General features: G+C 47.7%; 7 protein-coding genes and 1 long non-coding RNA gene across 29 annotated transcripts; 5 read left to right on the top strand and 3 right to left on the bottom strand.

Moving 5' to 3' along the window:
• The first annotated feature begins 36,533 nt into the window (after positions 1-36,533).
• On the top strand, positions 36,534-42,107 carry LOC127393628 (polymeric immunoglobulin receptor-like). The gene is made up of 8 exons (XM_051638909.1): positions 36,534-36,616; positions 36,853-37,203; positions 37,392-37,712; positions 38,385-38,714; positions 39,136-39,211; positions 39,973-40,094; positions 40,509-40,558; positions 41,143-42,107. Exons 1-8 carry the CDS (start codon positions 36,574-36,576, stop codon positions 41,347-41,349), a joined length of 1,500 nt encoding a protein of 499 aa, XP_051494869.1. The 5' UTR covers positions 36,534-36,573; the 3' UTR covers positions 41,350-42,107.
• Positions 42,108-43,836: 1,729 nt separating this feature from the next.
• LOC127393629 (triggering receptor expressed on myeloid cells 2-like) lies at positions 43,837-48,316 on the top strand. The gene is given in 6 exon segments (XM_051638910.1): positions 43,837-43,887; positions 43,890-43,970; positions 43,973-44,015; positions 46,426-46,770; positions 47,113-47,167; positions 47,541-48,316. Coding segments are annotated over 6 exon segments (792 nt in total). The 3' UTR covers positions 47,758-48,316.
• Positions 48,317-49,633: 1,317 nt separating this feature from the next.
• On the top strand, positions 49,634-54,096 carry LOC127393627 (uncharacterized). The gene is made up of 5 exons (XM_051638908.1): positions 49,634-49,990; positions 51,893-51,992; positions 52,721-52,824; positions 53,056-53,108; positions 53,247-54,096. The coding sequence occupies exons 1-5, from the start codon at positions 49,921-49,923 to the stop codon at positions 53,553-53,555; spliced, it is 636 nt and encodes a 211-aa protein (XP_051494868.1). The 5' UTR covers positions 49,634-49,920; the 3' UTR covers positions 53,556-54,096.
• Positions 54,097-56,373: 2,277 nt separating this feature from the next.
• On the bottom strand, positions 56,374-72,677 carry NFYA (nuclear transcription factor Y subunit alpha). Of its 18 annotated transcripts, none has more exons than XM_051639121.1 (11): positions 70,250-72,282; positions 70,026-70,103; positions 69,387-69,507; positions 67,358-67,444; positions 64,971-65,117; positions 63,565-63,696; positions 62,804-62,909; positions 62,122-62,288; positions 61,155-61,328; positions 60,714-60,815; positions 56,374-59,930 (listed from the first exon to the last, which is right to left on the bottom strand). In XM_051639121.1, the coding sequence occupies exons 3-11, from the start codon at positions 69,459-69,461 to the stop codon at positions 59,877-59,879; spliced, it is 1,044 nt and encodes a 347-aa protein (XP_051495081.1). In that variant the 5' UTR covers positions 69,462-69,507; positions 70,026-70,103; positions 70,250-72,282; the 3' UTR covers positions 56,374-59,876. The 18 variants fall into 18 exon arrangements, with proteins under 18 accessions (XP_051495081.1, XP_051495085.1, XP_051495086.1 ...); XM_051639125.1 differs by having other exon boundaries at positions 71,795-72,282; XM_051639126.1 differs by lacking the exons at positions 70,026-70,103; positions 70,250-72,282 and adding an exon at positions 72,576-72,677.
• Positions 72,678-72,929: 252 nt separating this feature from the next.
• Positions 72,930-77,186, top strand: OARD1 (O-acyl-ADP-ribose deacylase 1). 5 transcript variants are annotated; one of them, XM_051639141.1, is made up of 6 exons: positions 72,930-72,967; positions 73,457-73,524; positions 74,060-74,204; positions 74,351-74,409; positions 75,156-75,268; positions 75,601-77,186. In XM_051639141.1, exons 1-6 carry the CDS (start codon positions 72,937-72,939, stop codon positions 75,701-75,703), a joined length of 519 nt encoding a protein of 172 aa, XP_051495101.1. In that variant the 5' UTR covers positions 72,930-72,936; the 3' UTR covers positions 75,704-77,186. The 5 variants fall into 5 exon arrangements, with proteins under 5 accessions (XP_051495101.1, XP_051495105.1, XP_051495100.1 ...); XM_051639145.1 differs by lacking the exon at positions 72,930-72,967 and adding an exon at positions 72,993-73,037; XM_051639140.1 differs by lacking the exon at positions 72,930-72,967 and adding an exon at positions 73,049-73,145.
• Positions 77,187-78,074: 888 nt separating this feature from the next.
• APOBEC2 (apolipoprotein B mRNA editing enzyme catalytic subunit 2) lies at positions 78,075-98,998 on the bottom strand. The gene is given in 6 exon segments (XM_051639146.1): positions 78,075-78,218; positions 78,778-79,325; positions 86,669-86,829; positions 96,528-96,666; positions 97,107-97,313; positions 98,908-98,998. Coding segments are annotated over 4 exon segments (1,014 nt in total). The 5' UTR covers positions 97,280-97,313; positions 98,908-98,998; the 3' UTR covers positions 78,075-78,218; positions 78,778-78,784.
• Positions 98,999-113,372: 14,374 nt separating this feature from the next.
• Positions 113,373-127,900, bottom strand: BAK1 (BCL2 antagonist/killer 1). Its single transcript, XM_051638968.1, has 6 exons — positions 127,782-127,900; positions 123,847-123,960; positions 116,390-116,525; positions 116,117-116,260; positions 113,947-114,127; positions 113,373-113,477 (listed from the first exon to the last, which is right to left on the bottom strand). The coding sequence occupies exons 2-6, from the start codon at positions 123,926-123,928 to the stop codon at positions 113,373-113,375; spliced, it is 648 nt and encodes a 215-aa protein (XP_051494928.1). The 5' UTR covers positions 123,929-123,960; positions 127,782-127,900.
• Positions 118,940-125,499, top strand: LOC127393662 (uncharacterized). The gene is made up of 3 exons (XR_007891530.1): positions 118,940-120,050; positions 120,888-121,037; positions 124,241-125,499. It is a non-coding gene; the product is annotated as an uncharacterized LOC127393662 (long non-coding RNA).
• Positions 127,901-139,953: the final 12,053 nt, after the last annotated feature.

Genomic DNA, 139,953 nt, shown 5'->3' with positions numbered 1-139,953 from the left:
CAACGGATGCGTGGCAAGGATGGAGAGGCCAGGGTCTCCCACCTCCCACCTTGGGCTCTTGGCAATACACATCAGTGCCTCACGGTGGGGAAAAGAAAGGAAGATGGAGAGGATGTAGACAACTGGCTGCCTGAGGGGTCTAGGAGGTGAGATTTATGAGGCTCTGTCTTGGAGAAGCTTCCAAGAAGGGGAAAAAAAAATATTAAAAAATCCCCACTTTCAGGTGGCTGGAGATCTGTCTTGCTGGTGATGACAGAGATTTTATCTTGCCAGCCTGCACAGAGGAGGGTCTCATCTCTCAGGGATATTGCAGAGACCTTGGGAAGGTGCCCTTTGCTGCTAAAGGTGTCTTAGTGCCTTGTCCCAGGCACAGGCAAGGGGACTTCCCTTGCTCGTGTGGAAAATCCCTCAGGCCGTGGTTACCTGCTGTGGTCACTGCTGCTGATGTGGCTGCTGGAGTTGTCGGGAGAGGTGACACTCTAAGGGGGACAAACCCAAGGCTACCCAAGGTACAATCCTCCCAAGAGAGCATCTGCTGAATGTCCCGTGTCTCCCAGGGTGCTCTGTGCCCTGCTCTCAAGGGGTTGCAGGTTTCATCCTGAAAGCTAAGGACAGGGAGCAGAGGATGCCCACAGGACAATGGGGAGGTGAGGGCCAGGCCGAGTGCCCCAGCTCTCCCTCCTCATTCCCTGGTTAAGTGAGGGCTGAGCACAGTGGAAGGAAGAAAAAGCAAAGCCAGGAAAACTCCTTCCCCATCATATTTACTGAACTGCTCTGAGTTATGACTGGAGGCCAAGATCTGGCTTCAGGCAATTGCCTAAATCATTTAGGAGCTGACAAGGTAGGGAGGGGGGAAAATGTTCTTGTAATTCTTCAGTCTGAGGTACATTAAGGAGCCATAAGCCATGTCGAGAGCTTGAATTACATTAGAGAGATTATCCTGTTACAGTTCATAATCCTGGATAATATACCATCCCGCAGCACACCTGCCAATGATAAATCTCACCCCGTAATGGGGCAGTCGTGACCCTGGCGGTCCTGTAGCCCTCTTGGCATGGAGCAGTAGCACCGTGCAGACAGATGGAGTCAGGAGGGAGAGCACAAAGGAATAACAGCCTGGCAGTGGTGTCTGCACCCAGGGAAATTCACAGCCGGGTGGTTCCTCAGGGTTCCCAGTGTGCTGTAATTCACTGGGCTGCACCAGGTTCTCATTGGGAAGGCAAGGGACAAGAGGGATGTATGGGACAAGGACACTTGAAGTCACCTAGCTCCACAGGGAACACACTTGCTAGGTAGGACTGAGGATGTGCCACCTGCCAAAGCTCACAGAATAAGGACAACTTCACAGACAGATGGAGAGCAGCACTCCAGCCCAGAGCAGGACGTCTCCCAGAAAAGAGGGGTTTTCTGGCACTAAGGAGCACACCTGTTTCAGTGAGAAATGAGGAGAGATGGGGCTGAGTGCCCCAAAGGGATGAGGGAGAAAATCAGCCCTAGGAAACAGCCTGTCCTTTTGAAGCAGGGTAGCACAAGCATTTAAACTGTCTCAGGCCCTCCAGGAAAACTGGAATTTGCAGCCTGGAGATCTTGGGGTGGTGGGGTGTCCCAGCCCTTAACCTGTTATGTCAGTGGCATTTGGCTGCCCAAAGCTGGAGCTGTGCAGAGACGAGCTGCTGCAAAGTGCATCTCTGGGCCCCTTGGGCTGCATGTCCAGGAGACAGCAGGCAGCTTCCTGGGACTGGGACCTTCAGCTCTGCTGCAAGATGTTTGCCTTTCCAGCACATGTAACTCTCCTTCAAATGGATTAGGAAACCACCCAGAGACCTGTCCTCCCCTCTCTGTGTCATAATCCTGCCTGTAACCTTTTACAAGAGGCCCAACGAGCTCCAGGCCTCTCGGAGTCTCCTCTCTAACCCCTCCTTAGCTTACACCCTCAACTGTTCAGTCTCAGTCATCTCCTATCTGTGCTATCCTCCTCCACCAACTGTAGCCCCTAGGCTAACAAGCCCCTGTTGTTTTGGATTTCCAGTTCAAAGCTCCTTCAGCCCAAGCTACTTTTTAGCCCTTGAGACCATAAATCCTGCTGTCCCCCTTGATGTGAACTGACCATGCAAACATGACCAGGCAGCTCCTGCTTCTCTGCCAGGCAGCCTCTCCCTCCTCCAGCCCACATTCCCCTGCACTGGAAAATGCAACTGCTCCATTTAAGTCTCCCAGTTCTCTGCCCCTGAGGCCAACCTGGCTGCTGATTTTGCAGAGGGCTGCTCCTGTAAACTGCAGCAATCCACCTTGACTCTTCCTCCCTCCTGCCCCTCTCCAGACCCCCACGCTCCCTCTGCCCTTGATCTTTTTCTTTAATAGCCGCTCACTTCCAGGCTGCTCCCCTCTGATCTTTGGTTAAGCAGCTCCCATGAATTACTGTCCTCTCTACACGGGCTGCCAGCCTCCAGCCAAGGTAAATCCTTCTTGCCCTCCGTTCCCCAGAGCTCATCACCTGCACTGGCCCCAGCTCCAGGGTCTGCAGAGCCCCTCTATCCTGCAGGGATTTGCAACCTCCCCTGTGGCCCTAGCGGATACTTGACAGAGCCTCTTCTCTCAGGCTTGTGTGTTTTGTTTAAGTGCTTTGAGATAAAGCCCTTTTATCACGTTAAGAGCTTGGTTGCCCTGGTTTCTTCCTCTGGCCTGAAGGCCATTCTTTTCCTCCCTCTTGTTCTTGACCTCAGGTTCAAGAGTGCTAGACCTCCCTGGTTTAGAGGAGACCTTGGCAGCGAGTGCGACAGCCAGGGTGGGAAAAGCCAGGGCAAGGGTTGGAGGGGCTGCCAAAGGTCCAGCATGCTCAGGGAACAGTTTCCAAACCATCTAGGAAACTAGGAAGGAAAGAAACGTAAGAGCAGAGCAGACTTCCGCACTTCTTCCAGCCTCTACTGTTCTCTCTTCCTTTTTATCTTTCTTTTTCTCTCGCTTCCTTTTATTTACACCTTCATTCTTTCTCACTCCTTCTCCTCCTTTTCCTGGCTGTGCCTCCCTTTCCCCCTTTTTCTCACCCTTGTTTTGCTTTCCTTCCCTCCTTCTTTCTTTCTCTCTCTCTCTCTCTCCCTTCCCCTGCGGCTTGCCAACTGCCAGCAGATGACATCTCCTTTCATGTTTGGGGCTGAGCAGAGGCTCTGAATGTTCGTTTGATTCCGTTAAGATAATAGCTGGTTCACTGTCAGACGCAGACTGATCAGTTAAAACCTTAATCACTGCCTGTCTACTCACATGGCACTTATTTTTTAAGAGATTAATCCCCTAAGCACTGCACCAGCATACATTCAAGCTCAAAGAAAAGGGTGGGTTTTTGTTATTATTTGATGCGTTTACTGTTTCTTTTTTGCTCTTTTTTTAAGAGAAAAAAAAACATGCATCCTTCCCTCTCCCTTTTTACTCTGATGTTCAGAGGACATCTGACCTTTGTCCCCGCAGCACAACACCTCTCCCCTCACACCAGACACGCAGGGAGGCTGTGGGTGCCAATGGGAGATGGAGGTGATGCTGCTCCTGCCTTGGGCTTCAGGACCTGAGGGAATATTTGCAGGACAGTGTGGTGAGCTGTGGATTAAGTCTGGTTGATGACTTAGGAGATCTGGGCTCCATCCATGCTTCCACGTCTGTGCCTCCTTTCCCTTCCCAACTCAGATACAGGAAAAGGATAAACCTGACAGAGCAGCAAGTGCTGCAGCTCAAGCAAGAGGCCTCTGAGAGCATATCAAAGCTGGCTGAGGAAGCTGGGTGTCCACCTCTGCCCAGGATTTAGGCAAAGCTCCTTGAAAGTTCCTGGGCTTAGCACCTGCCTGCATTAAAGCAGAGCTTCTCCAGGCAGCCGTGCTGGCCCCAGTGGGCCACCACAGCCCTGGTTTTCCTGGCCATGTGGCAACCATGGCCTGAAACCACTGCCAGCACCACAGCAACACTTCCAGCACCTAGCCACCATGCACTAAGGCAACAGCAAATTTATCTCTCCTTCTTAGCTAGGATTTAATCAGTGGATTAAACCTATGCCCCTCAACCTGTTAGATGCTGCAATAGGTGCAGAGGAAGAAATGGGACCATGATACAGAGCCCAGCTCCCCGTTCACTGCAGGGCAGCAGCAATAACCTGCGCTTAGGCAGCATTTGCATTCACAGAACTCCAAGCTCTGCTTCACACAGGAGGCTGCCATCCTCACCTCCATCTTCAAAAGAAAACAGGGGCTGAAAGCTCATTTGCCTCAAAATCACCCCTCAGATGAGGACAGAGCTACCAGACTATGTTTCCCAAATCAACCTGCTGCAGCTGCCAAACAAGATGCTGCTCCTCTCCTCCTCTCAGCCCTGGTAGCTGAGCTGGGCTGAGGAAAGAGGTGGTGGGAGAGGCAGGGGATTTTCTTTACTCCTTCAGTATCACCAGAGAAGTGAGGCAATGTTCTCTAAGTCCTAAAAGTTTGTGAAAATGTTTCTTTACATTTGACTTGTGATCAAAGAAGGAAGAAAAGTAACATCCCCAAGCCCAGGGTTTGCTTTAGCACTTGTAAAGGAAGTTCAAGAAAAGCAAATCTTTTACTAACCCCGAGGTAACAGTTTCCAGCCTCCCATTCCCTGTAACAGCCATGAGAAATGACTGATATCTGCATCCATTCCACTACCACCACCACACTCCTGAGTGCCCAGAGTTTTGACCTGCCTCTCACTGGAGGTCATGGCTTTATTTGCATGATGTGCAGCACTGGGGACCGGGCAGTCCCGGCACACGCGAGGGGTCCCAGGGGTCAGCCCTCAGCTCAGAGGGTGCTGGCAGTCCCCACACCCTGACAGGCACAGCAAGAGCAGCTTGGCTACATGACATCATGCTCTTCTCACCAAAGAGCTTCTCTCTCTGACACCCTGGTGCTGGGGAACCTCTAAGCAAGCTCTGCAAAAGCTGCTCTTGTGACAAATCAGCTTCCAGAGAACAACTTCTCAGCAGCTCCCTGTGAAATTCAGCTGGGGTTTTGCAGCCTCAACCTGTGATCTGGCAGAACACTCAGCCCTGGAGCCTTCATTTCCATGTCCTGCTCCTAACCCCACACCTGCAATTCCATCAAAGCAGCAGCAGCAATGTCACCAGCTCCTGGATAAAAGAGGTGTAATTGCTGGCAGCAAATGATGACTCAGAATTTGGTAAAATAAAATTGGAAGTCTGTGAGAAGAGGCTTTTGTCAGCTGCCCTTGGCGTTTCCTATTTAAAATGAAAATGTAGTGAGAGAACAGGCTTCCAAGTGTATTTTGGCAATTTTTGGTGAAATAAAACAAAGCTGTCAAAAGGATCTAGACTTATACATAGAAGCAGAGTTCACCTGCACACCTTATTCTACATATTCCCCATGATATTCCTGAGGCTGGAGTTCACTGGAGTTGGAAAAAAAACAAAGAAAAAAACCAATACCCAAACCACAGAAACTGAAATAAGTGATACCCAGAATCACAGAGATAAAGTTTAAGCAAGCTTACAATGGAAAGAGATACAAAATTTCTTGCTGCAAAGGATAAAACAATCTCTAACAAATGGAGATTAAGAAGAAACTCTCCCAAAGGATTGGTTATCCTGTAAATTAATAGAATCAATAGTGTCACAGACCTCAGTCACAGGGTCCAGCATAATTGTACTAAGTGCTACAAGTGCATGAGCAGCGTCCTCTGAAGCAGCTGGGACTGGCCACTCCTGGAGATTACACCATGGACAGAGCCCAGATTTGAACTGACCGTTCACTATTTCAAAGCAATGCCAAAAAAAGGTCATAGTAGTGAGTGAGCAAAACCACATGAATCTTTTCTGGGGGAAAGGGTGCTAGCTCTAACTCAAGTTTGATCTCATATGTTAGACCTGGCAAGACATTTTTAGGGTGCACTTATGTCTTCAGACGCACGAGAAGCAATCACCAGTGTTCATTCAGGCCAGAAAGAGTTGCTGCCTCCACCACCTCTGCAGAGAAGATAAGCTGGAGCTCACAGCAAATGCTCTTCTGTGGGTTTAAGTTAACACACCTGAGTGCAAAGTCCCTTCATTTTTTTTATTTTTTTTATTTTTTTTTTGTGGAAGTAATTGCTCTGCAGAAAGGCAGCCTAAACTACAGACCCCAGGGGCATCTTTCTCAGGGCCAATGCTCTAACTCAGCCCTCCAGCACAGTCCAATGGAAGAACCATTTGGATTTTAGTCTCTGGCCTGAGGCATGTGGGAGGCCAGGGGCTTGCATTAGTCTCTCCCTGATTTACACTCTAAGCAGAGCTGGCTGCCTTGCAAACACAGGCACAGGGATAGTCAGAGCACTCGACTGCTTCATGACATTTTAGCACAGTATTTTGTCCAGGAAATCCAGGTAGCCATTTCAACGTCACTGCTTTGCTCAGAGATCTCTGCTCTCCCAGGCTAACACTGTTGCATAGCTACAGCCTACAGAGATTCTTAATCTACCCTGGAAACCAGATTAAACTTCCTCCTCTCTTATAAAACTGCAAAAGGATTCTCCTCTGCCTGACCCTGGGATAAGCAGGCTGTGAACCCCACTCAGCATAAACAGCCTGATGCACTCCCAGAGTGAGCTGCTTGCTAGCCCTGAGCTCTGGACTCTGCAGAGACACCTCATTCATTAAAAAAAAATAATAAAAAAATCATACTCATCCAAACAAGCTGATGTTCTAAACTTGCCAGAACAAGAGAGAGGCAACTGCCCACGCCTCCCTCTGCCCACCAGCTCACAGAAAAAGAGAAAGCTGCAGAAATTTCCCTTTATAGTGCTGGCATGGGATCAGGTGAGCCCCAGCTCCTGGAGCCCTGGCCCCTCAGAGCTGGCTGTTAACAGGGCAGGATTCCATGGATAGGAGAACTGAAAACCCACAGCATCACCTGCAGTTCTGCTCTTTTCCATTCTTGATTATTTTTAAATCTCCCCCTTTACACAAGCAGGGCCTTCTCCTCCATACTTTGGAACATGAACTTTTTTTAAAAAAAGCTTCTTAAACTTTTAAGATACCAAGGAAACAATTACCCAATTACTTTGTTGGTTATTTCCTATTGTTGCTCTGGCTGTGCTTATTGCTTCACAGCAATAAGACTTGATATTAATAAATAATAGCTATGAATTAACAATAGACCTCTTGCCACCTGAATTATATATGTGATCCCCATTGCAGGGGTTTTACATGCCTCTGTGCTCACACCACTGCTGGGCAGGGTTACAGCTCCCTTGCACAGAGGGGAAGTTGCTGCACATGGAGCTTATAGCCAAGCTTCCCAGGGATATTTAAAAGTTTAACTCCCATTGAAACTGCAAATTGCTCCAAGGCTCCCAGCCTAAGAGACTTGCCCAAGCCTGTGGTGGATCTGGGAGTACAACGGTGTTTCCCTCTGGTTCACACCCTAACTGTGAGATCCTCCCTTTGAGATCTCAGGATCTCAAGACCATTTAAAAGCATTAATAAACAAGGTGATGCAGAGAAGGGGCCATCTCAGCTTCTCCAAGGGCCACCAATGCAAAGAGACAGATGAATTAACTCAGACAAGATCACATTAAGATTTGCTGGAAGCTCTGAAATTTGAGTGCCTGTCTCCTTGTTCCCATCCCAGTGCCCTGACCTCCAGGACCATCTTTGCTCTCTCAGCAAATGAAAATAGGCAGGGTATGACAGATTGACCAGCCAAGCTTCCTGGAGGTATTTCCCACAGATTGTTACCAAGACATACAATGAAAGCGATAAATATCCCAGTGGGAAATATATGGCACCTCATCTCCCACTTGTGTTGCTGTGAAGAGCTGGGGATAAATTTTAAAAAGGCCTTTTCCCTCTTAGGGGATAAATCCTTCAGGACCAATCCTCTGGTGGGAAGCAGAGAACAACTAGAAAACCCCATGACCCTGCCTGAAATCATGGAGTCAACAAGTGGTCAAGCAGAGGTCAAGAGGCCAAAGTGGGGCCAAAAAGGATGCTTTCTGCCAGGCCCATCTGCTGGCATACAGACAGCAATCACCCGAAAGGTGCAGCATGGATCAAGCTCCTGAAGTCAACTGTTTCTTCCCCCAGACAGTAGCAATTATCATAATCAAGCAGTTGACTCCAATTACGCCTTCCTCTCATTACAGCCGAGGGGACGGACGAAGCGGCGGCAGCAAAGGGAAAGTTCGCAGCCGTGTCGCCTTTGCATATCTTAATCTAAAATGACAGGGTGTGACACGGGGGGCCGGTGACCCTGCCAGCCTTCAGCTGTTCGTGTGGCAACAATTTCCAGCACCAAATTACTCCCAGGCAAGGCTTGATTGGAGGTTCAAGGCAGCAGGAGAGAGAAGCCATTTAGGGGACTAAAACATTCTTCACAGCCCTATTTAAATACAATTTACATTCCAGGCTCTGCTGTTTGTGCATTGTTAATTGCACCTTGTACCTTAGTTTATTTTATAGTTGAAGGGGTTTTTTCTTTGCTGTTGTTTTTCAAAGGCATGCTTGCTTGCTTTCTTCTTTTTTTCCTACGAGGCTGTTGTTCTGAGAATATAGTTATACTTCCTGGAAGGGAAAATAGATTAGCAGATTTAAAGGCCAGAGGGACAAATGGATCATCTAGGTGACCTCCTGTAGAAGATAGGCCAAGACATTTTACTCAGTAATTCCTGTGTCTCTGTTTGTCCAGACTTAACCAAATACCCTGTGTTGACTAAAATACCCCTTCCAGACAGGCACTCTTGATCCAAAGACACCAGGAGTCACACAAGTCCCTAGTTCCTGGGGTAGCTGGTTCCAGTGCATGATCATTCACCTGGGTCAGGTTTGATTCTGCCCTGAAGGACACCAAGCAGCACTGTCAGTTCACAGGTATTTTGGCATTCTTTTCTTTGAGCCCCATCTGCTGGAGTCCCGTGATTTCCTGACACATTTTACCTTTCACTAGTTTGTTCATATTTTAAAAGTCCATTTTTAGCCTTTGCAGCCAAGGATAGAAGCTGTAAGCTCCCAAAAAAAACAAATAAAAAAGAATGATCAAAGGATCAAAATGAGGAATTTCAGGATAGTCCCATGATTTCACAATTTTTGTGGCTGGGAATATCTGGTGCTGCCATTGGTAAAAATAACCTCGTGGGCCTGGTTCTCATTTACATGAAGGTCCCTCCACACCAGTCTGGCAGTGTTGGAAGCGGGTGTGATATAAAAAGAGGTGTCGGTGTAAATGACAACTAAGCCCACTTGACCCCATCCAGCCTACTCCTAATTTACTCCAGCTCTGGGGAGGTCTGAGTCAGACATCAGCTCAGTAAAACCTGACGGAGAGACAGATAAATGTGCACCACAACCTGCTGCTGCTCCAGAGGCCTCCAAGCCAATTATTTTGGTGATCTCACTCCTCCTTTCCTTCTTCTTGCTCTCCCCCTTTTCCCATCACGTGCGCACTTCCAGCACATGCACGTCCTTCTGCAACAAAAAGCAGTGCTGCAGTGGAATGTGGAGAGTTTGAAAGCCCCCTGAGAGCAGGTAGATCCATCTGAGCCAGAGTGCCTGCCTCCTCCGAGTCAGGAGGGGAAGGCGGGAGGAGATCGGTTTACATAAGTACTTTGCCATATGAAGAAATAATTTAGTGGTATTAATAGAGGTTAAAGTTTCCCAGGAATCCAAAACAGGCCCCACAGACACAGGTGGGTTCTTTCACTCATGGGGATGGGGAGAGTAACTCGACTCCCTGCAGCCAAGGGGAGACCAGAGGGTGATGGGGAGACTGGAGGGCGATGAGGGGCACAGGCTCTGCCATGGCCTGCGGTGGGTGCGGAGGGTCGGGCTGATTTACTGCTGGGAGGGATGAGGTGGGAGACAGGGGCTTTGCTGAGGGGTGTGATAACCACCCTGCTAACCCCTCCACGTTGGCTGCCTGGGGAAGGCAGGATTTGCAATGGCAGGGGCTGCTGGCTACTTGGGATGTAGTTGCCAAGTTCCAGATCAAACTTGCTATCAGGAAGGGATCTGTGTATGTGACTCTGGCAATGAACACACAGACAAACGTGGGCTGAGCACCCACCTGCCATGGCCTGAGCATGTTCCCTGCATGGGGCAGAAGGAGCACATGGCCCTGCAGACACAGGCAAAGAGGCACGTGCTGCTTCTTGGATGGGACATGCACCAAACATGCTCAACGGAGTGTGTGGAGTGTGCTGCACAACTATCTGCAGGGGAAACAGCTGCCTTTTCAGAGCTCAGACACCACAGACCAACCTGGAATCACCTCCCACTTTGGCAGAAAGCACCAGATGATGCCCAACTATGATTGATCTCCAGTGTCTCCTGGAGAGCAGGACTTCATCCTGACTAAACGGATAAAATGGCACAGAGCAGAGAGGGGGTTACACACAAGAGAGTAGCAAGCCTGAATCCCCCTTTGTTTAGATTAGGATCTGAGATAATGTTGCTGATTCTCAAACACGGAGCATTGTACAGCCCAGGGAGTTTAAAGCCACCCCAAAAATAATATTCTCTCAAAGCTCGAGGGATTAGGGTGCTTTCGCCCTATAAAACACATGGGACCAAGCTCCAGCCCACCCTACATGGGGCTGTGCTGCCTTGCACTGATTTGGGATTGGACCCACAGCCTCCAGATCCCAAACCTTCCCAGAACACGTGGCTGCTGTTCTGCTCTGGAAGGGACTAACAAAGAAATAAGAATATTTGTTAATTTATTTTTTTTTTCACTGAAAAGCAGTTAAACCTCCTAAGACACTTTTTCCAGACATGTAAATCCTTTAAAAATATTCTCTAGACTCCATAAAACTTACATTTTCCCTGGGTTCTCCTGCGAGTTATTAAAAAACTGAAGTCCCTACCTTAAGAGCTTAGAGTTTGGTCATGATCAGAAAACCAACTATGTAGAATGGCACCTTCTTGTGTATTCAGAGACACATCTACTAACTTAGTGGGGAATATCAGGGTGAACTGCATGACCAGCACAGCCAAAGAATAGTCAAGACACTAAAAAGTTATCAGTGATTTTTTTTTTGGGGGGTATCCAGGCTAAGGCAGATTAAGGGACATGTGTTGGAGATGACAGAAGCTGGGTGCTCTGAAAAGGCAAGGTCTTTTGATGAATACCCTGAACTGGCACAACCACCTTTGTTGCTGTTGGAAAACAATCACATGTTCTCACTGTTTACTCTTTTCTCAACAAACACCTGGAAAAGTCAGAATTTTAACGTCAGCATCTTTGGTACCTTCCAAAAGAGCACTTGAAAACCAAGATGTTTTTCAAGGAGCTCTTGAAGAAGATGTACATGTACAGTCACCCATGCATCACCACCACCATTATGGCACAACCTAGAGCCTCTCCCTCCCAGCAGACGTACCTGGATGGGGCCAGTATGGCTGGTATGGAGGGCAGGTCACTGCTACTGAGCTGTGATGGGCACAACCCTCCCTTGTGCATCAAGACAAGCAAATGATGTGGCTCCAAAGACACCCAGCACGGACAGGGATTCAGAGTCAGCACAGGGTGGGTTTTTTCCATAGCTGCTTTTCTAGACCAGAACTGTGCTCCAACACTGCTGGAATCAAAGGGATCATAATACTCTCCCTGGTTCACTTAAACATCAGTTTGTCTGGGGCATGAACTCTGCCAACAGCAGCTCCTGCAAAGTGCTTAGCTCTTTCTTTCCTCTTCTTTTTTCCTTTATTAAAAAGCTTTCTCTTTTCCTCCTTGCTCTTGCCTTGCTCCCTCTCTGCCTCCCTGTAGCCTCCCAGAAGCACTGGCGTGTTTTTAACCCAGGCATGAAACAATCCCACAGCCACAGATTGTGATGTTTCAGATAACATACGGAGAATGTAAATCCTGTCAGCAAGTGCAACAGCCATAAAAGGCTAAAATGGATTCCCGCGGATTAGAAATAAAACACAGAAAGGGCCCTGTTCTCTCACTTTCCTCATCTCACAACCTCCTCCGCCTCCTCTAGCCCTCCCTCTCCTCACTCCCCTTAAAAAATTGCCTGGAAATGCAAGGGGCGTTTTTTTTTTTCTTCTTCTTATTTATTTTTTTTTCATCAACTTTAAAGAAAAATAAAATACATTCCAGGAAAAGGACTGCTGCTAAGAAAACCAAAACCAGAAAATGCTTAAAGATGTTTTAATGACTTAAACACAGGGCTGGGATTGTGTCTAAAAGTTTCCACATTAAAAAAAAAAAAAAGCAAATTCAAGATTAAATGTCCCCCCTTCCCCACTACCACTGCTGCTGTATTTTTTTCCTCAAAGCATCTGATTTAAGCAGTGTGTTATTAGCATGGCCTGTGTGAATGGACACGAGTTTACCTTTGAGCAAAGTTGATGCTTCTGTTTGAAACCAGAAAGGCACAACTGAAAATGCTCCTAAAAATAATGAGGGCCCCATGAGCGTGGGTCCGAGAGGCTGTTAACAAGCAGCTGACAAGTTTCTGCTGGAGGAATTAGACCCTCATTTAGAAGGAGATTAGCAGAAATCTTCCTTCTAATTACAGAACAAGGCCAGTGATCTCTCTGCTCTGAATCTGCTGGTGGGGCTGGAGGATGTGGCCTGCTCAGCAGACAAAGAACCTCCCTCCAGCCAGAGGTGCAGTTCAAGTGCTGCTTCAAAGCCTCGGGGTGAGGTGAGCGGGGTCAGTTCTCAGCTCCTTTCTGAAGCCAACCCATGTAATTTGTCACGACCGGTCGCTTGTGTTGTGGAGGGGGCTGACTGCTGATCTGGCATGAAGGGCTGAATCAAATCCTTTCAGGGAGCAGACAGTGTGGTTCTTCTAGGTCACGGCAGAGGTTAGGGCAGGGCAGGGTGCCACAGCTGCCTGCCGTGGATTTGGCCTTCGGATATGTTCAAAGTGAGATGTGGGGAAAGCCCCACGCTAAAACCTTGGCTTGCCTGCAGGAGCAGGAAAGACAAACCTCCTCTTCAAACCAGCAGCTGGGAAGTTAATGCACAGATACACTGTGACCAAAATGCTCCTGACACTGTGCAAAGTGAGCAAAGCTTGCAGCACTCTGCGCAGGATGTGAAAACTTCACATTGGAGTTGCTGCTTTGAGGCTGTATAAAGAGTGGATAAATAATCAGACAGGCTGATCTTTGCCTACTCATGGTCACCTGCCACCTCTGATTCCACATCCCACCTCTACTCTTCCCAACTTCACTGTGAGAGCCTGCTGAGAAGAAAGAACTGCCCAGAAGTGTCAGAGAGATGGACAAATTCTGAACTAGGGCCAGGACATGTTGACTGCGGCTGAAGAACCATCCAAAAGTGCACGTGTCCCTCTAGAATTCATGGAGAAGAATGGAAAGTCTTCTCCTCCAGGGACTCCCTGGGAAAATAAGCCTGTGTGGGACCAAGGAATCTACCAAACCTCAGCTGAAAGTGACCTCCTGCTCTCCACCCCCTCTCCCATCTCTTCACTGCAGGAAGGACCTGCTGAGTCTCAAGCCTGAAACCACTCCTCAGCAACCCCTCTGACAGCCTCTTTCCATCTTCATCCAAAAGCTCATTTCCCTTTTTAATTCAGTGTTGGGGAGAGGCTGTTGTTGGTTTTGTTGGTTGGTGGTGTGTTTTGTTTTAATTTTTATTATTATTATTATTGAGAAAGTGCAAGTGAGTTTCAAACCCGGATTTCCATCCAAAAGAGTAGGAGGCCATAGTCAGACTTCCCCGACCACAAAGAGGCACAGCTCCATCTCTTTCCAGCCAGTTTCCATTGTACTCTTCCCAGATGAACTTTTAAAATGTGTGTGTGTGTGAATGTGTGTCAGTGTGTGCACAAATGTGAGTGCTTTTTCTTCTCTTACAAAAAAAAAAAAAAATAGAAAAAAAGGCAAGCGAGCAAGGCTTTTAGGAGGTTAATAAACCAACTTGTTGCCAAGCTGGATACGTGCATGGAAAGGGGGAGTTGAGGGTTTTAATCCCAGTTTTTGATAAATAGAAGACATTCTAGTCATAATAAAATGTGTTTTACACTTGAGGGGGGGAACAAGGGGAGAAAAAAAGGAAAGTTTGGCCAGGCACTGCAAGCTCCTGAGCCCAAACAATGAGGTTAAGAAACATAACTGTAACGCATTAGTAAATTGACAATGAAATTGCAGTTACTTCACTGGCTCTTTATTAAATAAACACAGCCTGAAATGGACCTGTCTGCCCCGGAGGTATTTGTATAGGGTTCATATTACTAACTCAACACTGCTGCTAACGCGCTCTCAGGCACTGCACACCCTGGAGTGCAAACACATTCCAGAGCAGACCCTGCAAGGTGGGGCCGACCTTGCTTTTCCCCTTGTCACTTTTTCCCTTTAGTTTAGACCCCGGGTTTTATAGCCACTGGCTGCTACCATGACATTTCATCCCCAGTCACAGCTCCTTTCAGGACCAGCTGAGGGAATGGTGTGTGTGAATACCCATGCTAAGAGCACACTCCTGGACTGGCTCTCCCCACATGCTGTGCCCCTCTTGCTGCCCCACTCTTACCCCTCTCTCAGGGCTCCTTCACAGCCTTCCCCTAGCTCATGGTGACTGTTTCCTGCAGCTCCCTCAATTCTTCTGCTCCTGATCAGCAATTAGCCCTTCCCACCTATTTTACAATTGCAACAACAAAAATAGATCACACCCCCAATGACAGCACTCACACAACCCAACAGCCACTTACCCCTTGCAGCTACAACCCCAACCAGCAAATGTCACCCCCCTTCCCACTCACTGGCTGTCAGACCTCTATTGTCACACCAGCACAAGGGGCTTTCAACCATGCACCTCCACCCTTGTCCTCATATGAACGGATCCAATCAACAATCCTGACACTTGTGCTGTAGCCTTACTCACAGCCATCCAATGCTGCAGCGACACGAGACAACCATAATCCACAACAAGAAGCTACTGCAGAGGGGATACAGCTGCAACTTGCACGCAAGGTGAAAAGCCACCTCACAAAATCTTCACCTGCAGTTCTCCCTAACCGCTGATACAGACTCACCCAGCCAGATCCCAATCCCCCTCACACAGGCAAGCTCGGGTAATCCATCCCCACACACAGGCACATGTTGGAGACAATAGGAACTTCAGCATGTTCAGCACCTTGCAAGGCCTTGAACAGCTGCCAATGTCCTTTGGAGATGCGCCAAACCAGTTCATAAGATGTGAATGATAGAGATTCTCAGCAGCCCATGGGGTCTGTAGCAGGCTGTGCTACTGTTGGCTTGCATGGTCACGACATGCTTTTCCCTTGTTCTAAGACATACCTCCTGTGGAGTCAGGTTTGCTCAGTGAGGAATTCTATTCCTGTCTGCAAGTAGACTGGAAGTGCTCTGCTCTTCTTTCATATGTGACCAAAACAAAAATAAGCAGCGGGTTAAGTATTTTTTTGCTCCCTTGTCATCAAGGGCTTTATAGGAAAAGATCAGACTCTCACAAAGGTAAAATACAGAGATAGGACCTAACAAGTTGTGTAGAACACAGAATTTACCTGTCATCCAACTAGTCTTCACCTAGACTTGAAACTTCCCCAGCCACTCCAGGCTTACATTTTCAAAACCTCATGCAGAAGAAAATTCTGATGCGATGAGAAAGTGCATCAAAATTCATTTTTTCTGGAGCAATTTCTTCAACACCTTCTACACAGACTTGAGCCTTGGAACAAGAGCAAGGCCCTCCAGCCCATGCTGAGCAGCCTTCATGCATGTTCCTGCAGAGAGCAGCCAAAGTTACATGGATGAAGGGGAAGCAGATATGCAGCCACTGATGGGAATTTTAGTAATATGGAAGAAGAGATGGACATTTTGCAAATGTGTCTCACTGACACAGGAAACAGCAAATGAAAAGGCCACTGAAAAATCACAGTACAGTAACATGATGTGGCTTTACTACATCTAAGTGCCAAACACAAGGGTAGGAAAGCTGTGCAGTGCTTTACAGATGGGTATAAGGACAACTGGATAGTGATTATTTGGGCTCCTTCATTTTGTCCCTTCTCCAAATGCCAAACTGCATTAAAATCAAGCTCACACTGGATATTTTCTTATTCATTTTGTTTTTCCATATGAGCAAATTGTGTTGTTGGCACATCTAGCCTTTGGAAGAGCTTACCAAGATGGGGGACAGGCAGCAAATTCTCAGTTTGGGATCCTTAAAGCAAGACTGGCTGTCTCTCCCTAAGGGACAATGTCCAAGCTCCACCAGGGACTGCTTGGAGCGTACAGGAGCAGTGGGTGGTATCCCTGGCCAGGCATATGCAGGTCAGCCCAGCTGCTCCAAGGGATCCTGTCTGGCCTTGCAGCTGAACATGAAATCACAGAGACATCTCCTGCCTTGCCAAGAGCAGTTTTAATTTTGTAAGGGAGTGAAAGGGAGAGCTTTCCACTGAGTTTTTTTCATTCATACAGACTGGTGGACATTCAGCCTTCCCCCCCATCTGTTGTATCTTCCAAGTTTCCCTCTGGAAATTCCATCCTGGGATGGTTTTCTCTTTGCAGAATTCCCAGGTGTAACCCAAGGGCCTCCAAGGGCCAGGGTTGAAATTCTGCAAAGTTAAGTTCATGCAAATAGGAAGGTGCCCTGTTCATACACTCAAGCTGCTTTGACAGGAATCTCTTGGACAGGAGTCAACCTTGGCTGTGGATGGGAAGGAAGGTGGCTCTGCCCTTTAGTGCTACTTGATCACAGAGATATAGTTGAAACAAAAGCTCAGAGTAAAGTAACCCACTTATATATCTAAAGATTGTTTAAAGCATACAAATATTGCACAAGGTTCCCGAAAGCCTCACCTTCCTGCTCGTCTTAACACAAGAACTGCCTGAGTCAGGGAGCTGGAGCCAGTGAGCCCAATATCCTTCTCCAAGGTCATGATGCTCAGACCAGCTATAGCAGGTGGCAGTGACACGGCAGCATCAGCCTCAGGTTTCTTGTTAGGTTACCTTAACTAAATCAACATCCACCACTGGTGGCCAGCTTCTGAGCCTCCAGCAATAAAACAAAGAGTTGAGACAGCTTGGACTAATATATTGTCTTCTCTTTCCACAAACAGAAGTATGGAACACCTGGATTTATTGCTCACCTTGTGCAGCTCCCAGTCCAGGTCCACAGGACATGGGGCTACCAGCTCTTACAGGTGCTTCAACCTTCTCCTAACTGTGTTAGGGTGAAGAGCTCAACTGTAGAAACTCTCAGCCTTTGTGGGCAAGTCATGATAGAGGAAGACTGGATGATACACTTTAGAGTGAGCAACACCAGGCAGTTCTTCGAGTTTCCCTCTTTCCCCATCCATCCAGGTGTTTTTACATGTCCTCTATTCCTCACAGTGGTTTGTCCCTGCTTTCAGAAAGCCCCCACCTTCCCCCATTTTATAGGCATTCACTTGACATCTGGTAGAGAGGGATATAAGCCGCTCCACAATGAAATTTTACCCTGCCTCTTTTTCCAGCCTGTCTGACGGAGAACAAGTCAGCTGTGGGCCTCACCAACAATTTTAAACAAAAACCCACAACCCAGCAGGTCAGGCCATTTTAGCATATGTACCTTTTATTTGTAGCGGACTGTTAATAATTAAGTGATGCCTTTCATACAGACATTTACAATAATTTAACCTTGCCCTTGCTGTGTAATTTATTCTTTGCAGAAGCCAATAAAAATAAAGGCCCCATATTTCGTCTCGCTCGCTCTCATTCTCTGTACATATATATAAATATATATATACACACATATATCCAGAATAGTGTAATAGGTTTCACATATTGTTCCATAGGTATCATTAGGGTAACAGAGCCAAGTGTCTCAGTTCATATGACTCTCTTTATAGGTGCCTTATAATCCACATAAAATTGAGTTTATGTTTCCTCTCCATCTACCAATTCTAAAACAAGATGAGGAAGGGTTCTCTCTCTCTCTCTCTCTCTCTTTTCCTTCTAGTTCTCACTGCATCAAATTCAAGAACTGCTCTAACCAGACCACCACCAGACCAGTCTTTAAAGAACCCCACAATTACCAAACTCGATTTCACTTACAATCCATTTTTGTTATGTCTTACCTCTGACCATGACAAGTGTTAAAGGCTCCAGGAAAAAGGTCTAAACAAAGTCCATAGTAGACAAGCATCAAATCACCTGCACAGGGAGGAAAAACCCTCCCTAAGTTTGTGTGAGTCATTACTCCTGATTCTGAAGCCACAGAACAGAGAACCCAGCAGGTAAGTGGAATAGCAGTGAGGGAAGGGACTAAAACCAGATATTTATTTCCTCTCCAAAATAAAAGAGAAAAAAACCCAACACAGGACAGGGGAAAAAAAGAGCCAAAGCTAGAACTCTTGGCTTCAGTCCCCTAGAAAGTCCTAAAGAGGCTACATAGAGAAACAAAAGAAAAATATTTTCCCCTAAAGAAACATTAGTAAAAACACATTTATTAAAGCACAAAAAATTTCCATAACACTTCAGAGACCTGTTGCTCTGGAAAGAGCAGGGCTGGCAGCTGCGTGAGCCAGCCAGGCCGAGCAGACCCGGCCACGCGCAGACCTGCTGCTCCAGCAAGAAGAGCTGGGGAGCCTGGTTCCCCAGTCTGTCCCCTCCTCACACCACCAGGGCAACCAGCACAGCCCAGCTTGGCCTGGGCCAGGCAGCTATGGAAAGTAGCCTACGGCCTCAGCTGGACTACTCATGCTCTGAAGCAAGGACCAGCTTTACTGTCCTTCTTATGGTCCACCCTATTCCTAAAAAGCTCCTGCATCAGTTATTCCACCTTCTTAAGGGCAACTGTTTCAAGCTTAACTAAGACAGTCAGGCTACACGGGGGAGGCAGAGACACAGGCACTGTGGATTTCCTAGCACATGGGTCACACAGGGGACATGCTTCCCCCATACCATATACCCACGGTAACACTGCAAAAAGTTTCCGTTCAATCCCAGCCACAGCTTTTTTCCAAGGACCTTTAAAGCAGCAGCTCCTGAGGGACATGAAAGCATGTCCATATTGTTATTGTCGTTATTATTCATTGGTGTGGCAGGGGGAGAAAGGGGCAGGGACAACACGGCCACTGGTCCCTGGTGCATGGTCAGCTTGTGGTGCAGGGCTATTTGGTCCATATGAGGTGATGGAAAACTTTCCCCAGCATCAGGTGTTGCTGCTGCATGTGAGCTGCTCCAGTTACACTCTCAGCAAGTGTTATAAACACACAGGCACAATCTAAATATTTATGGCACATGAAATCTCTCGTCTGCTGTTCCTCAGCAGAGAGAGAAGACAGGCAGGAGGGTGAATTAAGAGGTGATTATTGTGCAGGGCCTGTAAAATCAAAATATGGAATCAAGATGTATTCAGTCCCCAGGAATGGTCACCATGGAGAGGAGCCAGGTGTCAGGTCCCTGACATTGATCTAAGAGCTCTGCCACAGACCAGGGTCAGCCAGCCCAGTCCATGGCTGGGGCAAAGCACTTAGCTTCCTCCAGCTGAAACACTGCTGTTCTACACCAGATGGAAACATGGCCCTGGTTTCATGGTCTCCCTTTTCCTCTCAAGCACCTCCTGAGCCTCCTGAGAGACTGGTTGCTTCAGCTCGTAAAACCTTTCTGAGGCTGTGAAGGAGTAGAGCAGGCTGGGAAATTAGGTCTCTGCCCTTTACAAAAGTTATGATAGAATTTGTTTTCTTATTCTTTCTATTTTTGCTCAAATCCCTGGGGGCTTTTGTTAAAGGCTGAAACAAAGAAAAGAAAACCAACAACAAAACCAAACTCAACAAAAAAAAAAAAGATACCCAGACTGGGGAAGTTCAATGTGTTTCTGGAACAATTGCCCATTGATCCAACTTGTAAAGTGCTGAGTATCTGAGGGTAATAGGACTGTCTTGCCAGAAAGGAGAAGTGGAGCTGCTTTAGGAAAAATGGTTTACTTGGCAAAGCCTGGGAAGTCAATATTGACCAACAGAAATCCTGTCTGCACTGGTCTCCGCAAGTGCCGTTTCAGCTCATTTTACCACCAATTTTACCACCAGGAATCAAGACCAAGGTGTTTACAGGTGCACAGGCAAATTTGCTTGGGTAGTCGGAGAGCCCACGAACAATCATCCACTCCAATAATGTACATTCAGCCAGGAACACTGATCCATGACCAGCTTGAGCAGCCATCCCCTGTGGCAGACTGCCTGGAGAGCAGGCAGATAAGCTCTGAAGGTGCTGCCCAGGCTCCTAGTCCAGATTTTTCACAGAATCACCAAACTGTCATGGTTGGAAAAGCCCTCTAAGATCTCCAAGTCCAACCATCATGTCCTTCCTCTGTGTGTTGGAGCTGCCATTTGCTGTGTTCCAACAGACCCATTGAGTTCTACCAGGAACAGTGACACCACAAAGAGCAATGGTTTTCAAGCTTCTGATGACTTTGTTTTCTGGCAGCCAGAAACCTAAAAGAACCAGCACGTGGGAATTTGTACACTGCTCTGTTTTCAAGGGAGTGTGTTCAGTTAAGGTGGGGCGCCCAAAGTTATTTTTAGCTCAGCACAAGTAACAGAGCAGAAGCCTTTGACGTTTTTCCTGAACGAGTCCCAGGACCAAATTAAAAAGTCTAAGCAATTTGAGCTCCAGTTGGGATTTTATGCAACCTTTCACCTTGATTTGTGCTGGCATTGGTGAGTTTGAGCACAGGCCAGTGACAGCAATGGGAGGATCAGCAGGAAGAGATGCACGGGGTATGGGTGAGTTGAGCTGTACTGATTGAGAACTCATTTTCCTGTACAAAATACGGGCTCAGTTTCTTCCCAGCTCTGGCCTGTAAAGTTGCTGAACAGCAACTCTTGATTTCAAGGAAGTACTCCAGTGCCTCAAAGGGCTGGCAACTCACTGTTGCCAAACTAGAGTAAACAAGCCAATTTCCACGTCCCCCGGAACTACAAGCACGTCGATAATCACTCAGGAGAAAGTTTAAGTGGAGCCGGGCCTGAGGAATAACAAAGCCAGGGCACGTTCTAGTTGGCACACCCAGGTGGATGTTTACACTCACACCCACAGAGGCGCCAACCCCAATCTCCTTCCACTGCAATGACAGGCCTGACTTTGCAGGGCTTCCAAAGGCATAACACCTCCTGCCCTGCAGAGGAATTTTACTCCCAGAAGGCTGAGAACACTTTCCATAGGAATCCGCAGCTGAGAAAGGTGCTATTTTCCATGTTTCAAAGAAGCAAAGTGAGACATCATCTACTGCTTACATTTCATGAGCCACACATCATCTCTGTCAAAAGCTGGAACAAAGGTACTTGACTTCAGTGGACTTCTAATGGACACTCCAGGGTCACTTGTCAGTGAGACAGGGAGTAGCTTTTGAATTCCTCTTATTATAGATTTCCAGGGTCTCTCGTTTAAACCTCTCCCATGCCTCTCTACAGTCAATCCAGGGAAACAAAGTACCTCCCTCTAGGGACAGCTCAGCCGACTGCACAGCCAAAGGTAAAGCTACTGTGGACATTAAGAAGCCTCCATGCTACCCTGTGTCTGAGCTCAAATCTCAAAAAAGCCAAAAATCTCCAGCTCAAACTAATAGACACATCTGCCAACAACTTCTTCTAATTTTCTGGCCCTACTCTATACATTATTTCATTGCCAAGAAAAAGAAGATATATTTATGATGGTGACTAAAAAGCCTTGAAATTCCAAGTCAGATCCTCAGTGGTGTAAACTGGACCTGCTCCAGTGAGTTAAGGGGAGACTGCCAATTTACACAGGTTGAATTTGCTCTCTAGTTTTACCTGCCTGGCTCTCCAGCACACATGAACAATTAAAGGAAGCTTATTGAGGTACTACATGAATATCTGCCACACTTTCCTCTTGTGTCATCTGGTTGGAAAAGAAATACAAGGTGCAAATGCAGAAGAAAAATCAGAAGTAAAACCATGCTCCTACCTTGGTAGATGTTCTTGCAGTTTTTGCATGGAAAACAGGAACTGAAAGCTGGACAGACAGAATGCCTGCTGATTCAGTGTCAGGCAATTTCCTTTGAAGGCACCAGGTCTGTCCTGTAAATCAGGGCAAAATAAATAAATTAGTTTGTAATGGGGTTGTGAGTATTAAAACCAGGTAAGACAGGAAGGTGTTTCAATACCCAAGCAAACAAAGCATGAGGGAGTTCTAGAGATGGAGAAAATGTGCTTAACATTCAGCAGGTGCTTAGGTTTATATAAAGTGCAGCTCAATGAGTTTCCTAACTTTCGTGTCCTGAGGTTCTTCGTGAACAAAGTTCCCTCAGGTGAGTCTCATTCAGAATCAGGGCCTCATTTAAAATCAAGGAGGTTCTTCTGATCTCTCAGTCTCCCGGTTTTCATTATGACTGAGCCATCTTTTTGAGAAGGGGAAGGCAATATGCGTTAAGTAAAGGCCTTCATTATTTTAAAGAAGAAATATATGTACATATGTGTATTCAACAGAAAATATATGTGCATGATGGCAGCCTGCAGCTGAGGATCTCCCGGAAGTTATGCACCAAACCAATACCCCACTGTGGTGTTAGCAAACATAGACACACATGAATAACTTTACTCATGGCAAAAGTCCCCATTATCTTAAGCTGCTCACAGTGATGAAGTGACTCCCATGACTGAGAGTGCTGCAGGATTGCATCCTGTGTACCCAACAGAGCATCTTTGAAAATTTAAATGTATCTAATCCCTTAAAAATTGTAAAGCAGTTGTGACATCCTGTGAGTTAGGTCAGGAGCCCTGTCTGCACAATGAGCAAGTCCTTTGTTAGATCACAACATGCTGAATTTAATCTCAGAATGAATTTTTATGGCCAAGACATAACCCACCCTTGAAAAGAAAGAGAGTTTATAATGGAAGAGCTGACACAATCTGAATTATAGAGCTATAAATGACAGCACTTTAATAATTCGATTAAAGTGACCAATCACTTCCAACAAAGGGGTGCTTGAGCCAAAGCTGTTGTAGCAGGTGGAAGAATCCTCTGTTGGCTTCAGAGGCCTCTGGATCAGGCCCAGATTATTTGTGGATTTCAGCTATTTTATGTTCATTTCAATCCTTATTCAGCCAGATATGCAAACACTTGCTAAATATTTATTGTTTGTGTAACCTGGAACTAATCTCAAGTTTCAAATTAGACCCAGGTGGAACTATTTTGCCAGCCAGGACTCAGATGAGCTCGTGTAAAGAAGCTCTTACTTGAATTTGATACCATCTTTTCCTTAGCTTTTTGCTGTGACCCTGATTGCTTTGATGCAGTCCTCACCTTTTGTTAAAGCACATATTGACACTGCTGTGCAGTGATTTTAATTGTGTGGGGTTAAAAAAAACCAAAACAACAAACCAAACCCAACAACCTCTCCAGTTATTTGGGGTTTCATTTTCTTTCTTTTTTTTTTTCATGTTTGGGGAAGAAGAAAAGACACAGAAAAAAAACAAAAGAGAGAAAATGGAAGGTTGAAAATTATTTGGTTTCGGAAAAAAGTATTTTTAGCAATGAAATCAGGAACAGCAGCAGGGTTTTGGAATAGAGAACTCACCAGCTAAGCTAGAGGAAAAACTGAACTGAGCTCTGAAACTTTACCTTCCTTTAATTATACAGGTGACATTTCAGACACTTAGTCTGAATTTTTTGCATCTGCATATTGAAAACACCCTTTTAAAAATATTTTTTAAAATAGCTGCTACAGACCATTTATTTAGTGGAAAGTAAATCTTATAAAAATTCAATTGCAAAGTAGTTAAGGTATTTGAATTTTTTTTTTAAAGAAGAAGAATCCCAAGAAAGAAAGTATTTGATGGCTAATAATCTCATTTCAATATAATAGGACCTTTCTTTTGCAAAGAGCAAGACAGGTTAAAAGATATAATTATGACTTTGCAAACTCTCCCAAGTGCTACGAGATCATCTGACAGTTCTGATCCCGGGCTCAGCTCTCAAAGGGGAAAAGTCTTTGTCTAGTTAGAGAGTTAAAGAGACAGGATCCCTATTCCACCCTCTGCCTACATTGCAATTTAACTGTCAAAAAAATCCAAGCTGCAAAATTGTCTTATTCCAACACAGCACAAGAAAAGAGAGAGAGGTTTGAAACTGACCTGTCAAAAGCACCCTGTTTAAAAATGTATAATATATTTTAAATATTTTTTTCCAGAGGTACTTAAAGGTTAAAGATGTGCCAAAGAAGTAGGATGGATTTTTTTTTTCCCCTTCACTAAAGCTTTTTAAAACAATTAAAAAAAAAAATCAAAATTAGGGATCATCAGTGTAAAAAACCCCCTGAAGATCAAAAGGAACACATTAGAATCACATTAATTCTGATTAAAAAAAAATAAAAAATGAGAATAAATCCCCTTTTTCAATGGAAAGAGAAACTTTGAGGACATTTAAATAGTGTTTTCATTGTCAGAATTTACAAGAAGGTGGAGCAGAGTGTCTGGAAGAGATGAAGACCAAGGCAAGCACTGAGCCATAAGGAAAACTACAGAGGCTGCTGTTGACAATCCCTCCTGGATATTCTTGGGCTCTTTAAAGCTTTGCCTTTTTTAATGTTTCAAAATACTGAAAGAAGGAGGGGAAAATATTTTTCCCAAGTAACCAAACAAAAGAAGCCATTTCTTAAGGGGGGTTTCCAAGGAGCCACAAACAAACAATTCCCGATCATTTTTTTACCAAATATAGGTGGCAAACAGACATGGCCACAGCCAAAGGCTCTGACATGCTGCAACCCCCCTGGCACCCTGTGGCACCACGAGCCCGTGGTGATGCACCAAAGCAGCCCCCATCTGTCCTACTCCAGCAGCACTTCCCTTGCCCAGGATTCCCTCAACAGGATCAGGCCCAGGAGTGTGTTTGCAGAGCCAGCAGGAACCTCAGGCTGCCGAAATGCCAGGCTGGGATCTGCAAGCAGGGGAGCTGGGTGTTTGTGTCTCAGAGCATGCAGAGCATTCCTCCATCATTTCCAGGTGGATGGGGAAACAGATGAGCTTTGCCACAGCACTGAATGTCACCATCAGTCACAGGGAACTTTGGAACAGGGGCAAAGCAGCAGTTGTGTATTGGTGCTTATCTTCAATACTTTCATATATATAAAACTGGTAAATCAGACCAAGCTAAAAAAAAAGGGGGGGGGGGGGGATGGGGAACCTCATTAAAGAATCTTGCAAATTAATTTGTGAACCTCCTGCTCCATTAGGAAGTGTGTCAACACAGTCCTGTGTTTCCAAAGGACCTGCAGGGTGACCAGGCTTTAAGTATTACTCATGAAAAATTCAAGCCAAACTGGACTCTTGCCCTAGGAAACTCGCCAGATTTCTGCTCTTAAAGGAATGATAAGCCTTTGGGATGCTGCTTTTCTGACTGTGCAAAATCAGGGTCAAGTCTGGGATAAGAGCTCCTCGTTAAATAGCTCCAATCCCACTTTCCTTAAATCTGGAGAGAAGTCTTCCTTGAAAAGCAGGACTGGAAACCACCCAGAAGACAAAGGTGTGCTCCTGGCATCCCAAATAGATTATTCTGGGGCAAAGGGCTTTTTAGAAGGTGTTCCTTTCATGTATGTTGCTCATAAGAAGACATGAAAGCCTTCCCCATCCTTTCCATTCAGCTCTCTCATCCCAAATTCTCATTGGTTTGCCTCAGCTTTTCAAGGGATAAGATGGTGAAGGGGCTTCCCTGGTGTAACCAGGATCTGGGTATCCTTGGGAATTCCATATGCTAAAGCTGGCTTCTTCACGCCACTGGAAAGCTGCCATGGTTCTGTCCATGCATGAACCAAACTCATCTGCTTTGCACATTGTGCCCTTAATCCAACCTGTTTTCCAGCTCATCTGTTCTTGGGATCAGTTTGGAAGGATTTGTGCCTTTGTGGCAGGGACAGGCTTGCTACCTGCTTATGACAGCACCAAGAGGGTGTCAAAAGGGAATTCCTGCAGTGAAAATCATGGATGTAGTTCTGAGGAGACACAAATAGTGGGGAGTGTGTCACCTGATGAGGAAACAGCAGAGAGTGGCAAGGAGCCATGGCACACACTGGTTTGACATGTGTTAAGTGTACAGCAGGAGCAGAAACATCCATGAAAGCAGAAACATCCATACTGCAGGTGTAACCCCATGAAGTTACACATCACCACCCATGCTTAGGTTCACTGTCTTCACCTCATCACTTTCCTTCCTTCCTATGGCTGCAGAAACCACCCTCACCTGAACACCCCAGTGCCCTTTTCCTAATGGCACCCTCTGACCACCCAATTCAAACCAAAGGCCACGGCTGATACCAACCGCTTTGCCAGGAGCTTCTCAGCTAGGGGAAATTTGCAGGTGGTGTGAGGCTAGTGATGCTGGCTTTAGGCAGCCGAGTGTGACCCTACAGAAGCCGAGTGTACCTGTCCTCAGAGCTGCTTCTCACCATCAAATGAGACAATTTCAGCTGAGCTGTGAGCTGAGCTGCCTTCAGGCTGGGACAGGCTCAGGCGATGTCCCCACTCTGCAGTGGGTCCCCCCTCAGCGCACGGCACACGTTTCGGTTTGATTGATTTTGTAATTGCTCGTGTAATTGAACAGTTACAGCAACACTATCAGGAAAAGGTTTCAGGGCTAGGAAGGGGGGGTGGGAGAGTGAGGGGGTGGAAGGGGAATTGGAGCTGGAGAAAGAGTAAAATGGGTTTTTCCCTTTCTCTTAAGATGAAAACGGGGAGGAGAGAGGAGAGGAGAGGAGAGGAGAGGAGAGGAGAGGAGAGGAGAGGAGAGGAGAGGAGAGGAGAGGAGAGGAGAGGAGAGGAGAGGAGAGGAGAGGAGAGGAGAGGAGAGGAGAGGAGAGGAGAGGAGAGGAGAGGAGAGGAGAGGAGAGGAGAGGAGAGGAGAGGAGGAGGAAGCAAGGAGCCTAGTTCCCTTTAGCAGGCACTGAGGAGGAGGAGAGTTGAAAACAATAAATTACAAAAAAAAAAAAGAAGAAAAATGAGAAGTGGGTTGAAAAGTGTGGCAGGGCCAGAGGGTCTGAGGGACTGCTTAGCCTCTAACTGACATCCTCTTCCTGCTAGCTGTGAATGCTGGCATGAGGAAAATGGGCCACAAGAGAAGGAAAGCTGGGAAGCTGTGAGAGCTGGAAGAGAGAGAACAAGCAGGAGAGGGTGGGAGAAGATGCCTGTGTGCCTAAATAAAAGGTTCATGAGCTACGTGGAGAGACAGAGAAAGACAGAGAGATGCTGCAAAGAGCAGAGGGTGTATGAAGACAAACCAGATGTGTTCAGGGAGGTCTGCTTTTCATGCACATCTAAGCGTGTGTGAAGCCTGCAGTTGGGTATGCCCTGTCACCCTCTTCTCTCATAGGAAGTTGGCACTTATTTGCCCACCTGGTGCTGAGCTGCTTTTCATCTCTGGGGCTGGGTGCTGCTTCCATGTGTCTGGGCACTTTTCATAGTATTTCTGCCTCTAATCTCCACTACCTAGGTGGGTTTCCCAAAGGGGTGAGCAGCCTCTAGTTGTTGGCATGGTGGGTGTTTGCGTCACTTTTCACAGTGTGTTTGTGTACACCCATGTGAAGAGGTGGGCATAGACATGTGTGTAAACCCCCTGCATGCCCATCTGTGTGGTGAGGATGGCTGCCTCTGCTTCCAGATGTGGCAGTGTCACCGTGTGCCCCTCTGTGGTATGTGTGTGTCTGAGCCAGGAGCATGTGCTTGTTGGGTGTGTGTCAGGAAAAGGACAGGAGAATCCAGACAGGGTCAGGGGGGAAGGTGCACACAGAGGCCATGGTGCAGCTCCACAGCAAAGGAGATCAGGTTTCAGGAGAGCCTGGAGCTAGGGCTGGAGGGGGACGGGAGGTGGGCTTTGCTGCCTGCATTCCCTGGCAGGCAGCACAAGGCAGGTTTAAAGAATATCCTTCCATTTAGGAGTTTGTTTATTATTCTTAACTAAGCAGCTCAGCTCAGACAGGCAAGCCGGCAGCACCATATCCACGCTGACTTCCCAGGAAGGCAGGGAAGGGAGGGACAGGAAGGCAGATTTCCAGACTAGGGGACAAAGGGATTTATGTACCGCTGGGCTAGGGAAGGGGGCAAAGCTGCTTTGCCAACTGTTTAAAAAGGTGAAAGATACTCAGCTTTGGGATGCCAGAGTGGAGTCTGGGTGGGATGCAGCTGGAGTGTGGCGAACAGGATCAGAGCTGACTTGTGTTTCCAAAACCCAGCAGCACCTTTGGGTTGGCTGCTCCTCTTACAGTTAAAAATTTCAGACTTTCGTCTGAAATTCCTCAGAGTCAGGAGCAGAGACTTGGCTAAGTGCTTTCTAGGGAGCAGGGAGACGTGAGCTCTCCTCTCCCCTGTTAAAATCCACTTTTTCCATCAGGAGTAACAGGGCACCAGGATATTAATGGTAATAGACATTCCCTCACTTTGCAAATGTATCCATAACTGGGAGTCACTGCACACCTTCCAGCTCTGTGTTCTGGCTTGTCTGGCCCATCTAGCAGGTTTTCAGCTGCTCCTGCAATGACCAAGAACACAGCAACCCCAATAGAAAGGAGAGGCGGTGTTGGTGTGCATTTCCCACAGGGACAGACCACAGGTCTGTGGGCTCCCTCAAAGCATAGGTGATGGAGGAGGGAAAAGTTCTGCATGACTATACCTAGAGTGAAATACACAGGAATATTTTCCTGCATCCTGCTTGTGCACACACACCAGCTCAGCTAAACACTGTCTGCATGTGCCAAGATACAAGGACCAGCATTTTTCAGCCAACACCTTCCACATCTGTGGACCCTAGTGTGCAAGGGAGTGCTGCAGATCTAGGTGATGGGACAGCCACCAAACCCACCCCACCTGGAGAGGGGGTGTCCTTGCAGCTCGGCAGGCAGGACTGCAAGGCAGGGACTATCCTTGCCATTCACGGAGTGCTGATGTGTGTGCTCACACTGTCATGAAAATGAGGTCAAGGAAGGTCATCCAGTTCAACAATATAAATCAAGGAGGAAAGTAGAGTGGAAGGCTGTGAATACTCGGGAGATCTCACCAGTGGGGGGTGGCCAGGGGAGCGGAGGAAGGGCTAATGAGACTGAGAATGCCACACACGGGTGAAGCAGAGAACAGTGAATGAAAGCAGCCAAACGGTGGCAGCCAAAACAGGAGGCAGGAAAGCCCAGCCTGGGTCCTTTATCCTGTGCTATAACCAATGCTTCGTGTTAACTCGCAGGATTATTCTTCCAGAAAGGCTCCACACCCACCAGTCCCAACCCGCTGACAGGAAACCTTTCACTGGAAACTTGCTTGCATTCAGTGCAAAATGTCTCACTTCTGTTAGCAATTTGTTCCCCATCAGAAGCATTCCTGGGAGAAGTTTGGCGGGAGTAGGAAACGGGCCAGGAGGGCTGTGTGCAGGGTGCTTCCACCTGGCGACCTGGTTAATAACACAATGGAGCAGACAGCCGGCCTTTCACCACCTCTTGCTCTCTTCTGTGTCCCTCATTCTGCCTTTCACCACCTCCCCCTCCATTTCTCTCCTTTCTCCTCCCTTTTGCCAGCCTCCTCGTTCCCCTTTTCCATGTCCCCTCTTCTTTCATCCCTTTATTTTTCTGCTGCTCTGTGCTCTTCAGACATTTGGACCTCGCACACTCTTCCCTGTCAATAGACCTCCTAAACTCATCATACCTGTGCCCCACCCCACTCTTGGGTATGGCAGAGCTCAGCACTTTCTCCTTGGGCTTGGTCTGAGCCTTTAAAATGCTTTGTGTGATCAGTCTTCCCCCAGCACTCTCTGGACAGAAGACTCTCTTCCCTTCCCCCTTCTTTTTCTCTCCCTCACATAATATTTTCCATATGAAGAAGCCTTCCTGAAGCCGCACGCTGCCCTCTCGGCGAGTCTTAGGCGGGTTAGAGGAGACCCTGGGAGCCTTTAATCCTCTCTCTCTCACTTGCTTTCATCCTCAGCCACAGCTGGACGCCCCATTGATGTGGAACAGACCAAACACCAGGCCTCTCGCTAAGCTGCTGCTGTGGGGCCTCTTCTCCTTTAAAGCTGAGCCCACGGCCCATGTCCTGCTTACAGAGCGCCTGTCCCTTGTCCCCAGCAGCCCTGGCACACACATGGCCAGCCCCACTCTGCTGCCTCCCCCCAGCCTTGCTCCCACTCTCACTGCTCACTAAAGCTACTGTTTCTCTGAGCCATCTTCTACCACCCTAAGACAAGCCTCCACTTTCTCCCTTATCCCAGCATCCCCTTTCTCAGGGTTATTTAGCATCAGTTCCCCACTGTCTCACATCCCTGCAAAGCACCAGGTCTGGATGAGGGTGCAGGACTGGCTTGTGTTGCTCTGCTGAAGAAGCAACTGGTGGTGTTGCCCCAAGAAGGGCCTGGCAGTCTCCATCATCTTAGCCTTAGGACTGCAGCCTGCTTACAGTTTTGGGAGGAAGAGTCTTTACTGTCTCTTCAAGATCTCTCTAAAGGCTCACTGCAGGGTGAGGCTATGATAAAAGCTTCTCTAAAAACTCGGCAGCACACACAAGACATGTTCACATGGGCACCTGCCTCCCGGAGCCCAGGGAAACAGAGGAGGGACAGACAAGCTGCCATGCCTGGGCACATGCCTGCAGGGTGGCCCCCCGGGCTTCGGTCACTGAGCACAGCATTTCATTTTCATTGCAAAACATGGGGGGTACCACAAAGGCGCTGCGCTTCACCGTGGTGCTGAGCTCCAGGCAGCTTATCCGGCTGCTTGAAAGCAGAGACGGGACTTGGCTGAAGACTTCCCACCCACCTCTGCCTGCGAAGCCCCGTCCTGCAGCCCCCGTCCTCTCACCGACGCCCCATTCCTGATCTCCCTGTGCCCTCTAGCGGCATCGCACCCCAAAGCCACCCTGGCATCCAGCTCGGCGCAGCACCCACAGCCCCACAGGGACCCCTCTGCCTGCTCTTCCTATAGGGCTAGGCAAGGGCCAGCGTATGGGGCAGGTAAACCTAAAGCACGGATGTCTCTGGAAGGCCACTGACATTTAAATAAGTGTCTAATCCAAAGAGGTTTCTGTGGGTTTCATGGCAGCGAGAGTAAATCAACAGGAAGCAAGAATTTCTATGGAAGGCAACAGAGAAGCCTATGGCTTCATCCTTGAACCTCAAAAGAAACTTCAAGAGGCTTTGAGGAGGCTTTTGCCAAGTAGATAGGCAAAAAAGGTGTGGATTGATGAGAGAGTTCAGAGAAAGGGGAAAAAAAAATTATCCAAGCTGTCAGAAGCACAATCTAAGAGTGAAAATTAAAAGTCATGGGGATGGTTAGGTTGGAGTGAAACGACAGGGCAGGCATGGCAGGCACCACTGCATACAAAGCCAGAGAAAGGGAATCCTCTGTTCTCAGAGTTCACAGTGGATACAAAAGGGAGTGAGGCATTTAAATAGCAGGGACAGTCAGATGTTAAGAGAATACTTCAAATAAGAATGGTGCAGCACTGGAATAGGTCACCAGGAGAATGCTGCAACCTAAACTAGTTAAACAGATCTTTAGAAATTACATCGAAAGAGCTGATCCTACTGTGTGTCACTGGGCTAGATTAAGTGACCTCCTGAGATAACATTAATCTTATTTTCTGTGATACTATAATTAAAATCCATATTGATCTTCTGTCAGACATGCAGCAAAAGTACCAACTTCATTACTTCCTTGCTTCTCCTTGGTGTCCTGGGCAGACATCTCTTCATGATATGTCCTGCCCCAAAGAGCTTCTCTCCTGGAAGACAGGACCCCCAGTGGTCTTGGCAAATACAGATGCTGTGGGGAAGGATGAGGCACTGTGGTGCAGCACAGTTTGTGGCTCAGTTTGTAGGCAACTAGTTGCAGAAACTGAACTAATTGCAGACCCTTGGGGTTTGTTCGTAAGAGAACAAGCACATTCCCCCTTCTTGTTATTGAGCATCAAGTGCCTTATGAGAGAGGGATTTGGGGAAAAGACAATGGGAAGATATCTAGCACAAAATGATTAGCCAGAATGTATTGTTAATAAGCTGCTTATTCATATAATTGGAAATTATTTGCAGCCAGGGTGTCAGTACAGTCTTTCTGCACTGCTCTGATGGAGCGAGAGAGGCAGGTACTGGCCCAGGGGAGACCACCCCATGAGCACATCTGCTGGCAGCAAGGAGGCAGGGGAATTTATTGCCATTCTACTTCTTTACTGTCACTGCCTTGAAGGGCAAAGAAGGGCACAGGGATTTCAAGGGGAGGCAGATGGGAACCTGCCAAGCCCCACTAACTAGAGGCACATTTCCCAGCACAGGGTGTCTGGGGAGCAGAAAGGAAGGACAGTCCTTCTCCAGATCCTTACAACAGCTAAAACAAGAGCAAGGCAAAGAAAGCATGGAGTCAAGACAGAGAAGACCTGCCACTGCCTGTGCTTCCCAAAGCAGCTACTTGAGGCAGAACCAGCTGTGGAAGAGCCATGAGTGAGTGCCCCCAAGAGGTGTGACAGCTAAGAGAGACCTTGGCTGTGGCTTTGATACACACTTTGTGGTTTGATGATTGAACTGGAGGTTTCCACAGGTGGATTTGCTCACCTGGAGGAGGGCTGGCTTTGTCCTCATTTCCAGGAGGCAGAGTTCCTTGTGGAGGCCAAGGGAAAGGCAGAGTAAGCTCCAGAAGCCATTCCCCATTCCCTCTGTTAGCTCTGCCCAGCAGGTGCACAAATACAGGGATGTGCCACCACACAGCCCCGTCTCTTTCTCTTCCCTCACCTCCACTGTGGTTGAGCCCAGGCCCATGAATCCTGGGGTTCAGAATCAGCCCCACGGAGGTTTATGTGCCTCTAAACTGAAACATTTCTCCATTTTTCTGACTCCAAGGGCAGGCTGATTTTAACAGTGCTGCTGGTGTTGGTGCAATGCTGTAAAGAAAACAGCCCCTCCTTGCGTTCTGCCTAATGTGCCTCTGTCTTCTGAACCAGCCAAGCTCAGCTGATATGGACAACCATTCAAGGATGAATTTAATTGTAAAACAGCAGTGAAGGATTCCTGTGCCAAGCCAAGTGGTAAGCCACTAAACTCAGCCACTTCCTCCAGCAGTACCAGTGTGGGATAGGAGGGTTCAGAGAGAAGACATCTAGTAATCCTTTGATCTGCCTTCAGCACTGTCCTTTCCTTTGGCTCCAAGACAGGCATGGAGCCAAGAGTCCTCCTCCTCTTCTGTTATTCTGGTAACAGAAGGGGTGAGAAGAGGCAAGGGGAGGTCGGGTACAGTATTTCTCCTGCATTTGTCTAAGGTCCTGCACAATGCATAACATTCCAGCATTAGGTGAAGAATTTTCTGAAAGTTTCCACCACCAAAGCAAATTTCTTTTCACATGGAGAAATTCTGCTGGGAACAAAGATAGAACAGCTCTGGTTCCTATTAGCCAAGTCACTCTGGGCATGGTTTTCTCTTAAAAAACAGGTATAAGTGTGTCATACAATCCACACCATCCCTGGCACTGCCTAGCCCAGCTTCACCCCTCCCTGAAAGGACCATGTGCTCACTGGCTCAAGGAGCAACTGTCCGGGCAGTGATTCTTTCCCTGCATGTGCAATATTTAACAGAAATTACATCTACTTCAGGTCAGGCTAAATCTGTGTGAAGGCAGGAAGGCCTTAAAGCATTTGTTTCGTGGTTGTTAAGTGCCTCGTAGGAGTTAAATATTAAGATGCAGAATCCCAGGGTCTGAGGCACACCTGAGTACTGCACCTTTGATCCAGCACAAAAAGCAACTCTGAGGGGAAGGATCCTTCTGAAAGCCTCTGTCAAGGAATAGGAGAGTCTTTAGGAGGCATCAAGGAAGCAAATGTACATAAAAGATTTGCTAATAATTTTGGAGCTGGGTTTATCCAAGTGGCAGCAGTGTAATACTATTTCAGCACACGCCAGGAACAACTAGCACAGATTTACTATCACTCACTGACATAGTCTTCTGTTTCCTTACCAAACCTTTTATATCCTCAGTCTTTTGAAGCCTCTGCAGAGCCAGCTCAGGCCTGTTAACTATTCCATAGAGAGAATATAATACCATATATTTGTGCTCACTGTATCTCTAGACACAAAGCTTGAATAGGTATGAAAAGATCAGTCCCTGAGCACAGTATTAATCTGTAACCAAAGCTGAAGAATCTTCTCATCTTTTGACAACCACCGTTTCCTTCCTGATCCCTTCCTTTCTCTTGAATACACACACTGCACCCACCAACCATCAGAAGAACTTGTGCAGAACTACAGTGGAGCTGGCACTGAGCCACGCCGAGCAATTTCATGTTTTAAAGGGCTGTTTCTGACTTGTACCAAGCAGGACAGGCTAAAAGCAAGGAAGGCCCCAACGCTACAACACAAAGAGCAGTTCCTACAACAGATCTCCGCACTTAGATAGGAAGGAATCTTTGGTTGAGAAAAACCTATACTTCATTGCAAATTTGTGATTTTCAACCCAATAATATATTTGCTTTCTGTGAAAGATCAAATTTTTTACTTAAATTTGTGTTAGCCTTTACAATATAGTAAAACATGGATTTGCAGTAACAGAAAGAGCCCATTTTCCTATTAGCAAGGCAGAGGGATGTTGAGATGCAACATTCCTTCTCTTTCAGTTCAGATAAATACTGGCAAGTTTGAAAACATGTCTAGGACCTACCTGTGTGGCACATCACAGCCTCTTGAACAGGGAAATATTTGTAAATCAGCACTGAAACAACAGCATTCCCAGTGCTTTATCCCTTCACACAGTTGATGGCACTGCACGGAGCATGGACCAACCTGTGCCATGAGAAACCCCAGAGAACTGGCTTCTGCAAGTGCACTGCTGCCTGCTCTCTTAGAGTCCTTTTCCCTACCCATGTTCTGTCTTATTTACTGCAAGGTTTGTACTGATAAACAGGCAGGCAGCACAAAAATAACAGCTACACATGTGACAAACAAGCATGAAACATGGGGGAAACATATGAATGTTCCCCACACTTCCCTTCTCCCTAACCCTTTGTTACTAGATCACACACTCCTCAAACCAAGAATTAAAAAAGAAAAAAGCTATCAGAATTTGTTATATTAGTTTTTGGTGGTTTTTTTGGTTTTTTTGTTTGGTTTTTTTTTGTATTTCTGTGAAAAAGAGCAAGTTATTTCATGGCTTCTTTTTGTTTTTCTCCAAACCACAACTTGAGATAAGGCAGCCTAAGACTCACTCAGCCACTCCTAGCTTGCTAGATCCTTCCCCAAAGTCTGAAAAACAGAACTTCTTCAACCAGAGATTTTATACTGATAATGGGCTGAGGCTGCTCAGCTGTGAACACTGATAAGCTTCTCCCAGCTCTGTTGTGAAAGTGGTAACAGGAAAGATGGAGCATTTATATTTTAAAATTGCTGCTACACCTAAATCTAGCAGCTTCTTCCTGTCAGAACTTGGGACAGTGTGGGAAAACAAGTTGTTATGGGAGAGGCAGAGAGAGCAGGCGGTGTGTGAGATACACAGGACTGAGGTCCCAGCTGAAGTCAGGATCTGGATTTCAGCTGTGAAGATTTTATACCATAGTGGGTGTCTCTGGGAGGTGTGCCATCATGGCTCTTAGCTGGAATGTTACTGTGATTCCCATATTCTGCAGTGGTTTTCAGTGGAGCTGAAGTGTCTCTCTGTTGTATGTCCCTAGAAAGTCCAGAACTACAACACCACAAGTAAAGCCTTTTACTGAGGGTGCTGATTCAGATAAATGTACTATCTTGGTCGGTACCAATTACTACCTCTCAGCACATCAAAGAACGGTTCAATCTGAGAAGAGCACTATATAACAGGAGAGTATCACTAGCACAACACAGATGCAGCAAGTTGAAGATTTATGAGTGTACTGGTGTACACACTGTACCTGTCCTCACTTTTCACAAATAACTGAGATTTAATTCTCTGTTTCTGACAGTATTTCTTTTTAAGGAAAATGTGAATCAATCATGTCAGAAGATGCTTTGAATGGATTCTATCATGATTTCCAATGTTTATCCTATACTAAAAATCACTTCAGTTGTAGCTGTGGAAACACTACTGTGAAATAAGAAAAAGCCAAACAGTTCTGGTCTGGATTCTCCAGCTGGGCACTCTGGGGACAGACACCACAAGGCACAAGGGGACTGGCTGTGGTGGTGGAGATCAGGGACCCCAAACAGTATGGCCCGTGGGAGGGTCCACTCAAACACAGCCCTGGACTCACTGCCACCCTCCCTGGCTTTGAGGACGCTTTCCAGCCAGGGGCTGGGCACAGAACATCTTGGGGGCCCAGAGAGAAGGGCTAGACCAGAGCAAAGGACCTGCTCCATCTCCATGGCGAGGGACAGCCACGGACTGTTCCCCTGCCACTGGTGTGAGGGCAGAGCAGCAAAGGGCCAGGGGAGAGCAGCAAAGGGCCTTTGCCATCAGGACGGGCTGAGCTCCACTCTCAGCCACTTCCCCAAATGCCCCCTGAAATTATCATAATATCAGTCTTGTTGCAAAGCAGGGTGAAGGATTTCCGTAGGAAAGCAAGACCTCAGGCACTTCCCCCAGCAGCGTCACTGCGATGCGGAAGGGCTGGCAAGGCAGGCGCTCGGGAACGGGATGCGCTGGGCAGCCCCCAGCAATGCCCCTGCCCTGGGCCTGAGGACGGCCATGGAGCTGAGAGTCCTCCTGCTGCTGCTGCTCTGCTTCCCAGGTAAGAGGAGGGCTGGCAACGCCTCAGGCTTCCCACACGCCAGGGGCAGTGGGACACCCTTCCCCAACTCCCACTGCCTGTGGAGCTGCACAGTGGGGGGGATCCCACACCGGCAGGACTCAGAGCTGAGCAACTCACAGCAGGGATGCGGAGGGAAGGGGCAGCCCCAGTTGCCACCAGTGCTCTGTTCAGGCTTGAAGGTCCAACCCTTTCCCTCACCACATCTGATATTGCAGGTCTCCATGCTCAAAAAACCGTTGCTGAGGAAAGCCGACCAGAAGGAAGCACTTTCTCTCTGCAGTGTCCTTACACAGCACAGGTTGGCCGCCAGAACCAGAAAGCCTGGTGCCGCGACAGAGAGGGACAGTGTGAGATCGTAGTGCAGACAACCAATCCAACACGAGATTGGTACCCAAAACAGGCTACAAATGGGAAAGTTACAATAGAGGACAACCCCAAACTTAGGATGGTGTCCATCAGCATGACTAATCTCCAGGCAGAAGACTCGGGCACATACTACTGTGCTTACATAACAGAAGTTCCTTGGTATCAACCACTAAAGACCATCATGCTCCAGGTTTACAAGGGTGAGTACCATATCCTCACACAACATCGAGCCCCTCTTTCTTCCCCCTGTCCCCTGCCCTGACTGACGGGCCGTCCATGAGGGAGTTGCCCAGGACAGAGTTTGGCCCAGGTCCCCAGATGAGGCCAAAGGACCCATGCTCGTGTGCCCACCATTCGTGGGTCAGTGACCACATTTGCTGTTTGGCAGAGGTGCAGAAGGACGAGCTGGACAGTCTCTCTGTGCCAATCAAATACGACAACTTAGTGTCCAGCATGGATAGAATAACCTGGTGTCGAAGAGAAGGTGAGACTGAGTGTGTTCCCTTGGTGACGAGACAGCTCTATGAAATACGGCGTAACAGCAGAGTCACGGAAGACAGAGTCTGGATCCAGGATGACTACTGGGAAAGGACTGTCACCATCACCATGCAGAAGCTGCAGGCTCAGGACACTGGTGTCTACTTGTTTGCACTCTACAGAGCCTCTCATTACTTCACAAACCTGGAGGTCAGGCTGTCTGTGTCCAAGAGTGAGTACCTACTGGCAGCCAAGGGTGGATGTTGGCAGATTTCAGTCCCACCTCCCCTGCTCGCTTTTCCTCCCCTCCTGCTCCACAGCTCGAGGAGCCCAGCACTGCCTCCCCACAGCCACTGCCGTGGCTCCCTGTCTGTCCTTCTCTGGCAGACACAGGGGTGGCTGCCCCTTGGGCCTGTGGGGACAAGGCTCAGGCCTGGCCTTCTTGCTCTGTCTGATCCCAGCAGAGGGACACCTGGGAATGTTCCCATGAGCTCCCGCAGATCTGGACACTCTTCACAACTGCTTCCCACAGGGCTGACCCTGGGGCTCCAGGGACACCTTCCCCAGCTCAGGACCCAGCTGGCCCACCCTGGGCACTGCTGGAGACCTCCCCCAATTGCTCTGGCCCCACAGCTGACACCCCTCCCTGCTCCTTGGCTACCAAACCCTCTGGGCTGAGCCCTTGGAGCATGTGGCCCCTGGGGGAACCAGAGGAGGAGGAGGACAGGTCCCCACCCAATTTGTGACTCACCTCGGCACGAGTAATCTGGGTAATCTGCTCCCATGTCTGGAGGTAGAAGGACATGCAGGGAGCATTCAGCCCACAGTGCACATTCCAGTGATGGGGAAGGGCTGCCACTGTGCCAGCTTTGGGATCTCACCAAACATGTCTGGTGTTTTCCAGGGACACAACAACACACAGCCAAGGAGTTGGGCAGTGTCTCTGTTCAGTGTCCATACAGCGCCCCCGACTATGGGGCTCTGAGCAAAGCCTGGTGCAAAGTGGGAGACAGGGAAACATGCACCACACTGATCTCCACGGATTCAAGGCCCTCAAGGAATCGCCAGAAACCTCAGCAAGGCAGAGTCATGATCTGGGATGACACCCAGCAGGGGATTGTCACCATCACCATGGAGAAGCTGCAGGCACACGACTCTGGCATGTACTGGTGTGTGCTCAATGATCCACGTCGTGTTTTCCGAATGGTAGAAGTTACACTCAGTGTTTTGAAGGGTGAGTACTGACCTGTAGGGAAACGTGGTTGGTTTTAGGTTCCAGACTCACTGTCTCTCTAGACAGTGACTCTGCCTCTAGACTCTGCACTGCCCAGCTTACATCACTTCCCGGCTTACATCTGGATGTGTTTCCCTGCCCAAACCCTACTGCACTGTGCCTTCTCACTCTTCCTACTTTCTAGTGCCAGGTGTTGGGGTGGGTTCACGCACAGCAAGGCTCCTTCTGATCTCCTTGCACCTCCTCCCCTTTGCCAGTTGCCAGCAGGTCTCGTTGACACAGGTTTCAGTCTGGACAGCTTGTCTGTGCTGGGTGTCATGTTGGGAGGGGGTTTGTGTCCATGTACCAAGTGCAGGAAAGTTGCTGGTAATTCCAAAGCAGCCAAATAGTGATTATTTTCTCTTCCTGTTTCGGACTGCAGAAGTGCCAGGAACAATTTTGCCAGATACTGCAGGCACAAGTCACACAACCCCTACTGCCAGCACCTCAGCACCAAGGTAAGGTCTAGAAAATCTCTGAGCTAGAACACAGACAAGAGTTATGAATGACTCATCTACAACTGGCCTGTCTCCTGGGGTAGGCAATCTCTGGGCATTCAGAGAGCTCTTGCTTACAGAGGAATTAGGTATGACAGGCACTCTTACCAAAGATGGCCTCTCCTCTTCCAGGTCCTGCTCACAGTGTAATTACAAAGGGAGAGCAGACTGATGAAATCATCTTTCTGGGACATAGAGACCTATCCACTTTTTTACTTTAATTCTTTGGGCTCTGCTCTTTACAGCAATAGAACCCCTCAGATTCTGCCTCTAAGTCTGGCTTTCTCAACTTGGTTCACTCCTGACCATGAACAGTTAACAGTAATCCTCCTATTTACCTGGCTGATAATTGTAAAGGAATTTCTTCCTCTTTAAACATCCACTATCCTGAACACAACAGCAGCACCAAACAGCACAACCATACATTGGCTCCCAGGGCACCAAGTGCAGGAAAACACGGGAGGAAAAGGCAGCACCTGCTCCAGAGAGCCTGAGATTGTGCCCTGAACTTTGAACAGTGCCCTGTTTTAAAATTCTGCATAAACTTTAGGAAAAAATCAGCCAGGTAGAAAACAAGATAGTATTGCTACGGGAGAAACATATTCTCCTTCTGAGTGCATAAAAGCTATTCCTGTGCCTTTTTTTGTCACTATTTGTTAATGGGCTGTGCCAGCATCATGCTATGCTGCCATCTAACATGGGTAACTCCTTTGCTCCCCTAGCTTCAGCTCTAATGTAAACACCTTCATCCTACTCTCTGTGGTCCTGAGCCTCCTGTTCATCCTGGTACTCATCAGCCTGATAACACTGTGTGTCAGGCGGTACAAGCAGCTAAAGAGAAGAGGTATGTGGAGACTGGTGAAGCCTCATGTTCTAGTCTGCACTAAACAGGGCTTTCTCTGGCCATCACTTTTCCACTCCAGGTGAGCTTATTCCCAACTCACAGTGCCCTGGAGATAAGGCAGGTGCAGCCATGGCAGCCTCGAGGAAGGCTCCTTGCTGTGATCTCCTCTCAACAAAAAGTAAAACCCATGTTCCTCCAGACTATGCAGAGGACACCTCCTAACACCTTAGAGGAGAAGAAAGGTGAAAGCAATGTGTTCACCAGATTCAGGGTAGATGGGTTCCACTGACACACCTATCACCTCTATCCCTCAGCAATCCCACAGCCTTCCCCAAAACTCCTGAAGCACAGGCAAACTCAGGTATTTCATGGACTTCTCTACTTCTAAAATCTCTGATTTCGGCTCATTCCAAGGTACCAGACAAGCAGAGGACATCTATGACATACCAGAGGACACAGCACAGGTAAGGAAAACAGTAGATTTGCCACATGGTACCTGAATCCCTTACCAATGGTTTTTCAGGAGCTGGCTGACTCATGTGATGAGGACTTGGTTCTCCAAAGGCAGGTTGGATGGGGCTTGGAGCAACCTGATCTAGTAGGAGGTGACCCTGCCAATGCAGCGGGGGTGCATCCACATGATCTTTAGGGTCCCTTCCAACCCACACCATTCCGTGATTCTATGATTTTTGGTTGGAAGTAGGGGGGTAAATGGGATTTAATATTACCAGAGAGAGGAGTGTTCCTAGATGGAAGCGGGGTGGTAAATAATGTAAGGAAACTTAAGCAGGAAAAAAACACTGAGGAGCAAATTCTAGTAATCTATGAGAAATTACTCAAAACTAGAATCTAAGGTTAGATGAGGCTGTAACCTGTATCAAGGAGAGGTGATGAAGGAAAGAAGTTTCTGTTCTTCCACCTCTGTCATGACCAAAGCTAGACTTTTACATGGCTTCTCCTTTCCTCCTGGGGAAATCCAGTTCTTTAGCTAACAGTTGTGGCCTGGCACTGAACCATGCTGGCAAGTGTTTTCCCTTTCTTTTTATAGCTTGGCAGCACTGAAAGAATGGAAAGTCCCAAGGTTGACAGTAAAGACCTAGACTATGTTACCCTGAACTTTAAATCCCGACTGAGCCCTGAGGATCCTGTCTACTGCAATGTTGAATCAAGTCAGACTCACAGGAAACCTAAAGATGAAAATGTGGAATATGCTACCATTGCACTCAAGGAGTTACCAACAAATAACAAAGTATAAAGCACAGAATCCCCAAACAATCCAGAAATGGCAGAAAAGAGCTGGAATACAAAGTGAGAATGAGGAGTAGAAGGTGTGTAGATGGACACTGGGGAAAGATCTAAGTTTTTGCTGCCATGTATATGTTGCCTATGCATTTTAAGACCTCCCTCCTATTAGAAACCAGCAGAGAATTTTGCCACAAGCGTGCAGATTCAATCAGGCCAGACAGAGGTGCTGGGTGTTTCTCAGGATCCCTTGCACATCTGCCTTCTTCAGTCCCATTAAAATGCAGACTCTTTTGGAGAGGCAGGTGTGAAGGACCGACAATTTGAAAAAGAGCAAGATTTGTCTGGCCATGGGTGGGTTTGGTATTTCAGCTCTTTTCACTGGTAGAAACTCTATCCCACTTCTCCACTTCTAAGGGTTCAGCTATTATGGCCAAGCAAACTCATTCCAGTGCTGTAAGGATAAAACTCTAACATTGCTGCAAACATGTTCACTTGCCATGTAATGAATGGCGAAACTGAGCACTGGGTTATAGGAAAAAGCAGAACCAGCATCTGCCTGAAGGCAAATATCTTGGGGGTGGGTATTGCAACAGGATGATATGCTGCTTTGCAAACTGAGGACTGTGCTGCATGAACCTGAGCACCAGAAGGTCATGTAGATATGAAATGACAAGGATGCTTAGAAGTTATACATACACATTTTTAGACTTAATGCTAATTCTACTATAACTGAAATGTATCCATCTGCTTAGGTAAGAAGTAAGAGCGTAAGAGGCTTTCAAAATAAATCTAAATGTTTAGCTGTAAATCAGGAAATAGACTGTGCATGCTGGAGCTTGAGGGTGGGAGGGGATGAAGGTGATGAAGGTGATGGCATTTATGAGTGTGTGTGCAAGTGTCCCTTCAGGGAGTGCAGAGGCTTGTGGGATGGATTCACAGTGGCTGCTATGGATTACACTACTGGGAGCCTCCAAAACTGTAACCCTCTGGACAGCTCAATTATTTCCAAGCTTGAGGGCTGAATTTCCTCTCAGGGTCATCCACAGCAGCTGCCACAGGAACACTGAACTGCCTGGGACCTCATCAGACTCTGCTACCCTGAATAATCATTCCATAAACTATAAAACATGTTTTTCCAATGCACTTGGTCTCTTGCCTTCATTGTTATGAGGCATCTTTTCATCTCTTCTGGATTTCCTATCCACCCAGTCTCAGATGTGGCTCTGTTCTTTTGCAACACTGTCCTGTACTTTAAACAGCCCTTCCCAGCCTATTCACCAGTGCAGCTGGTTCCTTCTAAGTTCCTTGGAAGACCAAACCAGCACGTCTGCTTCCAGCACTTTTCATTTTTTTGGCTACACCATAGAAAACAAGCTTTCGTGGCTTCTTCTAGAGTCACAGGAGAGAAATGCATGTGCAGTTTCATGGGAGAGCTCATCAGAGCCTTGGAAATGGATACCGTTACTTCCCTCTCTGTGCTGAAAATACTTCAAATGACACATTTGCTGCCTTTATTTAGCAATCATGTGGGGAGCAACATGAAATGGGCTTGCTGGGGCTCAGCTCAATTTCTCCAAAAGCCCAGAAACCTAGTACTTCGGTTGCAGCAAGCTCTGCAGACAAATGGCAAATTAAAGGGGCCTGACCCACTCCCTGTTCACAAGCCAGTCAAATCCAATAGGCTTCTACTGCTATGGCTGGAGCAGGGAAGCTGAGCAATTTTTTGAGATTTTCAGAGTTGACATGTTTAACTTGAAATGACGGAAAGAAAATAAAATGGTTCTGTAAATGGTTCATCCAGCCCAAGATTCCCCTATTTACTCTTCATGCAGTCAGTTACACTGAGTCAAACAGTGGAAGAGTGAGAGAAAACAATGGAATGAAAGAGACATTTCTGGGGAGACAGTTGCTTCTGATCAGAGTAAGCCATCCACAGCACACCAGTATGCTAACACTAAAGTAGGCTCCCTTAACTGCAGTGCTGACCAATGGGCTCTGAATCAATGCTCCCATCCCTTGATCTTATGTCCTTTCTGCAAGGTGTCTGTTTCACTCATCTAAAGCACCTCACAGCTTCACTCAGCAGTGTTCTTGTCTTCCTGACCCTGGTCACGTGTTAAATAGGGATGCTTCATGCACAGGCTCTTCTAAACCTCCTTTCCCCTGAAGATGAACCCCTAGATGATGTCCTTGCCCTCTCTTCACCCCTTTGATGCTGACTGAGCTACCTGCAGAGTCCTGATGAGAGCCACTCTTTCCTATTCAGCTTTCCAGAAAGTCCCCCCAAGCAAAGCTTGCATGGAAAGCCTGCTCTGTTGGGCAGCACCATGGCTGAGCTCAGAGGGACTCCCAGCACCATGGTTTCAGCCCATCACATGATGCTTTCTTTCAGGCTGTCTAGACTAAATGGTGGCTGTCAGTGGGCAATGCTGATGCCTGAAGAGGGAAATGCCCACAAGAGAAACGCCTGTCCCTGCTGAATTGTGCAATATGCAGGATGAAAAAGATGCCAAGTTCCTGTGCTCATTCCTTCCGGCACAGCAAGGCTGGGAGGAAAGCAAAGCAGTTCTTGGGCAAGAGCCCTTCTCACTTTTCTCCAGACTCCTCTCTTGCCCCTTCTCTGCTCAGCTGACATGGAGAAGCTCATGCACTTCCTCTTCTTGGTCTTCTGCTCAGGTAAGAAAGCATACATGGCCTTGGGTTTCAGCTAACAGAGAGGGTAAAAGATTGGTGCAAAACTACCTGCACCTGGTATGAGATTACTGAAAATGCAGGGAGAAAATATTGCACAGGGCTTGAAACACAGCAGCACTCCAGATGCAAAGGCATCTTTGCTGTAGAGTGCAGGTCTTTGGAAGATCAACAGAAACATTTCTTATGGATAAAATGTCTTACTGCCTGTCTATACACTGCAAGGTCCAATGCAATGCAAGCTGAGGGAACCTGAAGCAGTGCAGTGTTGTCCTGCCCTCTCCTCTTCCTCCCCAGCCATACTGCAAGGATGTCAGAATCCTTTCTTGGACTTTGCCCTTTTTCCTTAATTTAACAAAGGGCCAGTGGTGATCCAAGTGCTCTGTTTTTCAGGGATCCTTTTGAGTTAGAACAGGAAACAGTTCACAGAAGTCTTGCATGCCTTCTCAGAAGGAAATGTGAAATGGCAAAATCCTATTTGTTTGCATTTGTGTGCCTTTGAATGTAAATTGCAGCATTTAGGGTTCCAGAGGATAAAAATAAAGCTCAGTGAAGGGGACACTTCTGAAATATTGGGCACCTGACTATTTTCAGCCTGGAAAGTACTGAAATGAGAAACAAGGCACAGGACACAGCTGGTGTTCTCTCCCCAGCCACACTTTGGGGACCCTATACTTGTAGCAGTGCAAGGAAAGCAATGGATTCAGGCTTTGAGAGCACAGAAACCTGTCTCAAAAACCTGAATTAGTTTGGAAAAAAGTCCTTTATGCTTTTTTCAGTAGCACACAAGAAAGGAGGGGGAACACAAATCATAACTGATCTGTCAGCAGAACTGGTTGAAAAGATAATGACACAAAACTTTCCACAGGGGCATCAGCAAATCTTTAAATGCCATAACTCTGATCAAGGGATACTTTGCAATGTTGTTTTTATTTAGAACAAAATCAAAACCCCAAGCCCCAGGGCTGTTGGAGAGCACAGATCCATTTTTACACCACCTTTTAATCAAGCCTGAAAGATCTCCAGATTTTTTAGTTTACCATTCACTTTGAATAGTTGAAATTATTTTTAAAAGTCTTGTTAAAAGACTCAGCCAGCATGAAGTCCTCACAAAAGCCTGTGTTTTACTTTACTCTGTTGTATCATTACTTACGGTTTCACAGAAGGCATCTCTGAATTTTTTCACCAGGAGTACAGAGATTTCCTGAAGCACCACACTGCACTTCTCTCTAGAAGTATTAATAGCTCAGACTATCCCCTCTGCCTTCACTTACCATAAAAAGGAATGGAAATTAGAAATAAGGAACTAAGGCAAAAAACCACCCAAATCCCACCAACGAAAAACAACAAAGAAGCAGCCAAAGACCAGTTGTCAACATGATTAAAATTAGTAGGATATTAACAAAAAAAAAATTTGCTAAAACCCTGGACTTAGAAATTAGGAGTGAGATTAAGAAGCAAACTCCTAAACAGCTACCTGGCCCCTGGTTTGTAGGTGTCATTGTGATGGTAGCATTTTCCAGTGCTGTGTTTTTCAGTCTGTCTGTGTAAAGAGCCTTATATTGGGGATAAACTTCACGGGCATTTATTGCAAGGGATGTTTTCTGCAGCAGAGGGTACTCCAGAGCTAACTCTCCATCTCTGAATGTATGTTAAAGGGCTGAGCTCAAGGCCAAAACCTGAAGCAAGTTGCCTTGTTTCAGTTGTATGCAAGTAAGCAGGATGCAGGTTGCACAGCAGGGGTGTAACAGCAGGACCCATCTAGCCAGAGTTAAACAGAAATAATCTACCAGTATTGGGTCAAGCTCTGGTTTTTATGAGCTTCCTTGTAAAAAGAGCTTGTAAAAATCAAGACACTTTGCCTGATGCCAACTCGATCGACCTGAATGCCCAGCTTCATGCTCCTCAGGACCAGAGGAAAATGCAAGTTCTATTTAATGCCCTAATCATGCTGACAAACTGCTTCCCTTTACTGGGCAGGAGCCCAATGATTACAGAAAGTGTGATGGGGTTGAGCTCAGGCCTGTAATCCAGAGCAATCACCACAGGGCCAGAAAGGAAGTCAAGGACCAAAATTTCCTGAGCTTCAGAAAACCTGGGAATATTAATGAAACTGATACCTCCTCATTTCCTCAGTCCCCACACAAGAACAGCTGCCTGGCAAGAGCCAAATAACATACTGGACAGAGGGATCACTACAGACATTATTTCAAGAAAGTCTGAACCAAGACTGAGCACCCTGTATGTTTCCTGGGGGATGCAAACAGGTAACAGCCCTACAGTTGGCAGCACCCACCACGAGAGCTCTGAGAGAAAAAAACGACATTTGGCATAAACATAGTGGAAAGGGAGAGAGGAAGGAGTCTTGGCTCACCACTTTCCCCTTCCCTCCTAGCATCCTGTGCTGCAGAGAACATCACTGTGGTGTACGGAATGGAGGGGGGCACCATTTCTGTCAACTGCACCTACAACCCCTGGCAGCAGCGCTGGAGAGAGAAGAGCTGGTGCAAGCAGATCGACCAGACCAAGTGCCAGCATGTGGTGAGTGCCCGACGCTTCTGGCTGCCCTTCTTGAGGAACAGGAATGGTACCACCTCTATCAGTGACAATGTCCATGAAGGGGTCCTGACAGTGACCATGAAGCAACTCAAGAAGCAGGATGCTGGGCTGTACCAGTGCAAATCTGACTTCCTGGGGGAATCAAACAGCTTAAGGAAGGTGCAAGTGGAAGTGCTGACAGGTACGTCCTGAGGCCCTGAGTTGCATGAGTTCCTGAGCTCCTACTTAAATTTCACATCTGCCTGCAGATGCCAGGTCCTCACTTTAGTAAACATCTACTTTTGCCTTACTCTAAGGAGGTACCGTGTTTCGTTGCCTCTTTTTAGTTCCTGATTTACAGCAACATGACCTCACTGTTACAGGACATCTAGCACATGTCATCCCCTCACTGCTATGCCCATGAATCTTCTAGCACACAGCCCAGTGTCCAACCTCACCCTGGTTATCTGTGCCCAGCTGGGGCACTGGTGTTGGTGACACCTAGAAACATCCTCAGACTAAGCTGTTCTGCTTGTATCATCAGCTGTCCTGGAGACCCAAATGCCAGAGGAGCCTAGTGCTGTGCAGAGCATCTCCAGGTAAGGCACAAAACACCTTTTCATGCTGTGATCTCTAGGCTTCCTAGGACTAAGGCAGAATAGCATCAGCAACCCCATTTGAAGCTGAGAGGAATACCACCACAGGCATGTTACTTACCTCTTCCTAATACATGACAATTCTCAGAGCTGTTGTATGGTTTCTAAACAGCAGTTTTATTCTAATCCAGAAAATGCAGTACTGCAGTGCCAAGCAAAACAGTAACTGCAGGTCATCATTTACCCATATGTGATTATAGTTGTTCTAAACTCCTGGGCTCTGCTGTGCCTGTTGCAGGAGATGTTGCCATCTACACATTGTGCACTGCAAGAGTTTATTTAAAGGTTGAACCATCCCCTTCACTGTTCCCCACAGCATCCCTCCTGAAGCTCATTTCACTGTCTTCTACATCATTGCTGGATTCCTGGTTACAAAGTTCATGGTGGCTGTGCTGATCTTCATCATTGGCTACAGCAGAAAGAGCAGAGACACAGAGCAGAAGAACCCAAGCTTGAATGAGCAGCAGGTCCACTCTTTCACTGGTGACCTTGCACATGATGGAACCAGCTCCTCCTGGGAGAGCACTGCTTAGAACCAAACCAAAGGGAATCCACAGAGGAATGAACAGTGAGCATTTTCAGGCAAAGTTTTGCCTCCTGCCTAAGAAAAAGATCACCTTCTAAGCATAGGTAGCAATGAACCTATCACTCTAGAGAGGGAATGTCACCATCCACCACCTCTTCTCATTGGCACTGACCAACTTTTCCCAACACAACTGAACTGAAAAGATGCTGCCAGTAACACTGAACCTAATGGAAGAGGATGGGATCAAGAGCCAGGGGAAAAGGAGGAATATGAAATCTTTCTGTCAAAAGATCCAGCACAGACTTATCTATGTGCAGAGATGTTTCCCCAGGCCTGGTAAAGGTGAGAGAGCTCTGCTCGGTTTTCCACAGCTCATTGCTAGGTCTTTGCTGGTCTGCGCAGCTCCTGACAAATAATTTGTTATAAGTGAAACTACAGAAACACCCACGACCATAAGTAGAAGTTCAGGTAACACACCTCAATGACCATGTGTTGAGCAATTCACAAACACATCCACTTAATGTAAAAGTGGAAAGACATGGGTCTGTCTCACATCTCCAATCTCCTGATTCACTGAAGATCAGTGTTAAAAAGAACTAACAGGGTTTTTTTTCCAGTGTGTCTATCATATTTCCAAAACCCTTGAATGCTTCCCTCAAAAGAATGAAATATAACCAGAACTAGATGGTTTGTATGGAAAGCTAGTATTGCTATTTGTCTAGAAATCAGCTTTTTAACTGAGATTCCACTCTCTAAAGGCTGAAGCTTTTGACACACCTTTGCCAACGCAATGTTCTCCTATCATCTCCAGTCACTGCCAGTAACTGCAGCACACCACCAGGCAGAGTTATTTCAGATACTCATCCCCAGTATCATTCCACCAGGATGTGAACTGAGACCCATCAACTTCATGTCATCTCAGAGCAGTACCAAGTGATGGATTCAGTCTTTCCAAGGTGAAGACCAGCTCTCAAAAATTGCTTTGGACAGTGTAGATTCTTGGTGAACAATGCCTGTGGAAAGGTGTGAAGAACTGCAGAACAAGACAGAAAGGGATGTGAAGTCTACATGCAGTTCTGAACACACTGTCTCATTTCTCAAATGGTTTTGTGAACAAAGAATTTACTGTCTCTCTGTTTTTCTCCCTGTATTTTTCTGCCCTTTCAAGGGGATGTTACCAGCATGTGATCATTGTTCATCACTCCCCAAAGTGATGCTGCATTTATATCTCTCAGGAAGACCAAACCCAAGGGCATTCACACTTCTCTTCTTTGCACAGCCTACAAAGCTAAATAAAATCCAGCTGATTATCTGACTTGGTGTGGATTCACGATACAGGGCTGGAGTACACCAGATCATAATACATCACCCAGAGCAGAGAGAACACTTAGAATATGCTGGTGTGTTTCCAGTGTACAGAAATGCTCTGACTAGCACATCCAGCCAGCTCCCTTTAGCACCATGCAGAAACAGCAGATCAGATCCCCAAACCAGATCAGGCTAAGCACGATTGTCCTCTGTCTAAAGTAATTTCTGCTGTTTCCAGAGGGTGAATTAGCCCAGACACAGTCACACCCCACTGCAGCTGTGCTGACACACACCTACCTCCAGTATTCCCATCTGGTACAGCAGTACCCAGCTGGATGTGCAATAAAACAAGGGAATTGCAGCTCTAACCAGGAGATCTGGGTCCTAGCTCCAGCTCCAAGCTGTTAAGAGACCTCAGGCAGGGCCATCCATTGCCTCTATGATCACATAGTCATGGTTCTTCTCCACTGTACAAGGGCTTTGGGAACAAGGGATATAAAACATGCATGGAAGTGCAAAGCAGCAGTGAGGATGAACACAGCCAGCTGGAAGCTGCTCCATAACACAGCAAGGTAGCGCTACAGACCAAAAATGCCTCTCTTTCCCAGCCACACAGCCTGATTGCTAAATATGGCTATCTAGACAACAATGTATTTCAAGTCAAAAAGCAGCCAGTAAACACTGTGCAGCCCTCCCAGCCAAGAAGTAATCTTGAGATTGCGGTTAAAAGATACCCTCAGCAGTTTTCAACTGGCACCATCGCCCTAGGCAGCAGACAACTGCAAGTGACAGTGAGTTAACTTCCCCTGCAACGGAGAATTTATGTGATAAAGAAGCTCTGCGATACATTTTTTTTTCCTCTATGCCCTTAACCACTCTCTGCTTCAGGATGGGAGGCTTTCCAGCCCTGCTGCTCTTGCTGGCACTACCAGGTAAGGCTCAGAGACTTCATTTCTCCAAGGAACAGGATGCTCTCTGTGCTGTTATGTGCACGATGCTATTTAACTGCAACAGCAGCCCTGGAACCTGACCCAGCCCACACTCAGGAGGGGCAGCACTAACCCGAATTTCCATCTGCTGCCGCCACCCCAGCTCCAGTCAAGACCCTCCTCAGACTGGGATGGTTATTTCTTTGTCTTCTGCAAGTTCTCTTTATGCTGATGTCAGCTCTGCTCCTTTGTTGGGTGAGATGTACACCACCACAGGGACTGTTTTTTCCTGTCTTTTCTCCCTCTAATGAGTCATCACTCTATTTTCTTTAGAACCTGTAAGGCTATTTGCAAAAACAAACAAACAAACAAAAAAGAACTTCCTGTCCCTGCATTGGCCCTATTCTGTGGTAGCCAAATCAGGAAACTACAACATTTTATTTGGTGCAAAACGGTGACCCAAATTAGATGTCAACCTATTGTCAGAGGTAACTCTGATCAAGGTATCATTAAAGTAGGGAAGACTGAAATGATGAATGACTTCTCATGGAAAATTATTAGAGTGTGGCTGAAAAAGCTCCTACTTAATGACTCAGGAGAATATAATCTTGAGAGCTGTTTCCAGGGGAGAAACAAACTACTGAATAGGAGCATGCTTGAAGTTTTGGGTGAGTTAATCAAAGAATTAATGATCTTCTAAAAGTCAGCAATTTCTTACAGCTTGACAAGAAATATTACAGGTCAATGTTAAAGAGCTCTCCTCCGAGCCTGGAAATTTCCTGAGACTCAGATAACTCCTGAATTCCTTTTTTTAAACAGATTTTTGATACATATTAATGGTATAAACAAATTGCAGCCAGCTGGCAGGGGGAGCCTGGCTTGATTTCATTGACTAATGATATTTTACATTTACATCAGCAGACAAAACAGACTCCAAGCAACCTGACTCATTGCCTGAATTTCTACCTGTGTTCATCTCATCTCATCTCATCTCTCTGCCATTGCTCATTAATAAAATTCTGTATTTTTTTTAACACTTTACTTCCTTTCCTGCCTTTAGCCAGGGCAGGAAGCAGAAAAACAGAAGATACTTGGTGGGAGCTGTTATTTCATTTTTCTGATGTGACTTGAAAATATGTGTGTGGAAGGGAACCACATCTGGTTTCAAAGATGCTTCCTTTCTGACAGCACTGATGTGCCCAAATAATCAACTCAGTTTTCATACCATTCTCTAAAGTGGTGTGAATTTTCATGGCTGAGCTGTACTCTCTACAAAACCTGTCTCCTGCAGGAGCTGTCCTTTCCCTTTGATGTGACACAGAACCCAAACTGGTAAGGAAAGCAGACCAAAATCTCATTTGTCCCTCTGCACATGATATAGTTATCCAATAGGCAGATTTTCCAAGGCAACGTGCAACCAAGTCTCAAACATTTTGCAAGAATGAAAAAAAACAAACCAGAGGACCACAGCCCAAAGGGGAAGAAAACTGGAATCAGAGTATGTCTGTTCTTGTCTTACTAGCTACTTACTACTGGCTCTCTGGCTGGGCCTACACTTGATGTTTTCATTTAAATACACTGATAACATGTACTTTAGGCTCAACAACCTAAACAAAACTCCCAGCTCTCACCTGAGGAGCTGGTTAATCCCATTCTTGTGATCCAACTACATTAACTAACCTTCTTTTACTGGTTAATTGCACAGGATGAATATCCTTATGCAGCTTCCCAATTTCATAGCCAAGAAGCAAGCAGTAACTCTGGACTTTCTACAAAACTTGCAAAGCAGGATTTTCTAGCATGAGAAAAATTCACGAAGGATGGATTGACACAGTAAAATCACTTGCTCTTGTTTCGTTGTTTGTTTGTTGGTTTGTTTGTTTTGTTGTTTTTTTTTTTTTTAAGGGGAAAATTGTAATCAGGAAGCAGGCTTACAGACCACTGCATTTCCCACTAAGAAGGGGGATGTCACCAACTCCACAGATGACAGCAGTAAGGATCAGAGGTAAACACCACAGACTCCCACACTCCAAGTACAGCATTCTGGCTGCACACAGGATTGGAGGAGCAGTGTGACAAACACCTGAGATGTGCTTGCACACAAACATACACACAAAGAGGCTTCCCTTTCTCCCCTGCAGAGCTTAGTCCAACTTCCCCCAGTTCCATGACATGCTGTAGAAGGTTCCTCTCATTTTCAAGAGCACTAGGGGAGGCTGCTATTGAAGATGCTCAGTTTGACTGTGTTCTTAAGAACTATATGGTCCATGCAATGCTACAAGGACTTTGCCTTTTGTACATACAGAACAGCCTAAGACCAATCCCAGCTAAACAACTTACTATATCAGATGAGAGTTATTACCAGGCCTGATCAAAGGTGAACCTATTAATGTTCCTGATCAAAGACAGACCATGAGAAGGCCTCCTGCATCCTGATGAGGGATGCTTTTGGATTTGGTAGCACTGCAAATGACTGCAAGGAGAGAATTCAAGCTCCTCAGAATTCCTCAAGCTTACCAAGTGCCCAAGAAAATACACCTTGGATGGATCCTCTGTGGCTGTAGATCAGTACTGACCTCACAGAACCATGCTTGTTTAGAGACAGCATTTGCATGCTGAATTTTTATTCTGGAACCATAATCAATTTTCAAACACACAAAATCCCCTCCCAAATTAACCTAATCACCTCCAGTGCTGTAAACAGTAATGGAGATATGATGGTTTTCCCTGCAGGACCCTCTATGCTCTTCTGGTGCCGTGTTCCTTCCTGCCTACAGCTGCCCTGATTGCTACTGTTATACTCCTCATCACCACTTACGTTAGAAGGAAAAGGGCAGGTAAAGCTCCCTAATCTTCTTGTCTAGTTTTTCTGCCCCTACATGTTGTTGTCCCTGAATGTAATGAAGGTCTCTTAATAGCAATCATTGTCCACAGAGGCAATGAGGCTGAGCTGAGAGTGAAAAGCAAGACGTGAGTTAAATTGCAGGGAAGAGATTCTAGGTGCAGTGATTTTTAAAATGCAAAGGTAAAGGTGTTACACTCAAAGGAGATTCTGTCCTTCATGGCAGGAAAAGGGATGGACTTTGGCAGACATCCTTCTTCCAGCCAAGCAGCACTGCAGGTAAGACACTGTCAGAAATCCCACATTCCTTTGTTTGATCCCTGTCCTGCTGACCCACATAAATGAACTGAGACTCATATTCAGAAGCAAAAAACCACCAAGTTTCTTTTTAACTTCTCCTTCTTCATGGTTTCTCAGAAGGACAGAAGAAACAAAGCAAGTAGGATGCCAGATGGGGAAGTGAATGATAGTACAACATATGCTGTCATAAGGCACCAACCTCCACTGAAGCCTGAAGATGTTATCTATGCCAATGTGCAGCCTTCACCTCAAGTTTTCTTCCACACTCAAGAACCTCCATGCAATCCAGTTTCCTCAGGGCCTCTGGAATATGCTACTGTTATTTTCAGAGCCACAACTCCACATTCTGGAACAGAAAACAGAAAAACGGGTTCATCTAACCAAAGCAGCACAAAGCCCTGGGGCTTATTCACAGAACTCTGCTGAAGTAGAAACAACCCATTTGTAACCAGTGGCTTAAACGGGATAGATAAGGGGTGTGAGGCAGAAAGAGCTGAAAGAATGCACAGACGTTCCCTGGAAAAACAACTGCACCTTTCTAATAGTACAGCACCACAACCCAGCTATTGGTAGGCAAATCTAGTGGAAGACAATGGTGCCTTTGCTTTCCCTAAATTGCTTTATACAGGCAACTCTAAACCCAACTACAGGAAATTGGTTCTCTCTTGTAGCAGCTGATACAGCTCCAGTCAGCAATGGGCTGTGAGATACGGGAACATGTTGCTTCCTTTCAGACTTTCAACTCCAACAGCTCACTTAAATACTCATATATAAATTGTTAAGTATTGCCCATTCTTGTAAAGTCCAAGTCAGCAAGAGAAATTGCTTTATTTTAAACATATGAGTCGTTTAATGGACTTCAGAGGGACAAGTAATGCATTTGACATGTTTTAGTAAACAAGGGTCTTGTTGAAAAACATTTTTCTGCTACAGTGCACAATGTCTACAGCTTGTACAGAATTTACACTCAAAGCTATTTATTTTTACAAAGAAACAACTGTATTTTCTTGCCTTTTTTGCTTTGTGTTTATTAATGCCACACCCCTGCTCCAGTATAAATCTATCTTGACTTTATTATAAATTACACATATTTTGATCAACCTACCGAATCTGTTATCATGGTGATATGAGCAAAGATCCATTGGGGATTATGGATAAATCCCAAAATTAATCTGATTTAGATTTTCATCTTAATTCTGTCAGTCGGGCCCAAGGATGCTGATTACAACACAAAAACAGCTTCAATTTTTTAATATGAAGATTTTAAGTAGACTCTAGTTTAGGTACTGGGTGGCATGGGAGGGGAGGAAGGTAAAACAGCAGAGAAGAAACATATGAATCATATAAACCCCACTCTGCCCGTGAGGACTGAGAGATGGGGAAAGAGAGAGAAAAGGGGGGAAGAAGGAAATTCTGTTGAGAATCTGATATGGCTGCACGATAGCAGGATTTTTGGCATTCTATCTGGGATGATTTTGTCCCTCTAGTGCAAATTCTCTGGAAATAAATTTAGGAAAACCCACAACAATAGCTAAAGAACTCAATTGCTGGCTTCCTAACGGGCTTGCGTGATTGCAATTGTTCATTTCCTGTCACAACTTCCCCTTTTCTTTTCTTGTTATTTCTTTTTCTTTTTTTTTGGTCATCACTACATTGAGCGTGTCTGGGAAGAAAGACTGACACCTTGGTGTTTTGGGTCGTTTTCTGAGATAAGGAACACCACTAAGGCTTCCACTGCAAAAGCAAGAAAGAAACACCAGAGTCTTTGGAGTAAAACTTGCCTTTTTTGTTCTATTTGTTGCTAGCTAGTGACATCCAGGTGTGTTTTCAACCTCTGCTGGCAGAGAGATGTTTTTGCATCATGATGGCAAAACCAGACCCCCAGAACTGCAGCAGTGACTACTCTTCTTTCAAGAACAAGGCATATAGCTATAAACACCTGCGAAGTTCAGTGTATCCCTTCTAAAAGGGTGCCTATCCCAAGAAGACAGGGGAAAATAAAATAGCCAGAACGTTGTATTTTGCTTTTTTTTATATGCCTGCTCTGAACCCAAAGAGCTTTGAAAACTGTAAACATTCACAGCAACCGTTTCAAGAATCGTGTGGTAACATACAACTGCTCCATACCCACAAAGACTGCCTGACGTTGTGGGACCTCAGCCTCAATAAGTGTTTATATGTTATTGCAGGAAGTTAAAATACTGCTGAGAGACCCTGAGTAGCACACGTGGAAGAAAACAGCATGCCTGAGAGGGATCAGCAGGCAGACATGGAAACGCACTCTCTCTTAAACCTTTCAAAGCCTGCCCAATCCTTTTAAGAGGAAAACTTCCTTTTGTGCCAAAACACAAGAAATAAGCTCTTTCTAAAGGTGTCCATTCCATTTGGCCAAAAAAAGATAATGATGTGATACTTGGGAGTTTGGGGACAAGAAGAAAACACTTTCCAGGAGGGTAACTAAGAACGCTGAGGAATGAACGTCTTAGAAAGATGTTCCTGTTGGGTAACATGAAGTTGAACTATTATCTCTGACGCAATGGTGCACAGAAGGGTACGGAGGGGGCACAGTGTGGCTATTAGACGTATTTCCCTTAACGATTAGAATGGTAATTTTCCTTTAAAACAAGAATTGCTGCGTGTCCCGTTTCCTTCCGGCACAGACTCACCGAACACTGTCCCCACACTTGGAAGGGAGACAGAAGCAACACTGGGCTCCCCTCCTTCAGCTCTGTCAGGCCACTTCCCGGCTCCAAGAGGGTCACAGCAGCTCAGACTGGAGAGGCGAGAGCTCCTGCCACCTCCCCTGCCGCGCTCCCTCAGGCCACGCAGCTCCCGGGCGCAAACCGCCCTCCAGCCGCCGCCTCAAGGCGCTGCGAGGCCAGACCGAGGCTCTCTCCACCAGCCAATCAGAGCAGCACCCAGAGCAGGGCCTGTCCAATGAGCACCCAGGGCGGGAAAGATCAGCCAATCAGCTTCCAGCGCTCCCCCCCCAGCAGGCAGGCGGGGCGGCCCCCTCAGGCAGCAAGATGGAGGGAGGACGGACACCGAGATGTCTGGGCAGAAGAGCGGCGGGATCACCCACCTGTGCCCCAGCTCGGAGGGGCCGCTTCCCCCTTCTCCTCCTTGCCTCCGTGGAGGGCGGGAGACCCTGCTGACCTCTCTCAGCAGCGCTCAAACTCCTGCCCCCACTGCTCCCTTGGCGGAAAAGAGCAGGAGGTCTGAAAAACGGCGCCCGAGCTCGGTCTTCGTTTATAAATTTTTATTAGCTGGATAGTGTACACAGTACTTACAATTGCATCTATTAAAGACCGAAATACACTTGGAAAAAAATGCGTCATATATATAAAAAAAAAAAGTTATAAACTTTAAACTATGTACAAACTTCGCATCACGCTAATCTCAGTACCCACCCACGCCCGCTCACAAGTAAAAGGTTTTATTTCCCCCCTCCCCTCCCTCTTTTTAACATGCAAGGCCTTAAAGCCGTTTAGCATCACTTGAGGACCATTTTCCACATCCCTTTCTTTACACGCATATAAAACTGGTTTTTGATCAGTTTGCCACTCCAGTGCTCTCTGGGTCAATTGACCACGTTTCTTCCCAAGCCTCTTCTTCTATCCTCATCCACTCTTTTATGCACTCCCAAAGTGGAGTTTTTACTCAAGTGTAGCCAATCCACAAAGAATTCTCATTTAATTACTCACCAGATTTGAACTCAATGATGTTTCCAATTTTAGAAATTTACCCAGGAAAAAAAAAAAAAAGCAACTTTTTTGGTAACATGGTGTCGACCAGTAACTCCAATCTCAAGAAGCAAACTTTTAGAAGTGAATACACATAACCCAAAACCAATGAAAAATATGACAGGAGCACTCAGGCTTTCACATCACTTAAGTATTAACAATAAGACTTCCTATATAACACAAGTCCATAGGTCTTAATACACATTCTACAATAACTGATCAGAGAACCTATATATGAAGGGCTTAGTGGGGAAAAAAGTTCTAACTGTTTTGAAGACGTTTACAAGTAATTATTCATTGAAAAATAATACCTATGTCAGAGCAATACTCTTGCTTCTAACTTCTAACCCTCAGAGGGTCCTCTAGGACAGAGATTAGCCTTCAGCTGAAGAGCAGAAACATTATGGAGAGGCTGTCTTCCTCCAGCACTGAAATATTTCTCCCACACATGAAAACACCACTGTCAAAATGTACAGATGCTCTAAAAAAAAATATTTACAATAATGCTGCCAATTCAACTAAAGCAAAGTTTTTGTTATTCCTTCACCAAGAGCTACATTATTTCCTGAAATGAATAACCTTGTATTTCCACAAATAACCTCACAAGAAAGGCTAGGTGAGGATTTCAGAGCCACCAACTGAAAACAAAAATAAGCACCGTGCTCTAATTGACCAAGTGTTTTAAGGCAGAAGGAACCAAAGGCACCAAAGATGCCATCAGTGCAGTGGAGGTAACCAAATGCCTTCTAAATCATCAGAAAAAAATCCTAATTTAAGATTTGTGAGCAAAGCATTAGATTACTAATATAATTCAAGACAAAATCAATTTATTTATTTGCACGTCAAGAACTAGGCCACCTCCTCCCACAGCTACAGGTTTCACTGTGTGTCAGTTTTTCTCAGCCCCAGTTCACCATGTCAGCTGTGGTAAAAACATGGAAATAGAAAATTTAGAGAAATAAAACTGATCTACATTTAGAAAATCCAGCTGCCTAGCTACAAATATCAAATCTGCATTTCTTTTCTTTTACTGGCTACACACCTCCACAGGTGACTGACCTAAACATTGTCATCTGTAGTACCTAGACAGGCAACCTCTTCCTCCAGGATTGCTTGCTGGCAATGTAGCATCTCAGTTCTCCACATTTCTGCTCCCTGCTCCTGTACTCCTTTCCATCTTCTCATACTCTTAGGTCTAGTATTTGTCTCTTTTATCCAAATAGTTTTCAAGGCTCTGTCTTTTGTATCCTCCCAGTTTTCTACAACTTGTTAATTTATCCTCCATTTAGTCATGAACTTTCAGTAAACGGGAAAAACAAGAGGGAGTAATATGGGTTGCATTTCTCATGCTTCATTTACTATGTCACTTGAGAACAGAGGTCACTGACTTTAAACCAGTTTCTCCCCTCCTTTGATGCTTTCCTCAGGAACACCCCACCCTCTGCTCCTGTACCTTTCCAGGTTCACAATCCCCTCCCTCAGTGACACAGTCTGGCAATGTTTCCAATCCCAAGCTCAGCTGCTCTGATGCAGTTTTATGTTTTGCAGACCCAAAAAAAGAACTCTCTACAGCACACAGGTGACACAGAGTCTGTAAAACTCATTCAAGATGGAAGGAGACAGGTATGGAAAGATGGAAGGATCACCTGTTAAAATGCTTCTGAACTACAGCTGCCATTGCCACACTTCAAATTAGTAGGAATGGAACAAGCTTAAAATCTGTAATGAGCTACAAAATTAAAGATACATCTTGTTGAGTTCCTCAGCCAGAAGCCAGATATAGGTCATGAAACAAACCTGATTTATAACATGTAAGCACTCCTCCTTCATTAAGTGCCACTTTTTCTTTTATTTTTAATTTAGAGAGGATAGTCTATAAAAAGCCTGAAAGGCTCACTTGCCTTCAGTTGTGTTAAACAGTCCTTCAGTTGGATCAGGATGAGTTGAGCCCTGTGCTTCTGCTGCCATAAACCACCCTTGTTCTGTGCAGAATGAGAATTGTAGAACTGATGTGGAACAGACAACAGAAAACACCATCACAAAGGTGGTCAAGTGCTGTCACTGAGATTGCAGATGCTGTGTCTTCTGGAGGAGCCATTCTCTGGACTGGCAGGTTAGAAGGAAGATTAAGAAAAAAAAAATCCTTTGGAAGAGACTCACGAGTTTTAATCCTTTTTACACTTTTCTTCCAAGGCAACAACTACTGGCAATGAACATACCAAAAACCACCAAGGGATTGCTTTTACCAATTAAATCCTTATCCCCACATCACCCTCTCCCCTCTTATTTCTTGGAACAGATACACAATGTATCAGGCCCTGCAATAATCTTGAAATATTTCTATCATTGTGACTGGATGGCTGAACTTTTCCCAGATAAGAGCTTGCTGTTTACATATTTTACAAAGTGGAATTTAACAGAAACCCCCCCCTTCAGTTTCTGCCAGTTTCAGAAGTGCTGACACAACAACAGGGAAACAGTTCAGGAAGTCCAAAGGTGTAAGGAGTGGATGTAAAAAACAAGTGTCTGCTGGGAAATCAAAATACTTTGTAGCCATGTCAGTGCTGGTTGCTATCAACTGGATTGTGTGGTTGTACAGAAGAGGTGTAACTCCAAGAGGTCTTTGTTGGCCCCAGCACACCAGTTATTGCTGATGACAGAGTCAGTGGCACGCACTCACCCATGGCCAATTGCAATGCAAGAGATGTTCAAAATAAAACAAAATAAAATAAAATTAAAAAAAAAAGAGCAGTCAGACTCTGAAATCCCTGCGCTGGATCAGAAGAGTATCCCAAGAAAGTCGTTAAGTTTCTATTTGTTGAGTCAACTGCAGTTAAAATCTCAACCACGTACTGAAAAGGTGGCGCTTGTTGTGTAGAAAAGGACAGGCTGTGATATGGTGATTGTCCCACTGAAAGACTCACTGGATACACTGGAAAGGGAAGGACAGACTTGGAGAAGGGATGGGAATTTTATTCAGTTATTTTTTCTCTTTCAGCAGCAGTTAGGAGACTCGGATCATCTGTGTCATGGCTTCTTCATTAGCCTGAGTTGGATCCTATAGATGCAAAATCAATATCATGTTGTAATTTCAGCATTTTTCCATAACAGCAGAATCATGTACAGCTCTATCAACAGAAGACATTTCTGCCCCCTCCCTTCAGCTCTAAACATGTCATACTTTTCCTGGGTTTTACAGTTTTATCCAGTAAAAGAAAAGGATATATAAATCTTCATATTTCCCAGTAACACGTTTCTGGTGAGACCTAGTAGTGGTCCAGTATTTGGGAAGGATTTTACTTCAAAATAAGAAATACTCTTTTTGCTAATGCCACAGGACAGCTTTAAAGCACTAATGAACAACAAAATTTGCTAATTCTACTCTACTGTGTCCCTTTGAAAAATCTTTCTTGCACTTCTTATGTAGATCAATATGCAGCTAAGAAGCAGACAGTCTAATTTCTGATTTTGTGTCAGATGTAAGAGAAGGCGTCTCTGCCTTTAATTTATGTCCTTAAAAAAATACTTCTGATATGCAACCAGCAAGGCTGCAAGGACTACTTCTCAGGGCAAACAAATACAAGTATTCTCTGTAAAACAAAGGGAACACATAACAATAATACTAGAATTTAATTACTAAGGTACAGACACTTGCTCTCTACACAAAGTGAGACAAAAGGTTTCTTTACAATGCCTGAAACATAAATTCAAAGGCAGGGAGGACAAAGGTCAGCAGCCTAGACTGAAAAGAACAAACCAAACAGTACAAAGACACCTCTTCAGGATATTCTGAAGAACTGAAAGTTGTAGCTCTTCAAAGACCAGACAAAATTCTACTTGCCTGCATATGAGGGCTGTCTTTTTCCTTTGGTGAGAAGAAACGTCCACCTTCTCCCCGCTTCCTGGCCATGGCGTGACGGTGCCGCGACTCATGCAAGTATTTCTGCAACAACATGAGGGAGGTCATGTCACTGCTCCTAACTCAGTACTTTCAGTAGGGGAAATTCCTGCCTGCTAGGAAAGCCCACCCAGTCCCCACCCATCTCCCTTCTATGAAGATAAAGTGTTAACAGTAAATGCCCATTTGCAACACAGCTATATACACATTCAACAATTAAATCATGAAAGGACTTAAAAAATGACTCCGATGTAGCTATTAACAAAAAACCCCCAAAGCCCCCCACAATGATTAATTCATTTAAGATCTCAGTCCACATTTTCCACCACAGGTAGTCTTCTGTACCTTTCTCAGCCCAGTATTAGACCCGAGTTATATGCTCACCCTTCTTTCTTTGGGAATTTTTCCCTCTGCTTCAAGCTTAGCCCGTGCCTGCCTCCTCTTCAGGATCCGATGATACTGCTTGGCATTTACATACAGGGGCTCTTCTTCCAGCATTTCTGCTCCAGGCAAAGGTATTCTCTGGATAGCTGGTACTGATCCAGCTCCTGGTACCATCTGTGCAGAGAATATATTTTAAGTTCTTGCAGCTCAGGACACAAGCAAACGTAAGAAAACAATTTTGAAAAGAACATCAAAGTGTAAAGTTGTTTGGTTTTTGTTCAGATAGTGTTCCTATTAAATTGAAAGGATTAATAAAGTTGTTCTCAAACTGCAGAACAAATTTAGAAAAATCAATTACTTAAATCATGCTTTTTTTTTTTTCCTGATAATGGTAAAATGTCACTACCATATACAATTCTGTGACCATGTTACTGCTTCTCATACAATTAGGCAGACAGGACATGCCCACTGCTTCCCTTTCTTTTTGGTTATCACTAATTTATATGATAATTTCAGAGCATTTCTTAAGCAAATATTAGTTGTACAGCTACTGACATCTAGTGGGGATGAACAGTAACATTTAAATTAAAAGGCAGCACATTAGAAAGAACTGGCAGAAAAGCCTTATGAATAAGAAAAATACTAAGGAATCCTCAAGAACAGCAATAGGTCATTCAAGCTTTCTAAACCTCTATTGATCAGTTAGCAGCTTATTCTGAATTTCAGCTTCTAGATTTCTGAACTCAATAATCTGCTCTGGACAAAGAAAGTACAGAATACACAGACTGCAATAGGACACAGGTCATTAAATCCGTAAGTTTATCAAAATATTAAATAAACTCTAAAGCAATGGTAGCTACTGAGAACACTGATCATATTAAGGCAATGTGAATCTCAGGCAACAGTTTGTGTACAGACATCTTAAACCTCAACCCTTAAAAACATCACTGGAAGGTGAAATACATACCATAACCATTCCACCTGAATTGACAACATTTCCAGCAACTGGCAGTGTCACTGTCACAGTCCCTTGTCCACTACTGGTTGTGTTGGTATTGGCTCCTGTTTGGACAATTTGTGCTCCAGCCAAACTGGCTGCTGGGATGGTGATCATGCCTGTAACAGGGACTGTAACTTTAAGAAAATAAAATACAAAAGAAAAAAACCAAACAAACAAAAACAAAAACCAAAAACACGCACACAAAAAGAAGGGAACACCATTAGTCCCACTTCTGGTTTTCACTCACTCATCCTTACATAGCATGCAAGAAGATTTAGAAAGCCTTGCAAGTTATTAACTCAATTCCATCACCTCATCCTCCTACTTCCTATTTTTGCATTTGTACTTGCACAGTAATCCCAGTGTCAGAGACCACGTACACCAAGGTGTAAAAGCAAACTTAAGTGTTTCTATTCTAGTAGCCCTTAACAAGGGAAAAAGAAGCCATTTTGTACTTTTCTGGGTGCAGAACAGCAGACTGGACTCCTGTGTACCAACACTACCATCATTTCCCTTCACTGTGCCAACAAACCCCACCACAGCAATAGCAGAACTGCAGCTCAGTGTTCTCTTTGACAATAATCACAAGGCAATAAAATCTATCAAAGTGATCTTGACAAGCCCTGACTGTTCACGCCAAAGCTCGTACCTTGCTGGAGAATGGTTCCATCAGCATTAACTGGCTGATAGACTATGGTCTGGCCTTCAGCTGCTTGTGCTACCTGTTGTCCTTGCACTGCTATTTGTTGCTGGGTCTAAATAAAACAAAGAACACAGTAACTTTACAAATTGCTGATTTTTCAAATTTTACAATTCCTAAATTGACACATGGTGCTTAAGGTGTTTCACACAGCTATTTCTTTTGCTTTATTACATCAAGAAATAGGATGGAGCACAAACTGACTGAACTGTACATAAAACACCTAAAACATATAACATACTTTTTCTAACAGTCTCATAATTAATTTTGAAAGAAACAAGTTCTAGGTTTCCTGCCTCACGACAAATATGTTAAAGAAAGGAATCATCTGCTCAGAAATTTAATTTTGGTCCTAATCAAAAGAATCAGCAGAAAACCCAGGTGTGACTAGACTACTTCACAGAATGGCATAAGTATGAAATTAGCAATGCTTCACATTTTCAGATTTCAACAGACAAAAAACAACCATGAACCAATAAAATACAAAACCACAATGGATAAAAACATGCAATCTATTTATTCTGCCCCAGAGTTATGTATGAAAACACTACAAAAATACAGAATTTATTCTCAAGTTCTCCTCAATATTAATAATTCCTTTTTTTTTTCTTTTCCCTTTTTTTTTTTTTTACTTAACCACACCTTAAGTCATTTGTCAAGTTTCTCTTCCTATTTCTCTCCAGAAAACCCTTTCATGCTGGTGCAGTTACCTGTGTCTGGCCAGCAGTAACTGCAGTCTGTGGCTGCTGTATAATGATCTGCTGGGTCTGGCCCTGCTGCCCCTGTACCTGCACAGCCTGCCCACCTTGAATCTGAATCTGACCTGGCTGGACCAACTGAATCTGTGGAAGAAAGAGTCAGAAAGGAACATTAACTATGCCTCTTATTTCTCCCTCCTTGGCCTCAGCATTACCAAATCATCTCTGAGGATGAGACACTGTTGCAAAGAAAATGAAAGCACTGATTCTTCTCTTTTTCCACTTCAAAAGGAAGAGTTTTCATTTATTCCTCCTTGTGACACAGCAGTCACAACCATTCAGAACAGAGGAAACACAACATGCTAGTGTCATTATGCCCTAGAAGTTCTCCACTGCTTACACAATAAAACAGTCAAAATCAATCAATTATTCACATGAAACTAGGAAGAATTGTACTCAGGTGAACAAAAAAAAAAGAGGAGCAAGATTTAAGATATCTGTAGAGTGTTCATTATCTAGCAAACAGAAGTGCTCCTGGATATACTTCAAAGTTGTCTTCAGCTTTGCAAGGAAGTATTTCCACCAATGTGGAAAATTTCTTAGATTAAAGAAAGAGGAACTGGAATATGAATTTGTGGATTTTCTTCCAACACCCAGACTGCAAAGAACCTAGCACAAAATATATTGTCTTTCAACAAAAGATATTTTAAATAAACACTAAACAAACCACTCAAAAAATCCCAAGAGATCATGTGCCTTCCTGTGCTGTGCTGAACTTCAGTTTTAAATCCCATTCTCACATCACTGGAACACTTCCATTATGCCACTGTCACAGTTCCTCCCTTTGCTTTTGAGGAACACACTTTGAGCACCTATTCAAATTTTAAAACTGTCTTTTAAACAAGTATTTCAAAATAGTTTTCTAATAAAGTCCATGTTCTGTGTCTTCTACAGTATTATCTTCTGTGCAGTAAAAATGCATAAATTCACTTCCAGCCATTACATATTAGATGAACTCAGTAATACAAGTTAATTTAAAGAAGATTTCTTAAAAAAAAAAATAATAAATCCTCTTTCTGATCCATAAATTGAGTAGGCACCAGATCACCAACCACACTGCAAGGGCCAGTTAAAATAAAAGTAGGAAAACCCAAGAAAAACCCAAACCAACTCTAGCTGTATTTTAAAGGACATTATTTAAAAGGTTTCCACCATCCCATAAAATAGAAAAACCAAATACACAAAGAATTTTCATAGCATTCTTAACACACAACTCACTGCCAGATCCACAGCAGGAGAACAACCATCTCTGCCCAGTTCATTTTGAGAGTGCTGAGGCAAATATACTATGTGACAGGGCGAGAACATCACAGTTCATTCCCTGCAATTATTCTGAAATAAAATTAATGTTATCTCACCTGCTGCAGACCCTGTGTTCCAGAAACTGGGACTTGCATGATTGTCTGGCCCTGACCCCCAGGCACAGCCTGCACCATGATGGGCTGCCCAGTGGATGTGATCAGTTGACCTCCGCTCACTTGCACCATCAGTGGTTGACCCTGGACCTGGGAAACAGGAGAAAAAACAAACAGAACAATGAAAAACTCTGATGACCTGAAACCAGAAGCTGGAGTGGCTCCCACAGGCTAAGTCCTTACCTATTTTAATGCAGTGACCAGAGAAACTGAGCTAGTCACTAACCTGGGTTCATAACCAGCATCAAATACCTTTAGTTTCTATAACTTTTCCCAGGATGTGCTACTGGATTTAACAACTGCAGTCTAACCAAAACTTCCAAGTCTAATTGCAATAAAGCATGAAAAGCATGGGTACATTTTCCAGGCACAGTAACAACCTTCATGCACAGCCCAAGAGCAAAGTCTAATAAAAGAAACTTCAATATTCATATCCCTATTACTAATCTTTAATTGGGGTTCCTAATGAGAAAGCTCTAAATAAGCTATTGTGACTGAGGGAGAGGTTCTGAGGTAGCTTCTACTCTCTCCTATGACATGCTCAGAACATTTCCTTTTCCTAACATATTTAGCATGCAATGTTCTTGGAGCATCTTCTAATGGTTAAGTGAAACGATAGTTGTAACAACACAAAATGTAGTTCAGTGAGGAAAAGTAAAAAAAGCTAAAAAAAATTAGCAGCAGCCACAGAGGATTTATAAAAATAGCATAAGAGCCTCTGGACTCTTGGACCAGGCATGTCTGTGATCAGCAGGCAAAATGCCAGTGTAAAGAAAAGCAAGGGGAAAACTTGTTTAAACATCCTTAACCACTACATCCCCGAACTCCCTAAAATGTATCTTTGAAAAGAACATACCCCTATTTCTTAAATGTGCAATGAGTCTCAGGAGCCAGGTAACCACTCTTTATCTCACTCTGAGTTGATCAGAAACAAGAGCAACACAACATGATCAAAAGTCACAGAGTTCTTGGCTTTTCTACCTGTAAATCTGGAGAATATGCAATAGCAAGTGTCTCTCAGCACATCTTGAACCACCTAAAAGCAGCTTCTCAGGTTCAAATACCTTAGTGAATTACATGCTAACACATCCATGGAAGAAATTGCAGTTGTACCTCAGTGATCAACACTCTCCACAGAGCATTGTGACCTTAATTATTCCGATTCTATGATTCACAGGTCCCCTCAGACCCATGTTCTGACCCTCAACCTTGTCACTACTGCACACAAGTCCCTAACAAACATCAGTAGCACTTGTTTTGAGTTGCAACAGAGAGATAAGCATGCTCGTGTCAGCCACAGAGAAGCACAGTCAGCAGAACAATATCCAATAAGCAGAAAGAAACATGACACATTCCAGGATTCTTGTTAATATATTAGAGCAAGAAAAAACAAAAACAAACAAACAAAAAAAGACATAAGGGGGGTGGGAGGCAAATAAAAATGACCAGGTGGCCACAGTGACCCAAGAAATTGAAGTCAGCCAGCTTTTCATATTTTAACTCTGAACATAAAAAATGCTGTGTTCAACTTTACACCTGGCAAGACCATTCTAGCCTTTTGGAACTCTCCTTCTCTGAAGACTTAAAAACCAAACAAAACCAAAACACTGAGTGAACAATGCACTACTGAACTGCTACAGCTTCCCAGAGTTTATTTACACCATTAAAAGCATCCTATGTGAGCTAATGAAATGAAATTTGCAAGACAGAAAATACTCTGCATTGAAACAAATCAGGGTTTGAAACAACCTTGCACTTCTTTCCAATTTGTGATGCTTTTACTACTAGGACACAGACCTCCTGGGTTGCCCTGTGTTATTCTCATGGAAATAAGAAATTGGATCTCTCAGTCCCAGGGAGGCCAGTACTGTCCCCAGGTGCCCTTTTGAATCAGATTTTGTTCTTCAAGCTCACGGGTCACTCACCAGCTCCCTTCCTTTCAAGTAGTGAAGACACAAAAGTACACACAGTTGATGTCAGAAATCTCTGTCTCCTTGAAACTACAGGAAATCTTTGGATTGTATCTCTTGACTGTTACTTTCTCATCCTGGTGATTTTTTTTTTTCCTTTTAAATGCCATTTCAACCACTATTTGCTTTCAGAATTACAGCAGCAGGAACTCATGGATGAATAAGGATTTCTGGCCTGTGCCTGAGATCCAATATAATCCCATGGTCTCCATGGAAAACCCAACATCCAACCTAAAGCAGAGGTACTACTTCTAAAAAAAACCTCTCCCTATTTCAAACCCTGGAAGAAACACAGCATTAGATATGTGGCAATGGTGAGAGTCATGCAGTGCTCACAAACACAATTAGAGAGATCACCACTACCTGGAGGGTCTGGACTTGCTGGCCTGAGGCGGATGCCACCTGGGCCTCAGTCTGCAGCTGCACAGCAGTGACACCACCCTGCTGCTGGGAATAGGAACAGGAATAGCTTGAAACATGGGAATGCACAGCTCTGACAAGAGACAATGACACTTTGCTGGAAGAGGGTGAATTTAAAATTCATACACACTGCCCTTGGAACAAAAGGAATGTGAATACAGTTAGCAAACCTAGGAAAGGAACATGAACACAACTGGGAGTGGTACCGTGAGGCTTCAATATCCCAACCAAAACCACTTCCAAAGAACATCAGAGATTATTTTACACAATTTAAAATCTCAGCTTCAGTGTTTTAGCCTGCTGCCTTTCTGCTCAGTGTTTCTTTTCACTGCCCAGGGTTTCTTACTGTAAAGGGGTTGAGATTGTCAGACTTGTTAGCTACAATAAAGGCCATAAATTCCTTTCTGCAGAGATGACTACAGCCTAAGCTTCATCTGTGTCACCCCTGCATCTGTGTCTTCCTACCACTGACCTTGAATGACAATCTTGAGAGGTTGCAAGAGCAGATAAATCTAAAAGTCTTTTCTATCTTTAGCCTCTTTAGTAAGAGTACCAAAATAATCTGTGTTAACTGTGTTAGCATTTGGGAGATGAAGGACATCTCTCTCCTAAAGCTGTACTACAAAAGGCCTGTTGAAAAAACTTCTTTTGGAAAAACATTTCATGTCAAATACAATGCAGGCTTTAAGAGCACATACTAAAAATTAAACTGGAGAAAGGCATTTATTATAGTTCTTTATATGTAACTTTTTAACCTCAAGTACAACCTTGTCCTGACTGAAAAAAGTCAACTTCAGCTAAACTCAACGGAAGAAGCTGGTTCCCACTATCAAACACTCCAACAGGCTGATAACAAAGCAAAGTAAATCTCCAGGGAGACCTTAGAGCACCTTCCAGTCCCTGAAGGGGCTCCAGGAAAGCTGGGGAGGGGCTTTTCACCAGAGAAGGCAGTGATAGAATGAGGAATGGTTTTAAACTTCAAGAGGGGAGATTTAAGTTAGAGATCAGGAAGAAATTCTTCACCACGAGGACAGTAAGGGGCTGGCCCAGGTTGCCCAGGGAGGTTGTGGCTGCCCCATCCCTGGAGGTGTTGAAGGGCAGGTTGGATGGGGCTTGTGCAGCCTGCTCATAGCAGGGAGGTTGGAATTTGATGACCTGCAAGGCTCCTTCCAACCGTCACCATCCTATGACTATCTCAGTGAAAACATCATCCAGTGGATCATCCATTTGCATGACAAACTAAGAAACTCCTCTTGCCTTGAACTAAACAAACCTAAGATGCACTAAACTTGAGCACCAGCACAGCTCATCTGACAATGCATTCCTGTTTCTGAATGGCTGAGGCTGAACACCAGTAAAATCTCTAAGCCCTTAAACCCTCCCCCCCACCCTTCTCAGCTGCATATTTTAACATGAACTAGAAACTTCCTTCTGGAATGGATGAATTAATCCAAAGCCACATGTTTTGTTGCAATTCCTGCACTGTGTTTTGATCCACCTGGAGCTCTAAACCAAAGGATCTCAATAAATATTAATTTTGAAAAAGCTGGAGGAAGCCTCTGTGGGCTTTAACAAAACCTATTTCAATTGTGGGAGGAATCCACATTGCTCCTTGTGGACAACTGACTTGATACTAATATTTTGTTTCCTCCACTTTCAGAGAGGATTTGCGACTTTCCCTCACGTCACTAACAGTTTGCAAACTCCCTATTACATTGAAATTTGAAAATTTTAGTAACTTAATTTTATAAGTTGTTGTTTGTTGTTTTTTTTTTTTTTTAAAAACACACCCACACATATTTACTCTGACTTCAAGTCAAGTCAGATCACTGACGAGGTGACAGAAATCTGGTAAACACATATCCTGACACTATAATGAAGCACTCTGCTGGTTCTGTGACTCTGAGAAGCACAAACATTTGTAACTCAGCACTGCCAAGACCAGCTCACCCGTTGCCACTTTCCATACCTGCTGCTGAATCTGCCCAGCCTGCACCACGATCTGCTCCGTGGAGCTGTTACTGTTTGCTGTGTACTGCTCCATAGTGCTTCAGCTCCAGCACAGAAAAGGCACACCTCAGGCTGTGGATCTGGCAAGACAAGTTAAAAAAGCATGTGATTATTGTCCCAAGGTTTTAAGATGAGTATGATCTAACAGCTGAAAAGCTGAAAAGTAAACCCTCTGCTCACACTGAGGTCAGAATCACAAAGGAAGAGCTGCTGCTTAATCAAGGACCTACCTCTTTGGTACTTTCACCTTACTTTCATTGAGTAACTAAACTAGAATTGCAATTTCAAGAGCACAGAACTGGACTGAGAAGCAAAAAGCATCTCAATCCCATCATTATCTTCAGTGAATCAACAGCAGCTATGAACCTGATGTCTTCCTGTTTTATCCCTCAAGTCTGCATATTCTGGGCTACAGACAGTTGCCTACACTGCGCATGGGTGGAGGAGAGGGGTGTTACAGCTAAAAACCCTCACAAAATACAAAGTTTAGCTGTAAAACCAAACTACATTTCAACAATTCAACAAAGACGAGTGAAACTCTCCCTCCTTCCCCAACTACTCAGCACTCCCTCCTCATACCTCTTTCTTCTCTTCCTACCTTCATATTTTTGAAAATAGCCAGCAGACTTCTCACTGCTTCCATCCTTTTACTGCCTCTCATTTCTTGGACCCTTGCCTACACATATGAAGAACACACTGTTTAAATAAAACACTCAGTTCCATTGCCCCCTTCCCCCTCACCTGTCAGTTGATCAACAACAAAAGAGTTATTACTGTTACTTTGAATGAGGTATTTGATTTATGCTATTACTGGACAAGTACCTGCTACATTAGTGAAAAAGGAGCCTAGAACTTCAGCCCTCAAGTCTAAAGGAACAAAGAAAAAAATGCCCCTTCAGTTTTCAAAGGCATGCATACAAAATTGAGACTCAACTTCAACTGCCTCAGTTGCTGTGGTTACTACTCTAATGACACCTCTCAGAATTCCTGCTCTTTAGCTTTAAAACATCCTTTGTACTTCAGTGTCTTGCATTTATGTGAAGAACACTTCATCTTTTCATCAACTTACTCCTCACTGTGACCTAAGAACAACCCATGATGATTTTACATTTTGTTTTCTTGCACACTAACACCAAATGTCCCTTTACCTACCAAAATAACTGATTAACCAGTACGTATCATGACAGACCAGAATTGTGCTCGTTACAGGGGGCATAATACTCAGCCATAATAATGTAAGAACCTTCTCAGTCCCCATCAGATCTTTTGTTCAGAATAAGGATGTAATGACACTAGCCCTGGAGATCATCATCTCAGTCACAGTACTGAAAGGCACGACAATTTACTGCAATTTTAACTCTATCCTTGGCCCATTTAGTAACAGCTTTTCATAGCCTGACAGAATGAGAGAAGAATATTCTTTCTGAAGATGAAGCTGCCTACCAAGGTTCTCATCTCAATTTTGCACTGTGTACTTAATTTCTGCCCTGAATGCCTGTGGGCCTGCCAGAAAACAGCTCCCACATTTCATTCTCCAGGGCAGTATTCCAAAAGCAAGCACAGGATGCCAGGAAACTGCCTTTGCCAAAAGTTCTCTGGTTTCCTTACCACCACCACTAATCAAACCCAGGAACACCTCTACTTGGGACTGCTTCTTCACACACACTCTAAACCAAGCTCCTGTCTTGTTCACTTAAAATATTAGCAGCACTGTAATCCTAACTCTCTGCACCAGCTGTGGCTAGGTAAAGGTACAAACAGATCTTACACAAGCTGGGTCATAGCCCTCCAAGGGATTGTTTCATTCCCCTCATTAAAACACAGCACCAGCCTCACTGTATCAAAGTTAAACGCTCCAGATCAATGATCTGCTTCATGGTGGGCTCCTCCCACAGCTGATCTCACCACCGGGCTCCTCCTCACTAGGTCCTTGACTGCACTGAAAATGACTTTGTGTTCCAGCCCAATCTGCTCATGTTCACATATGCATACACACACATTTACATACGAGGCTATAGAAGCTCCAGCAACAACAGTTCCCTCAGCAAACAAGCTACACTAAGAACAAACCAGCGTGATAAACTGTGCTAAGACCTGAGCTAACTTAGAAAGCATCGTTTTTAAACACATCCTGAACTGACATTACCAAACCAGCAGAGGTTTCTGGGGCAGCCCCTGTCAATCCCCCGGTCTCACTGATGTCCTCCAAGGCCGCCAGCTGGGGACAGACACCCAGACAAGCCACAGACAGGGTTTAACTAAAGAAAAGCAGGGACAGGCCACAACCTTATCTCCTACTGTTAGGCAGAACGAAACGTGGCGCCCAGATTTAGCTGCCTTACCAAACACCTAAGCCAGGGAGCTCACCCAGGGACGTTTGTATTTTATTGCAGAGCCTCAGACCTGCAGGCTCTCTCAGCGGGCCCAGGCGGACGAGGCAACGCCCTGCAGCTCACGGGGGGTTAAAACCAAAGCAGCCCCGAGGCCGCTGCCCCCCGCCAAACCGGGGGCTCTCCCCCGCCACAGGAGCACGCGGCTGCCGACATTCGGCGCCCAGGTGCGGCCGGGGGAGGCAGCGGCGGAGGAGCGAGCACCGGCGGGCGAGGGGGGCAGCGCCCGGCCCTCAGCTCCCGCTCGGCGGCTTCAACCCAGCTCCCCCGGGCTTGGCGGGGAGGAGGAGGGGGAGCAGGCGGAGGGGCGGCCCGAGCTGCCCGCGGCCCAGCAGGGCTGGCGGGAACGGTGGCGGGAAGGCCCGGCCGCTCCGCTCCCCCCGCGGCCGGCGGAGGGCGGGGCCCGGCCCGCCCGTCCCAGCAGCCCCGCACGGGCCCGGCCCGGCCCCGCCACGGGAGGCCGGCCCCGCCGCGCACCTCCCCTTAACGGCCCAGGCCGCGCCGGCTCCTTCCCCGCCGCCGCGCTCAGCTCAACCCAGCGCCCGCACCACCCGCACCGCTCCGCCCGCCGCGGGGCCGGGCCCGCTCCGCCCGCGGCCCCCAGCCCCTCGCCTCCCGGTAACCCCCCCCTCCCGGAGGCTCCAGGCCCCGGCCCCCGCCTGCCCCGGCCCGGCCCCGCCAGCGGCCTCCTCCTGACTGGCCGCCGGGCCCCGCCAATCCCGGCGCTCGCGGGCTCCATATTGGCTGCTCGCGCTCACCGAGCCGCGCTGCCCCGGTTCGGCCCCCGCGCTGATTGGCTCCGCCACCGGCGCCCGCAGCCCAATCAGCGCCGCCGCTCGCCCGCCGCGCAAAATGGCGCCCAACCCCGAACAAAGCCGGGGGGGAGGGGGAGGAGTAGGGGGGGGGCAGAGCCCGCGCATGCGCACAACCGCGCCCGCCCCGGATTGCCCCGCCTCCCGGCCCTCGCCGCCAAGCCCCGCCCACCCGCCTGCGGCTACTGCGCCTGCGCGCCGGGCGGGGCGCGCGCCGCTGGGCCCCGCGGAGGCCGGCGGTGCGCATGCGCCGGGTGAGACCCCACCCCTTCTCCCTCCTGGCTCCGCCCCTCCCCGCATCTTGCGCATGCGCCGGGGCGGCCGGCGGAATGTTCTGGGCGAGTATCATAGAGGGGGCGGTCCTCCCGCCTGCCTAGAGCGGCGGGCGGGCGGCGGCGGCCATTTTGTGTGAGGCCGCGGGGCGGGGACGGGCCGGGGCGATGTGGGGAGCGCTGGGGAGGCTCTTCGCGGCTCGGGCCTCGGGCCGCGGGATCGCTCTGCACACCGTGCCCGCGGGTGTGGCCTGCTGAAGGGTTTCCTGAAGGGGCAGGGGTGACGTGGAGGAGGATTGGAGGCCTGTGGGTGCCGGTTGTGTGGTGACCTGGGGCCTCCGTGCACCCCGTGGGCGGTGGGGCAGCAGCTGGGAAGCTCGCACCGCGCTGCTCAGGGGCACAGCCGCCCTCCTTTGCTCTTTTCAAGAGGTGTCTTGATTGTCCCAGCTGTCCCATAGATAAAGTAGATTTAGCCTTGCACCTTCTGGCACCTCAGCTTATTGCCTGCTTTTGGCGTTCCTAATAACTCTGTTTTTCTCTCTGTCATCTTTCCAGCTGCAGGAATCTTCAACGTAGCCCACGTTACCATGGCCACCCACTTCTCCAAGGATCAGGAGGAGCGAGTGCGTAGCAAATGTGTTACGTGGGCTGCTGCTGGGATGTGTATCTGTAAAAAGTCCTTCCTGTCCCCCCAGTAGCATGGCAGCTGGCTGTACCATGTACCTTTTCAGAGGAAAGTGGCTGATACTGCTAAATCCCTTGTCCTTTTTCTGCTTATGTTAGTGTTGCAGATACTGTACAACAGCACAAAGCTTATCTACTTAACAAAGTGTCTGGGGTTATCCAGCACTGACACTGATTGTGTGCTGAAGATGGATGCTAATCCAGCTGTACTGTTAGAGGAATCACCCTTTTTAAGCATTGATTTTGTAAAATTAACTGCTAAGCTGGCATGTGATGCTTGTAACTGATCTTGTAGAAAATACAGTTATCTGTGTGCTAGGTTTGTCATTCATGCCAACTCATTTACATGTGAACTGCACCTTAAACTCTTTACTGTGGGACCTTGTCTGGTTCCCTCTTATCTGAGTATCCTGCTCTCTGAGTCTGCACTCTTAGCTTGTTTTTGTTTACCCTCCTGTTTGTGTTGCTTTCCAGATCAAGTGTGTCAAGGGGGACCTTTTCTCATGCCCCCAGACGGATGCCTTGGCTCATTGCATCAGCGAGGACTGTCGCATGGGGGCAGGCATTGCTGTTCTTTTTAAGAAAAAGTTTGGAGGCGTTCAAGAGCTGTTGGATCAACGTGAGTGATACACGTGGGGTGGACGTGCAGGAGCTGAAAACCTTGATTTCCAGCAGTAAGGGTTTCCAGGCTACTTGGGGTGTAGTGGGGATTGTGTAGTGGGGTGTAACTGTTGTTAAAGGACCTTCTTCATTTCTTCACTTCAGAAAAAAAGACTGGGGAGGTGGCAGTTCTCCAAAGAGAGGACCGATACATTTACTACCTGGTAAGAGCAGGACATTACTCAGACACTTCCCTGTGACTAAACTCTGTTAGATATGATGATGAAAGCTTTAGTTGTGGTTTTGAGTTTCTTCTAAATAGATGGTGTGAGATAGGTGTGACAGGCTGAGAGAGCTGGGGGTGTTCAGCCTGGAGAAGAGAAGGCTCCAAGGGGATCTTAGAGCAGCTTGCAGTGCCTGAAGGGGCTCCAGGAAAGCTGGGGAGGGGCTTTGACCAACAGCTTCTAGTAGGAGGACAAGAGGTGAGGGATTAAAATGAAGAGGGGAGATTTAGGTTGGACATTAGGAAGAAATACTTTATTGTGAGGGTGGTGAGACTCTGGCCCAGGTTGCCCAGGGAAGCTGTGGCTGCCCCATCCCTGGCAGTGTTGAAGGGCAGGTTGGATGGGGCTTGGAGCAGCCTGGGCTGGTGGGAGGTGTCCCTGCCCATGCAGGGGGTTGGAGCTGGATGATCTTTAGGGTCCCTTCCAACCCAAACCATTCTATGATATGATTCTACCCATTCAAATCTTGCTAGTCAAGGAGAATCCAGGCTCTCTGTGTATGAATATTCAAATTTAAATTGACAGAACTAGCTGCTAAGTTACACTATTTTAAGCTGTGAAACTGTTTTTTTCCCCTTTCTAGTAGCAAGTCTGGGTATGGAGTTTCAAGGGTTTTTTAAAAAAGGAAAATAGTTGGTAGTGATTTGTGTCCAAGGCAGAACTGACCTGTCACGTTTGTACTTAAGATCACGAAGCAGAAAGTGTCTCACAAACCCACCTACGAGAACATGCGGAAGAGTTTAGAAGCCATGAAAGCTCATTGCCTGAACAATGGAGTTACTGACATTTCCATGCCCAAGTAAGAAAATCAGTTACTGCCATGTAAATACTTCAGTGTTTTTTATGTAGAAGGATGTTTGAGAGATGGTTCCCTGCTGTGAAAGAAGAGTTCCAGTATCCACTTCTCTTCTAATCAACTCTGTTCATTTGTGCAAATGAAATTTGCATTTTCCAGTGCGTTTAAATGGTAGCAAAACACACAGGCTTGGTTGTTTCCTTATTTTAACAGCATTATGTTGATTTATGGTGAGCTGAGTTAGTGCCACAGAACACTAGCTGCTTGCAGGGTTAGGTGTTTATAACACGCTCTAAAAGAGACTGTTACAGATGTTTTGATGTCTTGCTTTCCAGGATTGGATGTGGCCTTGACCGCCTGGAGTGGGATAAAGTTTCAGGAATACTTGAGGAAGTGTTTGAAGACACAGATATAAAGATCACAGTTTACACCCTGTGAGCAGAGCCCCATTTCCCTTGCTTTCAGGAGTGGAAACCTGTTAACTGATGAGGGGGGAAACTGCATGCTGAGCACATCCTTCGTCTGAGCGTGGCTCACGCTGTGTTGGCAGTGGCTTTTAACAACAACCAAGAAAAATAAATGCTCCAAAGCAGCTAATTTGGAATGTGGTGATCCAGGAGACTGTAAAGAAGGCAGGAGTGTTGTGGTAACCCAGTGGGAGTGCCCAGACTGTCCCAGGAAGCCACCAGATGTCACTGGTCCTCCATAGAGCACTTGCCTGCGCTAGAGCTGCTCCTTAGAGCTTGCAGCTCATGGACAGAATGAAATTGGAGCTCCCTGTTGCTGAGGTGTGTGTTGGTTTGTAGTTGGGGTTGTTGATGAGCTGTGGAGCCCTGTCACTTTTTTTGCTTTTCAGTTTTGCAATGTTCATAGCTGGCATACAGTTCACTTACTCTCTTAGTTACAGGACTAAAATTTTAATTTCTATTTTTTTGGCCAGAAATACTGTTTTCTTGTTATGTGATTGTACTTGCTAAGAATCATGCTGTCAACCTTGAATAAATAGCTCTTCAGTATTCTGCTGTCAGGCCAGAGCATGGTCCTTCTGAAAAACATATCTGTTGTGTGTTGGGACTGTATTCCAGGGGGAGGTTGTGTTCCAAAGGGAAGTGCTGGGGGTGTGTAAAGGCAGCTTGTTGGTGCATTTTATACCCTATTAATTCACACAGTTGGCAGAATTCTGTTTGCTGAGAATCCACTCCTGGGAATGGCTGATGTGTTGTAAAAAGTTACAATCTGGAGTGTAAGGTTTTGGTTTTTGTGTTTCTGTTTCGTTGTTTAGCAGTTCCATGTATGTTGGTGTTTGTTGTCACCAATAGGAAAAACAAATCAGTAACGCCTTCAGTTTATTAGGTAGTTGGTAAACAACCTTTGAAAGTTTGGTTGCAGTACTGTGTAACTGTTGTATCCTTTGCATTTCCTTTATGTTTGCTTTTTCCCACCCTCCCATAACAACAAGTGCTGGAAAAATGCCAGATATGTTGAATAAACCTAAAAGATGAGACGTAACAGTTGGGAAGTTTTTGGTATCACATAAGGCTCCTGATTGGTTTTTACTGTGAACTGAATGGGTGGAGTGTTTTCTGTTCTAAGCACTGTGGTTTAATCTGTCTTTGTGGTTTCTTTGCTGGTGCAGATCTGGAAGTCCTGTTTGTGTCCTTAAGAGCTTGGTATCATTACTCTGTTTGTTGACCATCCTTTATAAACTTGTTTTTGGTGGATAATTGCTGTATATAAACACAGAACTGGAAAAAAAAATAAACTTTGCAACACAACTAGGAGCTTGGATTATTGAGCTGATCAAGAGTGGACATCAAAGCTGTTAATTGATTTAGTCCTTACACTTACTTATGTTTGGTTTTTGCATCCAGTGGCAAAGATATTAAATCTACAAGGGCTCATTAAAGGTGTTCTCATTGCTGCTGTTTTTTTCTGCCTTGAAAATTTGTGCCAGAATTTAGTGCAGTTGACTGATGTAAGAGATGGGTGTGGTCAGGTATGTGTGTCCAGCACCATCCCAGCTTGTGACTGTGCAGGAGAAACAAACATCAAGGTTTTATTGGAAGAAAAAAGCTTCCCTGGCTCAGTTTCTTAGCTGGTGAGCATGCGCTGACCCCCGGTTGGTCTGTGCCTTGTTTTCTAAAGTGATCTGGCCATATTCTCTCTCTCTGCCTCCCACTCTTGTGAATTCTTCAAATTTTTTTGGCATAAAGTAATTCTCCCTTCTCATCATGCTGCACTTCAGCTATGAAATATTTCATACGTGGCTGTCCCAGGATGTCTCACTTGTCAGATTAAATTTAGGATCTCTTGCAAATAGAGAAGAAGGAATAAACAGTGCTACAGCTTTTGCAGTGACTTCCAATTTTATTTCACTTTGCTGTTCCCAGTTTTATATCACAAACATCATTGAACAAGGGGAGAAGGTATTTGATGCATTTGAAATCGAGTACTTAGGGCTCCATCACAGCTCAGGATAGCCCAATTAGCCCCAATTTAAATCACAGCTCTGATTATTGAGGACAGGGGAAGAAAACTTGTTTTTTTGGTCTTCAATCCCTCTCTTTTTAAAATTTATGAAGTATGTACTTTATAAATGCATTTATCTAATTGGCAGCTTTGTTCTAAGTTCTCTGGTAAAGCAGTTCCAGGTGCCTACAGCCCTTCCTGTAGCTGCTGCCACCCCTTTCATTCAAGGTTTTAACCACACAGCCTTTCCTTTTTCCCCTAGCAGCAGAGGCAGCATGGGTTATTAGCTTGGGGTAGGAGGGGAACAAAGTAAACCAAAAAAAATCCCAAACACCAAAGATATGTGTTTTGTATGTATTTGTAGTCCACCAGGGCCTGGTCTTCCAGAAGTTGGTACTCCAAGCTGGGATCAAAGCTTTGGAAAGCACGAGTGTCCCAGATGTCCAAGACGGATGCATCTTCATAGATGTTTTCTGAATTGGTCCTGGGGAAGGAGTGAGAAAGACATGTCAGAGGCTTCAAATGCTTTCATGTTTTATGGCTTAAATAGGTGACTTTTTAGTACCCCTTAAAAAAAAAAAAAAAGGGAATTCTGGAATGGTAGCTCTGATTTCCTTCAGTGGTTGGTTATTTGTTTTATTTTGTCTTCCAGAGGGCTAGAGTTTGGGGACTGGGGAGATCCCCTTTACTCTACATTCCTTTTGCTGTTTCCACTTGTGTCCTGAGTATCGTGCATGTGGGGAACAAGAAGGTACCTTTTTATTCTTTATTCCTGGATTTATTCTCTGAGGAGAGAAAAAACAGCTCTAAATCCCTCAGGTGTGTGCTGCAGAGGAGCCCACAGTGGGGGTACAGCCCTTGAAGAGGGAAGGAGCTGCCTAGGATGATTTCCAATATTCCTGTACAGGCAAAGCCAGCCAGGTACATGTGAGAGTAAGAGTAACTGGAACTGGCTCTGGGTGACACCTTCAACAACCTGAAGGGAAAATAATCAGTAATACTAACACAAGGAGGGAGGTGACCAAGTGGAAATCCTCACTCACGTGAGCTTCAGTGCAAAATCTCAGCCAGCTTTTCCTCATAATACTGGAAGTTCTCTTGAATGTCCTCCCATGGCACGAAAGCCTTTGCTTCCTCTCCTTCTTCCTGTTCCACAAAGTTCTGCCAGACATACTCAAAGTCTTGAGGCTTCATAATCCTCAGCTTGCAGCCAGCTGACTTCATTTTTTTCAGGGCAGCCTGCATTTCTGGCTCTTCCCACATGAAGAGGCGCCCTACCATGATGGTCAGGCGCAGGTTCTTGTTCTTCTTGAGGGTCTCGGTTATCCGGTCGGCACAGGTCACACAGGGGCTGGAGGACACATACCAGGTGATGTTGTAGCGGAGGTTTGACTCACACTTGGGTAAGATTGTGTTGAAGAAAGCCATTTCTGCATGGGCAGCTGCGTGCTCGTCTTCCAGGTAACCCCGAGAAGTCACTGACTCTTTGCCCTGGGTCTCCAGAACATAACACAGGAAGGTTTTGTTCCTGCCTGAGCTGTATTCCACGTTCCTGAACTGGAATTTGAAAAATATGGCTGGGAGACGTTCCCTGTGGAGAGGAGAGAAACGTCTCAGAGGCAGATAATAGAGTTACAGGAGTGGTTTAGTTCCTGTGTCCTCTTGGACAAGCTGCTGCATCTATGATTGCTGTATTTCTCCATCTATCGATAGGAGTTTCCTTTCAATAGGAGGATAAAAATACATCAAAAATTACAAGATACTCGGCTTGTTTTGCAGCGTCGTGAGGCTTCCAGGCCCGTTCTCAGTACCTGGTCTTTTTCACTTCATTTTAACAAACTTGTACTGGAAATTTCTGGTATCTGCATTGAGGTATTTGAAGAGCAACTTCCTTTTGAAATTTATTTCTTTAGACTATGATATTTACAGTTGGTACAGAGGGACAGCACCTGCCAGTTCCCCAGTCTTAATGCACCTGTAGACTGAACTATTCTACTGTTTTCTAGGCCATTAACATAGTTCTTTCATGGGGCATTGCAGTGGTAGCCTGCAGGATCTGTTGTCCTAAATCATTAGGATGATAACTCTGGCTTTGCTAATTAATGTTTTACCCCCAGTGCTTTTGCAGTCTGGATTTCCTCAGAGTAGAAACAAGCATGACTGAGTACTTGCAGTTTTTATGTGTTCTAGTTTTATTCTTCCAACATCACTTGAATACAGATAATCAGTAGGATGATGATGTGACTTTGGTTTAATAAAATATCTGAGATCAAATCTAACTCTACTATGAAAAAGTATATTTCCCACTGAAATTTGAAAGCTGTCTCGTTGATACTACTGATAAACTTCAGATACTTTTTAAAATTTGCTGGGCACCTTTTCTAGTCTGAGTTTCTAAATGAGCATAATCCAAAGTGAATCATCAGAATCAGTAATGTATTTGCAGTCATTTTCACTCAAACAAGGTAGTCTGCTGTTACTTAGGGAAGTTAAAATTAATCCTTTAAAATATATAGATTTTATGCATTGGTGCCTGAAGAGGTGAAAAAGAAAAGCTGCATCTCTCCTAGTACCTGTTCCTTTCTAATGGGACATTTCTAACCAGGCTTCCCTGATCACCCCGTGGAGCATCTAATAGTGGAGTTCATCAGTGCAAGAATTAGTACTTGAAGGCTGTTGGGTGGAAAGATGAAAAAGATGCTGCTGACAACATGCCTCGTGACCTGCTAAATGCTGCGAAGGGTGAGAGTGAAGACTGCACAGAGTAGCCAAAGTGAAATAATGAAAAGTATTAAGACAACATTTCATTTTTTACACACCAGTCATCTTCTGGCATGTTGGACTCTTATCTGAGCTTTGAGTGGACCTATAACCTTGTTATTCCCAGTGAGGCAATAATGAATCTTTGTAAAACAGTAAGTGTCTTATTCATCCCTGTCTAGTCTATAGTCAAGATTATAATGTCAGGCTTCTCCAGGGGCTGCACTGACCAAAGGTCAGGAGAGATTCTCAGACTCTTGGAAATTTTAATTGGGGAGAGCAGGTGAGGCTGCAGGAGTGAGTGGCAAAGCCTCAGTCTGGAAAGAGCAGTTTGTGATGCAGCATCTCATAAGATGTCTGTGAAGACAGTGGAAGTGAATGGTATGAAAAAGGGGGAAGAGAATCAAAATCAGAATGTTTTGCTCAGTAATGTGAGAACAACAAGTGAGGTTGGCTCGTGGGAAATGCTGGAATGGGCCACAGTGGAAATGTGGGATGGTTGCAGGTCAGGAATAAGGACTGTTCATTAAGAGCTGGATTTGATGCCTTTTAAGATTAATGGATGTCTTCCTATAGTGTGTAATGGATAAAGCTTTGCTAGGAATGCATGAGCAGCCCCAAATGGCTTGATACCCTGTGCAAATCAGGATTGAAGTGGGAATGTTTGAGCGGAAAGATCAGGGAATAGGCACTTCGGAGTCTGCCTGTGATACCTGGCTGCAAATACTACATGATGTACTGTAAACAAATGGCTTTTTGCTTAGGAAAGAATTGGAAATAGTGTGCTGTCTAAACACATAAATTGCAGTGAATTAAAAGTTATTTGTCAAGCATCTTTAGCTGCGTTGTTTGAAAAGTTTACATACAATTTTTCATAAATGTTTCATTCCACTTACAAAGTTTCAGAAATTTCTCTTCAGTCTGTGTATATTCCATATTTGTCTTAATGCAGCCAGGAATTTTCCTGCTGCCAAAGTTCTGTGGCATTTTTGGCTTTTGAAAAAGTTAAAAACATGAAAGAATACCCTATCTATTTTAGATTTTTATGTTTCTATAGTGGTGTCTGGGGTCCATTTGGACCTGCTACACAGATTTACAGCAAAAGGCCTGGGGTTATAGTTTCCACTTCTGTTTTGGATTTCCCAGCAGCACGATTTTACAGAGGAACAGCTTCACTTGGAATGTCATTGCACTGTACCAGCCAAATGGTGTGAGAGTTGATGCAATCAGGTTGGCACAGTTGTACTTTGTGCTGAGGGAGGGAGATCATTAGTCTTCCAAACGCAAGAAGATGTACGAGTTGAAACAATTTTGTTCATAGAATTGCACCTACACTGGGAATATCTGCTGTTGCTGTCAGCAGAGGACAGATGTAATTCTTTTCACATATCACTGATTTACTATAGGGGAGGTTTAGAATACCAGTTTGGCTTTAGAAATTTTACTAGAAGCAGGTTTTCAGCGGCTGCTTAAACAATGTAATTAAACCCTGACATTGTTCAACTCTGCTTAGATGAGATCTGCACCAAGATGGGACTTTAAAAAACAGGAGAGCCTGCTTGGGAGCCTTCTGTGATATTGTTGTTTTAGCTGTCAGTGTATTAATGAGGGGTGGGAAGCAGTAGTGTGGATACCATCTTTTTTTTATTTATTTATTAATGAGCAAATAAATCATGCTGGTTTGGTATGGTTTGGTCTGTTGCAAGACTTCCACTCATTTTATTAAAGAGCATTATCAGACTCTAGTTTAGCATAGTGCCTCTTACTCCCTGAACTCCTTTCTCTTTTTCTTTGGGACAAAAAGGTCTTCACATCCTTCCCAAGAATAGCATGTTTCCTGCTTTATATCATAATGTGTGGTGCTTTGGTTGCTGATTTAATAATCTTTTAATAATTTCTTTGAAGTCCAGCTATGTTGAGTTTGACATAAGCCACCATTGCCTTGTTTTAGAGCTAAGTTTGTAAGGCAACAGTAAATTGTTTAAAAATAACATCATGTATTTAAATGTAGCACGTCAGAGTCACATGGGAAGTTAATTCCTGATTTAACTCTCCTGACTGCAAAGCAGTTGCACCAGTGGTGAGATTGAGTCTGGATGTTTTGAGAAACTGTTTAAACCACAGGGATCTGTTCCAGGATGTATTGACTCAGGGGTGTATTTAGTCAGGCCTTCTGGATGGATTTTCATTGCTTATCATCTCGGCGTCTCTCTAAGATTATCTGGGATGTTCACCTAGATCTGTCCTGCTAACAACATGGAATATGCATCAGCTTAATTAGTAGGTGTCCAGTAAAGAATATAAACAAAGCTGAGGGCATTTTCAGGTCGGTACGGAGCTGGCCAAGACCTTGGAAAATTTGCTGATGATGGATATGGGGGTAACCCATGAGCTGTGTGTGCTCATTAGCAAGAATTTGCTTAATCCCATGGAAACCAGAGCAGGGAGGACATTTCAGCACAAGTGTGTGAATTGTGAACCTGTCCTGACAGGGCTTAGCAGAGTCCTTGCTCTGTGGGAATTTGGTCAAGGTGTCTCAGGTCCTGGGAAAGCCCCGTAGTGAGTGATTCAGCAGTGAAAAGATTTGGGCAGGATCACACCACGTGTACTGTAAGACTGCAGATGTAGCTCAATGCCCCATGCTGTGTAATCTCACCTTGGAGTTAGAGCAGGCTTGGCAGATGACCCTCATAATTTACTGCAAAGTGAAGTGTCCTAATTGGATCATTTACATAGATTAAAACTCTTGGCAACCCACTGAGCATCAGAATACATCCCTGAAGTAGCTGTGTCAACTACTACAACAGACTAAGCCAACTTCTTTGGAAGTTGCTAATTCCTGGCAAGCCTGTTTTTCCATGTTTGAATGACAGGTGGTGTACAAGTGTTATAATTATCTCTATTTTACCCACATTTTTTTTGTTCCAACATTGAGGAGAGATATCGCTAACAAAATATGACTAGGAGATGTGATTTCCATTCTCATTATTCTGATACTGGAAGCTGTACTGCTGTAAATGCTAAGTATAAAAACTGTGTTGTTTTCCTTGTGACTTCACAATCTATTGAAATACACAAATATCAGATCTTTCAGGGACTAGGCTAATTGCTTTCCTGCTTTTGGTTTTTCTTGCAATTAGTCACACAGCTCACTTGCAGTGGAAGGGAAGGTAAAACCTGAAATCTTCATTCTCTTAATTCTCTGAAGATCATCCTTAAATGGTGATCTTTAGGGATTTTCTAAATGCCTCAAGCCTAATGAATTGTTCACCCTGGTTAGCAAAGTGTTTTGTTATTGGTTAGATCGTATCAAGACGGAAAAGATGGAGAGTCTGGGACAGAAACCTCAATGTGTAAGAATGAACAGATAATGTGCTTTTTAAGTTTGCTGAAATAAGGTAGGCTGGAGGGATACAGCAGCTGCCCAGCATGACCCCAGTGCTCTTGCATGCTGGGTTGGAGAGGAGAATGGGAACTTTTAAGGAGAGAATAAAAATAGGGGGTTATCTAAAAGATGCTATAAACTAGTAGGACGTGTTCTTTAGATATAAATGTGTTCAGTGATTATTTCTGCTATGGTCTTAGGTTATTTGAGCTGATGAATCAGTGTCCTTTTGCTTGCTCTTTGACAACTGTTCACAGATAAGCACCTTCATGCTGGGCCCGTTGATTATTGAAGTCTGTAATGATCAATTGTAACAGTAGCCAAGGATTTAGCACTGCTGGAAGGAGCCTCATGTACACCCTGGGGAAAGCATAAATAAATGTGTCTGCTTAAATGTCACGAAACATACACAGATGGGACTTATATTTATCCAGGACTGTGTTGAGCCAAATGTTGACAAAAAAAAAAAAAAAAAAAAGAGGTTAATATTCTTAAACAGAGTGATTAGGTTCTCAGTATTTTCCTAGTAAGCCAGACTCCTCAATATAAGCAACAGCTGTGTGTCATAAAATGCCCCTAATCCAAGGGCTAACACTGAAATCCAGACTAATTGAATTCAAGTGCTTCCACACTTACAATTATGTGTCTTCTCACCATTCACATAACTGGCTTTATTGGATGAAAATTTGTAAATAAGTAGAAAAATCCAATCAGTGATTATATCAGACTGAGGCACAGTCTGTACTCACAGGGCACTTCTTAAAAGGAAAGTAAGAATTGTTGGGTTTTTCTGTACCTCTTTCAGGGTCCATTAGGATTTTTGCTTCACTTCCTCATTCTCACCTTTAATAGCCAGCAGATTAGTAATTAACTAATCCACAAAGGAGACTTGGTCAGGATTCCTACAGGAATTGACCAGATATTTATAAGCACTTTCCACATAGTATTGTGATGAGGATGGTGTGAATACTTGTGTCCTGACAGCTCTGTGGGCCCTCATCAGATGTCCAAGTACTTTCATTTCAGAAACCTAAACTCCTGTCTTGCTTGGTATCACTCTATAGACTCTGAAAATCAGCTGGTACCAGCTTAAAATATATAGATAAGATAACACAGACTTTAACTAGAGGCTTCCTTGCATCACCTACTGCTCTTACTCTGTCCCAGGGCAGATCCAGCAGTGTGGATCACTCCTCATCCTCAGCAGGTTACATTTTCCTGTTGTATTCCTACCCCTTTCCTTCTGCAAGCACATGTCATCCTTCACATTCTTGCTGCTGCCTTCCCAGAGTGGAAAGTCCTGTCAAATTCTGCAACACCCTTGTCTTTTCATCAAGTAACTTCATTGCAGGAGGACGTTAAGGAAGTATTTTCCATCCATGATTAGCACACCAATTCCTATCCAGGTTGCTGGGGTTAGCAGGAAAGTTTGAAGATTCTGCCCAATTCCTTAGTAATTTCTAATTGCAAGTTGAGGGCTCTAAGGCTGAGAAATCTCATTGCCTCACTGAGATTCATTTTGATGCATGTCTCAAGCGTCTAGAAGTTGTCACCCTCTGTGTCATTTGCCCATTGGCTTATATGAGCAATTTCTGGTGTCTTAGCTCAGTTCCTAGCAGAGGGATGTGCTTTTATTAAAAGTCACTCTCTAGCAGACCTGCATTATTTCCATGATTGTCCATGACAGCAACTTAAAGGCCGTGAACAACCCCAGAACAAGAAGTGTTTTTCAGAGCAGACACATTTTAAGAAGAAACCTGTTTTTTCCTGCCCTGTGCAGAGATGTAACACGGTTGTGAGAGATCAGACATAGGCTGTCCTGCCTCCTGCATAGTTTTCAGAAATGCCAGCCAAATTTTCTTTCCAGAATCATTCTTACCAATGACCATGTCACAGGCAGAAGGATTCCAGGTGGGATTTTAGAGCCTGGCCTGAGCTTTACATTCAAGCAGCTCGAAGAAATCATGGTTTCAGTTTATGCTGCCTTGGTGACTGCTGAGGGGAGACCAGAGGGAAGAACTACATGGGGCATCTTGCTGCTGCTACAATGAGCATTTGGAAATGCTCAGAGACAGCAGATACAGAGTGTTTTCTAGTTGCAGCTGTCAATTATGTCTGGCAGTTCATCTTCCTAGTAGATCTGTGTTACATCTGCCTTTCTCGAAGGCCAGGCTCGCTGGAGCGAAGGGAGCTGCTTGCTGCTTTGCTCACTTGAAAACTGCCTGTTGTTTTGGTGCCTTTCTGTGACTTTGGCTTTTTTCAAAGTCAGGTTCCAGCTTTAGATGTGGAGCCCTTGAAAATGTGGACTTTTAACTCTCTTGAAAATTCTATCCCTGAGGTCCATAAACAAATCAGCCAGAGCAGGGGTATTTTTCCAATCCACAGAGAGAGAAACTTTCAGACAAAAGCCACTGATCACACTAAGGAATCAATACTCAGTGCTCCAATATCTTCCATCCCTATTCAGCTGGCAGGTGATTCCATTGCAGTCAGTAGGACCACCTGCACTATGAGGGAGCCACTCAGCACTACAGAGACAGACATGCTTGTTAAAAACAGACAGATCCATCTGCCTCCCTCCTGGGAGTCCCTCTTCTGTAAAACTCAGCAAAAATTTTAACAAAAATCCCATAATAACGAAAGCCACACTTACACCAGTTAAGAACAGTCTGAAGTGCCCTGGCTGAAGATGCCATCTTCAGTTACCCAACATAAGACCTGAGGCAGAGACCTCTAAACATCCCCACTTCATGCTCTTGCACCCTTGTATTTATCTCTAAACCTCTTACCCTGTCACAATTTCAAACGGTGGCAGGTCTTCCCGCTTCAACTTCTTCTTCTGTTTCTCCTCACCCTCTTCTGCGTTGTCAGGTTCACCATTCTGGGTGTTGCTGGGCTCCTCCTGCTTTTCTGCCATCTTCTTGAGTGTAGAGGTATTAAGTTATGGCCACTGGGAAAAAGAAAGAGCAATTTCTGAGAGCTCTAAGGGAGAGGAGGCAGCAGAGGGAGGAGGGAAAAACAGAGCTGGGAGTTCCTGCACTAGGCACAGTTGTCAGGAGCTAAATATGGAACAAAGCAGCAATGATAGAGGCTGGTTGGGGTAGGATGACCCAGGGCTCTCAGATGTCACCTCCTTCCCTTGCTTTCTCTAGGTCTTTTTAACAATCCCTCTTGCTCCCCTTTTAATTTAAAATTAAGTGACGACTTCACAGTGGGCGGGTTAAGCAATGGATGGAAAATCCGGGAAGCATAAGTACCTATTTATCCCATGGTGTGACAGATAGCTGGCAAGATGCAGAGCTGGCAGCTTCTCCATCTACCTTCTTTTGCCAATTTATCGTATTGCTGACCTTGAAGGACCACTGTTTTGGCTCAGGCAAGAGGGGAAAGGGGCAATCCCCATTTGGTTTGCTGAAGAATCCCCATTGGTGATGGATTTGGCCTCGTGGACCACCTGGAGCATCACAGCAGGAGTGCTCAGAGGAGCAGGAGACCTACCTTTCCTTCCACCCTGCTCAGTGTCCATGCAGGGACACCTAAACCAGGAGCTGAACAGGGTGAAATCTTGCTTGTGGAAGTTGGTGTCAAATCCTACTGGTGTAAATGCAAGCCAGAACCTTCTCCCAGCTGTCTTCAAGTCAGCCTTACCATCATAGTGGGGCAGTGTTTCTGGTGCAGGGCAATTCCACGTGCCTGTGCTGAGCATCTTCCCACTGTTTTGTGGTTTTTCTCCCTGTTGCTTGAATGTTTGGGAAGTGCCCAGCACACTGGGAGTGATAACATCACTAGGAAAAGGGCAAGCAGTTGAAACCTGCTGGGCTTAGTGCTTCTTGCAGTATTTCTTTGTTTCTTTCACCTTTGCTGCCTCAGTGGGTGCAGATGTTGAACGAGTGGTTGCACTGGAGCCAAAGACTCAGAGCTGAGAGCCTGTGGTGAAGGTGTGATGGGGAGGGAGGTGTGTGTGCAGTGAGAGCTGGGGCTGGTGTCAACAGCGTGCTGGGGACAGAGTGCTGGAGTGCTGGTAAGGTGCTTTACTGGGATTTGCCTTAATTAGTGTGGGTAAGGAACCTGCCTTTCATACAAAGAGAAATAAGGAGGACTATAAAGATTTTAGTGACATGAGTTTGATTTGCTTAGCACTGTATAAAGCAGATGTCTTGGAGAGGCTGTGGTGACTTAGCAGGATACTCGGGGCTAATGGAGCTTTCACATGAGCTCTAAAAAGAGTTTCATATGTTTGGGTTGGGGAGGGTGTCTCTTTTTTCCTTCAGGATTATGTGAAATTCTTCCAATTTCTCACTCTAAAGTTAAATCATTTAAAGTTTGTATAAACCCCATGTGAGCCAAACCTAAAGAAAACCTGAGTAAGATTTTTCTCAGAGACTAATCCTACTGTGCCAGGAGGGTGAAGGTGAGTGGAAAATGTGTAGCTCTGCAGAATTCAACTTCTAGCCACAGCATATTGGAAATCAGATTTCCAGTATCTTGGGTTCTGCACTTAATTCCGAACCCACCATCATCAAGATTTGGATAAATATGAACTATTAAGCTATATTTGATTGAGTATTCAGTCTGCACTTGATGGAAAACCTGCTCTCAGTTTGAGGAGGATAAACTGTGTTCTGTAGAAATCAAATAGGTGTGAATACCTGCTTTCAGGCCAAACTCAGCCTGTGTGGTACTGTTGTAGTCAGCTCTTTTCAACTTTAGAGGGGTCTGCACTGTCACAAAGTGAAAGCCATTTATGCCATTGGGCAGACAATTTATTATCACAGACAATAAATAATATTATAGACACTTTATTCTGGCTACTCTTTCAAGCCCCCTTGCCAACAACAGCCTGTTTTTCCATGCTACGGTATCCTTTGTAGCTTTTCATTAGTAACTTCATTGAAATGTAGTTGTTCTGGGGACAGAGCACCCCCCTGACCCTCCTTTTTACTCCCACACTGTTGCTAGTGATGAGAAGTTGTTTATTTGGTGACTGTCACAGCTGGCACAGAGAGTATTGTGACAACAGAGTAATCAAGGATTTGACAAATTCTGAGACATCCTATCCATGGAACAGATACCTTTCATTTTCATGGTGCAGAATTTTATTTATTTTTAAGCTTAAAATACTTTCCTGGAGGGCAAGTGTAGTGTTTTTCCTCTTGCATGGTAACTATGCTCAAATTCCAACTCCCCTGCCCAATTATTCTCACCTTTGACATTTCAGGCAGTGTTTTGGGGGATGAGAATCCTCTCGTAGTGATGGACAGCTTGTTTCCTTCTTACCCTCATACTTGAAAGAAGCATTCCAGCCCATCTTCAGTCCCTCTGACCCACTTTTCTTTATTTTTGGAAGCTCTTGATGACAAGAGTCCCACCTTTCCTGCAGTCTTTAGCTTTCACTGGCCTGGCCCCTCTGCAGGGTTCAGAGTTGAGCTCTAATCTAATCTTGGGAATGTGGCACTGAGACTCTATCTCCATCCAGCCCTTCCCCAGCTGCTTCTCAGCTCCATCTAGGGCAGTGCACTAAATAGTCATGATCCAACCCCCTGCTGTGCCTGCCTGTGCCAAAAATATAAAGGGACACCAGCAAGTTGCTGTCAACCTGACACTTTGTGTTAGAGCCATAGGAATGGAAGCTTTGATCAGTTTTGTGTGGTTGTTTTCCAGTGACCCCAGATCCCCTGGAGTGTGTGCCTGTGTACAGGAGTGTGTGTGCATGGGCCTAGTGACTGAGGGCAGGAATGGAAAGAATTTTCCATCAGCTGGTGCAGAGCAGGAGCTGGGACATAGGTGCGGAGAGGTGCCAGCCTCACGTCAGGACCTCCTGGTGCACTGTGGTGAACTAAAAGCATTGAGCTTGCCAACTGGCATTTTCAGTGAGGCTTCCCTCCACCCTGCCCCTCTCCCCACTGACTGATGGTTTATGTAGTTGACAATGAGTTTTGTTCTGCTTGGAGAGCCCTGCACGTCACAGTCACTGCGGCCACGGAAGAGGCACAGGAGATTTGCAGCACGTCAGGTCTTGTGTGGGGAGAATGAGAATCAGCCCCTTGCCTCTCCCTGTTCATTCCCCACAGCAAGGGTACCATGCTGTGGAGTTACCACTCTCCTTCCCAGCGGAGCTGGTGGATGTGGACTCTTCCCCTGTGGGTAATCAATTCTCTTCAGTAGCTGCACTTCATGCATGGAAAAGCCTCCAGTGGAGGGACCACAAGCCTGAACCACAACCACAGGCTCAGCCACTGGGCCCATCCATCTCAGCCACACCAATCCAAGCTGTGCTTTGCCTTCTCCAGCCCATGACAGATGTGCCTGGCAACATCTGGCAGTTTGTCTCCCTCTATTTCAAAAGGTTTGCCTTTCTGTGTCAGGGCATTGAGGCCAGAACGCCTGAACAGAGCCAGATGAAGTAATGGGGAGGAGTAGACCTCAAAGCCACCAAACCTGCAGTAAGATTTGAAGAGCTGTCTGCAGTGGCAGCTGCCAGCAAAGGCAACTGCTTGCAAGGCAAGGCTAAGGTGACAACCTGCTCTGGGAAGAGCTTTCTAGCTTTGCTGCAGTATTGGATATTAAGGTTTGATCCTGCATCCATCCAAGTCTGGGTTTTCTCCACTGACTTTAAGGGCAACTCTGAACAATCTGTTGACCTTTTTTCCCCTCATCTTCAATAGGCATCTCACATAGGACTGGATTACCTTGATTTATCTCCCACACAGGTCATCTGCTGTTCCTCTAATTGCTGCAGAAGTTGCTTTCCTGAAGTTAAAATGGCTGTTATCCTTTCCTGATCACAAAGGGACAGTAGAAGAGACCTGGCTACAAAAGTCCTTGCCAGGAAAATGAGGCTTTTATTGCATTCTTGGGCTGGGGGAAAGGTTTTGGATAGACATGAGTGTGTAATAAGATACTGGCTGTGTGAGTCATGGTTCAGATGTGCTCTCTATTCCAAGGAGACAGCTGGTGGCACTAACAAAACATCTCCCTAGATACATTGTCTGGCAGCAATCCCTCTCCTGCTTTTTCCAGCTGTAACTACCGTTACATGATAAATAAACACTGACAGTGATGTGCAGAGGCAGCTTTCCTTCCCTCAGCCCCTCTGGGCTCTCACCTGTCCCTCTTCTCCCACTGCAGGACCACAATGCCTAGATGTAAAAGAAGGGGCAGGGAGCACTGGTGTTAGCTGCCACAGCATCCCAAGGGTTTGACCTGGATGGTGCCCACATCCCTGTGTGTGGGGTGGCAGCTCCCTGGAAAAGGTTCTACAGCAGAGCTGAGCTGTGGTGCAGGCAGAGACAAGTGATGCTCTCACCTTTTTGCCTGCCTTATCTTCACAGCTGAAGCCTGGACCTCCCTGGCCCATGATCCCCAATGCTCTCACACCCATTCCCACACTGCTGGAGAGCTGGGAAGGAGGCTGTTTTCCTGGCAGGCACCGCTGGCTGTCCGATTAATTCAAAGCCCAACTGGAAGTTAATGACAGCTCTGAGCAGCACAACCTCCTCCCTGCTGAGTTTCTGCTGCAGTTTTCCTGGGAGCAGTTCAAGGGGAAGGTCAGCCCCAGCCATGCTGCAGGTGCTCAGAGCCTCAGGAGTTTATCTTCTGCACCACCCTGTGCTAAGGAAGGGATTGGGGGCAGAGCTACTGGCCCATGGTCAGCTCTCTGAAGTTGACATGCACACAGCAGCAAATCCTCTCTAGCATTTGACTCTATATTTTAACATAGCTCCAGACATCAGCAAATCAATTAAAGTTCTTTGCTGCTGAAGCCAGAGTGTTTTCTGGAACAGCTGGTAAATTATTGAGTGAGGCAAGGCTTAGGAAAGAGGCTGGACTGAAAGGCAGAGAGATTTTGTTGATGCACAAATATTGTGTATCCAGCAGCCAGGGATGTGCCCTTTGGCCTAAGATCAAGTGTAACGATCAGTTTAATTTCAAATCCATCTTTCTGGAAAGACTGGCAAGTCTGAAGAGAGGGATCATCATCAGACATGGTGATCTGAGAGGTGGCTCTTCCTTCTAAATGCCACGACCCCATGGAAGCTGTCACGAATGCATGGCCTTTGTCTGAGTCACTGCTTGAATCCTCTAGACGGTGACATGACCCATCCTGGGCTATGGATGTCCCTGATGCTGGGCAGGACATGGTTTCCATTCCAGCAGCTAATTCGGGGGGGGCTGGAAAAACCCCTTGCATGCCTGCTAAGATGATCCAGCCTGCCTGCCGCCTGGGTAACGCTGGCACCGGCAGCGCTTCCCAGGGATCCAGCTGGGTCCCCTGGGAAACAGGGCCCTTCAGGAGGATGGTGTCTGGCAGGGAGGAGAGCCCTGAGCTCAGCCATATGAAACCCCCTTTCTCACTTGGAGGCAAAATTTCCTGGATTTTAGCAAGCCAGGTTCCTAACCATGCTTTGGGTTCCTAGCACCTCTCTGTTTGGCTGCTTCTTCCCTTTCCCTTTGTCTGTTTGTAACAGGGATGGATCCAAACAAGGGCTGCTTCTTCCAGCCATCATGAGACCAGGAGCACAAGCCCCATCACCCAACACTAATGGGAACCCAGGACCCCTCCAGTTCCACAAAGGCAGAAGCTGATTTTGGTCTGCACTGCACAATATAACTAAGGTATTTTCTAAATGGCTGACTTTGAAATCTCATTAAAGTTATTTTTATGCAAGGGGTTTTGATGTATCTGTTTAAAAAGCAAATATATTAAATGATGCTTTAAATATCACTACAAGAGGGTGCTCTGCTGAGTTTAGCTTTTTCAATTGATGTCAAGCTCTTCTATATGTTACATGTAGGAACATTTGTTATTTTTGCTGCCTGCAAGGAAATGCAAGTAGCAAAGAGGAGCTATTGGTGCAGCTATAGGGGGACTGGGAGGGAGAGAAACTGAAATGGAGACAAGAACAGGTCAGGTAGTCGTCCCAGATGGGACAATGGGGAGGGCAAATATGGAAAGATTAAAAAAAATAGAAAAAAAAACCCATTACCTGTAATTCCAGATTTTCCTTTAGCTACAGAAAAAAAAAAAAAAAGGGAAGGGGAAAGAGGAGTAATTGATGAAAGCTGATCAAATGTATATCCATATATGTATATCTGGAAATGGTACTAAAACGTTGCAGGTTTGAACCAGACCTAGAGTTACTTACCAGCTGAAATGTGATTTAAATAAACCTTTTTACGTTTTCGAAAGCAGAGCCCCTGGGAAAGCCTGGCTTGCCCCTCCTGCCTTCACTGGGTGGCTCTGCCCCTCTCCTCCTCGGGGCTTTGCTGTGCTAACTGGGAAGGGACAGGCATCGGGATGTTCAGGAGCTCTAAACCATCCCTAACTCCAATGAGTTGAATCTCCAGCCCAGATATTAGCTTTTTAGGAAGAAATAAGTGATGTCGTCCTGTCTTTTGACATGTGGTGTTCTGGAAGACAGACTTGACATCCCTGTAAATAAGCTGGGTGGTAACATACATTTATTATAAAGCTTTGAAATATAGAGGATTTAGGATTTTTTTTTTTTGAAGTAGCTTATGATCTTTCTCGAGCTGCTTGCAGTGGTCATGCTTTATGGTCTGACTCCTGCTTACAGCCACATCTACTCAAGAACCTGCTCTTATGCAGCTTTTACTTGGGAGATTACAGGCATGTGCTTGCAGGAGCAGCCTGGGACAAAGGTGTCCTGTAGCTAGGAGAGAAAAATAATGGGTGGGATCAAAATGACAGAACAAGATATATGGCCAGATTTTAACAAGTGACAACATAGTTCAACTGCTCTCAGCTGCTGCTGTTTGTTTCCCTTGGCCCCAGCTTGCAGCCATGCTGAGCACCCAGTGATGCTATTTACGTGGGTTGGAGAACATTCAGCATCTCTGGAAGATCAGGCTTGAGGTAACTCAGGGAGGACCCAAACCCAGGAACTGGCTTCCTTACCTTGAAGCTGTGTGGGAAGTATGATGGAGGAAACTGTCACGGGGGGTATCCCCAGGTAAGCACATCCCCACTGTGCAGGGGCCCAGCTGAAGGAACCTTTGGGACCTCCAGGCTTGAATCTCACACAGCCCAATTACTCTAACAGCACCCAGGGATGGTTCTGGCTGCTGGACCCTGCAGAGCTTTGCTGCCAATCCCCTTCCCTTGGGAGCCAGAGCACAAGCCATGGTCTCCTGACAGGATCCCTCAAGCTTTTGCAAACCTAGTGCCAAACCAGTAAAACAAAAAGAACTTGAATTTATTTACTCTCCAAACAAAATGGACTTATTTTTATTAAAAGCAAATACAATTTATTTTACACCCCCAACTAAGTCCACCTACCCCCACCCTTTGCAAGGATACCCACCCACCTTCATCTACACTAAGCTGCCAGGAAGAAGATCCACCTGCCACTTTTCTTCACATACATCGTTTATAACAATTAAAAAATAAAAGTAAATATTCTCTGTAACCAGCAACATCTAAAGGTTCAGATCTGCCAAAGGCAAGGGCTAGAATAAAGTATGGACAAGGGCTAGTCTGTGCAGCTTTTGTGTCTGATTGGCTTGGGACCATTTCTCTGGAACTACTTATATTTTAACCTTTCTTTTGTTTAATAATATTCAGGAATGGAAAGACTGGCATGAAATATCTGTACTGCACCTGACAGACTTGGCATAGGGCTTTTTGCCAATCATGTAATTACAACCTTCCAGGCAGTGTGAGTAAGTGTTTAAATTTTACAAAAGTTCTTGTGTCTCTGTTCTTTAAAAAGCCATTTTAAGTGGAATTTTTTTGTTGTTTGCTGTTGTGTTTTGTTTTGTTTTTTTCAAAGGCACTGATGTTGTTTTTTCTTTTCTAGTGAGAAACAGCACACAGAGGTGGAAGAGAGAAATTTCCTCTTGAGAGAAGCATTAGCATTCTAATAATTGCTGCTTTATCTTGGAACATGAAACTCAAGAAGTGTGATACTCTACAAATAGAAGTCAAAGTGCCTGGTCTCCTTTCACAAGCAGAACAAGACAGATTGCTGCTTGCTCAGTAGCTGACAGCTAAAAAGTTAATGGCATAAAGCACAAACCAGGTGATACATGAAAGTGAAGCAACAGCACAAATAGCAAAAAATCAAGTAGGTTCTTCAAAATTGGCGTACATGAGTGAAGGGCACTTTTGTTTGGTCCCAGAAGAGGAGGTGGGATTGACCATGTGGTGCAGAACAGGTTCTGCTCCCTGGGGGAATGATAGCAGGTCTGAGGGGTGTTCAGAATTGCTATTCTGAATTACACTGGTATCACGAGATTCCAGTTTGGCTAGTGGGATGTGACCTGATAGCATTAAGGTCACCATACAGCTGTAGCCCCCAAATCTCAACAGTGCTGGAGAAAATAGATCCCAGGTTACAAAATGATTAGATACTTTAAAGGAGCACACAGGTGCACGGGGCAAACCTTCCTTTGACACAACCATGATGAGGGTGGGAGGAGGAGACAGGTTCTCATGCTTGTCTCAAAATGAATACCCCAGGTCATTAGATCACACCTGCCTAGTTTAGTCTCACAAAATGCCTTCATTTCTGTCCTGCTTATTCACTCTTTTCTGGTTTTTGCTCCGAGTTGTCCTTCCAGATGTGGATTGTGAGGCAAGTGGCCATGGCCAGCCAGCCCAGGTAAGGCACCATCAGCAGTGTTGCCACCTTGTTGATGCTGGACCAGCAGCAGATGGTGCCTATTGCCAGCCCGTCCAAGCACAGGATGTCAATCAGAGCCTGGAGCAGAGAGAAGACAGTGACTCTGGTGCTCACGCTGGGGAACACACCACAACCTTCCCCAGCACGACTAGAAACCACCCGACTGCAGTGGTGAGGGGGAGTAGGAACTGGGAGATTCAGCACTGAAAAATCACCTGTAGCAATCCTAAACCCCAGGACCTTGGCTCTGACCTCTAATCAGTGAGATCTGAATGTATCACACCAGGAGCTAAGGCTGGTGTTAGTTGTTTTGGTTTGTTATCGAGCTCCACAGACGAGCACAGTGGTGATGCTGAGCAGTGCCCCCTTCTGTGGGTAACAGCTGCACAGGCAGATCAGAAACATGTTTATTTTAGTCCCAATGGCTCTTACCACTTAACAGACTTTCTAAATATACCTTTCATCCACAGAGGGACAAAATTCTGATGGAAACAGAAGTCCCACTGAGCGTCTCCATCACCCCTTGGCACCTCAGGTAAGTGCTTTTTGAATGTAGCACAAGCCCAGCTCTGCGTGCTGTGCCTTCACCTCTGTGCAGTCCCTCTGACAGGCTCTACAGAGCATTGTGTTGGCTTGTTAAGTCACTGACAGCTAATATGCCCCCCAGGGATGCTAAATGGTGCCAGTGCAGGGTGTGACTCCCAAAAGGGCTTATCTCTAACCCTACATCCTTAACTAAGAGATGCAGCAGCCAGACCATTGACTCCCCTATCTCCCGCCCTGCTCTGGTCAGGCCATTTATCTGCCTGGCAAGAGCAGGATGAGGGGTGGAAGGGACTGATACCATTGTCTAGAACCAGGTGCAGCATGAATTGTATCTGAGCAAAAGCTCTTCTTGCAGCTCTCTTTACAATTGCATAATGCTAGTTAGAAAACCTGCAAACAACCCCAAAAACCCCATGGCAGGGACCCCAGCAAAGGGAAGGGTGGCTGGATACGTTACCATCTTCAGGTTATGGGCACCAAAGAAGAAGGGAGGCCAAGCCCAGTTCAAGGCCAGCTGAGCCCCATAGAGGCCCAGTGGGACAATAGCTTTGCTGCTGCAGCCACCCAGGTCATTCCATATCAGGTAGGAGGCATAGCTGTGAAGAGGGAACACGTCAGTGAGTTAACCCCTAATACAGACAAACTGTTTTCATGGCAGATAGGTTTGCAGCAGGGATTTTCAGGGCACTGACATTTGCACAGCAGCTGCACCCATGTCCCTGGCTGCTCTCAGACCTGTCCCCTACCTGCAGTTCACACCATTTCCCCAGGGCACTAGCTGTTTTTAGTGTCTGTTTAGAAAGCTGAGCATGGGCTGCCCCCTGGCCAAAACCACGGCTTGTAGTGTCAATTTGAGGAACTCAGCCCAGAATTTGGCTCAGGCTGTACTTCATCTGCTGGGAAGAAGCACACCTGACATGCCCTTCTGAGTCGGGTACAAGGGATATCCCAAAAGCAAAGGGAAGAGCTTGAAATGACTGCTCTTCCCTCTATCAAAAACTCCAGGACAAGAGAGGGAGCAGTATGCAGAACTTACCCCATGCCAGTGTACAGGACAGTCCAAGCAACAGGGAATATTTTGCTGGATGGACACCATGATGGCTTTTTCAGCTTCTCATACCAAGCAGGTATTTCTTTTCGATTAAGGAACCAGCCAAGGAAACCTCCAACATGAGGCAGGACAGTAAAACCAACAGTATAAGCCCACATCCTTCCTAGGTGGCTTGAAGTAGCCTTTTGCCTGCTGTAAGTTAAAAGAAAATCATTCATTATCACTTTATAAGAACACTTTTTCCTGCTTTGGTCTTTCAAGCTTTGTCTCTAATTGCCCATATTCCATTTCAGTGCCTAAGGCAGAAGTATTTAATCTTGTATTTATCTCTGCTGCTTGCTCCCCTCTGCCCATATCCTCATCTAGGCAATAGCATTAATTATTTCTGTCATGGCTACATTTTTCCCTTTGATCTACCCAGCAAAGTGGCTCCCCCCCCTGCTATTTCATGGCTCCTTACAGTATCCTTGTGGCAGGGTTCAGCTAAGGTGGTTATATTCTTAGAAGCCAAGGCTACAGTTACTTTTATCATTCCTCCTCCTCTGCCCAAGTCAGACAGCCCAAAAACTTCAATGTACCTTCACTGAGGCTGCTCATCTCAGCAGAGCTGTTCTTTCTTTGCAAGCTATTCTGTATAGAAAAACCCAGACAGATCATTCCCAGGAACCCCCATCCATCCTGACTCCATCTAATTTTTCCCCATGGATTCATATTTTAAATGAGGCCTATAACAGGACAACATCCTTACAGCAGATTTTAAGTGCTTGGTGAACCTTGTTTAATCAAGCCTCCCTGCAGCCCCAGAAGGCAGGGGTGGATTCTCACTCTGTAAACAGGTAAGCTGAGGCACAAGAGCCTTTTCTTAATCTGCTCACAGTCTTCCTCTTGCAGAAAAGGACCATTTACTTTAATGATTATATTATGCTCCCACACAAGACAGCTGTGATAAAGACAGCATCTAACATTTAATCTTCTGCCCCATGTCTTCCCCTGCCATTATTCTCTACAAGGCTCTGAACCTGCCAGTCTTCTGTCCTCCTTCCCTTGGTCTCCATATTCACCTGTCCATTAGTGGACAAATTAGCATTCATTGGGTATAACACACAGGGTTTGTCAGGGGCAGAGCAGTTTTGTGCTGTCAGCAGATGTACAAAATGCACCTGAACAAATGCACTTGGGAAAGATGGGGGTTTAGCAATGCCAGAGCAGAGCAGCAGGCTCAGAAAATTCCCTTGCCGAGGGAAATGTTCCTGGCACTCCTAGTGCTGGTCAGGGAAACACATCATAAGGACAGGACTGACCTACACAGGCAGCTCTGTTTGGGATTTTAATTCACAATTAACGTTTTGCTGTAGTCTGTGCTAATTGTTATTGTTACCATCACACTACAAGCATTCAGCTTTAGAATCATATACCAGCAGTACAAGCCAATTTACACATCAATAAGGAACAAATACCCTGGACACCATCTCTAACTAACAATTCCTTTACCAAACAATTTATAGCACTATTAAAAGTGTCTGTGGAACCAGAAAACCAACCAAACACTAAGAAAAATAAGTTCTGCTTTTAAAGTGTAAACCAGCACCAGCTGAGTTGGTTCCTCCATTATGCTTCAGAAAAGTAAAATGGGAAAAGTAGATTTTTTTTTTCCCTCCTCCCAACTCCTTTGTAGTTGCCAGACTAACCTGAAGTAACTGAGGGTTGAAAACACCATTGTTACAAACCCTTATTTTGCCTCACGGCTGTTGCAACTGAAAGGGGTAGGAGCTGTAAAAAACCTTACCGTGTCTTCCTGCCTTCCTCTCCCTTCCAAAGAAAAAGGGTTGGACATCCAAAGCCAGCTGCTGTCTCTAATGCTGGGGCTGCTATAGAGTGAAGAAATTGGCGGGTGAGTTTTACCTAAATAGCACCAAAAAAAAGGGTGTGTGTGCGTGCGCTGGTGGCTGGATCAGATTACACAAGGGAACCCCCGTTCGGCAAGAGTTCCAGTGGATTTGGTGGTGGTTGAGCAACCCTGCAGAGGGCAGGGCTGGCTCCTGGGTCCAGGCAGCACTGAGATGTGCCATCTGAGGCTCTTGGCTTGGTTTGAGCTCACCCATGGGTCAGAGAGTGGCTGCATGGGGCAGAGAAGCACCCTTTTATCTACCTGGGGGTGCACTGGGCATGTGAAAGTATGAATGTAAGGGTGTCACATATAAATGAACATGGAACTTGTGTAGGAGCCTGTGCATAAGGATCAGATCCGTAACAGTTGGACTTCTTGGCATGTTACATGGGAGAGAACTCTGCTGATTTACTCCATCACAGGATCTGTCCCAGAGTGTATCTGTGGGTGTGAGCACAGGACAGAAGGAGCCCATGTGTGTCCAAGGGTGTCCCTGCCACATCATTCCCCCCCACACCACTTAACACAATATTGATTAACCAGGTGCTTTTGGTGGTCACCTGTGCACCAGCCTTCTGGCTAAAATTCACTGGAAACCACTTGGATCCAAAATAAAGACATTACCCAAGCATGTTAAATGACAAAGAAAAAAGCTGGAAATCAATTTCCATTAGTAAGCTGTCTGCAAGGGATGGGAAATTAAACACTAATTTACTTCAGTTATGGGTCATTACCTGAATTTCATGGCCAGAGGCAGAATTGCTGGTTCCTAACAGAATGCAATATCACTGTTATAACATAGAACCAATGAGATCTTCTCTTTTATTGGGCTCAGAAGGAAATTGGGTTTTTGTGGGATGAGAAAAAAAAAGGGAAAAAAAACCCCAAACAGTATTAGGGGACAGATTTTTGGTCAGCATAAATCAGTGTGCTGCTATTGCAGGGCTGTGTTTATATAGTGTAATTGCCACTTTGAACTAACAGATGCAGCACACATTAATCAAGCAGTAGCCATCTGCATATTCCTTCAGAGTCTGTTGCTATTTGTGATTGGGAACTTCTGTCGTGCCACGATGCTCTGTGCCCTGAACAGTTTCCATTGCAGACACCACTTCTCCACTGAACTGGGTCAGAAACCAAACTAGTTCAACAGTTTTGAGTTGGCAGCTACTTCCTTCATACAATCATGGAATGGTTTGTGTTGGAAAGGACCTTAAAGATCATCCAGTTCCAGCCCCCCTGCATGGGCAGGGACACCTCCCACCAGCCCAGGCTGCTCCAAGCCCCATCCAACCTGCCCTTCAACACTGCCAGGGATGGGGCAGCCACAGCTTCCCTGGGCAACCTGTTCCAGGGTCTCACCATCCTCACAGCCAAGAATTTCCTCCTCATGTCCAACCTCTATCTCCCCTCTTCCACTTTTAATCCATTACCCTTCATCCCATCCCTCCCTGCCCTTGTCCCAAGCCCCTCCCCAGCTTTCCTGGAGCCCCTTCAGGCACTGGAAGGTGCTCTAAGGTCTCCCTGGAGCCTCCTCTTCTCCAGGCTGAACACCCCAGCTCTCTCAGCCCCTGGAGAAATGGGGTAGTATGTAACATATTTGCCCAAAGTAGATTACAGCAGGATGTCTGTTGCCTAAGCAAGAAGATGGGGTACATCTCACTTCTCTGGACCCTGAATAGCATCTGTGATGCTGTTTATCAGGCAATGATTCAGTTGAGGACACTGGCAGCTGGCAGCAGGGCTGCTGGGCAGAGAGAGGGAGCACAGAAAGACAAGGATCAGGTTTGGGAAGAGCCTAGTGACGTCAACAAGGGATCAATCAGCCCTGGGCCCTGGAGTGATTTTAAATATAGCACGAGCACATGTACAGACACAGTGGGACAAGAGTGTGTGTGTGTCCCAGGCCTCCCCTCCTGCCCCTGAGCTCGTGCTGAGGAGGGAACAGTCCGGCAAGGAACCGGAAAGACTTTCTCCAGCACAATATTGATTTTCCTCTTACCAGAGATTTATGTCTCAATATATCTGGTCTGAAGCATTTTGCAGTAATAGGAGATGAGGTAATACCAGCTCCTAGTAAAAGCTTTTCTATACTGGGTCTTGGTGTTCTTTGGAATATTAAAGTGATGTCACTGATTCCTGCTGGGCATCCGATCACTGCGAGGTGTCCTCATGAAGGAAGAGACATGGGGGAGCTGAGTGTGTTTGTTTTCCTCTTCTTAGCAACCTTTGCATGTTGTCCCCAGAGGTTCTCAGTCTATGTCAGATTAATTGCCCAAATAGAAAAGCCCTGTTAACCTAAATATATTATTGAAACCCAGCATATTTCAATCTGCCCTAGTTTTGAAAATAGAGATGCCGGGTCAGCTCCTGGCATAAATCTGCAGTGCTCCTCAGAAGCCCACAGAGTGTGTCTGATTTACATGGGCAATAACATTGTCCTGGTTTCTCTGCCACTGATGAGAGCCTGAACGTGCTCACTGAGCTGCCACAAAGGACATGGCAGTGGCTGTGGAGGGACCTTCATGGACCTTCACCACCTTCTGAGCAACCCCAACCTGCCAGCCCTGACACTGCAGAACAAAACATTCCTTTTTCAGTATCAAAAGCCATTAAAAAAAAAATATCCCCTATTTTTATTTCTAGTTAACAGGAGCTGGTCTTTAAAAGTCTTCCGTTATTCTTGAAATAGTAATTCTGGATCATATGAAATGGTACCGGAATTTCCAGTTGGTCACTTGCTGTTTTTCCACCTGGGCTGAGGTGGCCCTGGACAGGCCAGCACAGGAGCTCACAGCCCTTCCCGCCCTGGCTGTGGATTGCTCGGTGAGCTGAACCTCGCAGCTTGAATTTCCACCCTTGCTCCACTAGAGGGAATGTTCAAGCAGATCTTTCTTGGGATTAAAGCCCAGTTTTCAGGGTGTTTAAAAGAACTGCCTGCAGGATGCTGCTGGATCTGGATGCACAGGAACACTGGCCCTTCTGTAAGGCACAAGATGCTCTCTCTGTCCTGGCTGACTGTAGCTAATCACAGGAACAGACTCTTGTGAGCTAAATGGCAGAAAAGGCTCCTTAATTTTTTAGGGCTCAGGTTTTGAGATCTCTCTGTGCACGGGGAGGATCAGACACACCCCAGCTCCCCACCGCTGCCCATCAGGGCTCACTATGGTCTGGGCATCCCGTCAGCTGGAAGGCCAGGCTGAGTTTCCAGTTGAATTTTGAATATTGGAGCCTCTGGCAGCACTGCCTGTTTGTCAGCAGCAGGGCTGGTGAGGGCTGGTGCACAGAGCTGCCCGGGTGTGATAACTCCAAGGGGGATGGATCCCTCTTATCTGCACACAGAAGCTGCACTGCAGCAACCAAAGGAACACATTTCAACGGACACACTTCAATCCCTTCTTTCATGTTCCGAGTAGCTCAGCGTGAGGAGAGGCAGATGATTGCAAGCAATTAAGTTACTGCAGCTTAACAAATTGCCACTCTCTAACTGAGCCTCTTTAATTAACCACTTGCCCAAGCCCAGCCCAACACTAATGTGACATAAACTGTTTCGCCTTCAACTACCGTGACCAGTAATACCTGCTTTACTGGAGCACTTGGAGGCACTAATTTTGACCTGTAGAGTCAAATCAGCAAGAGCAGGAAACTCTGGTATCCCTGACCATGCTGTGCTGTCCCCTTGCATTGCACGGAGCTTCTGGCACTGCCAGGATGGTGCCTGGGGATGTGCAGAGGACTCAGGACTTGCCTCAGAAAAATAAAGCAAGCTACAGAAATGATACCAAGTCACTGGCAGGGTGTTGTGTTGCAGTGGGTGAAGTGTTATCACAACTCAGCTGCTTAGTTTTGTCTTAACTAACTCATGATGGCAACCCTGGTACTAATGTCAGATTGGGGTATCAGGTTTAAAGGGAGCCAGAATGAGGGTGTTCACAGAGGATTTTATGATGCCTTAATATAGCAGCTGAAAATGCATTTCAAGGTCTTTCCTACGTGCAGAGTTAATTGAGAAAAGCTATTGAAGTTTTAAGTGATCAGCTTAAATCAAGTTCACTTTCATGTGCTGGTGTGCCCTAAATTAGGCTGGTGCAGCTTTCCAGCTTTGTAGAACGGGTGTGATGTTCACCAGTTATGAAAAAACCTGGGGAGAGGGTTTTCCTGCTGGCACTGTCAGAGGAAAACTGGAAACTGAGGGGCAGCACTTCCCTCCCTGAGGTCTTAAAAAAGCAGCAGCAAAGCTCTGGACCCTTGGCTGTGCTTCCTGCTACTGTAAGAAAAGCTCTTGGATCTTTCCCCACCCAGGTGGTTCATGTTGTGAACTGGGAAAGCGAAAGAAACACCAGCAGCAGGCAGTGACTGGGGAACTCCTGCAGACTGGATACCTCTTCTTGCTGGAGCAGGATGGCACAGCCCTTTCCTGCACACACCCTAGCTAATCCTGCAGGGTTTATACCTTTCCCTCCTGCTAATGCAGCATTGCTGAGCAGGTAGCAATGGTCAGGGTCCTTCCTAAGGGCTCTTCCAGGTTTGGGGGGATCTGTCAGCTCTTGGCTCACCCAGGAAGCACAAAACCTGGAGACAAGCTTTGTCCAGCTATTAGGGGCAGAATCAGTCAGCCTGGAAGGTTTTAACTGCTGCTGATTCTGAAGAAGAAAGGGACCAGCTGCCTTGGATTTTCAGTGGAAGGAGTTTTCCACCCTAATTTATTAATTCAAGGTTTCCACAAGTCCTAAAAAGCAACATTACCTCTAAACCTGCATTAATTATGAGGTTCAGCCCAAAATTAGATTGGCTAAAAAAACTTATTTCAAAGTGGTTCTGTTGTTCTTTAAATGGAAATGCCCTTTTTCCCAGGAGGGAAAACTTCAGTGACTGCTTCTTTTTTGGTCTTCATATTTTTTTTCTGAGAACTGTGGATCTGTCAAAATTCATCAGAACAATGGCTTGAGAAGTTTTTGTGGGGAGAAAAACTATGGGTTTTGTGTATGTTTCTTCAGTCCTAGCAGAAATAGAAAGTGAAAAGGTGAAAGAACATGGGGCCTGGAGGGAATTCCTAGCAAAGGGAAAATGAAAGTAAAGATTCTGCAGAAAACCAAGGTTTGATTAAAGGAAAGGAAACCACAGCATTTTGAAGATATGACAAATTTGGTGGTTTTCATTTCTTTGCTTTCAAGTGCACATCCTTTTCTTGAGCTGACAAGAGTCTTGGTACTATTGTTGTTTTGGAGCTTTGTTTGGTTTTCTGTTAGTGAGTCATGACAAGGCTGCCTTTTTTCCTTTTTCTCCAGATGTAGAGATGTGTGAGTGAAGTGAACATTGCCTCGTGCAGCACCCTCTCCTGAAGGCTGCAGCCAGTGGAGGACACCAGATGCTTCACATCTGAGCTCCTTCCAGGTAGGGACAGGAAGTGGATCACAGTACCCATTCCTGATGCCCTTCTCTGGTGGCTTTTAAGGCCAGTTCCTCAGCAAGTGGAGCAGTTCTTACTGTGGTGGCCTTATCTTGTCCTGATGGTCCACACAAGCTTCCATGGGAGAAGCCTCTGCAGGATCATGGTTTTGTTTGCATTCAGCACAGAGGAGCTGCCAGCTGCAAAGTCTGGAAAGGATGAAGCTTCTGGTGCTGAGTCACATTTTCCTCCTGCCTCAGGGAGTAACAAAGATGGGGATGCAGCAGCACTAACCCTGCTTGCAAATGACAAAATTAGCATCATGAATGGCTTTTAAAAAGCAAGGCTCAAACTCTGAACAAGCTGTAGAGTGCCAAAATGTTGCTGTCTTTATGGATCTGCCTTTCCCTCCCTCACTGAAGCCAGCAGCTAAAAATCACTCATTTCTTCTTAGAAAGCTGTCCTGCTGCCTTGGCAGAGCCTTGCTGCTTGGTGCCTTTGGTTTTGGTGCTTTATTTTTAAGGGAATGCAGCTGAGCTGTGGTCACTACATCTGTTGTCATTGTTCAGTTGCAGATTTTTGCAAGAAGAAAGGAAAAGGGCTGTGAAACATCTTGTGGTATTTGTGTGCTGCCCTGGAGTTCAGCATGGGTGTCATCTGAGCCACCCCCACCTCATCCAGTTTCAGCTTTCTGACCTTTGCTCCAGGTTCTGCAGAGTAAGTGTAGAACAACCCCACCTAAATCCTGGGTGTAAATCCCCCAGATGAGCACAAGCAGCAGATGGTAAATGCCAGGGTACTTCCCCTGACTATTCTGGTGAAAAAGTTGACAGGCAGAGCCGTGGCTCAAGCAAATGTGAGGACATTTTTGGAGAGAGGGAGTTCTGAATTAGATATGTGACTTGTATAAAGACACTGTTATGGTTTGGTCTCCCTCAGTGACTGCTCTAAGTAGAAAACTGAATTTATTGCCTGCTTTGTGCTGAATCAGCTCTTCTAACTTTAATAGAAGAGGTTCCTCCTTCACAAGAGAGATCCATCCAAGGGCATTGAATTACTGCAGTATTCCCCACAGCCTTCTGATGATAGGGGTCTGTCTGAGTGGTATATTGAGTGCAGACAAGCCATTGCTCTGCCAGAGCTCTTGACATCTGGGCAGGCTCCAGCTTTGATCCAGAAAGTTGTGTGGCTGCCAGGAAAGCACAGCAGAGCCCAACTGCACCCACATCAGAGCTGTCATGTCTGCTGGAGCAAGCTCACCTCACCCCATGGTCTAACTCCAGCCTTGTCTTCTCTTGACTCAGACCACCACAATTCAGGGAGTTTTTTTCAGGGAAAGTGAGGGAGATCTAGGAAATAAATCTGAGAAAAATCCACATCTCTGGCTGCCAATTCACAGGGTGAGAGAAAAACAAACCACTGGCTTGGTCAGCTGCTTGCTGCCACAAAGTCACTGCTGCTCTCAGAGAGGCTGGTGCCAGTTCATGGCAGTCATGGGGTTTTACTGCTGCACGTGGTCCCCTTTCAGCTGGGAGATCAAAGTCTGTTTCCTTCAATTCATTTGTGTCGATCCAGGCAGGTCCCATGTGGAGTCCTGGAGATCAGTGATGAGAAATGATGCATGAGATGGATGGATGGGAAGGAGCCTCTGGGAGGAAGCAGATCCCTGACTGCAGTGACTGTGCTGAACCCTGGCCAGGGGCTGAGCCTCTTCAGGCACATGCCAGCTGAAGGAAACCTGCCTGGGAGCAAAGGGTTTTTAGTTTAAAAACTAAGATGATGAAACCAAGTGTGATTTCCCTGCCCACGCTCATTTCATATCCCGGGAATTAATTAGAAAACCCTTTCTTTCCACACAACTCTGGGTGGTTCAGAGTTTGACCCACTTTTAGAGATAAGGCACTTGTCTCAAATACCAGATCTAGATCTAGATTGCTGCCAGATCCTGGATTCTGGTTTAGGGTCAATTCTATTTGAGTGGCCAAAGGCAAATACTTCAATAATATTTTGGCCTTAATATTTTAAATTTTTTTTGGTAATTTAATTAGGAGCTTGATCTGGTTTTGGGGCAGGACACAAAGTGGATTACAGGAGCACCTGGCTCTTTAATTAGGGCCATTTATTTTCTGTTAAAGTTTAACCTTTACTTGCACAGAGAGGCAGTGACAGCAAGGGAAAGAGCTCCTGTGTCAGGCCAGATTCCATGACTGGGAATACTTTCCTCCTGCTTGAATCTCACTGCAGTGATCCCAAACTACCAACTGTGTCATTAGGCTATTTATAGAGACCAGGAACTAGATGGTAAGTATTTATTTGGATTCCAGTGCTTGATCTGCCACTGGCTGATTGTGTGGAAAGCCTGAGCCCCCCACTCTTTCTACAGCAATTTATTTCCACAGCCTTCCTCTCCTCTCCTTCTTCCAGCACTCCCATACACATTCCCCAGGATTAACTCTGCAGAAAATGGGCATGGTCTGGGTTCAGACCCTCTGGCACCTTCTGGTCTCAGACCATCCTGGCAGGCATCCTGCCCTCCATCTCTCCTCCCTCATTTTAACTGACTGGCATTCAGAAAATGCAAAGCCAGGCACCCAGACCTCCTGAGGGGGAATGTTACGGAGCTGTTGTTGGACAGACAGACCTGTTTGCAATGAGGTGGGATGGGCCAGAGCAGAGAATGGGAGCTGTGGAGTCATTCGGATTCATGGCCGAGCTGGCTGAAGGATGACAGTGGTGCTGTTCTGCAGGCTGGCAAGGCAGAGCCACCCCCTGGTAAAGCCACCTCTGTTCACCACGAAGTCCTGCAGGAACCATAAATCCTGCCACTGCCCAACCACAAATACATATCAAGGGTGAGGACATGGAAACTGGAAAGATGCTCCATGTTCACCAGCAAGGACTGATGGAGACAACATCTCCCCTGGTCCCCCCGTTGCAGTCACCGGGGGCTGTCCTGGACCCACCACAACCAGAAGACTGAAGCTCCAAGGGGAGGTTCCCCCCAGCCCCAAGTGCTGGAGGTGGGAAGGCAGCAGCAAAGGTGACTGGGGGCCATGAGCACCCGGGGGGTGGCTGTGCTTATTAGTGAGGTGTGTGCTCATTAACAAGGGTCCCACCCACCCAGTGGTGTGAAAGCATCACCCAACATCACCTGTTCTTTTTCCCATTGCAGACCCTGCAGTGCCAGAGGGAAGGGCTGGAGGAAGCTGGCACCCAGGCTGGTCCTGCGGGGGGTGAGCAGCCAGGTGAGCAGTGGGGTTTGTATCTGAGCAGGAGAGAGAGCAACAGAGGGAGCTTTGTGCAAGTTCACACCCTGTCTTGGCATGTGAGAGTGGCTGAAAGCAGCATAGCCTGGGGATAAGGTTGGTCTGGGGAAAGGTAGCCTAGGACAGTGACTGCTGCAGGAGCCCCAGTTCCCATCTTGGTGCCACCCTGCGTCCTGCAATGCCAGTTCCCTGTGCTGGAGCTGCTGGCTGGCAGGGGTATTGCTGTCATCCCAGGGCAGGACAGGGATAGCACCTCCCTGTCCTACGCACGTTGGGCTTTCCTGATAAGAACAGGTTTCCCTTTTGTTTGCTGGAGTGTTTTACAGCAGTTGAGAATCCTCTTGTACTCCTCTGGAATGGATTTTCCTTTGCAATTTCCTACCTGTATTGCTTCCTGCTAGGGAGGTGTGGAGGGATCAGAGATAAGATCCTCAACTTGTGGGCAGGTTGAGCAGACAGCAGATCACTCCAGCAGGCTCTTCAGCCCTGCAGGGTTTGCAGCAAAGGCTCTTATTCCTCAGGGACAGCAAAGCAAGCTTCAGCAGCAGATTTCTCTCCCTATCTATATCTTCATACCAGAAAAAGTGCAAGAAGTCCTGGTACCCCTAAAGTAACAGGTCAACTGAGGCTAAATAGCTTAGCAGGACAACTTAGAATGTACCCAAGAGCTACCCAGAGCAAAGGAGTACAGCTTCTGGAAGAAAACCCTCAACACAGCCAGGAAAAGAGTCTGCATTGCATGTACCATTTTTATTTTCACATATATATATTACATCATTTTAAAACAGAATATTTGTGAAAGAAATCTTTTCTTTTTTTCAGGTAAAAGCAACCCACCGTGTTCCACACAGCCCCTTTGCCTGCCTTTTAAAGATCATCTGCAGACAAAGCTTGTTCCCCACCTCCCTGCTGCTACTGGAACAACCTGTAGTTGTCTTCTCCTCCTCCCCCTGGGAAGAAAAGCTGTTTACCAGTCCCTCCCCTCCAGTCAGTGCAAAGCAGCTCCATCATATACCCCATCCCTTTCCTGCAGTGCTGGGAGAGGACTGAGGCTTCCTGGAGGGATGAAGGAAGGAGCTGTGTGAAACACTGTGTGCTTTGATACTGTGAAAAAGACAGAGAAGAACCAGAATTATAGTGTGGCTTCAAGTATCTGTGTAAAACCCATCACACAGCTTCACAGAAGGCTGCCACCAGTCCTGACCAGTAAGAGACTGGTGTACTTGCCAGCCTGAACCCCACCATGCCTGGTGCTTGGCAGGGATGGCTCAGGGTCTGGCTCAAGGCACGAGGAATGGCAGGAAGGGAGAGGTGGTTCTGACAAGCAGACTAACAGCTCAGGCAGGTTTCTGTTCATTCAGAGGGGAAGAGCTGGAAGCGGGTGGGAGTAAAAGCAAATGCTCTCAGATAGGCTTGGTAAATGAGTTTCTTCCTTCAGACTCTTCCCCTTTTTCTGTGCATCCATGATAACCTTCAGAATGAAATTCCTCTGCCCACCCTCCTGAGCACACACACTTCTGCGTGAACAGAGTTCTTTGCCTAGACAAGCTCCCTGTGCCACGTCCCCTCAGCACCAGTCAGTCCCTCCTCACATGCAGCCCAGCTGGGGTCTCTGCTGCCAGAAAACCAGTGTCCACCAAGCCCTGCAGTGATTAGGCAGCCTTGCTTTGGGGTGGGTGTCAAACTTTCCTTCCATCCCAAATGATTCAATGAGCAACCCTCTCCTTGTCAACAGCCATGGCAGAACCTTCTCCTCATCTTCTGCCTTTGTTTTCCAGTTGAGGTGTTCCCACCTCTGTTTCCCTTACCAGGGTTAGAAGCCAAAGCCCTGGGGGCAGCAGCCCCAGTAGCACCACAGGGTTAAGGAGGGGGCAGCAGGGAGAGCCTGCTGCTCCGTGCATCGGATGGGCTTGATTTCCTACAAGGTACAATATGTGCCTGGGTTGGTCATTAAACAAAGTTCACATGGGTTAACAAATATTGCAGTTGATCAAGTCTTTATCCCTGCAGAGCCAAGTGGCTGACTCAGCCCTGTAAGGGAAGTTTGGACCTATTCTAAGAACAAAGGTTTAACTAGAACTCTGGCTTTTATACCAGAGATGTACTCCTTTTTTTTTAATTATTGTTGTAGAAATGGCTCCTGGCACCAGAGGAAAAGCCTTCTGCACATAGTCAAGGTGGCCTGTGGTACCTTTGTCCAGACCCCCTGCCCAAACTCTGCCAAGTGGGGCTTCGAGGTAGACACCTGTTGCAGCTCCCTGGAGAGGGTGACCAACCCCAAGAGCACCAGCTTCTGGGGATGGACAAGCCCTCTCACCTCGCTCTGCTTTGAGCCCAGCAAATCCAACCCCACTGCAGCCTCTTCCTGCCCCCCTGAAGCACTCAGCACCTTCCCCAACAGCAGTCCAGCACCAACCAGTAATGCCTGCCTTTGCTATAGGTCAGGGCACACAGCTCTGGGTGTGCAGCACACAGCTGATGGATACCCAGGTCACCTGGACAAAGAGGGGGACCTTGAAAGGGGTTTTTCCCCTTCTGGGGGAGCTCAGCCCCTCTGCCCCCGGAGCCAGCACCCAGGGGGCTCTGCCTGCGGTGCTGTTGCCATCCAGTGACAGGACACAGAACTACAGACCAGTCGCCAGTTCACAGTCCCAGTTCAAGTTTTTTTTCCACTTCAGTAACCAGTGTCAGGAAGGCTGGGAGAAGTGAGAGCAGAGGGAGACAATATGCTGATATCCTGAGAACAATCCTCCCTGCAAATCCCCTGAGAAAATGGATAAAATGGAACTTTTCCTTTGCTACAGCACCTAATTTAAAAGCTCCCTTCTCTGTCCTGGTATCACAGACTTTGCTCAGGCTTGATCATCTATCAGAGAGCTGAGAAATGTTCTTGACTTACAGTCAGCTGACCTTACAGCTGAATGTGGTTTGCAAGGTGAAACACCTTATCTGGAAGATGAAAATAAATTAGGAGCAGCATGGCTTTTTGTACAAGCAAAAGTTCTCTCTGATCTATTAGAGTTCTTGGACTGTGAAGTAGTGAATAAAAGCTGATGCACTGTTTCCTTTCCAAGGTCCTCTGAAAGAGTCTTGCTGGAGACACAACCAAGCCAGACAACGAGCCCAGACCACAGTGACATGACAATAATGTGTCTGATGAAGAGAAAAGGAAGTAACAATTAGTAGTTCATTTTCATCGTGGCAAAAAGGCTCCATCTGGTGGTGTTTTCACCCAGAAAAGAAGGTAAGGTGTGGGGATGGGAAACTGCAGGTGATGCCAAGTTGGTTAGACTGGATCACACCAGTGAAGAGTCTTGAGATCTTGAGGAAATCTTAAGATGTGAGACAGGTGAACAGGTGGCACGATGGTAAGTGAAGTTGTGTGGGGATGAATGAAAAACAATACACGTGGAAGGGAAGAGATGAGCTGAGTGGGTGTTCAGCTGCTCCAAGAGAGCCAGCATAGCCACAAAACCTGAGCATGGACAATCCACTGGAGACTTGTGCTGCTCAGCACAGAGAAAACTAAAAAGCAACCAAAACAGAGATATATAGAAGAGGAATATTATAGCAAATATTTTAATGCATTTCTGCTAAGCACAGTCCAGGGAACTCCACCAGGGGAAAGCAAGACTGCAGAAACAGTCAGGGTCAAAAGGCTAAGCACAAAAAAACCCTGATAGAGAAACAAGCTGAAAGGTTTGCTGTTCTTATGCTAGAAGAGGCAGGAACATGAGGGATGTGTTATAAAATTCTGCCTCAGCCTCTGCAGTTGCAAGGAGAAAGGATGAGGGGTGTCCTGTCTGTGCTCCAACAGGATGTGCAGGAACAAGCAGAAACTGCAGCAGGGAGAAGCACTGAGGAAAAAAAATCTACCTGAAGGTAAAGATTAAGGTAAGGCTGGGGAAGCAATACTGGAGGGTTTTAAAAACAGGTTAGACAGATGTCTGTCAGGAATGCCTTTGTTCCAGGGGGCAGAGAGGCTGCTCTAAAGGTCTCTCTGACCCTGCTTGGGTGCAGGAGGTGACACCAGGCAGGGCTGCAGGCCAGCCTGGCTCTGCCCAGTTGGGGATCCCTGTGCCACAGTCAGAGCACTGTCAGCTGGGGTCACCAGCCTGTTTTGTGGGAGCAATACCAGGCGAGTTCCCTGTTCCAGCCATCATGGAAAGGCTCCAGGGGGCAGGAGGGCTCAGCCTCTTTAGGCTGTTACTATTTTGCTACTCCCATTGTCCCAAGCTCCAGCCCAGAAGGGCTCTGTCTGCATTATAAGGAGCCCAGACATAGGACCACTGCTCCTTTCCTACTTCCCAGGTCCCTCCAGCTCCTTCCCCCAGCTGGCTGACCTGCCCTAGGAGATGGGTAATGCTGGAATAGGGTGAGTTTGGCTCAGACAAGGCTAGTCACAGTTTCAAGCCTTACAGAGTCACCTGGAGTAAAAAGAACAGAGCTAAACCATGCAGTCCACGCTGGGACACTCTCCCTATTTTTCAAAAGTCAGGAAGATTTGGGATGGGAGAATGGAACCTGCTTCCCTCCCTCCCCAAAAGACCATTTTTAAGGATTAGTTATGAATGGAACAAAGTCAAGTCACTTCCCAAAGACACTGTGCCTAGAAGAGGCTGGGCTCTGCTCTCTGGGCAACTATAAAACATCACAGCCCTGGGCTCCACCAGGGCACGGCTGCACCATCCTGCCCAGCTGAGCTCAGAAGGCAAAGAGCTGATGCAGGGATGGGATGCAGCTCCAGTGCCTCTCACCAGGAGCAAGGGAGACCGACTGGTCTCACTTGGGCTGCTCGTTGTCCAGCATCCAAGTCTATGGAATGGATCCAGCAGAACTAGAGGGAGGGCAGGCAGGCACTGACCATTAGTCACCCCCAAACATTTTAGTGTTTGGAAACCTGCTGGTGCTCCCTGGGGCTGCTGGCACACAGCCTTTGAGCTCGCAGGGGGCTGTGAGGCTGCACCCCAGCACCTGCACCAGCCCTGGGAGCTGCAGGTCTCCAGGTTCAGGCTGTGGCAGGTGGGACCTGCCTGCCTGCACTGCCAGATGTTGCCAGCACCGTCAGGTCCCAGGTAGTTGGGTGTGTTTCTTTATAAAGGGGTAGGGATGCTTGTTAAAAGGGGAGAGAAGGCTCATGTAGTTGGGCTCAGAGAAGGTGAAAACAAGCCCCACATGGGCTTTTCTAATGCTGGCCTGCCCCTCCAGTGACTTAGACAACTGCAGCAACCAAGGCTGCAACCCCTCCTCACATAAAGGCATGGTCTATGTTTGCCATCAGCAAACAGGGAGCTCTGTCCCTGCCCAAAGAGTGGACAAGACCCACATACTCACACAGACACGCACACACTGGCGTTATTAAACAACACATTTGTTTCCCCAGACTCTTGACTCTGGAGGAGCCTGTTCTGCCCTGCTGCTGCATGCTGGGAGTGTCATGGGGAAGCTCTGTCCTCAGCAGCTAAGCAGGGCATGAAACAGACAACAAAGTTGAACCTTCTCCCTCAAAACTGCTTCTCTCCACAGCTCCTGGTGGTGCCTGCATAGATGGCAGAGACCCTGGGCCCTGTGGCAGGAGGGTCATAGGTCCAAGCTGCTCTCTATCTCAGAGGTTCCTTGAATTCCCCCTCTCTTGGGAGACGTCAATGCAGAGCAGAGAATTGAGAGAGAGCTTGGCTGGACCCCCCCAGCCTCTGCCCCCACGTCAGTCAGGACCTGAAGAAGCGTCGTACCACTAAGTGCCCCACCATGACCAGGGCCACCACCACCAGCATGTACTTCATGTAAACATTGTCCAGATCGAGTGCAGCCACCTGATGGGAAACAGAGAATCAGAATCACAGAGTGACCAAGGCTGGAAAAGACCTTTAAGATCATCAAGTCCAGCCTGTGACCTGACACCACCACGTCAGCCAGACCGTGGCACTAAGTGCCACCTCCAGCCTTTCCTTCAACACCTCCAGGGACGGTGCCTCCACCACTTCCCTGGAAAGTCCATTCCGATGTCTGATCACCCTCTCCGTGAGCAAGTACTTCCTAATATCCAACTTAAACCCTCCCTGGAGCAGTTCGAGGTCGTGCCCTCTTGTCTTGTTGCTCGTCACCTGGAAAAAAGATCCCATCCCCACCTGCCTACACCCTCCCTGCAGGGAGTAGAAGAGCGTGAGAAGGTCCCAGAAGAACCCGAGCACATTCCACCTGCCTGCAGATCTCCCCGACCCAGCAGTTCCCCAGGCAGGAGCACAGCTTCCCTCCCCTCCCCTGATCCCCCCCTGGGCTCACCCATCCTCCCTGCTGGGCGATCCAGCGGGCGATGCGGTTCCGGAGCATGAACTCGGCGACGTAGCGGGCGATCCTGCGCAGGAAGCCCGGGATGCCCTGCTGGTAGACGTGGAGGGCCATGCGGTAGCCGAAGCCCAGCAGCGCGATCACCCGCCCCCAGTTGATGCCGCTCTCAAACAAGCTGAAAAACAAAGCCCGTGGTCGGAGTCAATCCCTGCCACGATCCCTCCTCCCTGCAGCCACGGGCTCTCCAGCGGGTTGCAGAGCAGGGCTTTGAGATGGGGCTGCACCTCGCGGCGCATCCCAGCCATGCAGACCAGGGAGGATGTTCTGGGGCTGAGCGCGTGGCTGCCTGTATCCAGGAGGTGCTTTCAGAGCAAACGATCTCGGCCCCAACTGCTGTTCACCTCAGCCAGGTGGGTTAGGGATGTCCTAGGGAAAAGGAAATGTCCAAATCCTGTCGACAAAGCTACAGGGTCTGAATTGCTGGAGAGGAAGCTTTGGGAGGGTGGCTGCTGACCCGACACCTTCCAGCCCATCCTCAGCTGCCCACAGGTCCCATGTTTTCATGGACACAGTTATGAAACAAGGTAAAGCTGGAACTGGGGGTGGTTTAAGCCATCAGGCTGCAGGCACAGCAAGCTCAGCAGCTCCTGCACATGCAGCCAGGAGCAGGAACCTGCCTGTCCCAAAGCACGCCTTGCTTGTGCCCGGAAGTAAGGAAGTTTAAATAGATGTGAGGACAAAGCATGTCAGAACAGGATTTTCCCTTCTCCTGTATAGATGAACCTTTCCAAGACCAGAACCTGATCTGATCTTGCCTTAGTCTGAAACTCCCAAGGGCTGGGAGGGCTGAACAATGTGCCTGGTCGATGCCCACCGCTCCTGATCCAGGATTTGGTTGCTGGGGGCACAAAATGCTGTGGGCAGGTCTGACACTGATTTATCGAGACCAGTTTTTGAGGATCTTTTTTCCCCTGATTCCCAGCAAGACAAGCAAGGAAGAAAAAAAAAAGGAAAAAAAAAATATGTAAAAAGAGTAGATTCAGGCCCTGCTTTAATCTGGTGCTCTGGTCCTGGTGGTCCCTGCCTGCAGAGCTGACGGGAACTGTCTTCCCTGCAGAACCTTAGTGTGGAGCTGTCACCGTGCAGGAGAGGGAAGTTAGAGCCCGGGAAGGAACAACAGAGAAAGAGGCAGCACAAAGAGAGGGACAGATGTTAATTTACCTGTTTGCGGCGCGATAACCGCCTCAGGCTGGCAAAGCGGTGAGAGCAGCAGCGTGGCTTCCCCAGGAGAGGGAGCAGGAGGAGGACAGAAGAGAGGCCGTTAGACACACACACACCGAGCAGAGGGGGCACGGGGCTGTGTTCAGAGGAGCCACGGGAACCCAAGGGACCTGGGAACCCAGAGACTTTGGCTTCTCTCCTTGCTCTGCCAGAGGTCTTTTGCAGGACCCTGGGCAAAGCATTTAACGTGCCTTGTTTCCCTACAGACAGAGAGGGGTGATGGCTGAACCCCTTGATGGCCACCTTGATCCAAGCCTGTGCCTCAGGCAATCTGGGCAGTAAGTTGTCCTGGTGTTTGCCTTTGCTCTTCACCCTGCTGAACTGTGAGCGGGTGACCATCATCTGCAAGAGATGCAGGTCTGCAGAGCATCCCCCATCCTGAGTTACTCCAGTCCTGTTCCATGTGGATCATGCCAAGCACAACAGTATCTATCCATCCCCACAGCCTGCTCTGTGCCTCTGGAAAGCCTGGCCCATTGGGACTTCCCAGCTACCAAGCAGCAACAGGTCTGACTTGGTCCAGGGCTGGTCATACCCCTGAAGGGCAGGTGGGATGATCACTCGGTTACTGATGCACAGGCCACACTTCTCAGGCACATCCCCCAAATTTTCTGACCCAAATCAGCTTGTGCAAGGACGGTGAGATGATTGTCAGGTGAAGACAGTGCACAGGAGGAAAAGCAGGTGGGCAGAAAGCACAGGAACCATCACAGTGATGTTGTTGAGAGCTCAACCCAGGCGGTGGGTGAAGCTTGAGTGGACAAGATCTGTGTGCTGGGGCTGGGGAGGGGGCAAGGGTTTAACCAACTGCATGACAACCCCTCTGACCTTTCCTGGTCTCCTCCAGGCATCCAGCCCACACTGAGGGAGCTGGTGGTCTTACCTGGAGGCTATTCTGGTGAAGTACTCATAGGCATTCTCCTTGGTGGGCTGCAAGGACTTCAGCATGCAGCGAAACTCGGCGTCGTACCGCTCGTTGATGTCGTCACCGATGATGGCCAAGCGCTTCCCCACCTGGCTCCCCATGCTGCCCGGAGGGAAGAGCCATCAGGACAGGTCAGCAAGACCAGTAAGCGGGACAGAAGGGTGGGTCTGTAGTGGAGCCTGGCCCAGGACAGGGCTGAGGGTTGTGTGTTAGTTGGTGTCCGAGTCTTACCTGCCCAGCTCCTGCTGGATCTCCACAATCTCTGGGTCCACGGGCATTTCCTCCCCTCTCTCCTCTCTCTCCTGCTGGTAGCGGTGGAAGGCGTAGCTCCGAAACACCTCCTCTGTCTCCTCTGCCACCTGGTCTTCTGAAAGAGACAAGAGGGAGAGAAGTCAAGGGAGAAGCTCATCTCCCCACTCTCCCGAGTTGGAAAGAGACCATTCCCTCATTTCCAGCCTAAGTTTGTGCTGTTTGTATCAACACTGGCATTTTGCAGTAAAACAAAAAGAATCCAACATAGATTAGTTCTCAGAGAAGTAATTTTGAAGCCAGTCTTTGTTCCTAGGGGCACAGGCCCACCTTTTGAATCCATTTTTGGCAAGGGACAGCAACAGGACTGACACAACACAAACCAGATGTGCAAGTGCTTGTGCTTGGCAGCTCTCTCCACGTGGCTGCACCTCTTGGTGAGGGAACTGCTCAGCACAAACACGTTCACAAACCTTGGATCCAAACCTAAACTGGAGGCAAAGCTCAGCCTAATACTGCCCATCAACCAACAATCTGGTTTTGCAGTGTCACCAACAATGGTGCCCTCGCTTGGCATCAGCAGTGATGTGGTGATGAGAAGTTAAATTGGTCACTTTAGTAGAATAACTTGATGATTCAGTCACACATCACTGGTGTCACATACACCCATCAGCCCAGTAGCAGCAGTGCCAGGGCAGGGTTTGCAACTTCTGCATGGGCTGCTGGCAGGAACAGAGAGGAGAGGAGCTTTTGAGTAATTCAGACCCCAACCCAGACTGGTGACTCCCCATCCTGTGCTTGAGAGCAGGTAAACAGTCAGGTGATTAGGGGATGATGATGAGGAGACTAGAACATCTCTCTTATGAGGAAAGGCTGAGGGACTTGGGTCTTTTAAGTCCTGAGAAAACTGGGGGGGAATCTTATCAGTGCTTATCAGTACAAGGATTGCATGTGAGGAGGATGGAGCCAGTCTTTTTGCAGTGGTGCCCAGGGGCAGGACAAGGGGTAACAGGCACAAACTTGAACATAGGAAGTTCCATCTAAACATGAGGAGGAGCTTCTTTACTGTGAGGGTGACAAAGCACTGGAACAGGCAGCCCAGAGCAGTTGTGGAGTCTCTGGAGACATTCAAAACCATCCTGTGCAACCTGCTGTGGGTGACCCTGCTTTGGCAGGGGGGTTGAACTAGATGATCTCCAGAGGTCCCTTCCAACCCCAAACATTCTGTGATGACTTTGAGCTGAGTCCCTGCTCCCCACTGGCACTGCAGGAGAGGGAACACCCAAATCCCCTGCTCTGCTGACCCAGGGAGGCAATAAGCCCGCTGCCCAGGAGGCTGCAGCCAGGCAGGGGGTGAGCTGGAGCTGGTTTGGGTGCCACAGCTTCCTTCCCCCAGCCCTGCACACCAGAAAGGCTGAACACACCAAGCCCTCCGGGTTCAGCGGGGGGACGTGTCTCTGTGGTAGCGTCACCCAGCTCCGCGCCCGCAGGAAGCGCGTCAGGAGCAACCGGCGCCAACAAGCGCGGGTGCAAACAGCTCAGGCTGCAGCCCCACACCTGTGTCCCCTGTGCCCAGGCTGCTCCGGGAGCAGCAAGGGTCTGGATCTGCCCCCTCGGGAGCAGGGAGCCCCCAGTGAGGTGTTTCTGTCCCGTAGGCACCATGGAGACCGATACCTTATCACACGCGTTACGTTGCTGCTGGGGAAAGCACCCGGTCTGTCATGGGGTGTCTTTGACTAGAGCTCAGTTTCAGCTGGCTCCAGGAGCAATATGGGCTGCAGCACCAGGTCCTAAGCAGCAGCAGCCCAGGGCTCAGGGGCAGCTGGCCCTGAGGTCCCCATAACATGGTTCTTCCCCATTTCTTTTCTAAGATGCAAAATGTTTAGGGATCAGAAATGGTACGGACAGATCAGAGCCCTGCTCCTTTGACAGGGTCTCACCACTCAGAGTGGAGATTCACAGACACTAAACGAGGTAAGTGAGCTGCTCTGGGGAATGTCAGAAGTGCAGAACCCTGCAGACCTCTGGGTTTAGGTGATGGTTCTGCAAGGCTTGCTGGTGACATGCAGCAGACCAGCACATCTGCACCAGCAACACTGTCCAGCAGCAGTACAGCTCCCTGCAGCCAACCCAGCTAAAACCCTTTCCCAGCATCCCAGTGTAACCACTGCTCAGACTGGCCACACAGATCTCTGCCCACTGGAAAGTGCATTTCCAATGCAGAGATGCTCCTGCCTGAGCAATGTCCCAGGACTGGGACATGAGGACCTGGCCTGATGGACACAGCTTTGTAAAACCCGCTCTCCAAGCCTCCAAAACATGCCACGTTGTTGGTCACCAAGCTTCTCCAGATGGACACATCAACATGGCCCACTGAGGCTCCAGGGAGATGGGCCCAGCCCCGGATGGGGTGCAGGGAAGGGAGAGGACTCAGGTTACACCGACTGCAGGTTGGGTGAATAAAGGTGAAGGGAAGCGACAAACCCTGGTCGCTGTGTTTTCAGGGGCTTGTTTTTTGTTTTGCAGGACCAGGTTTATTTGGTGATAAACAAATCCCACCTTCCGGAGGAGCCAGTGGCTCCACCGAGAGCCAGAAAACGAAACTGACTGACTCACAGTTTCAGCAAGAGGCAGGGTAAACACACTGCCAGAATCAAAGAGGAAGTACATGTACAAAAAAAAAAAAGCCTGGTTATAATTACCCCAGGCACTCTTTTTAGTAACACAAGGACAAGAGAACATATTTTTTTGCCCCCAGGTCCTCACTCATGGCACTCACTGGGACCATCTCCAGGTCTCTCCCACTTGAAGGAAGAGGATCTGGATCAAGCTTTGCCTTGTGAACTCCCAGTACCAGCAGAGCAGAGTGGTTTGGGGCTCCTCAGGCATCTTTTGGCTCCCTGTGGGATCCCTGGGGCTGTGTTATGGGGCCTCATGAGCTGGTGTGAACCCCCACACTGCCAGGGAAAACCTGCTCCACTTCTGCTGCATGGAGCAGAGTCCTTGTTGTCTTTGGTCCCCAGGACACTCTCAACATCCAGACCAGTCCTACCCCACCAGGACACCCACTGCAGCCCCCATTGAGCAGACCTCAGCCAGTCTCAAACGTGCAACATCTGGATTTCTCTGCAAGATCCTTTATTTCTCACCTGGAGAGCAGCTGTGCTACAGTCAAAACTGGCAGGTCTCACTGAAGTTATCCATCAGACCTTGCTACAACTAAAGTAAAGAACCCTGCTGCAGACTGGGATAGTGACAGATGCAACCTGGCATCATCCCTTTGGATCCCTCAGGAGCCAGGCAGCACCTACACTGAGAGGTGCATCTGTTTACACAGAGGGAAATATCCAGCCTGAGAACACCATCTGGCTTCAAAGGGAGAAGACAGCTCCAGGGAACCAAGAATAGTCTCTGGAGATTTCTGCCTCGAAGGGAAGCTTGACTTCACCTCATGGTAGCTGCAATTCAAGCGTGGGATGAGCAGCACCTGCGTTAATGGATCTGGATTAGCTTCCACGAGGCAAGGAAGCACCTTGTGAAACCTACAGCAATGCCACCCAGATCAAAGGCTGATCAACCTGATAGTGCATCATGCTGGCATGATCCTGCACAGCTTCCACCCAAGAGCAGAGTTCCTGGACAGGTAAATGGAAAACTGCCTTCCCCAGAGGCACCTGCATGTCACAAAGCCCTTCCCCTCCTTCTGCTCTTTAGAACAAGTATCTTCCCACCCAAAAGAGGAGCAATATTCTCACACAGCCTCTCTGCAGAGCTAATTGGCAAACACTCTTTGTTTTAAGATAGAAAAATAATCAATCATTAAGGGAGATTTTCTGTTTCAGATACTGGACTCAAGAAATCTGCATTAATTCTTACATTCAGTGGTGTTTACAACTAATTAACAACAAGTTGAAGTGACAGATTCACAGTGTGCAGCTGGCCTCTTCTTCTAGCTTAACCCCTTAAGGACTCTCCACAGTGTCCCACCAACACACCCAGAGAGAAAGGCCTGCAGCAGGGGCTGAGGGCTGCAGCAAGGTGTTGCTCTGGTTCTTTGCTGCCCAAGCTGAGACCTGTCCCATATTTGCAAAGGGATCCCAGCACTCAGTGGGATGCTTGAGATGGGTGGGCACCTCAGCTCTGCCAACCTATCTCCCTTTGCCCCACCAAGTTTTTCATAAAAAGATTTCCTGGGGCATCCTTTGCAGGCCAGAGCTGAGGAGTCACGAGGCAATGCCAGAGCAGAGTCACTTCCCAGCACAGTCATCAGAAGGGTGACTTTATTTTTTAGTTTTCTTTTAAAAAGGAAAACCACACATTGGTGGCAGATGCAGCTAAACGGGAAGTCTAATACTTTGTGTCTGTACTGGAGACACGAGCAAAGTGTGCTAAAATGGTTTTGGCTGCTCTACAGAATGTATGAGATCCCAGGCTTAAACAGGCAGCTCACTTTTTCCAATTTTTCCTACTCATTTTGCAGGCAGTCTTGGAGCTGAAGACACAGAGATGCTCACAAGTGTGTGGGTAACGTCCCGAAGCAACTATTGATCAGCTCATGACTTGCTTCACATGCAACATGAAGTCCAGAGCTGAGACAAACAACTCAGGACCTAACCTCACGCCTCTTGAGGTAGGTTACATGAACTGAGTATTAAACCCACACAGACAGATGAGAAAGCCTGGGTGATGTGAGGACGGGGCAGTGCAAACTGGGAGTCAGGATGGGCAGCCCTGACACCTTGGACATCCTTGCAAAGAATCCCACCAAAGCTCTCTCCATTTCCCCAGTCCTAGTAAGTGGATGCAGTGACACAAAGTTAACCAAGTGCTTTGGGATTCCAGCTAACATGGTCCCCACAGGAGCTAAGTGTGACCACAGAAACAGTATTTTCATCAGGTGGACTAGCCCCTCTGCAGCAGGGGCAGCTGAGCTGCTTTGGGCACAGTTGCCTGCAGGTGTGATGCCATCCATGGCTTGTCCCACAAATCTGAGCCTTGATGGAATTATCCAAGCCATTCCCATAGCTGTGTGCATCCCCTGGCAGCAGGTCTGAACAGGGAGGCACTGCCACCCCCACGTTACGGATGGGAACTGAAGGAGGGCAAGGTTCCACTTCTGAAGTGTGAGCCCTGTTCCCTGAGCTCAGCTCAGCACCCTTGGGGCTGGGCCTCCCACCCCCCCTCCTGCAATGTTTGTTCCCCTTTGCATGACTCTTCATGAGCTGAGTTGCTCCTCCTCCTCTTCATCACGTACAGCCAGGAGTATCCAGCTCCTGCCTTTGTCTACAATGCCCTAAAAACACCCCAAGTGCAAATTCCCACCCAGCCTAGACAGAAGCAGCAGCATCTTGTCCATGCCCTGGGCAACAGCTGGTACAACAAGGGCTGAGAATGATGCTCAAGCAACTCCTTGAACAGCAAATAAATCTCTTCCCTCCCTCCCACATCCAACAACAAACAAACAGACCAAGTGAGCCCTAAAAGAAAACCAGGCTTAACACCTGTTGACAAGAGCCTTCTTCCACCCTGTCATCCATAGAACACCTTGGTGGAAAATGCTCATTTCTGCTGCCATTGGAGTCCCTGAGGCTTCTGCCTAAAAGGAGCACAGAGGTCCCACCTCCAAATTCCCCCCTGCCTGAGTTTTGGGAAGCAGAGGGATGCTAGTGCTGCCAGTAAGTGTTCACAGGCTTACAGGAAGCGTGACTGTAAAGCAGTGTGGTTAGAGCTCAGGGCCTGATCCTCTCACTGGTTTTCACATCAGCATCTCATTGGTCTCAACAGGAAATCAGCATATGTAAACAACTGCTCTTAGTATTTATTTCCATACCCTGTAGACTTTGGTAAGGGAAGGACAAGGGATTTTTTCTTCCAGTGTATTCATGCAGGGTCTAGCCCAAATGGTACTCTGAGATGGAGAGGAGTCCAGGCAATACCAGAGTATAAATAACATTATCAGGCCAATAAAACAGCTCTGAGCTGGATCTGAGCTCAAGTGTATAAACATTTAGGTATAGCTTCTGATCTCATTATTGACAGAGCTGCAGTGACTCAGCCTTATTTACAAGTCCACCTGTAAAACAGGTTAAGAAGTCATCTGTGTTTAACAGCTTTCTGTGCAGAGGCATTTTATCATTTTGGGATGAAACGGGAGCTGAGGTTTTTCCTGAGTTCCTTTCGGCCCTGTTCCCAGTTTCACCCATTAGTGTGAAGCACAATTACACAGTCTGCTGGGCTCAGCACACAGGAGAAATGGCCTGAGCTGCTCCTGAACGTTGTGGAGCTGTAACTTTTCATCACTGCCCTGCCAGGGCACACTGGAGACCAGATTTCACAGAATCACAGAATGGCTGGGGTTGGAAGGGACCTCTAGAGATCAGCAGGTCCAACCCCCCTGCCAGAGCAGGATCACCACAGAGTCTAGGGCAGGTCACACAGAAACCAGACAGGTCTTGGAAGTCCCCAGAGGAGACTCCACAACCTCTCTGGGCAGCCTGTCCCAGTGCTCTGTAACCCTCAGAGTAAAGAAGTTTTTCCTCATGTTGAGGTGGAATTTCCTGTGCTTTAGTTTGCATCCATTGTCCCTTATCCTATAACAGGGCACAACTGAAAAGAGAGCCCCTCCTTCCTGACACGTTCAGATATTTATAGACATTAATAAGATCCCCCCTCAGTCTTCTCTTAGCCAGACTAACCAGCCTCAGGTTTCTCAGCCTTTCCTCATATGACAGACATTCCAGTCCCTTAATCATCCTTGTAGCCTCTGTTGGACTCTCTCAAGTAAATCCCTGTCCCTCTTGAACCAGGGAGCCCAGAACTGGACACAATACTCCAGATGTGGTCTCACTAGGGCAGAGGAGAGGAGGAGAAAAACCTCCCTTGACCTGCTGGACACAGACGCAGCAAGACTGAAACCAACTGCCTGACACCAGGCATGTTTTTATATGACTTTTAAACATCAAGCACCTTTCACTCTCTTGTGCTTAGGGAGGGGAAAGTCAACGACAAAAGGCACCAGCCGTGCCTCTTGCAGCCAGCTGGGGTGATCTGCCCCACCAGCCCCTGTGCCCACACAGAGCTGCCAGCCTGCCCCAGCCCTGCAGTTCCCTGCACACTGCTTTCCCTGTGCCTTTCAAGCCCCCCTTGCTGCCCACCCTGCTAACCCAGTGCCAGGCATCCCCCAAAAGCACCGAGCGTGTGCTCTCCCTGCTCAGCTCAGCATCACTTTGTGGACCTGATTTGTTATCCCAGTCCTGCAAAAGGCCCTGGAGGTATGAAAAAAAAAAAACCCAAACAAACCACAACATCTTCTCAAAGAAACGCGGGAGGGGAAAAAAGGGGGGAGAAAAAAAGAGAAAGAAAAAAAAGAAGGAAAAAAAAAAAAAAGAATGGGCTGAAAATGCTTCTTCCTCCCCTGAACATCAGAGCAAGGTTTTTACCTGAGTTGAGCTCCTGTGACATCCTGCGCCCGCTGCTGCCCCGGTGTCCCCGCGGTGGGTCACCCTCGTTCCCTGAGGCCATTGCAGAGAGATGCTTGGGAGTATCAGCTTCACCTGGAATGACAAGAGACAGTCAGCCCACCAGGTGATGGACACTGGAGCCTCGCAGCCCCCTTCCCCCTCACACACCTCCCAGGCTTAGCCTTAGGAAGCCCCTTTGGCTGAGCCAAACGCTGGGAGGAGAACTGCTGCCTGGTTTTCTGGCTGCCAGAACCCTGGCTCCTCCCTTCCCAGCACTCTGGCTCCTCCCTTCCCGGCACGCTCACTCCCTGATTCCTGGCCACACCAAGTCCCTTGCCTGGATTTTTTCCCCTCTTCCTGATTGTCTTCGCAGGAACGTGTTTGCCAACAGTCAGATCCCAGAAGCGGGAAGTCACCCAAGTCCCGGCTCCACCACCTCCTCACCCTGGCTGGAAACCAGCGAGCGATCCTGCCCTGCTCAGTCAGTGCCCTGGGCTCCACTTGCCCTTACTCAGCCCAGACAGTGTCTGCAACAGCTCCACGCTGGGATGAGAGCAAAAATCAGAGCACGAAGGGCTCTAGGCTCCCTGCCTGCAGCCAGAGATGGTGTCTAGGAGCTGAGCCATCGGGCTCTGCTGCTCCCCAAAACGCTGTGACCGACCTGCAGCCGCGACAGCTCTAAGCACAGCAAGAGCAAACCAACCCGTGCCCACACCAACCTGCACCCACAGTGCCTGTGTCTCCTTGCAAGCACCACCTCCAGCTTGTTTTCCACAACTTCTGCAAGAGATGAGCCCTCTGGTTTCCTAAATCCAGAGGCCCTAATTCCTCCTGTCCTTTACGTTTCCTATTCTGAGCTCCACTCAGAATAAGAAAGTGAAATGAGACCCAAAGACACGGCCCATATTGCCCGTGAACTTCACAGGTGCCCTAGACCAGTAGTTCAGGGCTCTTTGCAGCTCCTTTACCTCCCTCTGCTCGTTGCTCTGACCTCACCCCCTGGTTTTTGCAGAGAAGGAAGCGAAGCCAGCAGTTATTATCAGGGTTAGAGACAGATTGTTGCAGCTCATGGCCCTGCTTGGCATGCCCGTACATGTTCCCCTGGCCAGACTTCCACAGGGCTAAACTGGTGGGTTTTCTGATTTGCACCTTGAGGACATATTGACACCCAGAAATGTAAATTGTATGGCGAGCAAAAAATTTTGAAAAGCACTGGTTCTGGATAAATAACCACCTATGTCAAGATTAGAAGTGCAACACGTGGTCCAAGCTTAGAACTTCACACTGAAGGTTATTCAGAAGACAAAATAAGTTGAGACCATAAATGGTAAAAGTTCAGCCTGCAGTCAAGGTGGGGATGGGGGCTGGAAATGCAAAGCTCCCCAGCCTGGCTTAGAAAGCCCTCATGTATTTGCATAGCTGCATTCAGGGAGCCCGAGCTGCAGTGACACACAGATGGAGATGCTGTTTTTTCCTACATGCCTCCGAGGACAGGATTTCCCTTTTCCTCCCCAACCTCAAACATCCCCATCCACGGAAAAGCTGAAAACATGATGAGGATTGGCAGCTGGGACTGAGGGTAAAGCTGGGAGCAGAGATCCCACGTGGCCAGATCAGCAGAGGCCCGGGCTCCAGAGCTGCTCTTCTCTGCTCTGGGATGAGCTGGAGACAGCTCAGGGAGTGCTTTGAGCTGATGGATGTGCCTCTGTCCCCTCCTCCAAAGAGGAAACCCTTCCACACTTCATCTCATCCCCTCCTCAGTTGCTGAGCAAGGCTACAGCCCCAGCCCACCTGGCATGGGAAGGCCTCGTGTCCTCAAGGGGAAGCAAGACCAGACTCAGAGCAGCTCTTTGGAGCTGCTGGGTAAGCAAAGCAGAGTGAATTTCTACCACGCTTCGCACTGCTCCATCCCGAGGCTGCCCTGAGGCCTTGGGGAGGATGCAGACACATCCTAAGAGTTCAGCTGCCTCTGGAGCTTTTACAGTTTGGTCTGTAGGTGCAACCAATTGTGTTTCACATCAACCCACTGTGACCCAGACCTCAGCCATGAGTAACAGGGAATTTTGGATGCAGACCTGACTGCCCAGCATGAAGGTTGGCTAGTGAGCACAGGGCCTGAGATGCAGCTGACTCATGTGATTCCTCACCTTGCCAAACCCTTAAGAAGTGGCAGGCTGTGACTGTGGCTGTCACTGAAGAGGAACTTTCATTTTCAGTTTCCTTCTCAATATAGTTTCTTGCAGTGCTTTCCTCTCTTGCAACACAGGGCACCACAGCCCTTTGCACACAGGCACGTGTGAGACTGGCAGCTACATCCTTGTCACCAGGCTGCTGGTCCCCAACCTGCTCCTTGGGGAGGACCCTAAACTCCTCCTGCAAACCAAGATAGCTCACTGCCAGTCTCTGCTGGGGGTGAAAGTTTCTCAGATCACCCTCTCTGTTATCAGGAACGCTGCTGCCCGTGTTCCTCCTGCTTCCCAGCCCAATGCCCCTCTGATTTGCCCCACTGTCCCTGTAAATACTGTGCTGGAAGGGAGCAGGGAGGGGCACAAAGGAGGATATGACACCCACACACTTAAAGACAGCCCAAGGCTGCAGAAAATGAAGGCTCTCCAGGGCCTGAGACAGGGCTTAAGAAGGAGTTTGGGGGAGCTGCAGTCAAAAGATTCAGCTCCACCCTGAATTTTTGGTCTTGTAGGAGGCCACAAAGTGTTAAAAAGCAGCAGACAGCACCTGGGATGTGGATTTAGCACCACCACTAAGGTGGCACAGGAGCTGTACCTTTATTGATGAGCACATGCCACGCAAAGAAGCAGCCTTCCTGGAACCTGCCAGCCTTTCCTACTGAAAAAAAAGACCTTTGCCTCAGCTGTTTCTCATTTCACCCTCATGTCCTTTGCCTAAAGGTCTTTGACACATTTCCTGTGTGCCCTCATGACACACTCACCACTTCTAACTTTTCTCCAAAGGAAAGTGCTGGGGTGCAGGGAAGGTGATGGGACTGGCCCGGAGGCAGAATCACAAGCTGCAGGGGGGGAGAGGAGCAGCTGTAATCCCTATGAATGAGCCTGGCTGTGGGGCTCTGAAGTTACCCCCTGACATTGTATGAAGATCCTGTTCCAGGAAATGCATGGAGCATCCTCTGGGACCAGCATTTCACCAGTCTGGCCCGGGGCCCGTGTATGGGGATGATTCCATCATGCAGTGTGCAGGGCAGCTAACTTTCTCCAGGACTGAAATCCCACAGGATTTCCAGTGCCCCACTGCCATCCCTGCCTGGACAGGGCAGGACCAGCTCCACTCCCCTCAGCTCGGCCTGGAGGAGCAGACAGGTGAGCTTGCCCAGTTGGGTGTTTACCCACCCAGCCGTGGCAGCCAGGGTCCCCCCACAGCACCACGTCCCAGGGGTCCCCAGTGCTGCTGGGCGGGCAGGCAGGGCTGCCTGTGTCTGAGCTCACAGCCCAGAACAGGGTGAAACGGATGTCACCCTGCTCCTCAGGGTGGCACGACCCTTCCCACCGGCCCTGACCCCCCACCCGAGCTGGCAGGGGGGGCTGGCTGCGCTGTCACCGCCCGGCCCCGGCAAGGGGTGAGGAGGGAAATCCCCAGCTGGAGAAAAGACGATTGAAAGAGGCGCCAGTTCCCTCTTTGGGGCCACTTTCTGCTCCGAGCGAGACCTTTCAGCCCCGGCCCAGCTACCGCACCCCCCGCAGCGCTGCTTGCCGAGCTACCCCCGGCTATTTTCTCCCGGTCTCCCCTCCCGGGGCTCCCGGGGCATCCCCCCCTCCCGGGGCTCCCGGGGCATCCCCCCCTCCCCGGCTCACGGCAGGGCCCGGTGAATAACCACAACTCATCCCGGGGCAGGTTTCTGGGGCAGGAGAGGGGTGTTTGGGGGGGTGTTCCCCGTTACTCACCGCGTCCCGTTGGGGACCAGGCGGGCCGGGATGTCCCGGGGGAGCTACCGCATCCCGGCGGGGAGCTGCTCCATCCCCTGCGCTTCCCTTCCTGCCTCCTCCCCGCAGCGCGGCGCGGGGGAAGGAAGCGAGCAGGGCCGGGAGGAGGAGGGAAAAAGAAGAGAGAGAGAGGAAAAAAAAAATAGAAACCCAACCCCAGACCATAGATGCGGAGCCGGGCAGGGCTCAGCTCCCTCTAGAGGCACCTTCCCGGGGCCGGGGCGTGGGAAAGCGGCTGCGCTCCGTGCGGGGCTGGGGGGGATGGAGCCGGGGGCTCCGGGGCTCCCCGAGGGGTTCCGGGGCTCCCCGGGGGGTTCCGGGGGTGGGGGGGAGGCTGTGACATGGCCTGGCTGCGGGGCGGGGGGCAGCTCAGGGGGGTTGGCTGGGTGCGGGTTGGGGGCTGCTCTGCTGAGCCCCCCCCGCCCCGAATCGTTCTGGTTGGAAAAGACCCGTTTAAGATCATCGCGTTAAGGGGCGGCAGATCTTTAAGAGGGCACATCCCAGCCCAGCACCCTGCTCGGCGCGATTTCCTGGGAGAGTTGGGCGTCTCTGTGGCTTCTCCAGGGATTTTTATCATCTTTTTTTTTTATGGGAAGGCTGTGGGAGCTCAGCACGGTCTCTTTGCCCTCTGCCGGGTTCCCCAGCAGGTAGGGCCAGGAGCCCTGTTCACGTCATTCTTAGAGAATCTGGGGTTTCTAGTAGGAAACTTCTGAGTTGATTCTCCAGAAAAAAGAAAAAGAAAAAGAAAAAAAAGTCACAGGTGTTTCACACCCAGTGATTTAGAAAACTTGAAATCCACCAGGATTCAGAAAAATCCCCGTGGCTGGAGGGGAAAGGGTGTGATTCACCCTGGGGAGCAAGGATAGTTTTGCTGGAAGTGGCTTTTCAGCTCTGCAAGCAGCCCCAGCTGCTTTTCCTCACCTCCCTCCTTGGGACACTGCCAGAGACTTCACTGGTGGTGGTGAAAAATGCCAGATAAGCAGAGGTTTGGGACTGGGAAAAATGCCTGGCTGCTAATTATCAAATTACCTGTCTGTCCAGTGGTAGGACCCTGCTCATACCTCGGGTGACATGCCCTCTGCTATGCTCCCTGCACAGAGCCCAACAGAGAGATTTTGGAATTCTTGACTTATTTGGCTGAGCTTTGCTGGGGAAAATGGGCTCTTGGCTGCAGAGGGTCCCGCTCTGGCTCCTGAGATGCCCTCTCCCCTTGGAGGTGGGGGCTGCTGGGGACGTGGCCTTGGCAGAGCTTTCTGAAGGTGGAAGGTGCATCAAGACCAGTGGGAAGCAGGTTGGGGAGAGTGAGGAAAAGGATGCTGGAAGTGACTGTGGGGGCCAGAAGAGACGTGCCCTGGCCAGAGGTGGCTTTCCATGGGGTGAGGTTGATCATGGAGAAGAGGAAGGTGAGGAATCAGCTGATGGGGGCTGTCCCCATCAGCTGGGTAACTAGTGAGCTGAGCTCCTCCCAGCATGTGCTTGCAGGGAAACTCCTGGTTTTGGGGGGAGGCTTGAGGTCTTACCGTGAACCTCAACTCTGAACTCACCTTGGGGTGAGTTTTGGTGGTGAATGTAGCAGTGGTGGCTGCTTGGGTCTGAGTGTCCCTGCCCCTGGGATACCCCTGTGCTCCTGCTGTCATGCACAGCTGGTGTGACGTGTGGTTTTAGGCTGAACACTGGCACAGCACCTCTGCAAGATGAATCCCATCCATCTCTCCACCATATTGCACCCATCTGGGTTGTTCCTGATTCTCACCATTCTATATTTAGCATCTCTTAGTATCACCTCATTAGGTGGCAGTGCTGGTGAGAACTTCTGCAAAAAGCAAATCTCATCTAAAGTCCTTCTTCCTTTTCACAAACCACTTGTCTTCCACCTCAGATACATTGCATAACACCTCTGTGGCAGGGCTGTAGAAAAACCAGCTGGGAAGGTGGTACTAGGTGGGCAGCAGGTGTCTGGTATTTGTGGCTGCTTCTCATCATAGTGAGCAACAAAAGTTGTGCAGGAGCCTTTGACAACTCCTCCGTGTCCACAGCAAGGAGGTTGTGGGGAGACTCAAACCACAATGTGTCTGCAAATGGCTACTGGAGAGGGGGGAGAGATGAGGGATAAGGAGACATTAGTTTGAAAGCACCAGCTCTGTTATTGGAATGGCCAATACGGACATCAAGAAATGATGGTGGCAAGCAAGTATTTAGGAGATCATTTGCTGAGGGGTCTAAATCCTGCCTGTAGCTCTGGTGCCTGCTTTGCTCTTGCAGTGCTTTTAAAATGTTAAGACAATTACAGAAGTAATTCCCAGCCAGCTCTGCTGCATTGGCTTTGGAATTGCTGATGCTGATGTGAAATGTTCCCTGCTTCCACCAGCAGCCTCTTTAAAGAGATCTGTTTGCTGGTGTAAAGAAGAGATGCATGGCAGGTGGAGAGAAGGAGCCTCTGGTTTCAGGTGGTGTTTCAGGATGTGGTTTCACCAGCTGGTTGGTGCTGTCTAATCCATGCTGCTGCTGGAAAAGGGGGCTCTGCACCCCCAGCCCTCTTGTGCCAGCAAGAGCAAGGGGCTGACATGCAAACACAGTTTCTGCAGCGAGGAGGGGCTGTGCCCTGTGCTCTGCAGGAGCTGTGCCCTGTGCTGGCTGCCCGAGCCTGGCCAGGGCAGAGGGAAGGAAACAGGAGGGTGCAGTTGGAGGGTGGGAGAACCTCCGTTTCAACCAGTCATGATGACATGGCAGTTTTAAATGAGGTTTTTGGGGTAAAACAAAACAAACCAACCAAACAAAAACACCAAAAAAACAAACCTTTCTTGCAGCCAGAATCCTGTGGGCTGTCTGAGCCAAGGATGAGCAGACCCTGGCAGGGCCAGCCAGAAGAAGCTCCTGGTGTGGAAGCAAAGCTGAGCTCTCCCAGCCTGGCCCCAGGAGGGACACGTTGGAGCAGCCTGAGCAGCTTCGTGCCCGTGTCGCTGCAGCTGCAGCACGACTCAGGCGAGGGCAGGAACATTGTGGGGAAAATCATACCCCTGCCTGAGGCTGTGACCCTGGGAAAACACCCACTGGGAATGTGCCTGAGTGGCTGAGGGAGGAACAGCCCCTGGAGTTTGCTGCTGTTTCATTATTGCAATGAACGAGTCGCCCCGCGACGGGCAGAGGCAGGCGCTGCTTTTGCAAGGAGTTTGCTCCACCACCGCCTGCAGAAGCGGTGATTTTTTCTCTTGCTCGCTCAGGCTATGGCACTGCACCGCTGGGGGGGGGGGGCGGGGGGCGGTTCTGGGGTGTTTTCACAAGCCTTCCCCCTTCCTCCAACCCTCCCTTGCTGGTGGGAAATTCCAGGGCTGAGCCCAACCGCGGCAGAGGTGAAGATGCTGCAGGAAGGAGTCACGCTGGGTAGGAAGGAGGCGTCACCTTTTGGGTCCCCTCTTCTCCCCCAGCCCTGGGCTGTGCTTGGTCTGTATCCCCCTCCTTTGCCCCCCCCCCCTGGGTGCCACCTTGCCCCCCTGCCTCGTTCCAGACCTCTCTCACTGCCTCAGGGCTGCAGCTCTGGGTTCTGGCAGTTGGAAACCGTTTGGTTCAAACCCATCCCTGAGCCGTTGAGCCACCGGCCGCCTCCCCCCGCCCCCTCCCCCCCGCCCCGGGACCCCCACTCCCAGCCATGGAAGCCCCAACAGCCCCCCAGGCTCGCAGCCGTCCCTCCCTACCCCAGCTGCTCAGGAGACTCTTTGAACTTCCCTGGAGGTTCCGGGGGACACAGCAGCCTAGAGCAGAGGGACAGGACCTGGGTGCTGAGGAGGTCAGCAGCAGCCCGGGGGGGCTGGGGGCCCAGCAGACCCCATGCCAGCAGGGTGCAGAGGGGGAGAGCATGGAGCCGCTGCTGGGGGAGCTGGAGGAGCTCAGCCTGGACAGCTCCCTGGACAGCAGCACCAGCAGGAGCTGCCTGTGGTTGGGCACCAGCAGCTCGGAGCTGGGGGTGCCCGGCGGGGTGGGGGACACCCCTGCAGGCAGCCCAGCCCGGCAGCCTGCGGCCAGCGGGGCGGCCAGCGAGCAGGGGACAGCCCTGCCGGAAGCTTTCGGTGACAAAGCTCCGGAGATGTAAGTGCTGGGGTGGAAGGGGGTGACGTGGGGACAAGGGGCCAGCTCGCTTCTGTGTCCCCGTGGAGGGAGCACATCCCCACAGACACGGATGCCCTACAGGGATTAGGGAGAAGCTCCCTTGGCTGCATCTCCTCAGGTCCCGAGCAGCCGGTGTCTGGCAGAAGGTTGTTCATTTGGACTTCATAAACAGCTGCTCACTTGGATTTTATTAAGCCCTTTTCCCCCCCTTACTTCCTTAAAACATTGAAATGAGCCCAGTGTTTCCAGTAAGGCTGCAACTGGCTTCCAGAACCCACACAGCTTTGGGGCATCCTGCATCCACAGCAGGCAGGCTCTGTTCCCTCCACTGCTCTTCCCTGCCCAGAGGTCCCTGGGCAGTTCTGTGTGGCCTGTGGCACCAACAGAACCCTGAGTTACAGTCCCTTGCTGCCCTCGGCCTCTCCAGGCTGCTGCCAAGGGATGCAACCAGATCCAGCTGTGTTAGTGCAGCTGCTGAGGGTGAGGAATGGCAGTGCTGGTGCTGCTGGCCTTCCTTTGGACACACCCAGCTGTGCTTTGCCTCCAGGGATGGGCTCCTGCAAAGTCTGGGTGCTGATGGTGAAGACGTTTCCTGTGGTGCCAGCCCTGAGCTAATATTTTGTGTGGAGTTGGAGGCTGAATCGGAGAAAGAGCAGTTCCTGAAAGGTGAGAGGGTGGCTCAGAGGGAAAGGAGATCCTCCCTCATCCCTGAGGACTTGAGCTGGTTGGTGGGAGAAGTTTGAGGAGCCCCTCTCCCAGCCTGCATGCTGCTCTGTGGGTATGGGGCTGGGGCTGCACACTGTCTGCTGGCTAAATGTTGGCATCAAAGCTGGGTGTTGGAGAAGACTGACCAGGGGGATTGCCTAGGGAGTCAGATTATTTGGCAAAGCACACAAGGGCCAGGGCAGAGAAAACTGCCCAGTTGCCATCCAGGCAGTTGCCCACTGGGCTCAGTGCCCACCTTGCCTGGCAGTAAATCCATTTGCTTTGGTGTCCTCGAGGATCTGGCACGATATCCTCCCTCAGACACATGCCAAGGGCCACATGAAGCAAGGGAGGTGACAGCTCTGAGGAGTCACTCTTTTCTTTGGGCTTGTTTTAAACAGCAGATGAGGGAGCAGGACCCCCGAAAGCAGAGCTGCCCCAGTGGAACAGGCTCTTCAGCATGAACAGACATCGATGGACTTCACACAAGGTTGGTGGAAGGACATGGAGCATGGGGCTAAGGCAGTGGTCACCCCTGAGCAGGTCCTATCTGCAGGCAGATCTAAGTGCCCCCAGGCTTTAGAAAAGGCATTGGGGTAGAGCAGCCTGGGGGATGCTAAAAGCCCTCCCTGGCGCTGCCAAGGCACTGCTAGGTCAGGGCTGTGGGCTTTCAGGGGTGTCTCTGAAATTCTTCTGGACCTCCATGGTCCTTTCTAGCTGAGCAGGAAATGGTCTCAGGATGCTGCTGGTCAGTGATGGGCAACACCTGTTACTGGGACATCTGCTGAGGTTGGATGGGTGGGAGGGAATCAGGGACAGTGGCAACAGCCAGGCCTTTGGGATTCCCTTCCTGCTCTTCTTACAGATGCCCACTGTGGCTGTGGTTGTTTCGCTGGGGTAAGTGTTTGCCCAGCAGCCCCAGAACAAGCTCTGTGTGCAAAATTATCCTCCTATCCCTGACAATCCCATTGTAGTAGACCTGGAGCTCCCTTACACGTTGATCCAAAGCAGAACAAGAGATGACCCTGCAGACTAGGTCTTCATCTGAGATGAGGGTCAGATCTGGGATGATTTGCCCAAATATCTGCAAGCCAGAGGAGGCCACAGATGGAGTAGGATGTGCATCTCCAATCCAAGACAACATAACCAGTGCAGATCAGCAGCAGAGCAACAAATCTGCAGCAGAGCAGAGTTTCCAGCTGCTCAGTCAGGGCTCTGAGAGGCTTTGAGAAGATGCAGGACCTGGTAGAGCTGCAGGAAGCAGCTGGGTTGGTGGAGGGGCTGGTGGTTTAATAGAGCTGTTCTGCTGGTGTGTGGGTGTGGGGTGTGAATGGTGCAGCCTGGAGATGGAAGACAAATGAGGTCCCCTCTCTGCTGGGTGGTGCAGTGCATTAAATCAGCTCTTTGACTAATGGTCAGCACTTTGTTCCAGACAGCAAAGAGGGACCCCAGGGCAGTGTTTTAACAGCAGGCTTGGGGAGCTGCCTGAAGCTGTTAAAAAGTTGGGGTCTTTTAATAGATTTCCTTTCTATACAGCAGGACTGTGCTGCAGATCCTGCCACTGCCTGGCAGGCACAGGAGACAAGAGCCAAGGGAACAGTTAGGGTGTGGGAGCCTGGAGACCAGGTATCTCCTGGGTTTTCTCACTCACTCCCTGTGTGACCCTGGTCCAACCTTCTCCCCCTTCTTGCCTCAGTTTCCCATCTGTGCCAGGAGACAGGATTGCATGAAGTGCTGGCTGGAGGATAAACTGGCATGGTGGGTGGGGAAAGAGAGGTAGGATTTGGTTTTATTCTTAAGATCAGCTGCTGGAATTAGTGTTACATCAGAATCAAGCTGTTGTTCAGAGGCACTTTGTCAACTTTGACGTTATCTTCTCCTTTTTCCCCACTGCAGCCTCCTTCCCCAGGAAACTTGATGGAGCTGGGAAGTGAAGAGGAGCCTCTTTTGAACGAAGCTGCCCACAGACCTACACCACCGGCTGTGTCCCCCGTGCCTGTAAAGCTCTCCGATGTGGTCCTGGTGGAGAGGTGAGCTCCTCTTCTCTCTCTAGGGCAGGATGGGAGCAGAACTCCCCGTGGTTGTCCCCTCAGCCCTTCAGCAGGGCTGCGGAAACCTGCTGGGCACAGACACTTCCTCGGAGCACCAGGTGGCAGTGTCCGACTTCCCACCGAGCTGAGCCGAGCCGGGCTAACCCAGCTGGGTGACACGGACACCCCGGGGTGGCTGTGGGGACACCCTGGCTCCCTGCAGGGGACAGCGGGGACGTGGGGATGGGGCGATCAGCCTACAGGTCCGGTCACCCCTTAGAGTGTGAGTGCCAGGGATGGGCAGGATGACCTTCTGCAACCCCAGGGTAGAGCCAAGACTCCAGCTCCTGCCCCGAGGAGGCTGCAGCAAGGTGGGGATCAGTCTCTTTTCACTAATAACAAGTGATAGGACAAGAAGAAATGGTCTCAGGTTGTGCCAGTGGAGGTTTAGATTAGGTATTAGAAGAAACTTCTTCACTGAAGGTTATTAAACACTGGCACGGGCTGCCCAGGGAGGTGGTTGAATGACCATCCCTGGAGGTGTTTAAAAGACATATGTTTAAAAGATGTGGTGCTTATGGACATGGTTTAGCTCTGGACTTGGTAGATCAATGATCCTAAAGGTCGTTTCCAAGCAGAACGATTCTGTGAGGCTGCTGGAGCTCTCTGCCCCCAGGTGACTGGGGTTGCACAGTCCCTGGCCATGGTGCCCGTGGCTCAGTCTGCCTCACCACAGTGTTGCTCAACTGTCTAGAGGACGTGACTAAGGGCAAGTTGCCCTCTGCTCCCCTGGCTGCCCTGGAGCTGGGCCACCTGCTGCTCCCCAGCAGGAAGGAGCTGGTCCAGCTCTCCCAGCTCCACAGCATCCAGCTCAGCAGGGTGTGATGGCTCTCCAGGGATGCTGCAGTCTGGAGAGCGATTGCAACTGCACAAAGGAACAGCAAAACCCCTTTTCCTCATCAGGTCTTATCCACGGAGTTTCCTCCTGGGGAGGCAAGACACCCTTCCTGGATGGGCAGGTGGGAGGGTGCAGGTGGTGGCAGTGCCAAGACCATGGGTGTCCCCAGGCTGAGTTTATCACAGCTGTGCTGTCTCTGGGTGAAGAGAGAATATGAGGCTTCAGGCAAAGTGCTTCCCACATGCACCAGATTTATCAAATTGATTAAAAAACCCACAACAGATCCAGGCCCTGTTCCTGTAATAGCTGTTGGAGCTTGTTGGATGTTAATCAAACCTTCTGGTGGTGTCCAGTGAAGCCAGCATAAGCCAGCTTGTGTTTTTCAGGAATTGGAAGAGCTGTCAAGATATAATCTGTTTAGGACAAAATAATATATAAATACACCTCATGATAATCTGTTGTATCACTACAGGAAGAGAGAGGGTTTCAGTGACTGACTGTATCTGTCAGAGGGATGATAAATCTCAGCAGGACTGAGTGTCATTGTAAGGGTTCTCAGCACACGGGGAGGGAAGGGACTCCCAGTCCCTCCTCTGGCCACACTGGTCCCTCCAACTTCACCTGCTGGATTTGAAGTATTTCAAATAACTGAGCTCCAGTCCCTTCCCCCTGGGAATCACCCCACAGTCTCCAGGGTATTTTTCCTAACTGAGTAAGAAAGTCTAACCCGTCACATTCTGGTGTGAGCCCTGAAGTGCAGGGCTCCTGCAAGCACCTTGAGAAGACTCTCAGATCCTTGGCGTGTCAGCACAGAGAGTCCTTGAGCATGACAGCAGGCCTCTGCAGGCAAGAAGGTTGGGACGACCTGTTTATAAGGCCCTGCAGGTCTGCGATGATGTGGCCAAGCAGTCAGTAGCTGGGGACAGCTCCTGGCTGGGAGGACACATTCCAAGTGTTATTCCAATTTGCTGAAGTGCTCAGGGTGTCTGGCTCTGACGTATTTCTTTCTCTAACCAAGGTTTTCTGAAGATGAAGCAGGAGAAGCCACTGGTCGCTTTGGGAAAAGCTGGGTGGAGCTGGGGGCAAGTGGAGAAGGAGCCCCTGGAAATGGCTGAGGTTAGTGTACTGGGGCACTGCCATGGGACATCCCTGGCATTTGGGCCAATGTGCTTAAATTTGGGCCAATATGCTTAAAACTGCATCGTGTCAGGTCCATAAATCTGTTTCAGAAAAGCTGGTGGCTTCTGTATGGAAAACAAGCAAACACAAGCCTAGTTATAAGTTCCTTCTTTAAGAAGGCTGGCTCTGCACTCCCTGCCTCAGTTTCCCCTTTCATGCAAGGGGCTGCATCCCAACTCCTCCCCTCCAAAGCACTGCATGGATCAGTGCCATATTTCCAAATGCCTCTGAAATCTGGGCTGACAAGGACTCTGGGCAGGACCAGCCAAGTAACTGTGGAAACCCACGAGGAGTTTCCAAGCCCAGCTCTGCGGAGGCAGACCCGTGATGCTGGGAGTTGCTCCTCAGTGGGGTGAGATGAGGGCAGCTGGACACCAGCATGCTCCTCCTGAAGGCAGGGACTGCCAGGAGAGAGGAAAAAGCAACTTCCTCTGCTCCACACACGCAGGAAAAGCATGTCTGGGAGGTGTGGGGGGGATGCTGGGGGGCTGCCTGCCCTTGCTGCCCACCGGGCACGTGTGCGTGGGGTCGCTCCCCAGCATCCCATCTTCTCCCTCATGCAATGTGTTGTCTTTCTTGAGTAGCTGCCACGGGAGGGTGGGAAACTCCAAAACACCATTGGAAAACAGAGCTTGGAGGTGGTTCCCTTGTCTCAGGCCGAGTGGGCCAGGAGTTTTACTGGGGTGTTTGCTTGTTTTTCCCTCTGTGCTCTCCTCTCGCTGCAGCCACCTCGCTCTGCAGTGAGTGGGCAGGCTCAGACTCTTGAGCATTTAGGAAACCCCCTGGAGTTTAATGGGGATGCTTCTCTGTCTGAACCCATCTGCCAGGAGCTCCAGGGTGCTGGGCTCATCCCAGAAGCCTGCACAGTAGCTCCTTTCAGCCTCTGAGGGGGTGTCTGCAAACAGATGCTGATTCATAAGCGTGGTCTTCACAGGCAGATAGAGGCAGGGGCACGCCTGGCATAGCTCCCAGAGCCATGTTCCTGGGAAAGTCCTGGTGTCCAGTTTTTTCCAGCTGGTGGCTGGAAGCAGCCAGGCAGCTGTGGGGTGTTGGAGGAGCCTTGTTTCATGCTGGTGGTTGAAATGTGGCTGCATGAGTCCTGCTCTTGTGGTGAGAGAGGCTGGAGATGCCCAGGGCCCCCAGGCTGCCCAGTGGCTGCAGGTGACAGAAGAGCCTGTTTTGGGGCCTGGGGCAGCCCTGGGAGCCCCATCAGGTGGTGGGAATGGGCGTCAGGGCTGGTAGGAGGCAACAATGCTCTGCACCAGCCCCTTTGCTCCCTGAGGTGCATCCTTTTCCCTCCTTAGCTCCAGCTCCTGGGAGAGGTGGGGAGCAGCCCATGATGGACCACCCTGCATCATCAGCCCTCCCAGAGGAGACATCAATGCTGCTTCTTTGCTCCCCATCCCAGTGCCAGCCAGGTTTAAATTTGTCCCAAATTGCTCCTTGGCTCCAGCTTTTTCCTCTTTCCCCTGCATTTCTCTTTAATGAACATCCCACATTTCCCCTTTTGCTTTCTCCTTTCGTGTTCCTTGGGAAGGACTTCTGAACCTCAACCCCCTGGTTGGCACAGCCAGGCTTTAGTTGGAATTATTTCATTATTTATTTTTTTTAGACTGAGCATGTAGTGTGAATAAATTGTCCTCACTTCTCCCTCTGATTATTCCTTTCCTTATTAAACAGTTCTGTGTTGAATTACTTTTTCTCCTTTCCCAACCCTCCCACCCTCCAGCTCTTTCATATTCTCCACGTTCATTATTCTCTGTGGCTTTTAAGGTTTTGATTTATTCATTTCAGGGTAAGAAGAGACAGGTCTCTGCCTCGGTTCTCCACCCACTGCAAAAGGAGGGGTGAGATCACCTTGGCCAGTGGTGGCTTTCAGGTAGAGGTATCAGAGAAGGGTTGGGGGGTCCTGTTCCCATGGGGTGAAGTGTCCCCCCTGCCCCTTCATTTTCCCTTGGGTGCATGGGAGGGGATGACCCATCCCTGCATCCTTGCCTGGTCTCTGTCCCAGCTGCTCAGCAGTGCCAGGAGCTTGAACCCCTGACCCGGGCAGCAGCTCCCAGCCCCAAGTGGCTCATTCCTGGCTGGACTGGAGGAGCTGCTGGCAGCCCAGCTCCTGCTAATCTGGGAATTGTATGCCAGGAAGCACACACCCAGCCGACCTGCCTGGGACAAAGCCTGCAGTGTATGTACCAGCTCTCCCCAGGAGTTCCTCTGGGTGGCTCAGGGCCATTCCAGAGTTGCTCCCAGTGCCTGAGGGCCTTGCTGGTTCCCTCCCGGACTTGCCCCAGGGTTGGGCACCTGCTTTGGGTGCAGTGCCAGAGCTTGGTCCTCCCACAGCAGGACAGGGCTCCCGGGCTGGCACTGCAGGAGATGCTCTCACAGCCACCCTGTGCTCCTGCCAATCTATGAGGCACTCCATAAAATGGGCCTGTAGCACCTAAAGTGTGCTGGCTAAACTGAAACTATGGCTGTGAAAGAGACAACTCCCTCCCTCATCATCCCAGAGGTGTTTACTCTGAACCCTAACAATGGCCAGTTAACCACAGCCAGCATTGCTCTCTGCTAGATGGGTTTAGCAGATCTGTCCTGGCAATAGACTCTTCCCATGTAGCCCGTCTGGGTACCAAAACTCTCTGTCCTTGACACATCCTTAGAAGCCTTGAGCTCCAAATAGACTTAACTTCTGTGTGAAACCGTCTGAGATTTCCCAAATAAAAGTGCTATATAAAATGTAGGTATTATTAGCAAGCTCCTTCTGCCAGGTCAGATGTCAAACACCAGCACAAGGCAAGGAGGTGCCAGGAGGAAGGGTTTGCCTTGGCTGAGCCATTTCACAGCAGCTTGTTCCAGGGTTATGTGCACCTCTTTGGGAAGCAGCTGGTGTTTCCTGCTGAATTAGGTCTGGCAGAGACTGCAACTCCTTTCCACAGCATCCAAGCATCCCTGGTCAGTGTGGTCCTTGTCCCTGTGCTGTTCCCACTGCGTGGGTGGGAAGTGGAGACACCTGCTCTGAGCTGCCCTGGGTGATGTTTGGGGCAGGCTGGTGGGAATGAGCTGGGTGAGTTATTCCACTTTACCCTTTAAGGGCAGAGTCAGGCCTGTTGCCTTGACAAGAAGCTGCACCTTCACGTGATGCTGCCACATCCTGCTCGGTGTATTTTGAGAAGGTTGTTTACAAACACTGATGTGGTGCTAGAGCAGGGGAGGCTGCTCA

This window comes from Apus apus, chromosome 23 (genome assembly GCF_020740795.1).
Source record: "Apus apus isolate bApuApu2 chromosome 23, bApuApu2.pri.cur, whole genome shotgun sequence".
In the NCBI taxonomy this organism is placed as follows: Eukaryota; Metazoa; Chordata; class Aves; order Apodiformes; family Apodidae; genus Apus; species Apus apus.
The sequence above is the reverse complement of the archived record's forward strand: the minus strand, read 5'-3'. Positions and strand labels throughout refer to the sequence as shown.

Bases quoted from the DNA above. Each gene is read 5' to 3' on its own strand.
- LOC127393628 (XM_051638909.1), top strand. From the start codon at position 36,574: ATGGAGCTGAGAGTCCTCCTGCTGCTGCTGCTCTGCTTCCCAG. The intron at 37,204-37,391 runs GTGAGTACCATA...GCTGTTTGGCAG, and splicing joins CATGCTCCAGGTTTACAAGG to AGGTGCAGAAGGACGAGCTG. The intron at 40,095-40,508 runs GTATGTGGAGAC...GCTCATTCCAAG, and splicing joins CAAGCAGCTAAAGAGAAGAG to GTACCAGACAAGCAGAGGAC.
- LOC127393627 (XM_051638908.1), top strand. From the start codon at position 49,921: ATGCCCTTAACCACTCTCTGCTTCAGGATGGGAGGCTTTCCAGCCCTG. The intron at 49,991-51,892 runs GTAAGGCTCAGA...TTTTTTTTTAAG, and splicing joins GCTCTTGCTGGCACTACCAG to GGGAAAATTGTAATCAGGAA. The intron at 51,993-52,720 runs GTAAACACCACA...TTTTCCCTGCAG, and splicing joins GACAGCAGTAAGGATCAGAG to GACCCTCTATGCTCTTCTGG.
- NFYA (XM_051639126.1), bottom strand. From the start codon at position 69,461: ATGGAGCAGTACACAGCAAACAGTAACAGCTCCACGGAGCAGATCGTG. The intron at 62,910-63,564 runs GTAACTGCACCA...TGTTTTATTTAG, and splicing joins TTACTGCTGGCCAGACACAG to ACCCAGCAACAAATAGCAGT. The intron at 60,816-61,154 runs GTGAGCATATAA...ATGTTGTTGCAG, and splicing joins AAATTCCCAAAGAAAGAAGG to AAATACTTGCATGAGTCGCG.
- OARD1 (XM_051639140.1), top strand. From the start codon at position 73,070: ATGTGGGGAGCGCTGGGGAGGCTCTTCGCGGCTCGGGCCTCGGGCCGC. The intron at 74,205-74,350 runs GTGAGTGATACA...TCTTCACTTCAG, and splicing joins TCAAGAGCTGTTGGATCAAC to AAAAAAAGACTGGGGAGGTG. The intron at 74,410-75,155 runs GTAAGAGCAGGA...TTTGTACTTAAG, and splicing joins ACCGATACATTTACTACCTG to ATCACGAAGCAGAAAGTGTC.
- BAK1 (XM_051638968.1), bottom strand. From the start codon at position 123,928: ATGGCCTCAGGGAACGAGGGTGACCCACCGCGGGGACACCGGGGCAGC. The intron at 114,128-116,116 runs GTAAGACCACCA...TTTGTTTTTCAG, and splicing joins TTCACCAGAATAGCCTCCAG to CTTGTTTGAGAGCGGCATCA. The intron at 113,478-113,946 runs GTGAGCCCAGGG...GTTTCCCATCAG, and splicing joins TCGCCCAGCAGGGAGGATGG to GTGGCTGCACTCGATCTGGA.